Genomic DNA, 144,179 nt, shown 5'->3' with positions numbered 1-144,179 from the left:
AAAAATAGGGGCATCTGGCTGTTTCAGTTGGTAGAGCATGTGATTCTCTTTTTGTTTTTTGGGGTTTGGGGTGGTTTTTGGCTTTGTTTGTGTGTTTGGAGAGAGAAGGCAGGGGGAGGAGCAGAGAGAGATGGAGAGGGGGAATCGCAAGCAGGCTCCATACCCCTCGCGTAGCCCAACAGGGGCGGCGCTCTATCTCAGGACCTTGAGATCCTGACTTGAGCTGAAGTCAAGAGTTGGACACTTCACTGACTGAGCCACCCAGATGCCCCCTAGAGCATGTGATTCTTGGTCTCGGGGTCATGAGTTCAAGGCCCCTGTTAGGCATAGAGCTTACTTAAAAAACAAAAGAAAACAAAAAAAAACCCACAACTTTAAAAAGTGGAGAAGAGCATGAGAAGAGGAGGAGGAGGTGGAAAGGAAGGCGAAACACCAAAGGAGAAGCTGCATCTCCTTCTGGAAGCTGGTACATGTTTGGGGGGGTGGAGGAGGGTGTTCTTATACACCTTTCTTAACATATCTAGGCTTAATTCCAGAGGGTCCCTAGAAGCTTGGAAAATGTTCCTCATATCAATAGTGTCCACATTAAAGATATTAAAGACTGCATCAGTAGTGTCTGGATTACGTTCATTCGTATCAGGCTAAGAATTCTTCTAAAGTCATATTTGATTTTAGCCCTCAAGTTACCAACTCAGTAAGTAGAGAGCAGAGACAGAACCTAAGTGGCTCCAGAGAAAAACCAGCCACCCAGGACAGAATCCAGCCCTTAGGAAATGCTGCCTCCTTCCTGCAGAGGACACACAGGGGAATGCTTGGCCCAGAACCACGTGACCCCCTCCACCCCGCCCCCAGGCACTGGCCTTCCAGGCTGACAGGCGCACAGATGTGGCCACGCTCAGTGACTCTCTTCTGGGGCTGCTTTCTATCTCAGAGAACAGCACCAGCTGCCTTCAGAGTGGAAGGTGCCGGAGTGGAAGGCTGCCCACCTCCGGATGTCCATTTCCATCAGATGCTTCCCCTCTGCTGTCTCAGATTCCCTCACCAGCCCCCCACTCTGTAAACTGCCTCCGTGCTAATTACACTGCTTCCACACTCTGCCTGAAGATGGAGGGAAAACCTGCAGCTCAGAGGAGCCCCTGGCTGGCTCAGTCAGGGGAACCTGCAACCCTTGATCTCAAGGTTGTGGGTTTGAGCCCCGCACTGGGTGTCAAGATTATTTAAAAATAAAATCTTAAATAAGAAAAAAAAGGCAGCTGAGGTGAATTTGTCTCCAGAAGCCCCATGGTGGTCACAACAGCAAGGGACAGGGCATGGAGGAGAAAGGGGAGCCCTGGTGTAATGAGATAACCCGACACAGTGTGTGAGGTAGTCACATGGGTGAGAGCCACAGAGAGGGAGAGCAGACAATTACAGAGTGCCTACCGCAGGCCAGGCAGAATGTCCAGCACTGGGAATCGAATAGGGAGCCCGGCAGACCCAATCCCCCTCATAAGAGCCAGCAGCTGGGCTAGGGGGCCCTGGGAAAACGCAGGTGAGCAGGGACAGGGTGGGGCTGGGTGATTCCTGTACCTGGGGGGGGGGGGCCACAAAGGGGTCTAAGTCTTCCCGAGCAAGACTTCCCGAGAGCACCCACGTAGGGGAACAAGGGTGGGTTCGCTCCGCCTCTCCATTCCCAGAATTCACAGACTGCCTGCCTCTTGCCAGGTCACAGGAGAGCATCTTGTTGGTCACCACAGAACTTCTGGATGGTGAGCCAGCAGAGAGCACAGGATGGGCCAGGAAGAACCCCGAAGAAGCTGGCAGGTGGAAAGTCTCAGGGTGTGGGGTAGATGGGAACCGCTCACCAGTGAAGGATGGCTGACTGTCCAACGTGGCCTAGCCACACATTTCAATATTGTACAGTGGTTTAAGAAAAGCTACTCAGAGATTTTACAACAGGAAAAATGTTATAATAGAGTATTAAATCTTAGGTCAAGAAATAAAATTGTATTATATTCACACACATTTACACATGAACACCTGGTTATCATAAGGCTACTTAGCACTGTAAATTATATTTTTCCCTTGACATTGAAGTCATTCATTCATTCATTTTTTCATTCGTTATTGAGTATCTATTAGGTACTAGGTTCTAGGAATACGAGAAAACCGCCTCAGCCCTCAAGGACCTCCCAGCCTTCTGGAAGAGCTGGGAAAGGTAACAGGTGATTATAATAGTACAGCTGGGACACCACTGACAGGTGTAAGAGAAGGACGTGTTCTTCGATTTCAAATTGCTTGTGTTTATTAAAACACAAGCACTTCCTTTTGCCAAACTCCATTCTCTACTTCACACTTGTGGGTGCTCCTCCCAGGGCTGACATCTGACTATGGTCACCCCAGGCTGGGTAGGCCAAAGGTTTGGGCATCTGGAAGCTAAGAGGAAAGCCCAAGTTGGTTCTGCAAACAGCACATGTGGCCGTGAGTCAACATTCTTCTTCCCAAAGTGGCAGTGCTCACCCAACATGCAGTCTGACAGCCAGAGACCCAGTTGGTGAGGTGCTTGCAGGTGCAGAACAATGGGCAGGGGCTCTAAAAGCGAGTCCTGGTAATACTCATTCTCACTCTTCCGTTGCTCTGAACCAAGCTCTCTTGCCCTCGGCCCCCACCAGCCCTTGTCCGGAGAGGTGATGGGCCTGCATATCCACAGATGTGTTTTATGTGATACTCTTCCCTGCAGAGACAGCCTCTGTGCCCTGCCCGAGTTCCATGTGTCAACAGTAGTAACTGCACAAATGTTGCTTTCAAAGGGCTTATTATTCCCAGTAATCATAATAATAGTGACAGTCATTGTGTTTGGAGCCCATCCTATGATGAGGGTTAGAGATAAAGGTTTTATGTTCATTGTCACATTTAATGCTTACCACAACCCTATGAGCCAAGTAGACTATTATCCCAAATTCAACAGACGAGCAAACATAGAAAAATTAATTCACTTGTCCAAAGACATGTAGTTAGTAGGTGGTAGAGCTGGGTTTTGAATCAAGTCTGATTCCATAACTAGTGGGTTTAACCCACCTCCTAGGTCAATGCTAGACTAAGTCCTTCAGGAGCTAAATAGTCACCAAGGACCTTTCTGCTCCTGGCTGTTCCCTTTGCCTACGGTGTCCCCTCCCCATATCTACACAACTCCTTCCAGCATCCTGTCTGGAATGGCGCCTCTTTCTCTGTATTTCCCTATCCTTTCCCCTGCTTTATATATTTCTTTCTTTATTTGGATATTTCTTTCATCAAGCTATAACTGACATATAATATTGTGTCCATTTCAGGTGTAACACACAATGATTTGATACCTGTATATATTGCAAAATGATCAGCACAGTAAATCCAGTTAACATCTATCATCATAGGTAGTTTATAAATTACTTTTCTTGTGATGAGAAATTTTAAGATCTACTCTCTTAGCAGCTTTCAAATATACAATTTTTTTTTTTAATTTATTTATTTGACAGAGAGAGATCACAAATAAGCAGAGAGGCAGGCAGAGAGAGAAAGGAGGAAGCAGGCTCTCTGCAGAGAGCCCGATGTGGGGCTCGATCCCAGGACCCTGGGATCATGACCTGAGCCGAAGGCAGAGGCTTTAACCCACTGAGCCACCCAGGCGCCCCACCAAATATATAATGTTTTATTAACTGTAGTCACCAGGCTGAACATTACATCCCCAGGACTTTTGTTATTTTGTAACTAAAGGTTTGTACCTTTTGACCACCTTCACACATTTCTGCTTTATTTTTGTTCATAAACTTACCCTTACCTGACATCGGAGGTAAGAGTATCTATCACGTATCTATTATTTGTTTATTATCAATCTCCCCATTAGACTAAGAAGTCCTTGGTGGGGGAGGGGGGACATTTGTTTTGCTTACTGCTAAATCTCTAACACCTAGAAGAGAGTCTGGTCCACAGAAGATACCGCAAAAAAGATTGTTGAATGATTGGACAGATTTCATGCTAATTAAGATTATGCAAAATTGGAGCTCCTGGATGGCTCAGTCATTTGTGTGTCTGCTTTTGGCTCAGGTCATGATCTCAGGGTCCTAGGATGGAGCCCCGCATTGGGCTCCCTGCTCAGCAGGGACCCTGATTCTCCCTCTCCCTCTGCAGCTCCCCCCTGCTTGTGCTGGCTCTCTCTCTCAAATAAATAAATAAAATCTTTTTTTTTTTTTAAGATTATGCAAAGCTGAAATGGTACCAGGTAAAATATTAATAAAGACTCACTTTATTTGCAAAATTTGAAATGTTTCCAAAATGTAAGAATTCATTAAGAGTCACCGGATTTTGAAGCTGGTAGAACAGGAAATGGTAAGCCGTGTTCCTGCTGTTAATCTTGGTTAAAAGAAAAACCTCTCTTTCTGTACTTCTAAAACTCTGACACTGAAAGTGGTTTTTTTCCTACACCAAGTAATCTTCCAGTTCCTAGCAGACACTGAATGCGTGTCCTACAATCTAATTTAATTCTGGCACGAACTGCCCAGTTAGCCCAGGCCCCAAGGCCGAGGGCTCAGTCCCACAAGACTTCCTCCCAGCCTCGGCCACCAATCACAAGTGGAGGGTCCCCAGATTGCCACAACTTCTGTCCAACTTGGCTACAGAATCAAAGATTCCAACAGGTCCCCCCTCGGGCCCTCTCAGGTTCAGTAATTTGCTAGACCATCTCACAGAACCCAGGTAAACAGTTTACTTGCTATTACTAATTATTATAAAGGATTCAGCTCAGGAGCAGCCAAAGGAAGAGATGCATAGGGCAATATGGCATGAAGAATGGCATGGGAATGGCGTGAAGTTTCCACACCCTCTCCAGGTGCGTCACTCTCCAGGTAGCTCCCCAAGTTCACCTTCCTTGATGCTCTCCAGCACCTTCAGTCAGTCTTTGTGAAGACTTCCTTACACAGATCACGTTGTTGGCCACCAGTGATTGAACTCATTCTCCAGCCTCTCTCCCCTTCCCAGAGGTCCAGGGGTGGGACTAAAAGTTCCAGCCCTTTTTAAAAATTTTTTATTTATTTATTTATTTATTTGACAGAGCAATCGTAAGTAGGCAGGCAGAAAGAGGAGGAAGCAGGCTCCCCACTGAGCAGAGAGCCCAATGCGGGGCTCGATCTAAGGACCCTGAGATTAATGACCCGAGCTGAAGGTAGAGGCTTAACCCACTGAGCGACCCAGGCACCCCATGTTCCAGCCCTTTAATCACTGGGTTTGTGATACTCTAGGATACTCTAAGATACTCAAGGATTGGGTAGGTTCCTTCGGCAACCGGCCCCCATACTCCTAGACTCACCGCAGTAACAGAAACTCAGGAGTGGGGGCCTGGTTATGAATGACAACTATCATTTGGGAAATTCCGAGGGCCCTAGAAACTCTGTGCCAAGAACCTGGGAGGAAAACCAAATACTAATTTGTTATATAACATTAGGAACTCTGTGCCAGGAACAGGGTCAAATATCCAATATGTATATTTTTTATGACATTTGAGCTGGAGACTGGGTTTGGGTTTGGGATCCCCTGAGCCAGGCTGTTCTTGAACCCTGCAAATCCCGTGAGTGATTTTGAGGACTGGTGTGCTTTTATTTTATCATTCGCTAACATTGTAATTGGAAGTATTTTTGGTGCCTATTAAAATGTCATTCAAGTATTCACTAGGTGCAGGTGCTGAAAAATCTGCCTGAAATTCATTAACTTTGGAGCAGAAGTTAAATGTGACAAAACATGTCATGGAGAAGCCCACTGTGCTCCGCCAATCCCCCGCCCTGGCAACTGTGGAGAGAGAACATGGCAAAATATTACAAAGCCAATGATGGAGAAGATTTAAAGCAACTCTCAGCCAAATAAATAAATAAAATCTTTAGGGGCACCTGGGTGGCTCAGTCAATTAAATGTCTGACTTAATTTTGTCTCAGGTCATGGTTTTAGGGTCCTGAGATGGAGCCCCCGTGACAGGCTCTGTGCTCAAGTTGGAAGCCTGCTTGAGATTCACTCTCTCTCTGTCCCCCTAAAAAAATTTTTTTTAATCTTTAAAAAAATAAATAAAAAATTTTAAAAAGGGGTGTCTGGGTGGCTCAGTGGGTTAAAGCTCTGCCTTCGGCTCAAGTTATAATCCCAGGGTCCTGAGATCAAGCTCTGCATTGGGCTCTCTGCTCAGCAGGGAGCCTGCTTCCCTTCCTTTCTCCCTGCCTGTCTCTCTGCCTACTTGTGATCTCTGTCTGTCAAATAAATAAATAAAATCTTTAAAAATAAATAAATTTTTTTTTAAAAAAAAGAAGGCCCTGTCTTCCTGCTTCGTATTTATTTCTGCAGCAACAACCTTAAATTATGCGAGTTGAAAGTCACTTCCTGCCTAACCCAAGGCCACCCTTTACTACAAGGTCTCAGTACAAAGTCTTCCCTTGTTTACAGCTCCCGTCCCTAGGGGTGCCTGGAGCCTCACCTCTCCACCAAGGGGGGTTATTGCCCCTAATAGAGGTTAGAGCAGAGTGGGTCTGTCCAGCCACAAGGGTGGTTTTCTGGCAGGGAGGCTGCTCAGTCCTGTGTGGGCGGACCCCAAAGGGCCACGACAGTCTTTCAGCTTGCAGTTCTCCTCTCCTTGATGGCAGGAGCTTGCCATCAGCTCCGCGGACTAGAGGGGCTTCTCAAGCACAGACCTTAGCATTGGTAAATAAATGACTAACCTATGCAACCAAAACAGACGTCAGGCCCTGACCCAAGAGTAGACCATCTCTTCTTCCTTTTCTCTGAAAGTGCCTTTCAGCAGTGAACACCAACTTTAGCTACCTCTCTCAAACATGGCACTGTCAGCGAATAAGGAACAGAAACTTCCAGGGCTAACTCGGCCCCCCACACACCGCCACCCCACCCCAGGGCCTTGGCACAGCTCTGCCTTGAAGAGACTGGAGTTCTGTTTGCAGCCTGGAGGCAGATCGCCCCACCCACCGGGCCCCCTAGATATCCTGAGGCTGCCCATCCATCCCTCCCGTGTTCAAGGAAGGCCTTGGCCCCTGAGCCCATAACTCCTCCCTTGTAAGTCCCACCCCAGGGCTGTCACATCCAGCAGGCTGGTCCCAGAGCTCTGGCCCTCCCCCATTATCCCTCTCCCCACCGCCCCCCATCTCAGCCACTTCTCTCAATATACCCGCGATCCTGTACCCTCACCATCCCAAACTTTGGACTCTGCTTAGTTGGCAATTTTCCAAAACTTTAAACACTCATTCCAGCAGCAGGCACCACACTTGCTCTTTGACAGCACTCACTAGCCATCTTTCTGTGCTCTTCCTGGTGATCCTTCCTTCCTGGGAGTTCCTGGGCAGCCCAGACTTGAACCAGTGCCACCAACGGCCCCACTCCCTGTCCTCCTTGCAAACCTACCCAGCCAAAGACACGGTGGGCTCTCTGTGCCATGTTCCCTTTCTCTCTCTCTCTCACACACACACAGGCTTAAACTATCAGAGAATGTTCCCCAGGCATGAGTTTGGTGTCACTACAAATCTGTGGCCTGTAGCCCCCAGCGACCTCGGTGCTGCTGGCAGTTCTTCTCCGGGTCTCAAGTTGCTTTTCTAATTCTCTCAGAAGTGATTTCACACTCTCTTTAATCTCCCTGTGGTCGCTTTCCTACCAGTACCCACCCCTACTCCTCACCCATGACTCCTTTCCCACACTTCCCCGGATCCCAGTGCCCCCCACTCCTCCTCCGAGTGATAGGCTCCCTGCTGCCGCCCACCTCATGCTCCCACTTGCACCTGGGATCCCTCCTGGCCCATTCTCTGAGTAACAGCCCCCAAAGATGGCAAGTCCGGATCCCTAGAAATTGTAAATCTGACCTAGCTGGAAGGTCTTTTCAGAAATGATTCCAAGAAGAATTCTGAGATGAGGAGACTTTTTCGGGTACCTGGTGGGGCCTAAATGTCAGCATGTGTCCTTGTAAGATAAAGGCCGGGGGAGAGTTCACAGAGAGACAAGAGGAGGCCATGGGACCCAGGCAGCAGGGTTTGGAGATATGTGACCCCAAGGCAAAGAACACCTGGAGTTTCCAGGAACCACAGAAACAAAAACCAGATTGCCCTCTAGAACCTGCAGAGGGAGCATGGCCTCACCAGCAACACCTTGATTTCAGACTTCTAGCCTAGTGTCCTAGTCAGGACACTGGGACATAGGAGGAAAGGCCGGCGGGACATGTGGCACTGAGGAAGGAGAAAGTTCTGTCCGTACCCAGCATGCACCACGTTCTGCTGGGGCTCAGCCCTGGAACGCAAAGAGGAACAAGAGCCAGGCGCTGCTGACTAGCACCCCACAGCCAGGGGCACAGTGCCTGTGCAGGGCAGCGGACAGGAAGGGATCAGACTTGCCTAAAGGAGATCTCTGAGTAGAAAGGCCTTTGACAGGTGTTTGGGCTTTTCAAGACTGCCAGGAATGTGTCACTTTAGGCAAGCAAGGGGCTCTTCTCCATAGCTTCTCTGGAAGGCAGGAAAAAGAACAACAGAATGAAAAAGACCCAAGGAGTCATAGGAAATAGGCTGAGTGGAAATAATGGGGAGATCACAATGGGTGAGAGGCACTGGGTTCTAACCCTCAGTTCTGCTCCTCATGAGTGAGAGGGAGAATTCTCCAGGCTCAGACTGTCTCAGCCATGAGAAGATCTGTCTTGATTAGGAATAAGCCTAAGGAGCAAAGGGCCTGATGCTGAAGAGGCCGTCACTGGAGGTGGCTTCAGTGTCACCAGAGAGTCACGAAGGTCCTCAGGCTCTACTTCTGTACTGTTTGGTATGGGCACTGGGCGCTCCAATAATTCAACTTCAGACTTGCAAGTGACCGACTTCAATGCTGCCTCAGAGTCATCCCCAACATGTAGTGGACCCGCTCAGCCACACAGATCACAACTCAGGAGAAATCCGGCCCAACAAAGGTGGAGTCCATTGGTACCACAGGACGGCGGGCATTTTTGCTGTTCTCCCTAGGGCTCCTTTCAGAATTAAGGAAGGATTTCAGCTTTCTACCAGCTCCACGGATTTACGTCGGTCTGATTAACACTGATATTCACCAATGAACATTCAATATGAATATTTAGCTAGAGGCAGCAACCTTAATGGTGGATCATAAACACATTGGGGGAAAGGAGCAGATCTCCATATACTGTATACGTCAGAAGCCAGTGGATGTTGGAGGCAGGTGCTTCCTACCTCTCTTCAAAGATGGAGTTGCTGCAGCCTCGTCCAAGATTATACCACAGGCTGCCCATCCTGGAAGCAAGCACTCAACCCTCCTCTCTATCACTTCACACCCCACCTTGGGTCCCAAGTGGGGTACATGACCTACAGGGGAGAAACTAGTTCTATATCGCTGGGAAAAACACAGAAGGAACATCATGGAATGTTCTACTTAATGGGCCTGTGAACCTTCACAACCTGTTTTTCTGCGCTTTTCTGTTTTATAGGCTTCTGTCAAAACTCTCTCCTGCTGTCACCACCTGCAGTCTTCAGGCCTGGACATGCCTTCTAACATTTCCCCTGCCCTGTTCGTACAGGTCCCTTGCACACTGGTCCCAGCCCATCCCCCAAAAAGTCAAAACAGGTTCTTGTGGTTTTATGTCAGCCTGAGGAGTGTAGGTACTTCCCCTATAAATTCAAGACAGAGAATAAGGCCTAAGGCTGACTGTTAACCTGCCAAATAATTTCTAGCTATAGACAAGAGGCATGCAGTCTTAGTCTCTTCTCCAAGAACTCCGTCTTGCAAATATGACGGAGTGATAGCAAGGGGACAGGTGGAGAGAGAAAGTGACAGAGTGCACAGTGAAAGGGAATCTGGCGCCTTGGGTGGAGGTGAGATTTTGAAATCGTGTCTGTAGGTTCAGAAAGAAAATATATGTTTATTCTTTTCCTTCCCAAAGATTGTTTATTGAGCCGACAAGCATGCCTGGCCGTTGAGACCAAAGCACAGGAGGCCTGACTGAAGTAATGCATTTGAGGGACTTTAAGCTCTAGATTGGATTTAAGGTACATGAATCTTACTTAGCCTAGATGGCGGTCCGCACTGCCAACGTGAAGATCATGTGGACATTAAAAGAGCCTCACCTGTGGTTATACGCATCGTACTTAGTCCTATCTGCGTCCAAGTTTGTGGTTTGTTCATTCATTCAACAAACACCTCCGAGCACTTATTATGGATTGGGTAGATGAATAAAACACAATCTCTGTCCTTAAGGAGCTCATTAGGCTACGATAATGTGAAACACATTCTCTTATGACAGACATAATGTGATGGGGTAAGGATTGAAGAGTGCTCAGGGGCTCCAGCCTGTTGGTCAGAGGGCTCCAGGGAGACGGAACCAGTGGGACATCATATATATTATAGGAGTACTGGGTAGAGAGAGATAGGTTGGTTATAAGGCATTGCCTCATGTGATTCTAGAAGCTGAGAAGGACCAAGATCTACAGTGGGCAAGCTGGAGACCAGGAGAGCTAACAGTGTAATTTCTAGTCTGAGTCTAAGTCCAAGGGCAGAAGAAGACTAATGACCCAACTCAAAGGCATTCAGAGAGACCAAATTCCCTTTTTCAGCCTGTTTGTCTAGTTAAGGCTTTTGTGGAGGGCCATTTGCTTTATTCAATCCAGTGATTCACATGTTAATCTGATCCTGACACTTTTCTAGAAGGCCAACTCCCTCACAGTAATGCCCAGAATGATGCTTAATCTAATGTCCGGGCATCCCGTGGGCCCGTCAAGTTGACAAATAAAATTAACCATCACAGGTAGGCAGAAAGGATAGAGCCTATAAAGCCAACAAAGGGGAAGCTAGAGGAATAGGAGGAAATTAAAAGGAGGTGGTAGGAGGGAAGTCACAGGGAGGGAGCCCTTCAATAAGGAAAGAGTGGCCAACAGGGATGGAATCTTCAAGAAGGCAAGTGCAGTAGAGACAGAGATGGACGCTGGGTAGGGTGTAAGGTCATTGGTGGAGAGGGGATGGGGATGGGGCAGAAGAGAGGTTAGAGCAGGTTGTGGAGTAAAAGGAAATGAAGTGGACACAGAGAACCCAAACAAATTTTTCTAGAAGTTTAGTGGTAGGGGGTAGAAAGAAGAGGAGGTGGAAGGGAATGGGCTCCAAGAAGAGGGTTTAGTTTTTGGTACTTTTTCCTGAGAGACTTGCATATATTTCTTTGTGATGGGAAGAACCTGTAAGGGAGGGAAAGGCTGAAGTCAGGGCCAGGCCAGGAGGATAGTCCCTCAGACTGGTAAGCTGTGCCTCTTCCTTTCTCACCAGTCAGAAGCAAGGATGGCAAGAAGCAGAGGGAAAGCCATGGGATTCGGTGGTGGGAGCCCAAGGACACTCCCATCTGACCCACGGCCATTATGTCCTGCCAAGAAGGCTGGGTCTACCCAGGTCCACTTAAAGCAGTTGGAGATCAGGTTAGTGATGTGGCCTCTCTCTGCCTGTTTCCCCATCTAAAATATGGGACAATGATACCAACCTCAGAGGGTTATCATGAGAATTCATTAAAACCCTGCATTTAAGCATGTTCAGTAAATGTTGGCTACTGTGCCTAGTAATTATTACCATGAACGCTATTATTAGTATAGCTATCTTTAGTTGTAAGAATTAATTATCAAGTCTATTCTCTTGGTCTCTCCGGGTTTTCCTTTTCCGTTTTTAGAGACAAAAAAAAAGGTCGACCAATTGTTCCCTGGTGCCATGCCCTCAGCCTAGAGGATCAGCCCACGCCCACCCCTGTCCAGAGCAACCAGCTCTTCTCCAGGGCTACCCTCTTCTGCCAAGAGCAGCGTGACACATCTCACGACTTCAGTACTTAAAGAAGAGAGGACACTTATTGGTTGGGTGGACAGCTGAGCAGATCTGGAAGGTTTTCACCTGAGAAGGGCGCATACACATACTATCTGCTGGACACTCGTGCTAAGATGGGAGCTGAGACACATCAGGTTGGCTCCATTCCAGCCCTGTGGGTAAGTCTGGATTCTAGTATATCCCTGCCTCCGGTCTACTGGGGAGCCTGCCTCTTGGTTAAAATGTTTAGGCTCCGCTCACTTCATAGTAACAGGCTGGGACCTTCCGAGTCCCACTCATGTCCTGAATGCCATCCCATCTCAAGGCATCCAGAACAGAGGCACGGCCAATGAGGGCTGAGTCACTCCTCTGTCATGAATACCTTCCCATTTTCAAATATCTTCTTCTAAAAATACAGTCCATAAATGCATCACCACATGGAAACAAGAAATGGGAGCCTGGAAAGTTCAATCTCAGAGCCTGAAACCTCCCCTAAACCAACTACAAAGCCCAAACACATTTTTGACCTTCTAGAAAAGTATCAGTGTGGAACAGAGGCCTGTGTTCTGACCTCACTGACTACAAGAATTTCCTCCTCCTGGCCAGCATATCTTCAAAGAGCCCCTAAGTTTCCAGCATTGATGGGGTTTCCTCACAGGAGCCCTGTGTGCATCTTTTCCGTGTCCCTCTCTGCCTTCGAGGTCCCTCAGGGTGGCTCTCTAAAGTGGCCCACCCTAGCCTCATTTGGGGAGGCTCTCCTGCCATGTGTTCTGGAAAAAGGGAGTGGGCCTGTCTAGGAAAGATTCCTCTCAGTTAGCATGAGTTCTGAGTCACATCCTGAGAGGGCTGACAGGGAACCAAATTTCTCCATTGCAGATTGTTTCTGAGGAACTCCATTCTAGAGTGAGTGACCACACATCTCAGCTGGCCCAGGACGGTCTGGGTTTCTGGTGGTTGTTCAGTGCGCATATTAACAGCACTCCTTGCCATTCTCAAGTGTTCTAGTTTGGCAACAACTTTACATGGTTATCCTTGGTCTAGCTGATGGCTATGACACTTTTGAGCTTCTAGAGCCCCGTGGCATTGGCAGTTCATTTATTCTTGAGTTTTCCCCTGGGCTGAAACCTAATGAAGATCTTGTCACTTTGAGGAGAAAGAATAAGGGACATTTGGAGGCATAAACCTCTTTTCATACCACCCTCACACTGGAGAGATCTCAGCCGCTTTCGGATGGCATCTCCCAGTCACAAGTCTTTCTAGTTCATAGGACCAGAGGACTGTTCCAGAGCAAGAAATGTCCATATCAGAGGCTTCTAGCTTTTGAGGAGAGAGAGGGGTCTGAGGGATTAAGAAGCCTTAGTATCTTGCTCTCCCCTGCTAACTGGCTGAGGCCTTCCTGGTCAACTCAGGCCCCCAGAGAGCAGCTTGGGCCTTTCAAGGATGGGAGATTTTGTCCAGTGTCCCTTGAACAGGGACCAGGAACCTCAAAGAGAAGAGTCGGAATGGGCCCCAGGGTCTGAACACATTAGGCACTTTATACGTATCTGTTGACTAGAGTGAGAAGGTGGTTCTTGTCCATGTTTGTGTGTGTGTGTGTGTGTGTGCATGTGTGCACGCACAATTGAGTGAGTGAGTGTGGGGGGGGACTGGGCTTGTTGTCAGGGAGGTGCCCCCCCCATCCTTGGGAGGGAACCCTAGGAAATGACCCATAAGACGACATGACCTTGAGACGGAGAGTGACAAAGAGCAACCGAGGTTTCAATCTACGACCGACAAACCGGCTCGTCATAATTTCCCGGAATGAAAACATAGGGAGCACATTAAGAAAGCTTTCCCAGTTTGTGGTACTCAGTAGCTGTCACTCCAAGGACAGAAGGCATCCCAGGCCCAAGTCCTAGAGAAAGCCACAGAGGACATCCAGGAAATGTGAAGGAAAAACCACACACACCAGCAAGACACTGATGACTTCAAGCAGCAGGATGTTCCTCTGGAGCAAGAAGTCCATGCACTGGAGACGGTGAGGTGCAGTGCTCAACTTAGCCAACCACCCCTCCTCAGACAACAGCTTCTACCCCAACTCCAAGGGAAGTGCCATCTCTGTCTTTGCCCGAGGCTCTGACTCTGGTTTGGGGGCAGGCACGGAGCCCCAGAGCAGGGAGGAGCTGCAGATGGAGACAGCTAAGCTCCAGCTAAAGACCATCTCCTCCATGGTCCCAGCCACCTTTCAGCTCCTCCCTAGAATCTTCCCATCATTTAGGAGACTTTTTTCTCCTCTTTTTTCTCAAACTTGATCTTCACATGGAAGCTCTTGGACAACAGCTCTCATTCTCCTTCCCCATCTCAACAATTTTTTTTTTCTGATGTTTCCCTGCAAGGATTCCCTGTCCTCACCAGGAATTTTTAAACCAAGTACACCCCAACTTGGCAGCTTTTGTTTTGGAGGACAGAAGGCCGGCCCTCCGACCGGCCACCAGCTCCTCCACTGCCGCCCCCCTCCTGGCCCATGCCCCAAGGACTCCTGCCCCTAACAGGCCTTTCCTCCAGGGGCCTCCTCACCTCCGTTTGATAGACTTGGTGAATCTGTGGACTGCACTACTTTACGAAGATGACTGGTTTGGAGTCATCAGAATTAATCCCCCTATTTTTTGAGAATCTATTTTTCTTCTAAAAAGCTATTTACCTTCCTATTGAAAGGCTAGATCCTTGAAGAAGTCTGTGGTATAAAAACAAGTGGGGACAGAGTTGCAGCACTGTCTTCGGCCTGTTTCACTCCTGCTTCTCTCAGCCAACCTCGGGGCAGTGCATGACACTCGTGTGGTATGTGTAGGGGACAGCAGGCAGCAGTGTGGTATGTGTGGGGGACAGCAGGCAGCAGTGAAATGGTAGCCACCAAGGGAGGGTAAGGGGTGGGACAAGGAGGGAGGATCAGGCCAGGGAGAGGTTTTGGATTGGGGGCCAGTGACAATGTTTTGATATACTTTCCTGCTACTGAAACCTGTATCTGAGTGAATTGTCTCTATTTCTGATGATGTCGGTATTGCAAAGTGGCAAATTCATAAAGCAATGATCAGATTTTCCTTTCTTTACTTCTGCATTTCTAAGAAACAGAGCCAACCGATTTTGTATGTAAATACTAAGAGCAATTGACCAGATACTAAACCCGTCCCCCAGAGCAGACCCTCCCCTCACCCCACTCCCCTTCCACCTGTCCTGGAACCCGCTCCCAGTGTGTGACCAGTCCTGAGGCTGGCTTCCGTCAGCAGATCCTGGTGAAGGAGTTTGTGTGTTTAGGCCATATTTCTTTGTCTTTTTCCTACTCCATTCTTGGCATTTGCTGATTTCCAGCATGTACTGTGTAGTCTCAGTCCATGTTTGATTCCCTCACGTGGAAGTAAAAGGTACGTTGTACATACTGCCCAAGAATTGTCTTGCAAGTTAAGTCTTTCCCCTTTACTATAAGACTATAAATAAAAACTTATTTTATCCTTTAAAAAAAATGTTGTTGATTGGATAAGTACGTCCACGAAGAAGAGAATGACAAATTCAGAAATATCTGGAGTTCTATTGTGGGCTGGCAGGAAGTACATCCTCGCACACACCTGAGAGCACTCAGGCTCTCCCACTGGCCACAAACCCCCCGGAGCTGCAGGGAGAACAGATGAAGAGGCCATGTATGCACACAGCTGAGTTCCCATGTTCCGATCCCCGGTCTAGCAGGTGTTCTGATGGGAAGGCTGTCCTCAAGGCTGTACTCCTCCTCTGTTGCCTCATTCCAGTCCCCCCAAGGCAGTGAACTGAGGATCCCTCAACTTCCTTGAGCACAGAAGGGCTGGGTGGTTCACTGGGGAGTAAGCCTTATTTTTCCCTCTCCAGCCCTCTTTGGTCTACTTGTATCAACTTCACTTTGCCTTGGGCTCCCTTTCTCCCAAGATCCTGGAGGCAACAAGGTTAGAAGTCCAAAATAGACTTTAACGCAAAAAGCATCAGGAGAGACAACTAAGGTCATTTCCTAGTGAAAAAATAACATTTGGACCATTTCCCATCTGGGGCTGTGGTTCAGTGTCATTGGCAAAGCATAATGCTCTTAGAAACATTCTTGAACCTCCAAACTGTTTTGAATATGATCAATTCACTAAGAAGGTAGAACAATTTTATGAATATAATAACATAGCTTCAAATCTAAAAGCAAAAGAACCCCAACAAAACACACATGGTAAACAGACAAATCCACAAACATAGTGGGAGGTTTGACATATTTCTCTCAGGAATTAACAGAGAAGAAACAGCAAGGACAGAGACTTGGACAACCCAGGTCATCTTTCTGGAAAATAGTTCGGCACTATCTCTAAGATTATGGATATGTGAACCCAGAACTTCTAATTCTACATGCACACTGCAGAGAAACCTGGGGACATGTGCACCATGACTCCCACATGAGTCCTCCCCCTACCCCAGGTGGCCTAGGGCACAGTAGCAGACTACAGGTCAGGTTGGGAAGGCTTCAGGCTCTGGCTTCTCCCCAGTGTGCAGGCCTTTCCTGGGATGCATACTTGAAAGATTCTGGTGTGGGCTAGGAGGGAATGTCCACGTAGCCCGTTTTGACTCTGGGCCTTAGGCCTGCCTCCAGCCCAGGAAGGAGGCACACTCCACAGGGGCCAACACTAGGTTACAAGGGTCTACATTGGGCTTTGTCATCATCAAAAGCACATGTTTGCCTTTACCTCTCTTTGTTGGGCACCTCAAAAGGAGGAAGGGCTGTGTTGAGGCAGAATTCAAGCCTGAAGATCAACCCCTTCTTTCATCTGTTCCCAAAGGCCAGTCAGTACCTAGGGGTAGAGATAAAAATGGTGAAAAATTAAGGCCAGACCAGACCTTTAGGGTAAAATTTCAGAACCAGGCTCCTTCCATTACCCAGCCAGAAAGATCCGATCCTCAAAAGTGGCCCCATACCTGGACATTTCCAGTCCATCCTGGGGGCCCAGCAAGGTCCTGAGGCTGCCAGATACCTCTTTCTCTCCATTCTGATTCTGATACCTATATATAAAATAGATTCCCTCAAATTCTCTCCATTCCGATTCTGATACCTATATATAAAATAGATTCCCATAAACAGACATTTTTCAAAAGCTTGAAAACCACGGAGAGTCTACCTAAAGCCTGAGAAATGTAAGCCTTGAGCTTATTTTCCCTCTGACATGGGAACCCTGCCCAGTAGCATTCCCTAACAGTGACTGCCAAAAATGGGCAAGATTAGCCCCCTTGGGCAGCAGGCCATCTCTCTGATATTCTGCAGGCCCCACCACAGGCACCCAGACCCCTCCCTCTCCCCTCCAGTCAAGTCTGTTGCAAAGACAAACAAAAGCAGGCTTCTGCGGGCTTCCTGAGTCAGTCCTCCCCACTGGAGGGAGAAGAAAACCGGAAGAGCAGAAGACAATAAGGAAATACCTCCTAAGTCAGGCCAACTGCTTCTAATGGTGAAGGAAGCCAAGTTCTGCCTGGTTGTCTCCCAGCCGTAAACAAAGCCATCTCTGCTAATCCTCTGGAAGCTCTGCCTCCCTGCAGAGGACTCTGGGAGGCCTGTGGGGTCACTTCCGGGTTCCTTCCCGACAGCCTCTTACCTGCTCCTCTCCGGGGCCCTTCTCTCTCCAGCCCTGTCTCTCCTGCCCTTTCCCTTCAAGCCACTCAAAAGGGCTCAGACTCCCTGGCGCTCCTTGCAGTGGCTTCTGGCCCCTGGTTCCTCCGAGGCTTCTCCCCTGGCCTCACTGGGCCCCCAGAGCACCTTCCAGTCCCACTGAGCCTGGGACGCTGCCCCAGCGTGGCTTTCTGGGAGCCGGTCTCCACGGGCCCCGCTCACATCACGGACTCTTCCTGTCTGCCTCATTTGCAGCTTTTAGCATCCACTCTTGCCCCTCATTGCCAGTTCTCTTCACAGAGCAGCAGGTGTACCTTTTAAACAGAACAATCACACCTGGCCCGTCCCTTTCTCAGAAGCCCCCAGTGGCTGCTTCTCAGCTTCAGAGTCACATCCAAAGTCTTCCCCAGGGTCCCCACGCCCTGGATGGGCCTAGGGCTCCTCTCACCCCTGGGCTCTCACCTTCCCTCCTGCTCCTCCAGGCACACTGGCCTTCTTGCTGTTCCTTAAATACAAGCTCAGGCCCAGCTCGGGGTCTCAGCCTCATTGGCCCCTCTGTCCCTGGAGTCTTCCCTAGATGTCCACATGGCTCCCCTCTGCCCACGGAGTTGCATCTCCACTCTGGTTCCTCATTGGCAAGGCTTGTTCTGTGACTGCCTGTCTACCCCATTGTGAATCAGTTTACACTGAGTTCACAAATGTGCATCGCGGCATACATTGCCTATAGCCTAAAAGTCACCGTTGGCCACCATCTCCTTCACCAGAAGGTTCATTTGTGGGCGGGAACTTTGTTGGCCTTATTCATTTCTGCAGTTCCAGAACCTGGAATTCTGATACACAGTAGGCACTCAATATATATGTTAAATGATGAATCAAGGATGAAAATATATACTTAAAACATACATTTCTGCAGTGCCTGGATGGCTCAGTGGATTAAAGCCTCTGCCTTCAGCATGGGTTATGATCTCAGGGTCCTGGGATCGAGCCCCGCATCGGGCTCTCTGCTCAGCAGGGAGCCTGCTTCCCCCTCCCTCTCTCTGCCTACCTCTCTGTCTGTTTGTGATCTTTCTGTCAAATAAATAAATAAAATCTTAAAAAAAAAAATCAAACATATATTTCTTTAAAGTAAACTTTGCGTCCACGTAGGGCTTGAACTCAATGCCAAGATCAAGAATCGCATGTTCTACCAACTATGCCAGCCAGGCACCCCTATTTGCCAACATTTTGACATAGGACCAAAGCCTTTTCTTTGAGCCTGGTGCCCTCACTTGGGATCCTTGCTGTCTCTTTTTTTGCATAAATCACACCTATAAAGTGTTATCCACTGTTTTAAATTTCAACTTCTTAAGAGGTGGCATGAAATTTTAGAGTCCTGAAAAAGACTTCCAGGACAGAATTCTTCCATATTCTTCTGATTTTCCCCCCACCTCCCCACACTTAAAGGAAATCTTTAAATCAATTTTCCTTTATTGAGTCTTTCCAAATAATTTCACTTAGTTCTCAAAGAAATAGCCCTTTCTTTTCATACTCATTGTATCAGTTTACATAATATTAAGTTGGTTGACATAGTAGGTAACTAAATCACTTAATTACCTTAACATGTACTATGGGCATAAACTACTTTAGGAACAGACACCACACAACTCAAAGGGGTGTGAGCGAGCTGGAGGGCTGCCACGTTCACTGGGCCTGGCACGTCAACTCAGAGGAGGGTGGAAAATAAAACCTGTTCTGCTGTATAAAAATCCTGGCACAAGCACATGGCCACTCTGATAAAAAGTAGTGTGGACCCCACCCAAGAGAATGGGCAAAGCAAAATTAGGTCAGCTCAGTGCAACAGGGATCCAAACAGAACCAGACAAGAAATTTCCTTCTGCTTCTCCTGGCCAAGGAAATACCCAACGTGCAAAGGAACTGGAGTTTGCTTATAGCCATGATGAAAGTTGGGTTTTGATAGGTGTAATTATCTCGTATCATCAGTTAATAAACAGAACATAGTTCTCACTCTCTGGGAAGAAGGACAGAACAGTGATTCTCAATCCTGAATAAATTATTCCCTCCAGGTATGAAGACTTCTGAACCCAGAATGACCCTAACATTAGACTCTTGCTTTCTTCACCTGGTAACATTTTATACCAAACCCAGATGTCTCAACTACCCTATTGTTGTGCCCATCCATCTCCCCTGTGCTGATGCAGATGTTGGCCTTGGCTATGGACCTCCTCCCCAAGCACACTCACCATCCCATCATTCACTGAGATCCTCTCCCTACTGGCGAGAAACTGTGGGATCAGTAATGGGCTCTAAAAGCAACATCCCATGTTTATGATCCCGCAGGCGTTTCAGCTACAGCTTTCAAATCCTCCTGTGGAATGGGAAGGATGAAGGTCAAAGCCAAAATCCTTTCCTCTGGGGCACTCCCACGCATGTGTATGACCCTTGCTTTCATCAGACCATAGCTGAGGTTCACACCCTGCCCTCTCTGGTGCATTGGCAAGTCAGTTTGTTAGATGCAGATGTGAGCCAGTTCGGCTGCTCTGACTGACATTACAGGGCCCACGTCGGGATGACCTGAGAATGGTGGCAGGCAGGGGAACCTCTGAAGCCCACGGAAAAGGTTGTTCCAGTAGCAAAACCTGGACCTATCCCGTAAGCCCCATTCACAGGTGAGAAGGGGCTGCTACATGGGAAGATAGAGCCTCCAGCCTGCCTGGAGGGCACAAGCCCTTACTGGGACCTCAACACCAGATGCCAGGCAACATCTAATCTGTGTAACCACTTCCTGGGCTCCGAGTCATTTCTCCATCATTTGGCTTCCTTTGGAGTTTGCTTAAAGGGAGAACATGCTCTTCAGTCCAATGCATGTACTTGGTCTGTTTGGTAGGTATATTTTCAATGATAGGGTTTCTGAACTTGTGAGGCTGAAGGCCAGACCCCCGATAAACATCTCTGTGAGGCTTCCCCATGTGTGGTCCACCAAACCCAGCGATGAAGATGTGGGCAAGGTTCTCCGACTGGCACTGTGAGGCATCCCAACACCCAGCCTCAGCTCAAATCAATTAGAAGCAGAATCTTTGGGGGCAGGACCAGGACAGTAGCCTTTCTTAGAAGACCCCCAGGAGATTCTGAGCTGCTGGAGCTGAGAACCACTGGCTATGTGTATCTCTCTTTCCAAGATTAAGAAAGAGCCCTCAGGTTCTGGAACCAATTCTGTCTTTTGATCTGTATTCTACTAAGCACTTGTAGACTTACTAGTTACCATAGACTGAGGCCTTAATGTATGCCAGATACTCTGTCATGTACGTCCATATACAGTATCAGAAACCTATAAATAATCCTGTAAGGTAGATAATTGTTATTCTCATTTTTAAGTGTTTTATTTTATTTTTTTAGCTAAGAAGACAGATTCTGAAAGGTGAAGTTGAACAAAATTCACACAGATGGGTCAGTAAAGAAGCCAGTATCTCCATCTAGGTTTAATCTGATTCCGAAGTTCAAGCTTTCCCCATTAGGCCATGCTGTCTCTCAGCCTTCAATGACTATAAGAACTATGGGTCAAATGTTTGGATTTGAAGTGCTTTTTTCCCCAAATTCCATCCATAGAGAATCTGGGCCTGGGAAGACTATTCTTCTGGAGGCTATTGACATGAGAATAACTGTCTGTTCAAGAGGCTCAACACATTTGCTTGTGTAATCTAATTTTGGAGAACAACAAGCTAGAGGATGATTTTGAGATAAATTCCATTTGTGTTTTCAATCAAGAGGTCAATGTTATTGATTATGTAATAACCCATCCTCTTTGCTTATTTTAATCCTTGAGGAAATAGTAACCTTACCCATTAAACTCCCTCTGGCCCTGATTTTGGAGACTTATTGCAAGGCCTGGATCTGACCACCTCAGGCACGGGACAATGGAATTAGGTCATAAACTATCGAAACAGAGAGCCCTTCTAATTGCAGAAGTAGCTCCCCAGGGATAAAGAATCCATAGAATTACCCTAGAAGAACTTGTGGGAAGAGGCCTCCCTTCACTCTCCACACCCCCGGACTGACAGCCCTGTTTGGGGTCACCCCAGGGTTGGCCACACCGGCTCTGGGTTCTATAACAATTGTGACAAGACCAAAGAGCCGAGTTGAGTTACGCAGTCACCAGCTCATGTAGAACTTTGAAAAAAATCACACGTAGCTTATGAAGGTAACATCCCCTTGTAAACTGGACAAGGAAGTTCCACAGGCAGCGTCAAGGAGGAGCACGATGTTGGCGATATTAGCCCACTCTTGGGGTACTCCCAGCCTGAACCCTGAAATACTATTCTATAGAAACAACTGATAAGTATAATGGTTAGCACAGTGCCTGGAGCTTCATGGGAGGTTCACAAGTATTTGCTGAGTAAATGAGGGAGTTGGGGACAGAGACGACATCTCCCCAGGATTTTTTGTATTAATGGAATTATTGTGTTGTATAAATCTCACAAGGATTCCCAAGTGAGGAAACTGAGCTGCAGGGAGCACAGAGCTAATACATGGGAAGCAATTTCCAAATCAGTTCTGCCTACCTTTGGGCCTCATACTCTTCTCTGTATCACCTACAAGAGTATCATGAGAGACGACATGCCGTCTGTCTGGCATGATGGGCTCCAGCTTTCGCCCAGCCATCCTCCCTATACAAGGTCTCTGGTTTGGCCTCGAAAGAGAAACCCAGGCAGAGGCAGTGGCATGCTCAAAGGCCCCAAGGAGGAAAAGCTCAGGACCTGGCGGGGGAGGGGAATGGTCCACCGTGCCATGGACCGACTCCAAACCTGCTGCTTCTGGGTCCAGATCTCGGCTTTGCCACTTCGTTCGTGGTGTGACTCTGCCAGCGAGAGCATTAACTGTCCACACCTTCATTTCCTCACATGTACAATGAGAAGCCATCTGCCTCCCTTCAGGCTTGGCACACGATCTCCCCTGTCACTTATGAACAAGCTGGAGCTTTCCAGAGAAGAAAACCATCCCGTGGCAGGAAGGTAGGATGAGACGTTGCAAGTGGAGGGTGAGGCCCGATGCTCCACAAATACTGGCTCTTATTTTTAGCATTGGGGGGCCCATCAAGCAGTCCAATTTGACTGCAGGTAGGATACGGGCAGAAGCATCTCTCTGTTCAGAGCACTTGGCACTGCTTGGTATCTATTAGACATCCATTAGAACACAGCCCCATAACCTCATGGACCCTTCCAGGTAAAACAGAGGACGTCATAGGTAAGGATTACAGGAGATGAAACAGCCGAAAGCGTGCTGTACAAGGCTTGACATGTGTAAATGTTGTACGAATCTGGCTTCCTCCAGAGGCAACTCCAGGCCTGCTGGTCCTTTCCGAAGCAAGGCAGTACAAGCTTAGTATTTTTCAAACTGAGGTCCAGGGAACACAGGCATTCCGTGGGATGCTAATAGTGATCTAGGACAACCTACCAGAAACTCAAACCCTAAGCACTGCTGTGTAGTTGTCTATGCTGGTTTTCAGGAAGGCGCCGCTGAGACAGGAGCACAGAGATTCAATCAGTACAGCCCCGGGATCAGGAGCAGAGAGGCAGATGGATGAAACCAAAGAGAGGATCCCAAGGAGCCACAGGTTCATTGTGAATTTCCGTACACAATAGAGATGGCGTTTTATCAACTTGATGGGGAAAAGACTTTTTACTAAGCGAACGGCACTGAAAAAACTAGCTAGCTGTTTCATTTCCGCCTTTCATTCCACACATCAAAGATTCTACAATGTACACGGAAAACAGATGTAATGATTTTTAAGTCATTTTCGAAATCCCCATCTAAGGACCATTCAAACTTCCACGCTCAGCAGAAACAAAACAAAACAAAACAAAACAAAAAACCTCACTGTTTAAACACAGCAGTAAAGCAATGCGTGTTTAGGGTTCCCGAAGAATCAGCCACACGACCTCCTTCTGCCCGGCAAACTTGTTCCGTTTCGGAGCTTGTGTGTTTGCCCGCTGCCCCAGTGGCCGGAATGCTCTCCATCCAGCCCCGGCATGGCTGACTCTTTCTCATCCTTCAAGTTCAGCTCCAATGTGGCCTCCTCAGAGAGGCCTTGCCTGTCACCACCTCATCTGTGGCGGGCCTCACCCAATTCAGTCACTGTAAAACACGGCCCTGTTCATGCCCTCCCCACACATCACAGTGTCTAATGCTCTGTCTTGTTTGCCCCCGTTAGAGCGCACACTCCTTGAAGGCAGCCAGTCTCATTCACTTCTTTATTGCTCGAAATAGTGCCAAGGACAAACTACCTGCTTAACTGGATTTTTTGAATGAAGCAATGAATGAATGACCCCTTCCTCGGTTTAAGTATCTGTCCAGTGTCTGAGCGACAGTCTCTTTCAAGAAAGCTGACATGTTTTTCTCTTAACCGTAACAGAATCCTTATCAATACATGTTTTCAATCTTCTGTTTTATTTTTAAATGCCTGCCCACCTGTGCTTGGTTTCTCTCTCGTATCTCTTGAGTTGAAGAAATTCTACTTATTGTAAAACTAGGTCTTTGAAAAGGCACGGGTTCATAACTTTCACAACTAATGTGTTAGCTGATTTTATTTAATACTTTGACAGATACTGCCTCCAAACCCTTCTTTGTTCACTTTCTGATGCATGCTTAGCCTGCTGGCCCCACATTCAGGGGTTCATGGTGGACTGTCATAGGGGAAAGGGGCTCCATTGGTCAGCGTTCTGTCTACACAGACTGCAGAAAGGACATGCCTGAGTGTGCTGCTCTCTATGTGCCAGACAACACGTCCTCTCCCTGCTTCTATGTCGTGTGCTCACAGCAGCATCAGACCCAGACACGTACCTGTGAGAAGACTAAACTCCTGTGGCTGTGAACCCCCCTTACATGATGTGACCTGCTCCCAACACCTTTCCCTATTGGCATCTCTAGGCCTAGAATTCCTTTCTTCTCTTTTCACTCTTCCCTCTGGACCTTGAACATCTGCCTGACTAAAATGCTTTTCCTGAGTAAATATGCACTCTAGACGATAGTTCTCCTCAGCAAAGTCACACAGAGAAGAAACAGGAGAGTGACTGTGGCTGATCGGATTTCCCAAAGATGGCCACAGTATCTCCCATCTCACCTGCTCTCCCTGGGGTGTGATGCTGACATTCCCCCTGCCACATGATGTGATTTATATCCACTTCCCTTCCATCTGGGTGATGTTGTAAGGCTGAAGAGATGCTGGGTGACTTCTGAGAAGAGATCACTAAAACACCATATACTTTTGCCTTGCTCTTTGGGGATGCTTCCTCACGGATCCCAGCTGCCATGTTCTGAGTTGAGTTTGAGGTGTCTGTGGACATCACTGGAAGCATGTGGGTTCCAGGTACCCCGGCTAGAGGTGAGACTCTGGTAGCCACTGGTGTCAGGTGCTGACGAACGCTGTCCAGAATTGTGAAGAGAAGGGAGCGAATGACCTAGAAGAGAAACCTGGAGAACACCCCCTCACCCCCAGGCCCCAAGCGGAACCCTTCCCCCATGCTGACTTCCACAGCTAATTCTTCAATCAGATCCTTTAGATTCTAGCCCCCCACCCCCCACCTCCATTTCTGACGCCACCTTGTCTAGGCTCTGGTGACTTCTTGATTGGATTACTACAAGTTTCTCATTGGTCTTCCCCTTCTAATCAGGACGGACTAGCGTCCACACTGCAGCTAAACGTCATTCTGAGAAATTAGTCATCGACTTGAAATCTTTCAGAAGTCCTCTATGTCATTTTCATAAAATCCGAACTTAATAGCTTAATAAATCAGGGCTTTGGGATTTAGAACTTGACCTTTCTTGCTCCATGTCACCCAACATAGTCTGCTGCAGCCACACAAAACCCACAGTGCTCCAGTATGCAGGGTTCTTCTGCAGGTGCCCTCCCCCATCTCCTTTCCTTAAACCTGATGCCTCCTCCTCTCTCCTTTCCTGGATCCGAATAACCTTACTTCTTGAATGCTCCGTTCAAGTAGCATTTCCTCTGGGAGGCCTTCCCTGCACAGCAATCTGATTTAGATGCTCTTCTTGTGTTCCCACATTATCTTATTTATGTACCCATTATGGCTCTCAACACTCTGCATCATTGCAATTCATTATTGATGGGTCTGTTTCCTTCGCTGACCTGAATACACAAAGTCTCATTCAACTTTGTGTTCTCGGCAGCTGGCGCAGTAGACATGTAACTACGCACCAAATTAGGACATCATTCCTAACATTTATTGAGTGCCTTCAAAGTCATCCTTGCTCCCTGAATCCTCGTCTCACTATGTGTGAAGTGGACACCCACAGAATTTCTCTATTCTGACAGGAGTCTCCTCAAGCGGGGCTGTGAAGGGGGCTCTGCCTGTAGAACCCATGCTCTTGACCACACCACATGACCTCTGGCCTCCTTCTGGATATTTTACTTACATTTCGTCTTGTTTTTTTTTTTTTTTTTTTTCCCAAGGAACTTTACATTCTGCATTGGAAGCTCCCTGAGCACAGGAGTCATGCCTTCTTCATCTGTATGTCCCTTGGAACAATGGATACGATGCTTTTCCCATAATGCCTCCTTCCCCTCAGTCATGACCTACCTACGAAATCAGTGTGGGGTTTCATACCAAGTTTCTAAAACAACACTATTAGAGCAACTGTGACCCTGAAGTGTACCAAATGTATCTCAAGTCCGTTTCACAAGCTTCCTACGTGAACTCTTACGTCTGCCATTTTGTGAATGAGCAATGTGGGCTCAGGAGGCTAGGAGGTGGGAAGTAGTATGGTCACCAAGGGGCCAACAGGGGCTGGGAAAGAGACCAAGACCTCGGCCAGAGACACTTAAGGGGATTCTCCTGGAGACACACACCACGTGGGACCGAGGGTTGGAAACACTCCCAACCGCAGATGAGACAGTACCCCCTGCAGCCCACAGCCAGCCATGGTGGTGGTGGTGGGGGGGTCTTCAGATCTCTCTAATCCAGGATTTCATCTCTATGCCTGCATTACATTCACTTCACAAAACTTCTTTCCACAAGTTTTCAGGAGGACCAGCATTTTTTTTGCCTTAGTCTCAGGTGTCTCCAGGATCCTTAAATGGATCAACTTTCCATAAAGGAAAGGAAGCTTTTTGAATGCCAGAACAAATGATACATTTTTTTCCAGTAAAAGCTTTCAAAAGGCCCAGCGTTCTTCAGCATGAGGTGTACATTATCTCTGTCTGTCCTAAGTTATTAAATGCCTCAAAATCACTGCAGACTCTGAGAGACATTCAGTGAGTTCACCCAGAGTAATTACCCCAGAAGTACAATGGTCGTTTCAGCTTTCTACCAAATCTTCACGTCTGAAGTCACAGCTTTGGACGTGGGGCACGTGGGGTACAGTCTGAGCACAGGAATTTCGCTTCCTCGGCTGGGCCTGTCCACACTGCCTGGCAGTGTTGGCCTATTAAGAGCAAATGCTTGTAAAGTTGTGGTACCTCCATACCACGGAGCACTGTGATCTGACCCCCCAAGCCTGGTCCTCTTCATAGGCTCCCAGCAAAAGGCTCCTCTCATCCCGGTTGTGTGAGCTAAGTCCTGACACTCCCCTTCCTGTGTCCCCAGCCAGCTGACTTGGTGCCAAGTCCTGACCCCCTGAGGCCTCATCACACTCACTCTGGCTCCTTCCACACCACAGCCAGGAGCACTTTCTGGGAGTACAAATCTCCCCACCCCTCCCTGCTTTGGCAGAAGTTCATAAACCTGATCTGTTTGTAACTAACTTTGCATTCCGTCAATTAATGTAATTTCACATCAGTTCTAATAAGTAGCTGCATATGGAGTATACAGAGCATTTATGATGTATAGAAATCAGAGAGTACACGGCCCCTACTGTGTTCACGACAGGAATTTAAAAATACTTCTGTTGAACACAGTGCAGCAACCGATAAGATTTTTAGGATGATAAATCTATGGAACACTGGGAAAATGGGGAGCTTCCATTGTTACATCTGATCATCTAATCCACTGACATGTAATTTTGCAAGTTTACCTTCCTCATCATTCTATCATCTACGGTTTTTTCCTTAAAATCCATGCAAAAACTCTGGCAGGTTAAACAAAACTAGCCACAGAACTCCAACGAAGAAAATGTTCATTTCTGCAGCTGAAAATCAACACAGTTAGGAAAATGGTTTCTACCTGAAGGAAAAAGGCTCCCGGCAAATGGAAGTTTCAGTGAAAAACAACACAATCATTGCGTTTGTTCCAAAATGTGCACAGGCAGCATGATTTCACTGTTTTCTTTCTGGGCCCTGCAGGGAATGGAGAAACACTTTGTAATGACACAGCTGAGTATAGTAAAATCAAGATTGTACCTTATTCTTCTGCAGTTTTCCTTATTAATGACCTAACATGCGATTTCCCAAATTTGTTGGGTGAGCAGGGTGTCCCTCATAGAATGGGAGCAGGTCACACCTCAGTCCAGTTTGAACGTGTCTTGTTATCAGCCACAATTCAGAGTTCCCTAAATCCGAAGGACCTGAAGGTTCCTCAAAAGAAGTATTTGGGGAGACAGTGGGAAGTGCTGGATTTATGACGTTCGATTCGCCCAGGGCGTCTCTCTGCTCCAACGGAAGGAAAAATGAATTCTACAACTGCCACATTTGAAAACTCGAGACTGCTATGTTTTATTCAACCCACCTCCCTCCTTTTGAGCCAGTGACTGGGGAACAGGCTGCTTTCCATCCTAACCACGAGAGCAACCTAAATCCTGCCCCCAGTAAATGATGGCCCTCTACGTCCAATTATGTGTGGATACAGAGAGCTAAGTATGAGCCCTGGAATACAAAATCCAGCCTACCGCTCGTCCTCTGGCTCCCTGCCTCATCTGCAAAGAAGCATAGGGTTCTCTGGTACAGCCTCCTAGCCAGCGAAGAGCCCTACCTACAGTCAATGGCATTAGAAGCTTCGCTCTTCATTTCTTAGCTCACTGGCTGCTCTCATTGCTGAAAAACCAGAAGGCTTTTCCTTGTACTTAATATGGTCTCTGCCCTCTCCGCCTCTCTGTCCCCGTCGAACCACAATGGCAAAACATCATCCGGATGGCAACCTTTCAAATGCTGTAAAGACAAGTGCCCATCCTCTCCCCTTCAATTTCCCGTGATGGTTCCTGAAGTAATTTGTTTTATTGAGAATTCTTCAGGTCAACTCCAGTTTGGCAGTGACCTTACAGAAAAATGATACTGAACTTGGGAGGAGTTCTACCCCAGGGAGACTCGAACCCGGGTGATTAGAATCACCTGTGAACCTTCCAGAGCATCAAAATTGGGGATGCCCGGCATCTGAACATCTGTGCAACTCCCCATTGACTCTGCTCATCACCCAGGTTTGGGTATGACTCATCAAATCAGGGTAGTGGGACCGTTTTTCCTGATCTTCAAACAGAATTTTGCTTATTTGAAAACAATTAGGAGGCAACATAGGAACATTTAATTAAGTCTTCATGTCAAGGGCAAATCATTGACAACAGGTGAGGAAATTCAAGAAAGGAACCAATTTTTTAGGTGAATTATAATAAGCAACATGCTACAGGATGGCATAAGCTGGTTTCTTTGGGAATCAGGTGCGTAGTAGCTGCCTGGTGAGTTCCTGAGAGTTCAGAAACTCTCCTTGGAGAACCCGGGGCTGGGAGGGAGGGGAGTAAGTATTTGAATCAAGCTTAGAAATTCTATTACTGGAGAGTATTAGGAGTTAGTATTCTTGATTTCTTGCTACACTTAGTATCTCCAATCCCTTTGACTGTTTTTGATTTCCTGATCTCTCTGTGGGGCTCTCTCTGTAGGCCTAGTAGTCTGACTGCATCTCGGTGGATGTCAATATCTTTCTACTTCACCTTTCTCCACCTGTTCTGTAAAGCTGTGTGTATACTGAAGCGTGCAGCTGACTTTCCAAACAAGCCGTTTGACTCCTTCCTAGGTGGTAGATTCCTCAAGGTCAAAGACTATGCCTTTGACTTTCTTATGACCCATGGTGAGCATGTAAGTGTTGGTTATTTGTAAAAATCTTTGATCTTCTCCAAGTCTCCCAAAACGTTGAAAAGGAGGGAATACTTTCTAACTCGTTCTATAAGGCCAGCATTACTCTGACACCCGAGCCAAAGATCATTCAAAAAACTACAGACCAGTATCCCTTAAAATATTCATGCAAAAGTCATGTACAAAGTACTGACAAAGCAAATTCAGCAGCATATTTCAAGGACTGTATACTAAGACCACATGGGACTTACTCCCAAAATGCAAGGATTGTTCAACTTATGAAAATCACTATAATACATTAACAAAGCAAAGCAAAGCAAAAGAAAAAAAAAGTCTTTTCATAAAAGTCAATACCTTTCCTTGATACAAACACTCAAACTACAGATAAGAAATTTCCTCAACATGAAAGCCATACATGAAAAATGCCCAGCTAACATCACACTCAGAGGTGCAAGATTGAAAGCTTTTTCTCTAAGACCAGGAACAAGGCAAGGATGCCTGATTTCACCACTTTGATTCAATGCAGTACTGAAAGTTCTAGCCAGAGCAATAAGGCTGTTGCCTTATTATATAAGAAATAAAAGACATACAAATTTGAAAAAGATGAAGTAAAATTTTCTATTTGTGAATAATGTGATCTTAGATGCAGAAAACCCCAAAGATTGCCCCACAAACTCTCAGAATAAACAAACTCAGCAACGTTGCATGACATAAAATCAACACACAAAAATCGGTTTCTTCTCTATACACTAACGATGAACAATCTGAAAAAGAAAATTAACAATCCATTTAGAATACCATCAAAACAATAAAATACTTAAGAATAAACTTAACCAAGGAGGTGAAAGATTGTTACATTGAAAACTATAAATAAATATTGCCGAAAGAAATGAAAGCAACACAAATAAACAGACATCTTCCAGGAAGACAGATTCAATGCAATCCTGCTCAAAATCTCAACAGAAACTTTTGTTGTCCTAAAATTAAGTCCTAAAATTCATATGAAATTCCACGGGACCCTGAACAGCTAAAATAATCTTGAAAATGAACAACAAAGATGGGGGCCTCATACTTCCTGATTTTAAAACTTACTACAGGAATAAAAAGTGTCACAGCGGCATAAGAACAGACATATTGACCAGTGGAACAAAATAAACCCTCACATATACGGCCAATCGACTTCTGATACAAATGCCAAGATCATCCAATGGGAAAAGAACAGTTTTTTCAACAAGTAGTGCTGGGTAAACTGGATAACCACATGTAAGACAATGAAGTGGGACCCTTACCTAATGCCATGTTTAAAAATTAACTCAAAATAGATAAAAGACTTAAATATAAGAGCTAAAACTCTAATAAAACTTTTACTAGAAAACAGAGGAGAAGTTTTGTGACTGGATTTGGTAGTGATTTCTAGGATGCGACACCAAAGGCAAAAGAAAAAACAAAAACAGATCCACTGGACTACATCAAAAAGGATACCATCTGTAAGACAGTGGAAAGGGAGAAAATATCTCCCTAAAAGGGATGAATATTCAGCACTTAAAAAGAACCCCTACAAAGAATTCAATTTTTAAAAATACACAACCCAATTTTAAAAACAAAAAGCTTGAATAGACATTTCTCTGAAGAAGTTATACAAATGGCGAGGGAGCCCATGAAAATCTGCTCAACATCACTCGTCATCAGGGAAAGGCAAATCAAAACCACAGTGAGATCCCCTCACACAGTTGCATCGGCCACTACCAAAAACATTCCAGGGAAGTGGAAACAATTGTTGGCGGGGTTATACAGAAACTGCCGTGCTGGGGCATCACCGGTGGGGAACGTACAGGCGTATAGAAAAACAGCATGGAAAACAGTTCCTTAAAAAGCTGGAACAGGGGCGCTGGGTGGCTCAGTCGGTTAAGCGTCTACCTTTGGCTCAGGTCAGGATCGCAGGGTCCTGCAACTGAGTCCCGCTTCAGGCTCCCTGCTCAGCGAGGCATCTGCTTCGCCCTCTCCCCCTCCACCCATTCATTCTCTCAATCTTTCTCTCCCTTACCCTGTCTCTCAAATAAATAACATCTTGTGGGGGAGAAAAGGTAAAATAGAATTAACTGGTCCAGCAATCTCTTGTATAGACTTGAAAGAGCTGAAGTCAAGGACTCAGATATTTGTCCATCTGTGTTCATAGCGGCTTTACCACCCAAATGTCCAAGAGATGAATGGATAAAAATGTCGCATGCTATGAAGTGTTACCAAGTACTAACAAAGGAGATGCTGACACGTGCCTCACCGTGAAGCTTAAACACGTTACGTAAGTGCAACGAGCACAATAAGTGCAATAAGCGAGACACGAAAGTACAAATATAGGATTTGAATGAGTGACCTACAGCAGGCAAAGTCATAAAGACAGAAAGCAGAAAAGGAGTTACTGGGGCCAGGGGTGGGGAGGTATTATTTAATGCATACAAAGTTTCTGCTTGGGAAGATGAAAAATCCTAGAAATCAATGGTGTTGACAGTTGCATAACATTGTGAATGTGCTTAATGTCACTCCACTGCACTTAAAAATGGTTAAAATGGGGGTACCTGGGTGGCTCAGTTGGTTTGGCGTCTGCCTTCGGCTCAGGTCATGATCTAAGGGCCCTGGGATCGAGACCCGCATCAATCTCCCTGCTTAGCAGAGCCTGCTTCTCCCTCTCCTGTGCCCGCTGCCTTCCCTCCTTCTGCTGTCAAATAAAATCTTAAAAAAAAAAAAAAATGGATAAATGCCAAACTGTATGTCTTGTGCTTTTTCCACAATAAAACACTCTGATAATGACAGCCACAGCGAAGGGATGGGCCACAAAGTTCTACCTACTTGAAATCTGGATCTACTACGTTCCAGCTGAGTGACTGTGGGAAAATGCCTCCGCCTTGGAGAGTTTTCGTTTCTTCTTGTAAAATGAGGGTTCCACATATCCATGGAGGTCATTGTCAAGATCGAAAGTAAAATGCTGAGTGTACCAACAGCCTCTCATGCCATCAACCAACAAATGATGGGTTGTTATTGCAGCAGCTCTGGAAATAAAAAAAAGTACTATGTTATCACAGAAAACATCGAGGGGCTCCTGAGTGGATCAGCTTGTTAAGTGACAGCCTTTGGTTCAGGTCATGATCCCAGGATCCGGGGATCGAGTCCCACATTAAGCTCCTCGCTCAGTAAGGAATCTGCTTCTACCTAAGGTCTCCTCCCCTCTCACGTCTTTCAGTCTCTCCCTCTTTCTCAAATAAAAATAAATAAAATCTTTTTAAAAAATTTTAAAAAAAAAGAAAACACAAATGCACAAAGTTGAAAAAAAAAAAAGCTTCAAAAGAAGAGAAACAGGTACTGGGTAACAAAGGAACTTGAATAAAGGGAGGGGAAGTCTTGGCTTTGCAACGGTTCAGGAGCAGCTCTCGAGAGTGCAGACACGTTCATGGATTAAAGTTTCCACACAAGGTGTGTGATACAGATGTTTATAAGAGAGAATGCCATCTAAGGTCCCCAGTGGTGATATAGGTCACCCATTACTGCGCTCCTTCAGAGAGATGAATACCCAAGAGTGTTTCCGGGATGGTCACCCAAGAGCGAGGGAGGTGGATTACACAGAAAGGCAGGATTAGCGCCTACTTACTGAGTCAGTGAGCAGGGGAGCAGGGCTTCGAGTACTCCAGCACAGGGGGAATACCCCCAACATACCGATTTTGCTACACTGGGAGGGGCAAGGAGTGCTAAAAATGCTGCCCTTTAACCTATTTGCCCCTCTCAGAGTCTGTGATCCTAAATTTACATTTTTAATCTTGGGATTTGGGGAAAGACAGTGCTACTATGGAAAGATGGATGTGAGGTACATGAGGATCACACGTGACTGCACGTGCTGTTTTACATGTGCTGAAGGCTGTTCTGGGACAATCTCTTTGGGTAACAGAGGGAGTAAGTTCGCAGCAAAAGCAGTAAGGCCGTTCTCCTAGTGTATCCAGTTGAACTGGAACCACCCAGGGGTAAGGGGCACCGTGTCTAGGCAGTCGAAGAAACCCTGCCTAACTTTTGACTCTCCAAAAACTATTATGAGTCTACTGTTGTCCTGTTACCGATAACATCCGCAGGCCATTAACACACCGTTTGTATATGTTTTATATACTTTGTTCTGACAACAGAGCTAGAGAAGAGAAAATGTTAAGAAAAATCCTAAGAGAAACCATGTTCATAGTACTATGTTTATCGAAAAAAATCCACTTAAAAGCAGACCCACACAGCCCAAACTTCCGTGTTGTTCATGGGTCAACTCTTCTTCTAATTCGCAAAGATATTTTAGGCAGAGAGAAAAAAACACACTCAAAAGCCCACAAGCACAAATAAACCAACTTTAATAGATATCATTTTGTATTTATATAGCGCCTTCTTCAAGAACCTTAGATGCTTTACAGACATTATATCTAATTAATCCCCACAACAACCCTGTGAGGTAGGTATTACTCCCATTTTACAAGATAGGGAGACTGAAGCACAGAGAGGTTAAGTGACTTGCCCAAGGTCACACAGTTAAATTCACTGAAGAGCCAGGACCTGAGCGCCTTAGCCTCCCGGCTCCCAGTTAAATACCTCATGGGAGAATCTTTAATGAAAAGTGTCCTTAAAGAAAGTATCAAGAGTAGTATGTTATGAAAGTGAGGTCTTTCTACTGCCATCACCAAAAAGAAAAAAACCCGATACTGATGGTTAGAGGCAACAAGACCCATATATTACACATGTCCTTTTTTTCCCTTTTCCTGGTCTCATGGTTCCTGTCTTAAGCAATCTTCTAAAGGTGAAGTTTCCAAGACAGAAGCCATAGGACTTAGCAGTGAGACTTAATTTAGAATATTTACTTTCAGTTACGATAATTTATAGAAATTTTTATTCCAATATACAAAAAATATGGGACAGCCATCCCAACAAACATGTACATGGTTAGAGAGCAGTCAGCCACCCTTTACTACCCCCGCCCCTCATTTCAATCACAGTCAACCAAGATATAACCTCACAATGCTTTCTAGATGGGTCATTTTTCTTACTAAATACCTGCATTTTCCCCCATAACCCTAACCCTTTGTTTTCAAAGTATACTGAGTTTCTGATAAGCTTCAAAACATTTTATGTAGATGCAGCTGTACTAAGAGTAAAAAGGAAACTGAGAACCATCACCCCACAGTCCGTCCCCGGACAAATCATACTATTAAACATGGTGTAGATGTGAACAGTGTGTGACTACCAAAGAACTCAATAAAAATGCTAGAACTTGCTTTAATAGGAGATTTAACCTTGCTTTTACTGTATTTTTTAAAAATGCAAAATGTAGAAACAAACACAGCGTAGTATTCCAATGCTGTACCTCTATGCAAATGACTTCATCTATCTCTCTTATCCATGCTGTGGCCTGACTCAAGTGAAGACTGCCTCAGCCTCACTTTACGTCTCTCTGCGCTCAACGCTGCAGAAACACAGCCTCGAGTTCCAAGACAATTTGGTTTAAGCCCTCAAAATAAAAAAATGTATCCACTTCCACGTCTGTGACCTTCCCCACATTCTCAGTCATGATTCTCTGTGCAATGTAGTCATTGGGCAGGCTACATAATTTGTACAAACCCACTCCAGCCAGCGTCAGGTTTTAGCAACTATAATCTTAAAAAGCAAGTTGTCAAAATACATCATATTCTCCAGCACATCTGTTGAAACAGCCCGATTAGCCAAGTGACCCTGTTAAAGATCAGTTCATGGAATGAGTAGGTGAAGTCATTTCCTGAGCTAACAGAGACAGATAATAAATGTTAATAAATAGCAGCAGACAAAAAAAGTTTTTTTTTTCATATTCAACAGTATTAGTCAAAGAAGTTTAGAAAATTACAGCAATTAAAAAAAAAATTACTTCCTAAAGGGACTTAAAGAACATCCAAGGCCTGATCGCTGTGAGTTGGACTCTGTATTCAATCATCTCCTGCATGTTACGTTGGGCCACCGTCCGACAACTTAATGATGCGTGGAAAAGTGCCGACCGCCATGGTTCAGGCGCACTTGACATGACATATATTACTTCTTCAAACTCCCAACAGAAGAAAGTCTTAACAAAGGCAAAGTGTAATCTCTGAACACTCTTCCAGGAAGGTTTGTGAAGATGGCGGGAGGGGGTGGGAGGAAGAGAAAAGGACTTGCTCCGCGTGTGCCCGGCCTGCGCCACAAATGCTTCATCTTCGTCGGTGTGTGCAGCGAGCCTCGGGGGCTGCTGGGGTTCTGACAGATTACTTCTTTCCCGGGTAAAGAATGACGTTTGAAAAGAACATAACTGCTACGACACCAATTTTCCAAGCACGGCCTCATCCTGAAACGTCCCAGAACTTGAGAGTGCTCAGGACTGGTGCGCCCCCACGGGGCCACACGTTCCTTCATCCTTCCAACTGTGACAGGGAGATTCTGACAGTTTTTTATGCTGCTGAGATTAAAGCTGAACAACTGATTTATAAACTCTAACAAAGGACAAATATTAGCCAGAGATATCAGTTCCTCCTGAAAAAGAGTATTTACCTCCTCTCATAGCAAATTTTTCTTAAGGTATCCTAGGACTTTAAAATAGAGTTTAAAATTCACCTTCAAAATAGAAACAAAAGGACTAGTAAAACTGACAAAAACTAATAAAAATATGCTCAAATTTACTGACAGAATCATGGGCACTTCACAAAATACTTAAGACTCTACCAGTTTTAAGTAAAATAAATAAGAAAAAAAAATGATAATTACAAAGCCAGTCTTTCCCCTTGGGGAAACAAAAAGCCACTTTTGACCAATTGTTCCCTACATATACATATACTGTATATTATTATAAGCTTCTTCAGAGAAGCAAAACATATTTGCCTTCCTGACACTGGATTCTAGTGAGCTGAGTTCTGACATCAGGAAGGCAACCGCAAGTGTTGGGCCCAAATGCAGTTCTGGTTTACACTTGAAAAGACACCAAATATTCCTTCTGTGTGGCTTCAACACGGGCAAATTTACGCAGTGTGTTCGGTGTGATCTCCTTAAATGATCAATACAACCTAGCACAGATTCCTAGTCTTTCTACTGCACCCCCAAGGAGTTCAACTCATTACTGGTGCAATTAATAAAGAGAAATGCATATCAGTTACTGGAAGGCTGTTTTACAAGAGGAGCTGCTATCTCTGATTTCACTTCCTTGTTGTGTGGAACTGCACAGACAGCATGATACCTGAGCAAATAAATCAACTACCATGATAGGAAGAGCGTGTTAATCCATAGTCTTTGCTTTATTGTGTGCAAAGTGTGCTACTGCCCCCTGAGCTTCCTGCATTTCTCTTGTCTTGAAAAATCAGTGCTTGATCCTTTCCAAAATAACCAGAGAAGAAATGAGGCAGAAAGTATCTCTTCATCACGGTCCCGCTCAGTCCCGAGACTGATAGAAAAGGATGTAACCAGACTCTGAGTTCTTTGAGATATCTGATGTCAACCCGTAGAATTCTTCAATAGCTTGTGCATCTATTTTCTGTGAGGCAAAACGGAAATATTAGTACAGAAATGAGCTCTACAGTCCAGTAAAGTCTTGCACATTTCTTAGAATCGTGCCTCTCATTTTCCTGCTTATGTTTATAAAACAGCTCTGCACAAGAATGGCTTAAATTAAAAAGACTGATCATGCCCAGTATTGGTGAGAAAGTGCAGTAAACAGGGCTCCCACACGTAGCTGGCAGGAAGGCAGAATGGAACGGAGACCTTGAGGAAATGTTTAGCATTATCTTGTAAGGCTGAACACACAACTAGCCTTCGATCCAGCAAGTCTATTCCTAGGGAACAGAATTACCTGACCCACTTGAAACCAACAATTCCCAACCATTTGTGACCTACGAAAACGGCAATTTCTTATGGTCCTACCTAACAATTACCCAAGAAAAATGAGTGCGTATATCCAGCATTAGATAGGGGTGATTGAGGCAGTTTTATTGAGAATAGTCAGGAAGGAATAAAAAGGCAAATCTCTAACTTGTTATATTCTTACAATGAGAAATTACGGAGCAATAAAAAAGAACCACTACCATAGGCAGCGAGAGTGAACTGCTAGATACAAAAGAAGTCACACCGGAGGAGTCCGTTTATAGTCAAACAGAGGCACAACTAATCACAATGATCAGTCATCAATAGTGGGTCCAGAGGACAGTGGGGAGTGGGAGGGAAATCCGTGAAGACTGACCGGGAAAAGGATAAGGGGGCTTATCGGAGGGTGTTACCAGTGTCCTCTCCCTTGGTCTGGAGAGTGGCTACAGAGTGTGCATTGCACATACATACGTGTGTATGCAAACCCACACATAAAAAATTCAAGTGCTGGGGCAACTGGCCGGCTCAGTGGGTTAAAGCCTCTCCTTCGGCTCAGGTCATGATCCTGGGGTCCTGGGATTGAGCCCCACATCGGGATCTCTGCTCAGTGGGGAGCCTGCTTCCTCCAATGTCTCCCTCTGCCTACCTCTCTGCCTACTTGTGAGCTCTGTCAAATAAATAAATAAAATCTAAAAAAAATAAAAAAATAAATTCAAGTGCTGTTTTAGGTCCATATACTTTCTGTACGTGTATTATAGCTCAATCTTTTTTTTTAGACAATGAAAGACTTTTTAAAACTAGTTCTCTTGTGGAAAGCTTTTCTTTGTTTTACTCTATGCATTTTGAAGGTCACCTGACCATTCAAGCATTGGGGTTGGCTATTGGGGAGTAAGAAGCAGGAATCAGACTACAATCTGAAAACTTCAACAATTATCCAATATTCATCACCTGTCATATGAATAAGAGGCTGGGAGTAAAAAATTGAAGAGTAAAATACACACACAACTTTGAATAAAAATAAGAAATTCATGAACTACTTACTTCTACAATGTCGTCATCAAACAATAACCAAAAATCATGACTCTTAACTATTGCAATATAATGTCCTCGATTGGGACCACTAAAACAAAGAGAAAGAGAAGTTAATTATATACAATGTTTATTAATACCATTCTTCTATGCCCTTGACATCATGTTCTATAAAGGAGAATAACTGAAACTGATGAAAATACTCCTTATCTATTCCTCCCCAAAATATCAAGCTACACTGATGTGAACTGGCCTTCAGTTTTATAATCAAATAATCAGTACTCTACTTTGAGAGCTATAACGAGCATTCTATTTACATAAATCTATGCTATTAAATTTTTTGTGGTCTTTGTAATAATTTTTTAATTATAATGTTTAAAATAATTTTCAAATTTGCGTCTCTGAAAAATTTAAATATATTTTTTAGCATTTGGGAGAGATAGAGGATCAAGGGTCAGAGCGCCCTGAATTAAACTACAGAACATACGTAGAATTTTTTCTGTTTTATTCCCTTGGCGATCATTTTTCTCTTGAGGAAAAATACCATGTGATGCCTAAAAAAACACATATCACATCTATAGTTCTAAAATCAAGCTTGACCCTCAGAAACTTCTTTAAAAACAAATGACATTTTGCTAGTATTATTAGTGTTATTTTTAAGTACCTGGATCTTAGTCATTATAATTCTTGGAATTGCCTCTGCGGCTCATTTTAAACAAATCTGGAATAAAGAAATCTAGAAATGCATTAAAATGCAGGTGGGTTTTTTTGTTTTTGTTTTTTGTTTTGTTTTTCAAAAAAATCTTTTGCTTTATAAAGGACATGGCAAGGATTTTAACCTCTCGCAGATTAAGTATGACTCATTATAAAAGCTTCTATTAATTCTTTAAGTTATAATTCTATTACAATTATTATATTATAGAATTTGAGATAATTTTCAACACAAAGTGCTGTTTATGGTGATTAGTGACATCAGATAATCAGCTAATAGAATAAGAACCCTCCCATGTGTCCCTGCCTAGGCTCCTCTGATTATTAGGTGAGACGAGTACCTCAGGTGACAAAATGACAAAACAACAGTACTGCTCTTTCTCCACAGAAGAAAATACCTCAAGAACCTTTTTTTTTTTTGTTTTTAAGGCTTTTAATACTGGAAAAAACTTTTAAAAAACCCCACCAAAAAACAAGAACAAAACTTCCTCATTCCTACAGGAGTCATCTAGAGTCTTCTGTTTCATAGTGAGATGATAAGAATTTTTTTTTTAATTTTTAAAGTGGTGAACATAAAGAAAAAGTCTCAGAAAGGCAGAGGAACAGAGCCAGACAGGAAAGGAGGCGGGTGGGCTGAGGACCCTTGGGTGTGAGACTGAAAAGGGTAGCAGCCTTTTCCTCTGGCAGAGAGGCAGTCTGAAGGACAAAAGACAAATGTTCACTACAGAAACTAGTAAGAGAAGAAAGGCTGGAAAACTTCACCCTACAAGAGCCGTGGCTTAGGGACGTGCATCCTGAACACAAGACATGCTCAGTGCACTACGGTATGAATACATCCCATGTGCTAATAACTGCTGGTTGCTGTGGGGCTCAGAAAGGCATCCACAGCCTCCTGGCCTGAGGACACCGTGAGTACAGGAGAGACCCCTCCAAGAACACCATACGGGGCCCCATACGATATAAAAGCGGAGTTGCAGGGGTAGTGCAACCTGCAGGCCTCACCCAGGAGGGGGCAGCTGGGGGGAGGAGGGCTGAGGAAGTTGGTTACAGTGGAGCTGGGCCCTGAGACGGAATGAAAGGATCACACGCACGAAGTCCAGAAGCACCTGTCGGAAATCCGCGAGATGCCAGACACGCAGGAGCAGGAACACGGGAGCTGGGCAGGCACAGGCCTGCTGGCAATAGGCATCATCGCGGCAAGGATGCGGCAACGTAAACCCTTTACAGTCTCGTATGAAACGTAACTACGAGTAAATCTTGTCAGTAGAAAATAAGGTTTGAAAATGTTTTCAATCTTTCGTTAATGGGAGGATCACTTCCTGTTTTAAGAAGTGCCTGTTCTGCTACCAGAGACGGCCCCCCAAACTGATAAACACACACCGTACCGAGCAGTGAGTTACTGCGGGCAGGACACATCCAGCAGCTGGGTGAACACAGAGGCGTGGCCCCAAATGGAGCAGGGCTGGATGAGAAGGGCACCCAGCACGGCTTTCAGAGAGGTCTGAGGAGGCCAGGAGGGGCAGGCGGCAGGGGGATTGCAGTGAGAGAAGAGGAATAAGGAGTCGGGGAGGGAGCCCAGCTGTGACCAGGAATCTCAGAGCTCACGGTCTTGTGAGCAGAGCAATTCCAGGAACCCCAGCATCATCCAAGCAGAGGGAAACCTAAGAACTGTCCCTGAATCTGAAGAGGCTACGGCACAGTTAAGTTAGGATGTGAAAAGGTACTATAAGGGTGTCGTTATTGTTAAGAACACAGTACCAGCAACTAAGTGATTTGCATTCCCCCTTTAACAGTAACACCGTGGCAGGTTGTTAATAGGACTGCATTTTGCGTAGGATAGCGTGGACATTCAGGGGGTACTGTACGAAGCCACGCCAGCCACAAATGGCAGGCACAGAACATCCTGCACACCTGCCCCATGGACACAGATCCTGGCCCGCACGGCCCACGGCTGCGCTTACCTTCCACAGTGAACCACCACGGCGACAAGGTCGTACATTCTGTCAGGATTGGTCGCATCACCAGAGGTGTTAAACAGACGAAGTTCTAAAGGAAACACTACCCGGTAAGACAGTTTTGTGTATCGATGAAGCTGATCCATGTATTTAAACCTCTTCAGGTGCAGAGCCAGAATCATGGGCAGTTTTTTAACTTTCATCCTATTCAAATAAACACGGAAACAAAATTTCAGGAAAGGCATTCAGAACACATCTTTAAAAGAACTCTCAAACTTTCTGATTCCATTAACAAACAGGTCACGGAAAGTGTGAGTAGCCCAGCACTGACCACTTTTGCGTATTCCTACCCGCTATTTTTACATCGGCGAAGCAACATCCCGAATGTCTTGCGAAGATCCCACCCCAACCACCAGCACCAAACAATGTAACAGGACTTTGTACTCCATACAGCTTCAAAACAGTCCTTTGTTCAGAAATCTGAACAAAGTTACTTCAGAAATCTGTATTCTGAAATACAGGCCCCTAGGATCGGGCGGACTGCACAGGAGGCCGACACGATGGGTGGAGGAAAAGCGGTTCCTCACAGCTGCTGACTCCTCTGGGTGTGCGTGGAGACCGAGAGCTGCGTGTTCCATCGGTCAGTAGAACTCACTAACAGGTGGAGGACAGGCGCAGGGAGAAAAGCATTACTAAAGACCATTCTGTGAAAGGGGTTTGCCAGAGGTAAATAGCTCCAGATGAAGAATGAGGACCACATGTATTCTAGGATGGGAGTTAAATGACCTGCAAATCTAGGAGAAAAGTTTTTAACTGTAAAACAACTGGCCATCTTCCACATTCTGGACAATCTTTAGTATGCCCTTCAGTGCCATTTCTCCCTGACACGACCTCTGCACTTCTACTTCATCTAACGGAAGTTTATTCTTCTGAAGGCTCAACTCACATTGTAACCCTGGCATCGGTACCTCCTCCCTTCAATCCCCCATCGGCACTTCGCGGAGTCACAGTGGGCGAATACGGTTTATTACACCACAAAATATTTAGATGACTGTGGGTTTTTCTCTTCTAGGATCTGAAATCTTGAGAGGTAGAAACCTTTTTTCCCCCCATTTTATTTCTCTACTGAACAACACGCCTGGCACACAACAGATAGTTGACAAATGTAGCGGAACCAAATTTTGTATGTGTTCAATGAAGCAAAACGCTTTTCATAATTAAAAAATGAAATTTACAAAGCCAGTGTCTATAATGAAATAAAAACAAGAATCATTTTGTAGCATTATAGTAAATCTGCATCCTACAAATCTTAAATGTGGTGGGCAGCTTATTATTCCAGAAACATTTACTATTCTACCCTGACCTTTGAAAAAGATTAGTAAGAATAAACATAAACAGATAATCATTCCTGGAAAGAAATCCAGCAGTGTAAGAGTCTCTATGGTCTTTGCCTCAGTAATCCCACTTCTAGAAGGGAAATAAATCATCTCAAATATAAGACTTCTCAAAAAAAAAAAGTTTCTAGAGTTATCTTATATTGTGAAAAACCAGAATAATCCAGGAGACAGGTTTATCACAGAGATACTGGAAGTTCAGTTTCAGACCACTACAGGTAAGTAAATATCGCAATACAGCCAGTGAAATGAAATTTTTGGTTTCCCAGTGCATACTAAAGTTAGATTTACACCATACCATTACTATTAAATGCGCAACAGCATTACGTCTAGAAAAACAATGCAGATACGTTCATTAAGAAATACTTCACTGCTAAAAAAGGCAAACCATCATCTAAAACTTTAACAAGTCATAATCTCTCTGTTGGGGATGAGAGTCCTGGCTCCCTGCTGATGGTGGCTGACTGATGAGGGCGGTGCCACTGCAGGCTGGTGGGGGCTGTGGCAATTTCTTAAAGGAAGACAAGAAAGTCTGCCACGTCGACTGGCTCTTCCTTTCCTAGAGGATTTCTTTGTAGCACAGGAGGCTGTTCAAGTGTTTCACCCACAGAATTTCTTTCAGAATTAGAGTCAGTCCACTTAAAGCTGCTGCTGCTTTCTCAGGTAAGTTGATGTTAGATTCTAAATCCTTTGTGGTCACTGCATCAGTCTTCACGGCATCTCTCCCAGGAGCAGATTCCAGCTCAAGAATCCACTTTCCTGGCTCATCCACGAGAAGCAGCTCCTCATCCGTCCAAGTCTGATCATGAGACGGCAGCCGTGCGGGCCCATCTTCTCGCCCCACTTCTAACTCCAGTTCTCTTGCTGTTTCCACCACCTCTGTGGTGACTGTCTCCGTGGACGGCCTGAACCCCCCCCCAAGTCCTCAGGGACGGTGGGAACTAACTTCTTCCAAACGCCAAACAAATGTGGGTATTTTTGACCTCTTCTGATTGTTCTTAATAGTATCCCATTCCAGGAAGCATTCAATTGACTTTGTCCGGATCCATCAGAGGAATCACTTTCTAGACAGCTAGAGCCTTATGAAATATATTTCTTAAAGAATAAGACTGGAAAGTCAAGATGACTCCTTGATCCGTAGGCTATGGAACGGATGCCGTGTCAACAGCCATAAAAACACTCATCTCATTGCACATCTTCATCAGACCTCTTGGGAGACCAGGCGCAGTATCAGTGAGTGAGCAGCAGTATTTCAAAGAATTTTTTTTCTGAGCAGCAGGTCTTAAACAGTGGGCTTCAAATATTCAGTAATGTTGGAAAAAGACATGCTGTCACCCAGGCTTCATTGTTCCATTTCTAGAGCACGGGCAGAGTAGGTTTAGAGTAATTCTGAAGGGCCCTAGAATTTTCGGAATGGTCAGTGAGCCCCAGCTTCAGCTGAACTCACCAGCTGCATTAGCTCCTAACGTGAGAGTCAGCCTGTCCTCTGAAGCTGTGGAGCCAGGCACTGACTTCTCCTCTCTAGCTCTGAAAGTCTTTGACGGCATCTTCTTCCAGTAGAAGGCTGTCTTGTCTACACTGTCTTGTCTAACCTGCTGTGGTGTGTAGCTGCTTTCATCGCTGTTGTAGCTGGACCTTCTGAAGAACTCGCTGCAGCTTCTACCCCAGCCCTTACTGCTTCACCTTGTACTTTCTGTTACGGAGCTGGTTCTTTCCTTCAACCTCATGGACCAGCCTCTGCAGCTTCAGACTTCTCTCTGCAGCTTACTCACCTCTCTCAGCCCTCCCAGAATCACAGAGACCTAGGGCCTTGCTCGGGGTCAGGCTTTGGCTTAAAGGAATGCTGGGGCTGGTTTGCTCTTCTCTCCAAACCACTCGAACTTTCTCCATATCAGCAACAGAACTTTTTTCACTTTCTTATCATACATATGCTCACAGGAGTAGCACTTTTAATGTCCTTCAAGATTGTTTCCTTTGCACTCCCGACTTGGCTGATGTTTGGCACAAAAAACCTAGCTTTTAGTCTACGTTGGCTTTCAACATGCCTTCCTCCCTAATCTTAACCATTTCTAGCTTTTGATTCAAAGTGAGAGACATGTGAGTTCTCCTTTCACTTGAGCACTTAGAGGCCACTGTAGGGCTACTAACTGGCCTCATTTCAATTTCATTGTGTCTCGGGGAACAGAAGGGCCAGAGGAAAGGAGAAGAGGTGGGGGAATGGCCAGTGGACAGAGCAGTCAGGACACACACATGTATCAGGTAAACTCATCATCTTATATGGCATGGTCTATGGTAACCCCGACAATTACAAGAGTGACATCAAAGATCACTGATCACAGATCACTGTAACAAATGTAATAATAATGAAAAAGTCAGAAATACCATGGGGATGACCAAAATATGACATAGAGACGTGAAGTCAGCAAATACCATCAGAAAATGGGCATTACTAGACTTGCTTGTCTCAGGGATGCCATAAAACTTCAACTTGTTAAAAAAAAAAAAAAAAATGCCGTATCTGTGAAGCACAGTAAAGTGAGATATGCCTGTGCCTACACCCACCTTACACAAGCCCCTTTATGCAAAAGGGAACCATCACCAATTCATTTTTATTTTATTTCTTTTCAGTGTTCCAGCATTCATTGCTTATGAATCACACCCAGTGCTCCATGCAGTACGTGCCCTCCATAATACCCACCACCAGGCTCACCCAACCCCCCATTCCCCTCGCCTCCAAAACCCTCAGTTTCTTTCTCAGAATCCACAGTCTCTCATGGTTTGTCTCCCCACACTCCGATTTCCCCCCAGTCACTTCTCCCCATCTCCCATCTCCTCCATGTTACTCCTTATGCTCACAGGTAAGTGCAACCATATGACACTTGACTCTCTCTGCTTGACTTATTTCACTCAGCATCATCTCTTCCAGTCCTGTCCATGTTGATAAAAAAGTTGGGTATTCATCTTTTCAGATGGAGGTGTAATACTCCATAGTGTACATGAACCACATCTTTTTTATCAATTCATCTGTTGAAGGGCATCTTGGTCCTTTCTACAGTTTGGCGACTGTTTGGTAGAGTTATGGACACTGGGGAGGGTATGTGCTATGGTGAGTGCTGTGAAATGTGTAAACCTGGCAATTCACAGATAAAAATATATTATATGCTTGTAAAAAAATTAAAAATTAATTAAAAAATTAATAAAATAAAGAACAGTTCCATCACACACACACGCAAAAGAAAGAAATTAAAAATAGAGCTTCCCTATGACCCTCCAATTGCACTACTTGGTATTTACCCCAAAGATACAGATGTCGTGAAAAAAAAGGGCCATCTGTACTCCAATGTTCATATCACCAACTCATTTTTGAGACCAGCATGAACCTGACACCAAAACCTGACAGAGGTTTAAGAAAATTACAGACTAATGATACCCCTCATGATATTTCAAAGATATGAAAATCAAGAGAACATTATCGAACTGAACCCAGCAACATATAAACCTCAGTCGGGGATGATACAATAGTTCTAAATGAAATGATGTTTTGTCCTCAGGTTCTTTCTAAAGACCAATAACTGTAAAAATGGAAAGACTTCTTTATATTCCTAAATTAGCAAAGTAATAATAATAAATACGTAAGGGGCATCTTAAGATAATAGATAGCATCCTTCTCCTCCTGAAGAAAAGAAACCTTGACCCCACTTAAATTTCACAGAAATTTTACATCTTGGCAGAAAACGTATGCTTATCAGCAATGTGATTTTTTAAAAACAAGCATGTCCTCTTCCAACCTAATCCAAATATTTTTCTAGAAAACCAGGGAAGGGCAGACTTATTTTCTTGGCAAAAATGCACTGCCGACGTTACACACCAGGTCACAAATCAAAGCACTGTAAGAAGAGGCAGCAATCACATCCTTCTTATTCAGGGTCTAATTAGCCAGAAGCAGACCCTGACCAGAGGGAGCCAAGAAGGAAAGGGAAGAAGCCAGCTAAGGATTCAGTCTCTGGAAAGGTGGCACAGAGGGAAGCTTCAGCTATGAGCTCTGAATTCTCCACTCTGCACAGACAGCAACGTAACTGTGTTTTCGCACTCTCATCTCCATCCACTGGTCAAAAGCCACTGGGGTAAAGAAACTCTAGGGAGCTTCCTTCAGCAGCAGACCAAGGGGAGTCCCTCGGAGAGGAGCCAGAGTGAGAGCATCCTACAAGAGTGGGGGCGCTGGAGAACGGGCAGGGTCTGCCACCATTCCCGGACCGGAATACCAGCTACTCCACAGAGACAACATATGGCCCCAGGAACGTAGGTGTCAGGTTCCAAAGCTGTCTGCTGTTTTGATTTTTCACCCTTCCCCACTGGTCAAGAAAAGCCAGAAGCCACTCTTTTAAAGTATATCTTCCCATCTGTATAAGCCCTGTGAGCCCAGCAAAGAGGGCTGTACGGTGAATGTGGGCCAAAGGGCACTAATAGGCAAACTCTGCCAGAGCGAAATTTAATATCCTAACACAAGCACCTAAGAACTTAATAAAATTCTATTGGCAGAGAAGTCCTTCTTTTTTTTTTTTTTTTTTTTTTTTTTTTTGAAGATTTGTATTTATTTGGCAGAGAAAGAGAGAGAGAGAACGAGGGAGGGGAGCAGCAAAGGGAGAAGAAAAAGCAGGCTCCCCACTGAGCAGGGGGTGGGGGGATCACAGGACCCTGGGATCATGACCTGAGCCACCCAAGCGCCCCAGCAGAGAACTTATGACCACACAGAAGAGTTCAGTAGTTGTACACACATGAAATCCCATTATTCTCATATACTATCCCATCCAGAAGGCCTACCTGGGGTAGGCAGGCTAAGGAGTGAGAGGGGAACAGAGGCTAGACCAAAGGTGACGAAGACACCATATGACTGAGTTGTCAGCACTGAGAGGAAAGTCAGCCCCTCAAAGTCCCAAGAAGGTCCCATGTTCAAAATCTAACGTGATGGTACTAGGAGGCAGGGCCTCGGGAGATACTTAGGTCATGAGGTTGGAGCCCTAAGGAATGGAACTGGTATCCTTGTAACAGAGACCCGAGACAGTCTGCCAGCATCCTTCCAGCTCGTGAGGACGCGGTGTGAGAAGGCACCTTCGAGGAAGCAGGAAGAGAGTCCTCACGGGCACAGGGCATGCTGGCGCGTTGATTTGGGACTGCTAGCGCCCAGAACTCTAAGGACGCCCCTGGCGCTTGTCACGCACCCAGTCTATGGTATCCTGTTACAACAGGGTACATGCCAGGAGTGACAGGGCATGTGGCCACGACAAGGCTGCCAACATGACACTAGCCGTGACTAGGACCTGCACATGGAAGAATCGGATATGGAAGGACCTCAACGACTAGACCAGAGTAGACGGGAGACAGAGGCCATGACAACTCGATGCTGCTGACCTGGGCACCGCACGGGTCTTCCCCGATGCCTCACAGGGCCGGCCCCAGGCCTGGAAGTGAAGAGTGAAGAGAGGAAGGACGCCTAGCAGAGAACCAGTCAGGCCGGCTCAGCCACCAGTGGGGCCACTCACTGAACCCTGCTCTGAGGCAGAGAAGAGTGACAGCAGAGCAGCTTCAAAAACATCCCCCACCACCCCCACCCCAGAGGACAGGAAAACACCTCACAAAGCAAAGCCATGGGAATCCTAATCCTCACATTTCAGTTCCCTGCAGGAAAGCACTTTGCTTTTCCTCAGGGGCTTTATCCTCCCACTGGGCATCAGCTTCTGGCTGTTCACCTACATGCCAAGCCCGGGTATACAGCCCTATACAGTCCAACAGGTGGGCCATGTAAAAGGAGTCCCTGCGCAGATAAATTCTGCATAAAGCTAGATAAAAAGATAAATTTCTCCTATTCTGTGAGTCTTCTCAGAGTCTGTAATATGAAGCATGAATAAATAATGAAGAGGAAATTTTATTATAGAGCAAACTCATTTGATCATGGAATACTTCTTTTATGGTAACATCTCCCAAATTCATTCTTGAGGATTCCAATACTGAAACCTTTGGTTTTGAGGAACACATTGTCTGCATATAGGAACATATATAGTCTGAATGAAGGCCAAACCACATGTTTTTTTCTTCTGTGGTTAAGAAACACGTAACATGGGGCACCTGGGTGGCTCAGTGGGTTAAGCCGCTGCCTTCGGCTCAGGTCATGATCTCAGGGTCCTGGGATTGAGTCCCGCATCGGGCTCTCTGCTTAGCGGGGAGCCTGCTTCCTCCTCTCTCTCTGCCTGCCTCTCTGCCTACTTGTGATCTCTGTCTGTCAAATAAAATAAATAAAATTTAAAAAAAAAAAAAAAAGAAAGAAACACGTAACATAAACTGCACCATCTTAACCCTCTCTAAATGTATAGTATAGCAGTGTTTCCAATTAGCACCATTGTTGTGCAACAGATCTCTAGAACTTTCTCATCTTGCACACGGAAACTCTACGCCCACTGAACATCTCTCCTTTGCCCCTCACCCAAGACCCTGGCAACCAGCATTTTACTTGTTGCTAAGAATGTGACTACTTAGAGTCTTCATATAACTGGAGTCATCCAGAAATTGTCTTTTTTGTGATTACAATGTGTCTTTTTGGCTTTTGTGATTAGCTTATTTCACTTAGCATAATACACTCAAGATCCATCCACCTGGTGCTATAACCAAATGTCCTTCTGCTTTAAGGCAGAATAATATCCACTAGATGTCCATCCCACATGTTCTTTATCCATTCATCTGTTGAGGGACATTTAAGTTGTTTCCACCTCTTTGTTAATGTGAACACTGCAGCAATAAACAAAGGAGTACATATAATCTCTTTGATACACTGTTTTCAAATTCTTTTGGGTGTGTATCTAGAAGCAAGAATGCTGGGTCATGTGGTAATTCTGTTTTTAGTATTCTGAGGAGCCTCCATACTGTTTTCCAAAGCAGCTGCACCACTTAACCTTCCTACCAACAGTATACAAGGTTTCAATTTGTTCCCATTACCAACACTTATTTTCTTTTTGGGATGTGACTTTTCTAACAAGTGTGCGGGGATACCTCACTGTGGTTCTGATTTGCAGTTCTGATGATCTGTGACGTTAAGTGTCTTCTGATATGCTTGTTGGCCATTTTTTATCTTCTTTGGAAAACATTCAAGTTCCTTGTCCATTTTTTTTTTAAGATTTTATTTATTTATTTCACAGAAATCACAAGTAGGCAGAGAGGCAGGCAGAAAGGGGTGGGGAAGCAGGCTCCCCGCTGAGCAGAAAGCCCAATGTGGGGCTCGATCCCAGGACCCCAGGATCATGACCTGAGCCGAAGGCAGAGGCTTTAACCCACTGAGCCACCCAGGTGCCCCTACTTGTTCATTTTTAAATTGGGCCCCTGGTTTATGTTGTTGAGCTATAGGAGATCTTCATGTATTCTGGATATTACCCTCTTATCACATACTGGTTTTCAAGTATTTTCTGCCATTCATGCGTTTTCACATCATTTATTGTTTCTTTTGTTATGCAGAAGTTTTTGAGTTTGTTATGGTCCAGCCTATTTTTCCCTTTATTGCTTATGCTTTCAGTGTCTTACTTAAGTAACAATTATCAAGGGGTGCCTGGGTGGCTCAGTGGATTGGGCCGCTGCCTTCGGCTCAGATCATGATCTCAGTGTCCTGGGACAGAGCCCCGTATCGGGCTCTTTGCTCAACGGGAGCATGCTTCTCTCTCTCTCTGCCTGACTCTCCACCTACTTGTGATTTTTCTCTCTGTCAAAAAATAAATAAAATCTTAAAAAAAAAAAAAAAAAAAGAAACAGTTATCAAAATCAATGGCATGAAGATTTTCCCATGTGTTTCTTTTGTAAGGAGTTTTATAGTTGTGGCCTTATGTTTAGGTCTTTAATCCATTTTGAATTGAGTTCTGTATATGGTATAAGGGTCCAACTTTATTCTTTTGCATGTGGATATCCAGTGTTCCCAAACTATGTGTTGAAGCTATATGTTATCTATCTGTAGCACTGGCACTCTTGGAGATCATCTGACTATATAAATGAGGATTTACTGCTGGGCTCTCTATTCTATACCATTGGCCTACATGTCTGTCTTTATTGCTACTACCACATTGCTTCGATTACTGTAGCTCTATAATATATTTTGTAGTTAAAAAGTATAAGGTCTCCAGCTATTTCTTTTGAGACTGTTTGGCTTTAAGAGTCCTTTAAGATTTCCTATATGAAATTTTGGATGTTTTTTTTCCTATGTCATGAGAAAACTCAATTGACACTTTGGTAGGCATTAAACTGAATCTGCAGACTGCTTTGGGTACTATGTCCATTTTAATGTTAAGTCTTGCAATTCACAAACACAGAGTATCTTTTCATTGACTTGTTAACTTCTTTAATTTCTTTCAGCAATATCTTCTATTTTTTTAGTGCATAAGTTTTTGGCCTCCTTTGCTAAGTCAATTTCTAAATATTTTATTCTTTTTTGATACTACTGTAAATGGGATTATTTTGTTAATTTTCTTTTCAGATTGTTCAGATAGTTCAACAATCTTTTCAAATTGTTCAGATTATACACTAACTGTTCAAGTCAGGGTACAGAAATGCTATGGACTTTCACGTGCCGATTTTGTATCTGCACCTATGCTGAATACTTACTAGTTCTAACAAGGCTTTTTGTTGTTGTTGTTTAATCTTTAGGGTTTTCTGCGTACAAGATCATATTATCTGTGAACAGAGATAATTTAACTTCTTTTCCCATCTGGCTGTCTTTCTTTTCTTTTCCTTTTCTTACCTAACTGCTCTAGGACTTCCAACACTATGTTGAATTAAAGAGGCAAGAGTAGACATCCTTGTCTTATTCTGGATCCAAGAGGACAAGCTCTTCAGTTTTTCACCGCTGAGTATGGTAGCTGTGGGCTTGTCACAGAGGGCCTTCATTATGTTGAGGTATGTTCTTTCTATACCTACTCTGTTGAGTGGTTTTTTATCATAGACAGGTTTTGAATTCTATCAAATACCTTTTCTTTATCCACTGAGGTGATCATGTGGTTTTTATCCTTCAGACTGAAACCTTTTGTTTATTTATTTATTTATTTACTTGAAAGTGAGAATGTTTGCAAGCAGGAAGGGGGATAGGAGGAGAGGGAGAGAGGAATCCCAAGCAGACTCCACGGGGGGGGGGGGGGGGGGGGGGGGGCTCGGTCTCATAACCCTGATATCAAGACCTGAGCTGAAATAAAGAGTCAGGTGCCTAGCCAACTTAGCCACCCAGCACCCCCAGACTGAAACATTTTAATGTCAAATGATTTTTGTTTAATTAGAATGATGATCTGTATATCCACTATTTTATTCTTTTATTCTGAGACTAGAAACTATAGACTTCTACAGCTGGTTAGGGATCTTAGATAGCAACTAATCAAGTGAGACCCAAAAGGTTAAATGACTTGCCCAATATCACAATGCAAGTTATCAGAAGGGCTGACACTAGATCCTAGTAGAAAATGATTTCTGTACTGCTATCTTTCCATAAACCCTCACACAATTTATCCTATAGAAACAGCCTAAAACCTGTGTGAAAAAGTGTGTATGGGTAGAGGTATACATACAAAATATGTTTATCAAAGCCTTATAGCAGTGAAAAAAGGGAACAATCTAAACTATTAGATTGAGAAACTCAGTAGATTATGGCATGCCCATATAAAAAGTACTATGCAGCATCTCTGAAGAATGATGTAAAAGTATACTTTCACTGACACGTCTGTAATTTATACAGGGAAAAAATTATAAAACTGTACATAGAATTCAATTCCACGTCAAGAATTACATGTACACACATACACTCTTTAAAAATCTAGGATACGCACAAAAATGTTAACAATGCTTTTATAAATAACGATTCTTAACTGATTTATACTTAATCTGTGTTTTCGAATTTCTTGACAGAGTATATATATTTCCCATGCATATTAACAAAAGATCTACCATTAAATACTATATTAAAATCACATGGATGTCTTCGAAACAAGCAGCTGGAGTTGCTAGACAACTTCTAATTACTCATGTCTGGCTATTTGATTCTGGACGAAGATCAGCTCATGCTCACAGATGCACTTACTTCCATGGAGCCAAAGAAGTTTGTCACTGCACTCCTCTGAGCTACACTTAGTCCTCAACTCTATTTTCCTTAACCGATAGTCTTAGGCACCTTCTACAACATTTTCAGGGTTAATCTATCAACCCCCATGACATAACCAAACTTAGGGGAGGTACTCTAATTGTCTTCACTAATAGAAGGGGACAATGAGTACTCTGTTTTGATTATTTGGGCCCATCACCTAAAACCTCTCCCTTCCAAACAGATACATGTGTCCAAAATACAAATAAAAATATAGTCATTTAAAAATCTAAGTTCTTCTTCCTTTCATGAACGTTTCAGTGTAACCATTTAGGTAGGTAGGGCCCTCCAGGGTAGACATCTGGGCAGGCAGCAGAGAGGAGAAGACTGAGCAGAGCAGAAAGCATGTCTGTGCAATATGGAGTTGTGTGCATGCATAGCGGTTGAGGGGTAAGATCAATTATGGACAGGGTCACTAACCAAGTAAGTAAATACAGAAGGATACTGGGAACCAATTTGTACTGTCAGAAGGAAATTATGAATATTATAAAGGACAAAACTAGAATGAACCCTATGGTGTCGGCTGAAACTGTGGATATAATAGTGACTTCATGGTTTCTCAATATAGACAGATCCATGATAATATAGACAGGTAGACGTAAGCATGTGTGGAGTACATACATACATACACACACACCGTCCAGCTCTTTTCACTAGGGGGCTCAGGAACACAGACATCCTGGTATCAGTGAGCATACCTATATACCAAAGTCCTGCTTCCTAAACATCATCGTCCTCCTGTAAGAAAGCAGGCCTCCTGGGATAAATGGCTGATACCAGAGTCAGGGCAAGGAGAGTACAAGACGAGCACGGAACATCTTGTTACGCTACAAAGTGAAGGGTCACTCAAGAATATGGGACATGCCAAAAAGACACGGGTGATAGCTTGAAGGGGCCCCCACTGGTCGAATGGTAATGGAGCATTACCCACTGAATTTAAAAAAAAAAAAAAAAAAAATCCTTGATTCCATGCTGAGATTTAGAAAATGAAAAAAATTAGAAGTGTGATGAGGAATGGGCATATTTACAATCTCAAAATACTTATGAATTATATAAATGGAAAAAACCATTGCTTAATAGTGAAGACCTCTGGGAGACATCACCACGGTCAAGTGCTCTAACAGAACAGCACCGGATAACTGGATAACTGGATAGGCAGGAAAGTGTTAATCTCGCAGGCCTCAGACTATTTCTGGAAAGGCCTGCTGGCAAGGACGGTCCTTGGTTAACATACGAGAATTTGGATTTGAGGAGTATTCCCACCATTCCCTAAATGATGGGAGTGTCTCAACAGGCCTAAATTGTCTGGACAAACAATATGGTTTACACTCAACACCTCCTTTCCTTCAGAGGGTCTAGAATTCTGGAAGACAGAAGGGTACCTACATGTCTGACCCTCAGTTTACAACCTTGAACACTAGGTCTATAATGAGCCTCCGGGGGGGACGACACCTCCCCTATGTCCTACTCAGTACTGAAGGAGGTTAGGTGTCTTGCGGGACTCCATGGCACTGAACTCTTGGAAGCTCCTCTGGCTTTCTGCTCTGCGGAGATGCTTTGCCATCTTTCCCTGTAACAAGTCTTGGCTTTGGGCCTGACCATACATGCAGAGTCTCGCCAGTCCTTCCAGTGTGTCTCAGGAGTGGTCTGAGGGACCCCACACGTGAGACAAATTGGAATCATGGATAAGAGGATACAATGAGAATAGAGCATCACCTCTGTGAGATGCCCACCAGAATACATAACCTGAACCTCATCATAAGAACACAAAGAGGGGCAATCTTTGAGATGAACCCAAAGAGGGGCAATCTATAAAATAAATCTATAATTTTCAAAAGCGTCGAGATTTTTAAAGCCAAGAAAAGACTGTTTCAAATGTAAAAAGACAAAAGAGACATGAGTACTAAAGATAACGTGTTTTCTGAACTGGATCGTTTTGTTCCAGAAAGGACAGTACTGGGACATCCGTGCTAACGAAATACCTTCTACTAGAACAGTTAACATGACAGCGTGACTTGCCCCAGGGGGGTGACTATGGCAATAGGGAAACTTCCCTGTTGGCAGGAAAAGCCACTCACGTGTTCACGATCACAGGACATCATACCTTACGTTTGAGTGGTTTTGGGTAAATAAGCATTCTTGGTACTGTTCATACAACTTTTCGTTGAGCTTGAAATTGTTCCAAAATAAAAAGTAAAATAATAAGAATGGTGATGACGCGATTCCATTCCTCGACACCAAATACCAAATGAGAGAGAGCACAAGATCCTAGGTGGGGCTAGCAGAAGCGACAGTAGAGGCGAGGAAAAGGATCTTCCCCACTCTTTCTCCTCACCAAGACCAAGTTTACATAAAGCATGCAAGCTCCAAAGTCAAGTATTTTAACTGTACTGGTTGATGATTCTTTTATTGTTTTTAAGATTTTTTTCTTTATTTATCTGACAGAGATCACAAGTAGGCAGAGAGGCAGGCAGAGAGAAGGAGGAAGCAGACTCCCTGCTGAGCAGAGAGCCCGATGCGGGACTCGATCCCAGGGCCCTGAGATCATGACCTGAGCCGAAGGCAGAGGCTTAACCCACTGAGCCACCCAGGTGCCCCTGGTTGATGATTCTTAAAAAATTTCATTAAGTGGAGAAAATCACTGGAGGTTGCAGAGCTGACTGTTGCTTACCCAGGAATAATTTAGTGAGTCTTAATTACTTAATGATAAAACTAGGCATTTTTACTCTATAGATTTTCAGGCATAACTTTCAGCGCGGAAAGCCCATCTACATGACCCACTGCCAGAGAACTACTACCAAATTTTAAAAACATTACATTACCGTTTGTGTGCTTCCTGTTTGCTGCGACATTCTTCACAGTAATATTTGTACTCACTGCACAGAGTTTCTGTGTTGCTGAAACCCCTGTGTAAAATTCAAGATAAATTTATTTAGTCTATACCAGAAAACTGTGTATTCATTTAAAAGTACTCTAAACCAAAGATATTCATTAAACTTCCAAAATAAGTAACTCTCCATTTACCTTAAGCAGTGAGTGATCGATGTGTTTTGTTCCACGTCAACAGAAAGGTCTAAAAAATCTTCATCTTTGCTGCTTATCTGTAAAAATAGGGAATTACCTTTGATTTCTTTAACTGTCAGTAAATCATTGTTCTGAAGTGACAGAATTAAATGCATTCATTCTATTAGTAGTAGTAAGTACATGAAGAATTCATCTTCCATGAGTTCAAAAGAAATCTACTGGATCCGGATTATCCAAAAGGACACTGAGTAAAGGACTCTCAACACACGTACAGGCGAAACAGCAAAGTCCACCTGTGACTGATTCCCTTTCCGGCAAAGATGAGGATGGGAAATCACATCATTTTCCAAAACCTTGGTATTATGGTGACACAAGAAACAAACTGCCCATATATACTAATTCTTAAAAAAAAAACACGGGCTAAGACGAAATGGGGACACTTGGCAAAGGGCATCACACCTGTGCTGTTTTATTATTCAAGGAAATAATTTTACCTAAAATGCCAAATTACAATCTTCACTGACGACCAAATTATAGTCTTCATTGATGACCTCCTTTAATCCTTCTTCTTCTTCAAAAATAAAATCTAACATAAAGTTCTGTTTGAATTATGGGTAACTCATCTGATTTTAAAAAATTCAAGTTATTACTTATTCATTTGAATTGGATTAGGACAGAACTACAGACATCAATTTTCCTAGCTCTTCCCTTCAAAGACTCTATGCTTAAGGTTAGCACACAACAGGAGATCTCTTGACTGTACCTCTCACACACAAGGGCTATAAGCCCAGTGCAGTAAATGCCTTTTTGCTTCACTGGCGCATCAATATTCTAAGATCAGCATCATTAACTTGTGACAGATTACGTGGCTGTACATGCTATGTACTTACGCAAACAGGAGTAGCTATGGGTACCATGTATGCACATTCTAGGGACACCACGAGGGAAATGATCTGGATCTCAAAAGTTTCAGTGAAAAAGAGAAAAAGAAAGACTCTCACAGAGAGAGGAAAGGGAACGTGAGGTGCTAAGGAAAAAGAATCAGCCCATTTTGGGAGGAAGAAGGGTAGGATGTCAAGGGATACTATGGGACAGACAGGCGAAAGCCAGACTGAGCAGGGCCTTATGTGTAGGCTAAAGAGAAATAAAGATTAGAGAGTCTGGTGTTTCTCAAAATGAGGTTTGTGGTTCTCAGGCACGGCTTCAGGGGTCTTCATTTTAGATTTTGATCTTTATTATACCATACAAACTTTGACATAACGATTGTTCTGGATCACCTGGATATATCTGAGTTACTACGTTTGGATTTACAGTTCTGTTGGTACTGGGAAACTACCAAGTGGGGCAGTATTTAACTCTTTAAAGTGTTGGTAAACACGTCTGGTTGTTGCTGGACTCCCCCATTCTAAGGTCAGGTCACACCCAGGATGTGGAAGACTCAGTAAAGCCCTATAGGCTAGAGATGTGGGTGGGGAGTCATTAGCACAGGCGATAACAAAATGGAACATGACCCTCCCAAGGCAGAGCGACAAGCAGCCCAAAACAAAAGCCTGGAGGAAGCCCACATTTGAAGGATTAATAGCAGAAAAAGAATGGGACCAGAAGAAAGCATCAAAGAACAGAAGAACACAAGAAGAGGGTGCCATTACAGAAACCCAATCTTCTACCAACTGCGACATTAGCCACTGTGTTACTAACATCTGCCATATGAACACTGTCTCCAGGAAGCCCACTCTGAACCTGCACAACTCTGTCCCACTCACACCTCGATAGGTCAGCTCCACTGTTGTCTGACTCCCACAGACTCATGCTTACTTGAACTACAACATACTGTACTGGAATTACCTATCTGTTGGAAGCCTGCATGCTCACCTGGGAGCATCTTGAGATCAAAATTAAGGTCTTACTCATCTTCCGCCAACCTCTACCCATCTTCTACCTGGCATAGTTGGTACTCAAATAGTTGTACGAAACTAAATGAAGAAATGCTATATATTCATTCTGAGAAATTCTCAATTTCATTCCTCTAGCTGAACTTGATAAAGGCATGGTACTAATGATCATTTACTGAGTCTGCAAGAGGACGATTGAGATTTTGAGGAAATATTCTCAATTCATACCCTTAATTCTTGGGAGACTATCTGCAAATACATATTGCAGACCACAGGAGGACCTAGCGAGCGAGGAATGGGTGGAAGGATCACTATCCATCCATTACAAATAAAATTAATAAATATTTGAGCAAAAAAGAATGGGTGATATCACTTTCTCCATCTAATCCTCACTCCCATCATCCTCAGTCTGTAACATAAACTTCAAAGACCTTATATCACAGTATCCCCAAACCCTCCCAAATCTACTTTGCCAGCTTCACCTATTACTGCATTTCTCAACATGCTAAACAAATTTAATTATTTTCTGTTTTATCGAAGAGGATGAATTATACATATCTTCTAACACAGACCAAACTCCATCATAAGCATCAAAAGCAACTGTCAAGTTCTCTGATTGTACCTATGATTCCAGGCAAAACACTGCTCTAATAATTGGACAATATATTTACTTAGAACTCAGCTCCAATAAAATTCTTCTTTATAAGATCTACAAAACTTGTGTTAAAAAACAAATGGAGTTGGTTAGATCGAATAAATATGAGTACTGAGACCAATTCCTGCCATCAAACATTGCCCAAACTCTTACTACAATCAACTAATGGTTGCAGCAGTGAGCAATAATCCTTACTCTAACCCAAAAACATCTTCACAACACGTTAATATATTTAAACACTCAATTATACCTCTTTCACTTGATGTGAGAGAGGGTCACCAATAAAAATGTATTTTCACAAAAGAATTTTATTTATTACTACTGTGTCCTTCATTAACTAAAGTTATACTACTGACAACTATCATTTTCCAAATGCCTGATTATCGTTAAACAGATCAATGCATAATCAACAGTCAATAGATCATTAATTGGTATAGGTCATAGTTCTATTTAAAGACTCTATCTTTTAATTCATGGTGGAACCAAAACAGTCACCATTTGCTTTGAGAGAGAGAGAGAGAGAGAGAGAAAGAAACTACAATATTACTTACATTAGAGCCAAAAACAAACAAACAAAAAAACCCCACTCATCTATACAAACATAACAAAATAAAATATGTACAAGATCAACATGAAAACTACAAGATGATTTCTTTCTAAATCAAAGAAGATGTAGATAAATGTACAGTCCATGTAAATGGACACTTGGACTCAAGACTGTGAAGACAAAGTTTTTCCCAACTTCATCTACAGAGTCAAGGCAATCCCCTTTGAAATCACAGCACACTATCTTGTGGACAATGATAGTTTTTAAATATTGTGTGATTCTACAGTTTATATGGAGAAGCACAAGGCCCAGAGCAGACAAAGCAATAGTCATCATAACTTGGAAGGCAGGTGAATGGATAAGTGAATAAGTGAATGGATAAACTGCAGGATATCCACATCATGAAATATAATTAAGTGAAAAAAAGAAATGAGCTACAAAGCTACTTCTCTATGATTCCAAATATACGACATTCTGGAAAAGTCAAAACTATGGAGGCAGTAAAATGATCAGGGGTTGGCCAGGGATTTGGAGAGGAAGGAGGGATGAATTTGTGAAACAAAGGGTGAAACTACTCTGTATGATACTTTAATGACAGACACGTGTCATTATACATTTCTCAAAACAGATGGAACCCCAGAACAGGCAATACCAAGACTGAACTCAAAAATATGAACTACAGATTTTAGTTAATGTGTCATGGCGCGCCTGGGTGGCTCAGTTAAGCGGTTAAGCATCTGCCTTCGGCTCAGGTCACGATCCCAGAATGGATCGAGCCCCACATCTGGCCCCTTGCTCAGCAGAAAGCCTGCTTCTCCCTCTCCCTCTGCCCGCTGCTTCCCCTACTTGTGCTCTCTGTCCAATAAATAAATAAAATCTTAAAATAATAATAATAATAATGTATCATTATCAGTCCATCAACTGCAACAAATGTACCTCATTAAAACCAGACATGAATCATAGGGGAAAGTGGAATAAAGGAGAGAGAGAATTGGGAACTTTCTGTACTTTCTACTCAATTTTTCTGAAGTCCATTAATTAAAAAATACAATTTCCTATTGGCCTCACTCAGCATACTAGGTATGTTTATCTGATTTAGACAAACAAGTAACCATGCTATTCTTCCAAACATCCATAAAACATCTGTCTTATTTTTCTTGCTTGTGAATTCTCTTTTCCAATGGTTGATGCTACTCTTCTGTGCTATTAAAGACTAGTTGTAGAAACATCATAGTAGGACTGGACCTGAGTGGATGCTAAATGTTGCGGGAGATTCTGGTGAACAATATATTTGTGCCTCCCCACAGACTGCCTTTACCAAGGCATAAGAACAAGACATTATCAACCAGAGAAAGTGAACAACACCTTGAATGAGAGATCAAAATTTTACCAACGAGAGGCAGACAGATATTGTGTGCCCACACGTGAGACCCTGAGAAAGACACGTTAACTGAATCACTCCAGCCAAGAATGCATACTTGCATCTCAGTTAGAAGGAAACATCAGATAAATTCATTAGGAGAAATGTTAGATTTTTTTTTAAAAAGGACAAATTCTTTAAAAATGTAAATGTCTTAAGAAGGTAATGATACTACGAAAGGACTGGGCTATCTGACCCCACATAAAATCCATTTTTAGGCTTCTTCCCTACTGCTCCGATTTAAGAAGTATCCAGCAGTGGGTACTTCCCCCTGCTTGAGTGTACAAAGTATGCTTTAGTTTTTATTCCAACAATCAACAATAAACATAACTGCAGGAAAAGGGAAAACAAATTAATGTACCTCCCTGACCTGTAAGTTTCTTATGGACTTAAGTAAGACACAGACGAACAATTTCCAGAACATGACTCTATGGCCTCTTACACAGAAATGAAAACAAATACAGTTGACCGCTGAGCAATGCAGGGGGAGTGACAGGTACCGAAACCTCCTACCCACGCTGCCACTGTTGAAAATCATCTGAGTCTCCAAAAAGCTAACTATATGAGCTTTCGGTTGACCAGAACTCTTATTGATAATATAAAACTTGATTAACACACACTTTGTGTATGTATCATAGTATGTATTTATAATAAAGTTAGCTACAGAAAGTGTCGTTAAGAAAATTATTTTTAAAACCCTCACATTTACAGTACTATACGTATACAAAAAAAAAAAAATCTACAAATAAGTGGACCCATGCAGTTCAAGCCCCTGTTGTTCAAGGGTGAACTACGGTCCAAACCACAGTAAGTATTTTTCAGTCAGCTCAGGTATTCACTGTTTATAAGCAGCATTACTACAGAGCATACCGAGTACGAGAGCAAGTACAGCTTCGATAATTCATTTATGCTACACCTAAGAAATTACAACCTTCATGTTCATCTCTCACACTCCATCTCTAAGAAGTTTTAATAAAAATGAATTCAATCTGCTCTATACAAAATTTGATGACATACTTACAGTTTCACAAGTAAGACATCTGGTTTCATTTGTCAGTGTTCCCTGAAAAATCTCGTGAACCCACGTTGGGTCTGGTGTGCTGTTGTTGTTCTCATTGTCAATATTACCGTTAGGTAAACGGCCATTTTGTTTCTCCTGCTTTTTTTCTTCTTGTAAAATATCAGCAATTGTATTTAGCAGGTAATTTAAGAATTCATGGGCATCTTGCTGCATGTAGTTGTCAAAAAGTTCTAAAAATAAAAATATATTAGAGAATTACTTCAAAATTAATAACCTGATTAAAACTAGATGTAAAACAAATATCCAATATTCTATCAGAACTAAATACAAACGTCTGGTATTGTCAGTCATGTACAAGAAACAGATTATCTTTCACAAAAATATGACTAAACTTGGAGAAAATACAGTTAAGACAAATGAGGATCTTCTTTTTAAAGCAACAATATTAAGTGATCCACGAGAATTGTGGGCCTTGCATCCTAGGGATTCAGTCAGAGGTGAGGCCTGGAACCTGGAACTTTCCAAAGTTCCTCCAGGGGACTCTGATCTGCAGTCAGGTATAGGAAACATCAGTATCACAAATGATCTATTCAATCCAGATAGTCTCTAAAAGAGAGATTTTGTAACTCTGTGAAATGTTCCCTGTAACTATACAAATGAAAAAATATCACCGAAAACCAGTCACTAACATGAACTGCTTTATACCCAGCACTGGACATCACACCATTGAAAGTGAAAGGTAAGGACTTCACAGGCAGTGTTGCAGGTGCTCTTTGTAACAACTCTGTGACGCTGTTATTGTCATCTTCCAAATGAGGGAATGGGATCAGAGAGGGAAAGTCATGCCACCAGGAAGTGGCAGGCCCAGGACACAAAGCAGGCAGTCCCCAAGCAGCCCAGCTGCATACAAAGCAGCCTGCCCAGGGAGGCCCTGCCCCACAACTGGCACCTGCTGCTCAGCGATCACACACACTGAGAAGACCTGGCCAGCAATATTTTACCTTTAGATACTCAAGGCACATTTAATAAATTCCAAAGATATCACAGCTGACATTTTTCAAATAAAAGACAACAAATTAGGAACAAAACTTAGGCAAAGTCTAAGATAAAAAGAACAAAAAATTACATTTTAGAAGAGCTACAGTTATGACTGCATAAAATTAAGTTTCTGTGCATTAGAAATCACTGAAAAGGTATAAAAAAAAACCCATAAAAACTATTAACAGCTTCAACACATAAAGAGCTTATATAAAAGGAAATACCAAGTGTGGAAATCAACAATTTATAAAAACAGAAGTCAAAAAGTTAAAAAATGTGAGAAAATGTTCAATCTATGCTAATCAAAAAGGCCTTGATTTTCTGGTCTGGAAAACGGAATACCATCTTCTCTTGCAAAGTTACTGTACAAACAGAATGGGAACTAGTGAAAATGTGGATTTGCGAGGTACAGTCAAAACAAAGACTCATTTCACTCTTGGTGTCAAAAAGACCTGTAAGGAGCCTCAGATGTAAGGTGCAGCTGCTCGAGCAAGACTGTCTGGATTCCTAGGATGGTTCGACCTTTCATTACATGTATGCACAGGCAATTTATTAAACCTCCTTCTTGGAGTTCAAGTCAAACTCAATGATACTAACGCAGTAAGAGCCACTCCCCACTTCTCTTCTGTAAACTGGTCCTGAGGGATTTGATTAGCCTCCAACAAGCCCTTTATGTTTAAGAACAATGAAAGCCTTGAGTCCTGAGAGATACTGCATTAGCCTATGTGGCGTTAACATTTAACTGATGATAATTTGGTATTGTGTGTCCAGTGGTTTTTGCCCATGAGGGACAGATCCAAGAGACCGTGACACCATTCCCCATCCCCTGTTGCCACCAGAAGTCTGTGTGTCACTCCCGACACTGACACAGCTCACTGCAAAACCTCCCAGCTGTCTACTCTATCTTCCTGAGACAAACCAAGTCATGGTCAGAACCCTTAGATGGTTCCACCGCTGGACGGGTCTAGGCAAGGCTGGGGTAACTGAAGTCAATCACCTTTCACTTTGCCTCTCAGTGCAATGATGCCTCATCCCTGAAAATACTAGTCTACCTCCCAACCCCACTCTCCCATCCTCTATTACTCTGAGTCGTTTATTGTTCCTTATTTCCTTCCTCATCCTTGGGATTTTCTTCTTTCTCAACCCTTTCTGCTGTTCCCTCCAGAACAACATCCTGTTCTAAACTCCCCATCTTTTCAGCCTCTGGCATTTTTAAGCTCCCTGCAGCCACTTCTAAATCATTACACTTTGCTTTGCATATGAAAAACTCACCCTCAGTCAAAAAAGCTGTTAAGGTCTGGCCATACTACCCTGAACCTCCTTCTTTCTGTGGTCATCTGTCAACTTCCCCTCACCTCCTAAAGGCCTGATTCCTGGCCTCTTTGTCCATCCCGGCTCCTTCACCAACCCTGACACTTTGAGTGTCTGGGCAGCTTCTAGAAGTGTACAGGACACCCTTAAAAGTCCCCTTTTTATCTCTCACTTACTCATCTATCACCAGGTCACAAAAGAACCACCCATGTCTGCTAAGAAGGAAATAGGCTAGAGTTGATTAGTCTTCAAGAAAAATACGCACAAATTGGAAAAATCAGCGAGGAATCTAAAAGGAAGGATAATGGGAGAGCACCATAAAAATATTTCATAAAAACTCTAAGGGCCTAGTTAAAGTGAGATATGAACAATTTACTCTATATGCTGGCTCTCTATATGCTGGCTCAATGCCACAGTCTAAAGTAGTCTCTTTCCCACGAAATCAAGTTTTTTCTAACCAAAGTTTTGTTTTTGTTTTTATTTTAATATTTTATTTATTTATTTGACAGAGATCACAACTAGGCAGAGAGGCAGGCAGACAGAGAGGAGGAAGCAGGCTCCCTGAGGAGCAGAGAGCCCAATGTGGGGCTTGATCCCAGGACCCTAGGATCATGACGTGAGCCGAAGGCAGAGGCTTTAACCCACTGAACCACCCAGTCACCCCCTAACCAAAATTATAATGAATGTATTTTGCCATGAATATTTAAAATAAACTATAAAATTAGAAAATAACTAAAAAGATATAAATTTTAAAACTTCTGGTTAAGAAAAAACAATAAACAATAAGAAGTCTCATTTTTTTTTCCTGTTAGAATTTATTTTCGCATCTATGCATGTCGCTCAAAATAATTTATAAAGCAAAAATGTGCAAATACTTTTGCTTTTTCAAAACTTCAAACAACTTTTTTTAAATGTTCTTTTAACACAGAACAAAGGACTTCACATGCACAGACATACCTCAACTGACTTGAACACTCTGGAAATGAGATATAAAGTAAACCAGAAAATACTCTTAAAGCATTTTGTTGAAATATTTAAAATAATTTGCAGTCCATCTTTTTATAAACACATTATGGTAAATGTTCGAGACTCTCCATATGCCTTAGTCGTCAATACAGATTTAAAAACTTCAACCAGAACCACATAAACAGCAAAACAACATCAACTAAATGGCCACAGACAAGACCCGTAAAATGTAGTACACTTAATTTCTAAAATTTTGGTTTCCTTATGGTTTGCTTTCTTTTCTGCTAAGTAGCATGATGGGAAAGGTGGGCTTCAAAGTTGCTTTGGCAAATTAAACAAATTCACTCATTCACTCACTCATTCATCAAATATTTAGTAAGCACCTACTACGTGCCAGGAACTAGATTACATGCTGGGAATACAATGATGAGCAAAAACAAATGGCTTCCCCTCATCATGGAACTGACAGTCTAATGGGACAATTCATTATTAAATAAATGAATATGAAAGGTATAAATTATTAAAGTCCCAGATAGCTGCAACATTAATGCAAAAAAAAAGGGGGGGGACTAAATCAACGTGTAAAAATGTTATGTGTTCTTCTTAATTCAGAAATTGTTAGCTTTCATTAATACAAAAATCTTTTACGCTCTTTTGGAGAAACAGGATTAAAATGAACATGGGAATTATTCACTCACATCTATTTAACGGGTGTTATTCTTACATATTTATATCAGTATCTCTCTGCATCACCTGAAGCATCGCTAAGCACATAGAGGTTTCTTGATAATAAGGATCTTTTCTGTCTCATTCACTGCTGTATCTCCAGCACCCAGGACAATGCCTGCCACATATTTAGATGTGCTTGGCGTTGTATAAATGAACGAACTACCAAATGAACAGGGGCGGAAACAGCTATGACAACATGGGAAGAAATCTGGGCCCAAACAATAGCGTGAACTACCTGTGCTGTTAAGACCCAGTGAGTCAGGGGCGCCTGGGTGGCTCAGTGGGTTAAGCCGCTGCCTTCGGCTCAGGTCATGATCTCAGGGTTCTGGGATAGAGTCCCGCATTGGCCTCTCTGCTCAGCAGGGGGCCTGCTTCCCTTCCTCTCTCTCTGCCTGCCTCTCTGCCTATTTGTGATTTCTCTCTGTCAAAATAATCAAATAAAATATTAAAAAAAAAAAAAAAAAAGACCCAGTGAGTCAGAGCACACAGCTACATGTTCCAGCTGATGGGACTTTCAAGCCCCCCAGAAGTGATCCCAAGCCAAGTCACTGCTAGCTAGCACACAAGTAGCTCATCAGTCTGTGTTTTGAGTCTTCTAGAATGGTAGAGTGGCTATGGGAAGTTAGCAGTGTAGAACGGAGGGCTTTACTTCTTACCTAGGTTAGTGCAAGAGCCTCCTGGCTGGCTTCCTGGGCTGTACTCATGCGACCCATGCCCGCTCATGCTACCACACCACCCAGCAGCCAGATCTAAACACATCACCCACCTGCTCAGCAACCCTAACCGCTCACCATGGCTTTCAAATTAAAGCCCAAGTTCTAGGCCCTTGCCCTTTTGCTTTTACTCCACTCCAGCCACATGAATATTCTTGTCATCCTTCAAGCACTCAGGTCAACTGCAATTTTGATTCTATCCACTTGGAACGAGTTTGCCTCAGATTTTCCAATGGCTTCTCACTTCAACTCTCTGAACTAACATAACTGATCAACTCCCTTTCCATGTTTTATTATTTTTTTTCATGGAGATAACACATTAAATTACATGACTATTGGTCCTCTCCACTAGTTTCTGGCCGTCAACAGAAGCTAAATATATAATAGTTAATCAATTCAAACTTTCAGCTAGTTTCCCATCATTAGGGAGAACACATTTATGGAGCAAGTCTTATCACACTATAAAAGTTCTATGCTATGATTAGGGAACATGAATTAAAATTTTGAAACCAAAAATCCATTACTGAAATTAAAAGTTTCTTCCAAAGTAATATCGAAATGATTAGCTATATAAAGTATCAGTGGTTAACACAATATGAAGCTAATATCGACTGCAAGTACAAAACATGACGTGTTTATTTACAGCATACCATGGAAGAAAACTGGTTTAAGAACAACAATCCAACAGTGAAAGTTAGTGGAAATTCTGAAATGGACAATATCCATTTTTGCCAGAGATTTAAACAAAAACAAACAAGCAAACAAAAACCCCAACAAACATAAGGTCAGAAGGAGAGTTAAGCATGGATAGTCCATTAAATGCTCTTTAACTTGTATACTCTCCTCTACAAAATTATCAGGAAAAAAATCAAAAGGCAAAACTGTACTTCATACAAATGCCAGCAACATCAAATAATAAACATGCTTTTTTATTAAATACTGTTTCTGAGGTAAAGAAAAATGAAACAAAACTATGAGAGGATAAGTTTGGAATATTCACTCTGGAATCAATTTCATCAAACAAAAGAAGTCTACTGTAAAATGTACTCTGCCTAAACATTTAAAATATTTTCAGAAAATACTGAATTATTGAAAAAATAATAAACACTGCAAAAACATTCCAGCTTTGACAAGCAAACGTATAAAGCCACAGAAACACAATTTTCAAAACACAGTAACTTGAGCTCTGTGTGCAGCGTGACTTACTGTAAATTTAAAAAGCCACTGCTCACTTCAGGACCATAGGCATGTACGTCCACCCAAAGTCCCCTGTTGGAACCCTAACCCCCAATGTGCCGCTCTTTGGAAGTGGGGCCTGGGTAGGACTTTTAGGTTTTTAAGACTGGGATTAGTGTCCTTTTAGGAAGAGACATGAGCGAGTTTGCTTCTCTCTCTTCACCATGCAGGGCACGGCAAGAAGGCAGCCATGTGTAACCAGGAAGACAGCAGACGCTGAAGCTGCCGGCATGTTACTCCGGAATGTCTCAGCCTCCAGAACTGCAAGAAACCCCAGGCTATGGTACTTTTGTTACAGCAGCCCAAACTAAGAGCACATACAATAGATTAAAGAATAGGGTCGAGGGACCTAGGTGGCTCAGTGGGTTAAAGCCTCTGCCTTCGGGATCAGGTTATGATGCCAGGGTCCTGGGATCAAGCCCTGAACCAGGCTCTCTGCTCAATGGGGAGCCTGCTTCCTCCTCTCTCTCTGCCTGTGTCTCTGCCTACTTGTGATCTCTGTCAAATAAATAAATAAAATCTTAAAAAAAAAAAAAAAAAAAAAGAATAGGTTCAAGGGGCGCCTGGGTGCCTCAGCTGGTTAAGCATCCAACCCTTGATTTTGGCTAAGGTCGTGATCTCAGGGTCGAGAGACCAGGCTCTGCTTCTGAGCCCAGCGCCCACCAGGAATTCTACTTGAAATTCTCTCTTTCTCTGCCCCTTCCTGGCCTCAAATAAAACAATCTTAAAAAAATAATAATAATAAGGTCAAGAAAAATGCACTATTCACTGAAAAAGAAAATACTGTGTATTCGGTGTTTCATGTTTCTGATGCTGACCATTTCTAAAACACTAACAAAATCACCGAGAAAGATAACATGTTCAAGTACCATGTACATCAATTTTCTACCAAGACAAAATCCCTGAAGTTTCATACCAATACAGACAAAATGACTTAAGGGACTTGAATCACTCAGCCAAATTCGAACAGAGCTGTATTTGGTGTTCTTAAAAACAGAAGATACTACACAGATTTCTAACTTAAGGAAATGTTTGGCTTTCATAGGGAAAACACAAAAAGATTTGTTTTTGTGAATGAATGATCAACTGCTTTGTATCTGTTTACAGAGGAAATGAACAAAATCTTTTAACAGGTGAATCAGATTCAAGAATAATAGCCTACTGCCATGTTATCTCAGTGTCTTCTTACACAGGAAACTGGATATGACCCTGGCTTATCTCAATTCATGGGATAATGAACAGTGTCCACGCAGTTAAGGACAGCATTATTCAATTGTGTGTTTGGTAACCAATCTTAAAGACGTCTCAAATCTTATTTCTGTGGGCATCGTTTGATAATAAATCAAACTAAAGATACCACTCAATTTTATTTCCAGAATGATTAAACTAGCTACATCAAACAAAACCCAGAATTCTACAGGTGATTTAAATCCTGCTTGAGGGGAGCCTGGGTGGCTCAGTGGGTTAAAGCCTCTACCTTCGGCTCAGATCGTGATCCCAGGGTTCTGGGATCGAGCCCCGCATTAGGCTCTCTGCTTGGCAGAGAGGCTGTGTCCTCCTCTCTCTGACTGCCTCTCCTGCCTACTTGTGATCTCTGTCAAATAAATACATAAAATCTTAAAAAACAAAAACAAAAACATAAAAACTGATGCAAATTTTTAAAAAAATAAATAAATAAATCCTACTTTAATTTTCTGACGTAACATAACACAGCAGACAGAGTATGAGACTTAGATGTCAGAAACGTGTGGGACAAATCTAAAAGAAAAACACTGAAGAGAGAAAAGAGAAGACAGGCTTAATCAGTAACTATTTTAAAAAGGGGTTGAGTGGAGTTAAAACCACCTACACCTACCCTAAGCCAAAAAGTTTCTGGAAAGCTTTTTAGCCTCTATTCTTTGCAGGGCTAAAGTGGGAGAGATCGCATGCTCTCTAAATCAGGGTAGTGTAAAGATCCAATGGGTTAACAGACGTGAAACAGACATGAAGCAGACATGAAACAGACATGAAACTACAAAAACAATAGATAATGGGAGGAAGACCCAACTTTATTCTCCATAGAAGAGCCAAGCAGGCAAAAATAAATAAAAATAAAATAAAATAAAAATTTATCATTTCTCATTTCATGGCATACAGAATGTAATCTTTGTAGAACATACTTCCAACATTAATCATACCTCATATTAATTACTGTGTGATTACCTCCCTCACTGAACTAGCACTTCCTTCAAGACAGGAACGTCAGCTTTGGTTTTTCCATGGCTAACATACTTTCAGTCTTAGAAGATGCTCAGTCATTGCCTGCTGAACTGTGGTGTGCTATTATTTACCCTTTCTGGTACGTAAGAATACATTCAGAAGTAGAAGAATTACCATTTTCCTTCCGTAATCTTGTTATGAACTTCTTAGGAGGAATCACCCCAACCTTCTTCTTCTGAGTGGCTATGCTATGGAAGAGGTCTGCTAGGCAGGTAAGAAGGTTCTCCTTCTTCCTAGGTTGGCTCTTGTATGCTAGAACTTTTTCCCGAAATGGACGACAAAAATAAAGTGCTTGAAGAACTGAATTACAGTAGCAGGTATTCCCAAACTAGAATAGGAAAAAAAAAAAATCTTGTTAAATATGGGGCAACACATTTTCAAGAGAACGAATTTCCATGTATAGTTACAAAAACAGAGAGAAGATAGGGAATTTATGGTCCTCATAAATTAAAAGGTATCTGAGAGTAGAAATAAGTATTCTGACTGCTAATCTGCCATTTAAACATTAAACGGATGCCCCAGGCATTGGTTTCAGGTTAAAACAGAAGGAAAATATATGCAATAAATTTGGCCTTCATGAAAACTAATTTAAAAAACTATACAGTTTAAACAGTAAGAGTACTTAAAAGGCTTAGACTTCTTTATAATTCTTTTGTCAATACCCATTGTTACATTGTAGATATTAAGCATTTCATATATTATACATTTTAAAATATAACTCTCAAAAATTCTTTTGAAAAAACACAAAAGTGAGGTTTTCTATCAGATTCTTTTTTTTTTTTTTAAAGAGAGAGGGAGGGAAACAAATCATGATTCTTTTTTTTTTCTTTTTAAGATTTTTATTTATTTATTTGATAGAGAGAGATCACAAGTAGGCAGAGAGGCAGGCAGAGGGGGGGGGGGGAAGCAGGCTCCCCGCTGAGCAGAGAGCCCGATGTGGGGCTCCATCCCAGGACCCTGAGATCATGACCTGAGCTGAAGGCAGAGGCTTAAACCACTGAGCAACCCAGATACAACTCTATCAGATCCTTAAGTGCCATCAAAAAATAAAAACAAAGGGTCCCTGGGTGGCTCAGTTGGTTAAGCATCTGCCTCCAGCTCAGTTCATGATCCCAGGGTTCTAGCACTGAGCCCTGCATCAGGCTTCCCTGCTCAGTGGGGAGTGTGCTCCTTCCTCTCCTCCTGACCCTCCCCGAAACTCCCCCCTGCCACCTAACACTCATGTTTGCTTTCTCTCCAATGAAGAAATTTAAAAATCTAAAAAATATTAATAATAAAAAGCAAAATAAAATGAGATCCTCTGAAATGTTAGATTAAAAATTTTCAAGGGCACCTGGGTGGCTCAGTCGGTTAAGTGTCTGCCTTCTGCTCAGGACATGATCCTGGGGTCCTGGGATCAAGCCCCACATTAGGCTCCCTGCCAAGCGGGGAGTTGTTTCTCCCTCTGCTCCTACCATCCATCCCCCCACACTGTGTTTTCTCTCAAGTAAATGAATAAATAAAAATCTTAGAAACAACACCAACAACTTTTCAGTATGCTAGCACAACCACCACTGAAAAGCTGAGATACCTGCACATCACGCTTGATATATTACAAACAGACTTCAGGTGCATTGAAGCCTCCACATGAACCGACTTCTTACCAGCCGGGTGTAACTACAGCCTACTGAACTTTAACGTCCTCCTCTTTAATAATGGGGGGAAATAATCCTACCTTAGGAGACAATGACACACAATTTGATCAACATTCATTGTCTTCCTTTTTCCTTCCCACTAAGAGACACTGGTTCCCAAAGCGAGCTGACAAAACACCCGAAAGCTGATTGATGAGGACATGGGGAGACTTTGAAAGTGTAAGAAGAGGGCAGAGGACACTTCTCAAAGCACTACCAGGCAGGGAGGTCACATCCTCACTAACCTAAAAAGCCTAGGCAGAGCAGACTGTTTTAAGGGGCAGTGTCAAGGTGCCTGGGTGGCTCTCACGGTTAAGCACCAGACTCTTGGTTTCTGCTCAGGAGCTGATCTCATCATGGTATCAGGCTGTGGGATCGAGCCCCAATTCAGGTTCTGTGCCCAGCGGAGAATCTGCTGGAGATTCTCTCTCCCACTGCCTTACCCAACCCAAATTAGCACACACACTTTCTCTCTAAAAATAAGTGTTTTTTTCTAAGGGTAATGTCAAACACATTTGTTTGACATATACATTTGCATGTACATTTGCTTATATTTAAAAACCAGGAAGGATAAATTAAAAACTAATAAAAATGGTTAGAGAGAAAGAGGAAGAGTAGAGAGGAATCAAACTACCTTTTTAAAAATATTTACTTTGCACTGATCTTTTTTTAAACTAAATTAAATCGAAAATATCTCAGAGGAAAAAAAGAAATTCCTAAAGCTGAAAGGAAACAGAGATCAGTGACACCTAAATGTTTATCCAGTCCGTGGGAGAACTACACAAAAAATTAGTTCGAGCAACTTTACATGGAGTTTTTACTATCCATGCGTATTCAAATAGTCTAAGAATAAAAAGAAGAAATCTTTTTTTTAATAATTTCTTTTTTTAAGATTTTATTTTATTTATTTGGCAGAGATCGCAAATAGAGAGGCAGTCAGAAGGGGAGGGGAAAGGCTCCCCACTGAGCAGAGAGCCCAATGCAGGGCTTGATCCCAGGACCCTGAGATCATGACCTGAGCCAAAGGCAGAGGCTTAAACCCACTAAGCCACCCAGATGCCCCTTAAATTGGAATTTAAAGTATTAGTATAAACTCGTGTTTGTGTGTGTGTGTGTGTTTTCAACTTCTATCCACTGAAAGGCCTAGCAGCAACAAGTTTCCCTGGCACACAGATTGTAGTCTTTAAGAACCTTTTTCCCACAAAAAGGAACTAGGATGTCTTACAGATATGGCTACACTAGGTCTGGGACAGGAAATATACAAATGTAGATCAGCCTGGAATATATTTTGTACCGATTCAAGAGCCAAATTTCATTCAAAAGAAATACTGCAATTGATAAAAGGCATATTAAACATATAAATATTTATGAATTAATAATGATATTTTATAAAACCTTTCATTAGACTCCATGGATGCTGTAAACTCATATATAAAAAGAGAACCTCAAAGTTTTATCTTGTTCCCTCCCTCCCCCCAGCCCCGAGAGCTAGCACATGAGCACGGGGGTAGAGAGTAGGGGCAGAGGGAGAGAGAGAATCCCAAGCAGGCTCCACACCCAGCATGGAGACAGGCAAGGGACTTGATCACAGGATCCTGAGATCATGACCTGAGCCAAAATCTAGAGTTGAATGCTTAATTGACTGAGCCACCCAGGTGCCCCTTATCTTGTGTTTTTTATTTGAGAAAGAGAGCATGAGAAGGGGGAGGGTCAGAGGGAGAAGCAGACTCCCCACTGAGCAGGGAGCCTGATGGGGGACTAGATCCTGGGACTCCAGAATCACGACCTGGGCCGAAGGCAGTCGCTTAACCAACTGAGCCACCCAGCTGCCCCTTATCTTGTCTTTCTTGTAAGAACTATAGTTCACAGGGAACTAAAGAGTTGATGAAGAAGTTCCAGCTTATAGAATAAATCCAGCTAATAAATTCAGAAGAAATGACTACAAATAATGGAGTAGGAAATAATTATCAATGGATACCAAAAGCGGTAGTGGCTGATGGGAACTTGAAAAACTATCTGAAGCCCCAGTGCACTACAAATTAAAAATGAACAGCCAGGATGCCTGGGTGGCTCAGTGGGTTAAGCCACTGCCTTCGGCTCGGGTCATGATCTCGGGGTCCTGGGATCGAGTCCCATATCGGGCTCTCTGCTCAGCAGGGAGCCTGCTTCCTCCTCTCTCTCTCTCTCTCTCTCTCTTTCTCTGCCTGCCTCTCTGCCTACTTGTGGTCTCTGTCTGTCAAATAAAATAAAATCTTTAAAAAAAAAAATAAATAAAAATAAAAATGAACAGCCAAACCTTTGTCTCTTATAGAAATATGTAGCAACTCTTAGGAAGAATTCCTGTCTTAAAAAACAAAAGTACTACATTTTTTTAAACTACTAAATTTCAATCACATGTCTAGACCTATCTACCAATTTACAAGATATTTAAGGAACAGAGAAATGAGTTAAACAATACTACAAAAAAAAAAAGAAGAATAGAACATGAGGCCCAATGGGAATATATGATTTTTACATTCCTATTGGTGGTCAGAGCCAAGAAGTGGTTTCCATAAAAACAAGTGCTTTAAAGGCTTTCTAGGTAAATGCTAAAAGAAGTAGATGAAAAGGAGATGATGCATTGGTACTACCGATAAATGTAACTCTGGATATACTTTAATAAAGCTTATCCGGGGGCTAAGTACACCTGCAGTAGATTCTACAATATTACTGAGATTAATTTACCGATTAGTCAATATTAATTAGTCTGAAAAATACTAGTATTTGTATCACAGTCTAATGAAGCTAATGACCAACAAACTATGCCTCTGCCATCAGAGAGAAGAGTCACTCTCCATCACTGGACACTTCTGTTAAAGAATACGCAACAGGGATTTGAATGACTTCCACAGAACAGGTAAAAGCAAAAGACAGCGTTTCGCAGTATACTAGAAAAATTTATAATAAAGGTTGACCAAATTATAAAAAAAGAAGCAAATGGAATGATAAGCTAAGGAACCAGAGAGAGTCTATTCTTTTGTACAGAATGCTGGGAGGTAGACTCCTGCTCATCTTCTGAACATAAGGCAATGAGTAACATTATAATCAGTTCTCTGGGGTCTTCTCTTATGGTCTTGCACTGATCTTCATCAATCCCATTAAAGAAAAATCAAAGCATAGGACGCCAGGGTGGCTCAGTGTGTTAAGCCGCTGCCTTTGGCTCAGGTCATGATCTCAGGGTCCTGGGATGGAGTCCCGCATCGGGCTCTCTGCTCAGCAGGGAGCCTGCTTCCTCCTCTCTCTCTCTCTGCCTGCCTCTCTACCTACTTCTGATCTCTCTCAGTCAAATAAATAAATAAAATCTTTAAAAAAAAAAAAAAAGAAAAGAAAAATCAAAGCTTGAAACTACTACAATTTCTCCAGAACAAGCAGTAACTTTCGATCTTATAACTGTGAAAATTTGTCTTCAGCTTCCCTGACAGTAACTTTCCTCCAAGTTCCTAAAACCTAAAAATGTATCTCTCTAGTGTGTAGCTTTCATGCAAAAGATTGTCTGCGATGATTTCCCCCACACTCCTGTTTCTGAATGCTCGATTTCCAAAAAAGACATTGTTTTAAGGGTTGAAACCTACCCTATGTCTTCTCAGCTTGTTTTGAAGATCAAAGGTATAACCAGGTTCAAAATAAAGGGAAGCAAATTTTTAAAAGCCACCACTCTCCTCAAGGTCTGAGCATTGACTTTTTCAGTTGCTTACTGGACACAATGACATCCTCTACTGCCTTTTGCTCCTAGTTTTAAGATAAATGCCCCCTCCACAAATCTTTATGATAGCCCCATCACTAAGATTATCTTGAACACACATCCCTAATAAATACAAATAAAAATTATATGGTTCATCATATACATGAAAATACACTTTTATAAAATGTAAATTTATATACATGAAAATATACATTACATACAGTCAGCCTTTCAACAGTACAGGAGTTAAGGGTGCTAACCCCTCACATAGCCAAAAATCTGTGTGTAACTTTCAACTTCCCAAAAACTTCACTAATAACAGACTACTGCTTACCAGAAGCCTCACCTATAACAATTAATTAACACACATTTTGTATGTTATGTGTATTATATATAATAAAGTAGGCTAGAGAAAAGAAAATGCTATCAAGAAAATCATAAAAGAAAATACAATACTATACTGTGTACCAAAAAAAAAAGCAAACTGCACATAGATGGACCTAGACAGCTCAAACCTGTGTTGTTCAACAGTCAACTGTGTAACAAATGTGACTGAGACAAAGTAAATATGTAAAATTTTTCTTATTTACATTAATTTTGTTTTCACTAAAAATTATTAATATTTAAGTGACAGCAATGAAACAAAGTACACCTTGTGATAAACTGTGGGCTATAGATTTTAATATTCAATTGCAGGTCTGAGTTTATGTTCAGTTATTTCTGTATGTGGCTTTAATTGCAATCAAAGATAGATACACAGATGCATAGAAAGGTCCAAGGGGGAAAGTTTCCTTTACAGCCTTACTGTGTTTTTGAAATTAAATTCTCCATCCTATCTACCAAATTTGCTTGAATTCACTGGAGTGATCATCGGCCCTTGAAAGCAGCACCACTCAGCATCGAAGTGAACAGGTTCTGAAAGCAAACTGTCTAGGTCCAAGTATGCTTCTGCTCTCTGACCTCTGGAAACTGCCACGCCACTCCGCTTATTCGCGTCCTCGGCTATAAACAGGGTTTGTAACACAGGGCCCACCTCCTAAAATCTTGAAAAGAACTAAACCAATAATCCACCTGCAGCACTAACAACAGTTCCCTGGCCTTCATCACGGCACTGTTATTTTTGAAACTATCTTTTTAAGTCATCTGACCATTTTGAAAAATTAAGATTAACAGAAATTAAACCGTATCATCTCTAAATCTAGCTTGAAATTATACTAGTTTATAAACATATAAATGAATAAGAGACAGTTACACTGTCAACTCTTTGGTGCTATGGAACCTGAAGTGACATAGGACCACTTCACACATGGATAGAGTGTGGATACTAGTATCAAACATTTAATAAGAATTAATAAGGCTGGGGCCCCTGGGTGGCTCAGTCAATTGAGCATCTGACTATTGATTTCAGTTCGAGTCATGATCTCAAGAGTCCCGGGATGGAGTTCCACATCCGACGCCACCCTCCGGACTCCACCCTCCACGGGCTCCACACTCAGCAGGAAGTCCCTCTGCCTCTGCGACCCCCCCACCCACCTCTCTCCAGCCCTGGTTGAGTGCACACACTCTCTCTCCATAAAATGAATAAAAGAATCTTTAAAAACAAGAATTAGTAAGGCTTCACTCTCATTTTTAGATAAAAATAAACATTAGTGATTCTGTATTTCTTTCCACAGCCATTGCATTCGTTCATCTTACCTATATCATTTGGAGACTACTGGTGTTTACCACCATTATGTTAACAGTATCGCCTAAAAAAAAGCTTTAAAATGTTTAAATGCTCTACTGTCCGCCGTGCTGTAGGCTGGTGACGATGATGCCTATCCTCTTCTAAGGATATGAACATCCCCTTCTAAGGAAAGTCCCTCTTCCCCTACTACAGTTTGTTTAGATGGCCCTGTTTGTGAACACTATACCAACATGCCCCTACTCACCAGTCTCACCACAGCCAAGTGGACCAGATCTAAAAGTGTCCTTCCATGTGCTAGTGGAAATGCATTCCTCACCACATACCCCTGAACTCCGCTGCCCCACCATTTCTTACAGAAAATAACTTCTCTACATACATTCTGCAAGGTTGTCAATCACAAACCCTTTCACAGACCCTGCCACAGGGCTGGACACTTGATCCAATCTCAGCAAAGGACTTGGGACACAGCTGTTCTCTCAGATCTAATGTAAACATTCTCTGGGATCTCTGATAATCTAACCCTCAAGTAGCCTATGGCCATCGGGTGGAGAGAAACAAAATGATAATCAATCAATTCAAACAAAAACAGAACCAAGACATTTGCGTAATCAACTTTATTCTTGAGGATGTCCTTTTATAACCCGCAAATGGAAAGAAAGTTTCATTTTTATTTGTCACTGTTCTTCACAATGCTCCTGTCCCCTGGACCAAGAATTCGAACCAATGACCACTAGCGATTCAGGTCTAAAAAGCCTTTTGTAAGATGGTCTAGGAATCCAACTGTTATTTCGTAACAAAGATCTTAGGGAAAAGCACCTTCCACTGTAACCTCACAAATAGATTTGCTGACGTGACATGTCTGTTGGCTCCTACTGTATTAGAAAATTAATACAGAACCATATCATAAGACAATGAGAAAAGACTATTTAAAAAGGTAGACTGTACAAAAGTAGAAAAGAAATACTAACTGAAATCACCCCTTTTCTATCTACATACAAAAAGAAGTACTCACTAGCTAAAAGATATAAGGGGGAAAAGGCAATCTGGTTCATTGGATCAAAACAATTCATTTTCAAAGAAGTTAGCTGACCTTATAAAGGTGACATTTAAGCAGAATATTCTACTGCAACATAAGCCTTTCAAAAGGCTACCCTGCCTACTCAAGATAGTTTCTGAACCCCCACTCCACAGTAGAATTCCTCCTGCTTTCTATTAACATCAGATATATTAAAGCATTCACAAGAATTAAACCAATAGGAAATCCCCACTCAATGTATTTTGCAAAGTACAGTGACATACATCAGAATATTAAGAATGAACTGCCATCAAAGCGATCCTCTGTGAAAATATTCTTCCAAAAAAAGATAACTGCAACTGAAAGTAATGGAAAATAGGTTATAGTAACAATATGGAAAGTAACCCCCATGTTGAATTTTCTGCCATTTAATTAAGCTGCGGTTATTTTTCTTCTGTCCTTTAAAAAAAAAAGTCTGATTTTCTAAGTGCCCAAATACATCTACTATTTCCCAAAGGCAAGTGGTAGTGAATGACTGTGCCACTCACCAGTCACAAAAAGGCTCCAAACAGGCAGTTCTGATAGAAACCCTTCTCGGTGTAAGCTTTTTGTTAGAAGCAATTAAAATGAACCTTGAAAATGCATACTTAGCTAAGAGCATACTGATAAAAGAAAGAAAATACAATTGTGCCTCATTTTAACAAAATTCAATTGTTGGAAAAGATAAACCAGAGATCTTAAAGCAGTTACATTCCAGTGCTGTTTCAACACTAACTACCTTGTAGACAGGTACAGAGAGGGAAAAAAAAGTCACAATGTTACCTCTGAATTAAATAAGCTACCCTCTCCTACCCTCCACCCACAAAGCTCCACCCTTCATTTTTAAGGGACTCCTATAGTGTGATTAACTCCAAAAATTTCTTAAAAAGGAAGAAGGCGCGGGGGGGGGGGGGGGGACAGAGAAAGAGTGATGATATTTTAAGAGCTGCAAAACAGGACCTATACAATAAAGTTAACAGTATAGAAGACAGTCTCAAGATAGCCTGAAAGTTTAAATCACAGAGTTAAACACTATACTAGTTCTGCTGCATCTACTCTGACCACCAATTAATTTCTCAATATAATTCAGGTGTTCATCATCTTTTATAGTTGGAGCGCTGGCTACCTCAGAGATCCCAATTTTTCATAATAACTAGGCACAGAGATCAGAAACTACATTTCTACCCATTAGATGAGTCTCTGGAAGGGATAAAAGACAAAGCTTCATCTAAAGATCTCTTACTAACTTCACTCCCTCCTGCTTCTCTTAGGTGTTACTCAGTATCAGTTAGTCAGTTTCAGGGAGAAGCACAAATACCACCTTTTTAATTTGGAATGATTGATCCATGGAGAATAATAATAAAAATAAAACCTTCTTAGAAATCCTTTTGTTTTTTTTTTTTTTCACAGCTGACACAAAGCAATATACCAGAGAAAAAACAGCATAACAAAAAAATAGACTAATTTCAGAACTCATTTTATAATAAATTTTCTCAAGGATGTTATTTTAGTTTTTCTGAGTCTATCTACAGAAAAAGTTACAGTCAGACACAAAACGGAGAGACTGAAATATTTAAACTGGAGAGGATTAAAGGTAAAACAGCCTTCAATATATAAAACATTCCTCTGCTGAAGAAAATAGTTTCTTCTGAGACACAATTCAAGACATACATTAACATAAGAACGTGAACCAAATCCCGGTGGGAGCCATAGGGAAGGAGTTCATGGGAGTGGAGCAGCTAGGGTGCTGCCCTTGCCAGAACTGCCAGAATGTACACCAGGCTTCCAATCACCAGACACCTCTGCTCGTAAGCATGGATGCTTAAGACGTGAGAAGAGGCCCAGATCGTGTTAAACCAGGGAAATTAAATAGTCAACTCCCCACCTTCCCCACAAAACCCCAATAATATGACAGTAAAAGAAGATACTAAGCAAAAACCCAAAAGGCCAAGAGAAAGGGGGAGGGGTCGAGCTTCCCCTAAAAACAGGGTCTGGTCAGAAGTCTTTTAAAAGGACCATTTAGACCCCTAGATGACACTTAACCTTTCTTTCAACTGCAGATTTAGTCTCTGCAGAAGCTGCACAGAAGAATTGGGTTCAAAAGCCCTTAAGGACAGCAGAGGACAGCAGTGAGGCACCAAACGGAAAACAGACGGCTCAACAAAACCCTGAACTAAGCTACCTCTGACAGAAACTGAAAGTCCCTCAGGACCAAGTAAGAGTCCCAGAGGAAAGGCTCCAGCCATTGGAATGGGAGGTGGGGGGATGCAGCCATTTCTAACACCTGCCTGCCAAGGGTCACCCTAGAGGAAACCACAGCAGACAAGCTCCATCCATAGTACACCAAGACCCAATCAGCTTTTCAGAGTCTCACTTGTATGTATGAATGAAATTTAAAGAAAGTTTCCATTAGAAAAGAGTTTAAAACAGTAGGGGAGAGAGAGACGACCTCAAAACAATCCAGTAAGCATAAGAAAACCTCACCAACAAAAATTATAAATAATATCTTGGGAAAAATAACAGAATATTGCCTCCATAAAACAACATAAAAAAATTTAAGGTAACACTCTACGAAATAAAAAGTGCAATGAACTGTACCAAAAAGGGCAATAGTCCAAAATGTAGAATATCAGATGATCAAAAAATGGAAGAAAAAGGAGGGAAAACAGAGAATCAATCTGCATTTCAATATGCAACTAAGACTATATGAAAAAAGAACAAAGAGATTACACTGATTGGAAGCAATTATCCAAATACTGGTATCAGAAACATTCTAGAACTGAGGAAAATGAAATATGTCTAAATGGGTTGATAAACAGCCAATAACAGCAGGAGACACGAAGACGCATCATGGGGCCTAGGGGTCTAAATGGTCCACAACAACAGCGGGAGACACGAAGACGCATCGTGAAATTTCAGAACACTGGCTATCCATTCACATTCTGAAAGGAAAGGCTCCCAAAACATCTTTCTAAGGGGCAAAAGCCACACACAGAAGAGATGAAGAATCTAAAGGGCATCAGTCCTGCCGATGTCAACGGAAGCCAGAAGTCCACAGAGTAACCCCCTTACAATTCTAAAGGAAGGTTGTAACTTAGGATCTCCATCTATTTTGACAATAGCCAAAACATTCTTTTTATTTATTTATTTACTTGAGAGAGAGACAGTGAGAGAGAGCATGAGCGAGGAGAAGGTCAGAGGGAGAAGCAGACTCTCCATGGAGCTAGGAGCCTGATGCAGGACTCGAACCCAGGATTCCAGGATCATGACCTGAGCCGAAGGCAGGCGTCCAACCAACTGAGCCACCAGGCGTCCCAGTAACCAAAACATTCTTAAATACAGAAGATCTCAAAGTCACTTCCTGTGCACACTCCCTAAAGAAGCTACTACAGGGGGCACCTGGGTGGCTCAGTGTGTTGGGGCCTCTGCCTTTGGCTCGGGTCATGATCCCAGGGTCCTGGGATCGAGCCCCACGTCGGGCTTTCCGCTCAGCAGGGAGCCTGATTCTCTTCCTCTCTCTCTGCCTGCTTCTTTGCCTACTTGTGATCTTCGTCTGTCAAATGAATAAATAAAATCTTAAAAAAAAAAAAAAGAAGCTACTACAGAACACGTTCCACAAAGCAGGGAAAAACCCAAGCAGAAGAGGGGATCCAGGGAAGGAGAGAAGCGAAGGAATGTCCAGGGTAACGAAAAGGAAGCAGAGGCCACACGGCAGGATGACAGGGCTCCAGAGGGATGTTAACATTCTGGGGCTGATGCAGTGCAAACTGGTACTGAGGAAGTCTTTTTGCATTTGTTAGTGCTGCTGAAGACTTGGAATAAATGAAAATTAAGGATGAAATTTAATGAAAATGAATAAATGAAAATTAAGGATGTGGAAAAATAAAGCAGTGGTGAATTCCATGCCAGAGAATGGGCGGAGATGGTGCTAGAAGAGGGCTAAGTTTCTTACCTACCGTACAGGAAGTCAATGAACTGGTTTGTTTTGTTTTTAAGATTTATTTATTTGACAGAGAGAGAGTGAGAAAGGGAACATAAGCAGGGGGAGTGGGAGAAGGAGAAACAGGCTTCCTGCCAAGCAGGGTGCATGATTCGGGGCTCGGTCCCAGGACACTGAGATCACAACCTGAGCCAAAGGCAGATGCTTCATGACCCAGGCGCCCCAATGGACTGTTTCTAATAGCAGCATAAGCACTTGATCTAGAACACAGGGGTAGATTCCAGGGAAAATGGCCAGCCTCCTCTGGGGAGAGGGCACTGTGGAGTGGGGACTGCTAATTCGGTCACAGGCTTCACACCCACGAGAGGACTCCCAACGAAAAACGAAACACCCACACCACTTAAACTGCTTGCTTCAAATCACACAAGAAATCCACCTCACACATCACAATTACATACTAGTGTTTAGTAACACACAGGTGTGTTCAATGGAACTTTCCTTGTCACCCGTATTACTCTCTCTCTCTATAGCGTAGAACACTCACCCTGGACCCACCTAATAGTACCCTACAACACAGATTTGTGGTGTGTGCTGATGATTCAGAAAAGAGTTAAAAGTTCTAAAAGAAAGTTCTTCCAAAGTTTTAATAATGCATAATTACTAGAATTACCTCCACAAGCCTGGGGAATGTACCCTTTACTTGTATTTTGCCCTTGTAGATCTATACTAGTTAAACACGGCCAGAAGTTGACAAATACTTTACAGACACAGGGAGGCATTTACGAAAGGTTATTATACCTGTACATTTGGACCACTTATATCTAGGCATTTAAAGGATTCTCAAAGAATCAAGAGATCATTTGGTGTAAGCCATACAAAATTTAAGTTATGAAAAATTCTGACACAAAATAGGAAAAATTTAAAAACCATTTTAAAACTCTTATGACCTTGGGCAACTTTGTTTCCCTTTCATTAAAAAGGGAATTTCAAATCAAGTCTCTTGGCCTTAAGCCTAGTGAGGCAAATAAACAATTTCCCTTTAATAAATGATGAGATGCATGCATTATTTTAAAAACTATTTCCAAAGGTACTGGTGAAGACTAACTATCAACGGGTACTTACATTGACTAATCCAAAATAGTGCTCATTGACTGGAAACTGTTCTGGACCAATCTCTTTCTCTAATGCCGAGGCATTGGCGCCCTTTAAAAAAACAAAAACAAAAGCAGAGATCTTAGTATCTGTAGTATTAAGTTTTCACAGTTATAGAGGCATTACAGAGAAATCCTTTAAAAACGATGTTCCCTTTGACTCCCTAACATTACTGGAAAATAAAGGATGATAGTACAGAGTAAAGAATTTTAATAATATGACTAAAAACTAGTTCGCAAGAACTTCCTCAGGAAAACCAAAGCATGGATCAAGAAATTCTATTTGTAATGTGTTACTATTTTCTGGGTAATGCATTAAAGACCTTGCTGTACCATGTGCTCTAACAGGAGAGCTGAAAACCAAATATACAGATATGGAATAACCTAACGATTCTTTGAAGCGATATACCTGAAAATCCCCCCACGGATCCCAAACGACAAGAACGTTGTGGGAAATGGCACTGATGACTGTGCAACTGCCTACCATCCTACTACGCAGCAGAGTCAGAATCATGGAACTAGATTTACATACAAAAGCACGACCATTTCTCAAAAAGATGACGTTAAAGAAAAAAATGAGATTAACACGTGTATAAAAAATAGGCGATGGCAAATGGGCTGAAAACAGACATGAAACATACTTGAGTGGGTGCTGAAAGAGGACTGGGACATGGCATTGAGGGTGAGGGATTAAAAAGGGAAAAAATAAAATGAAATGCAACCAAAAAAGGGCCCTGCGCCCAGACAACAATTGAGTGTCACAGTCTCAGGAATATGACTGACTCAACTCTGTGCACTGGGGTCCCTGAAAAAAAGCGGGGGGAGGCCGGGAGCACAGTGTCCCTGTGTGGTGGCACATGCCACTGAGCGGACTCCAAACATAGCCGGAAGGGAATCGACAGCAATACTGAAAACCCAACTCTAGATACGGTTACTTGAAAACTCCCAAGAAAACATATCACCACCTACATAAAACTGATACGGTATGACTCACAAAATACCTGAACACCACTTGGCAAAGTCACACACAAGACAACATACGCGCTATGCCTCCTCCGAGGCGCTGACTCGAGGCTAACGCTACCTCTGTGCCCAGAAGCCCATCCCTGTTGTGTCCTGACTGAGCTCCGCTCCTGGACTTGGGAAGCCCAACCTCTGTTAGACGACACATCCTCAACATCCTGATTGCAAGTACTGATTACACAGACCTGGTGGACTGGGGGTCAAATTCTACCAAAACAAGACATCTTCCTGCCCTCCAGCCCTTGTATATAAACAAGACAGTGCTTTTATTTTTTTTTTAATTTAGGACTTATTTTAGGCTTTCTGCAAAACCTTCATATAATCGCTAGTTTACAGATACCATTTATTTCTAATCTGGCCATCCACAGTTCCAGAACAACATCAAATTCAAATATTTCAGCAGCTACAAGATCTACTGAACAAATCTGTCTTGGTGCGAATGTTGGAAGCGCCTCTCCCCAACCCCACCAGCACAAGTTATCAGGTCATAAAATTTCCTCAAATATGTTGAAAAATATCCGTAAGCCCGGATGTTTACCACCTACTCTAAGAACTAATACTAGTTTATTCAAATAAGTATAACCCCTTCCCCACAAAACAGAAGGGCAGGGGAGAAGGCAGGGGAAGGAAAAAAAAGAAGAAAGGTTCTATTACCCAAAACACAACCTTATTACATCTTTTTATGTGGAACAGTAAAATGCTAGTACATGTAACTCAGAAAAACATTTCTGGCCCTTAGGATGAACACAGTAACACATGAACATTGTCTCTCCAATGTAATGCCAATCACACACCGCAGACCGTGTATTCTAACCATGCCAGAGGATCCACTTATTCCCACCCCTCCATCACAGATTTTCATACCTGCTTAGAAAATCCTCCAGCTGTCCTGCATCCTCAAAGTAAGTCTCACTATGGATCAAGTTATTAGCTTCTCTGCACCTCGGTTTCCTTAACTACAAAAGGAAAATGTCACCAACTACTTCAGAGGATAGCTACAAGGAAAGGAATTTAAACCTCTATAAAAGCATCCAGCAACGTCCCATAAATATTGGTTCCTCTTTGCCTTCCCTTCAAATTCATGGTGGGGGAAGAAAGCTACTCTCATTAGCCAGTAATTTTAATAAATATCTGCTCCATGCAACAGAGAAGAAAACAAGTCAGAGGAAAAATGAGATAGCTTTAAAAATAATAATAATAATAATAAGGTATTATTAAAAACATAGATTTCCTCACTCAGGCCAATTCCACCAAGCGGCTCAGAGGTACAGTCACTGTAGTCTCCAGAGGCTGACAATAAAGCAAAACCACAATCCAATCAGAGATCTGGGAAGACGATGCTAAGTGTGATAAAATGGAAACAGCCATACACCATAGCCATTGAACTTTCTGGATTTATGAAGCTTCATTTGCAAAATAAAAGGGTCCATCTCCTCACTGATTTTCAAAAACCCCAGCCCCCAGTTTATCTGTTGGGTGCTCAAGTAATCCTTTACCCAAATTAAAGTTTTCACAGCTAAGCCTGTTTAGAAAATTAAGACTAGGTAATTTCCAACTCAACATTCTACCATTACCAATCACTTTTACCAACATTTCTGAGAACATTTACTATACCAGCACAAAACTCCACGGAGGGACAAGCCAACCAATAATACATGCCAAAGCAAAGTTCAGAGGAGAAAGATCAGAGCGACAGATGGAATAGGGGGAGCAGATCCAAATGGAAAGTTCAAAGAGAGAATGGAATTTACTTTACGACAGTTCTAAATTAAAGGACAGCATAGTAACATACACCTTACCATGATAATGATGCTGTATAATGCAGATTCTGTGTCTGTGCAGGATAGTCTTTCGGCATGAACTCAAGATCTTCTCTGCAGAAACAATCAGAGCACATATTTCTACCTCTAGCTGAATGCTAACTACAGATGCAAAGAGGAGACGAAGTAATTCGGTTTCTGATGACTGGTTTTCAACACTAGAGTTTGGTATAGCTGGGGAGAAAGGGCCACCAAACCAAATGTTTGCTGTAGAATTTTTAGTATCTTCAAAAGAGTTCTCAATGTCATCCCTTGAGGATGTTGTTGAAGGTTGACAAACCCTATCGTGTCAAATAATGGTCAACCAGCAACCTCAAGGTTTAAACTGAACCTAGAACAAGTCAATATTCAATAATAATGGCTCTGAACAATTCTCCATCCTTACAACACTTGAGAAATATGATCCCACTACAATTAACAGTTGTTTATTGCGTCAGTGTTGCTTTCCCAGAATAAAGGAAAGAAATGTTGGCATGCTCAGATTAGAATTTCTGCTCTAAAGCTTTCATAGGTATCAGGATTCTTCTTATTGTATGAGTACATGACACACAGAGAAGGAAGAAGACATTCTTTTCTGATTGTTGTCTCCATTTTTGTAACTTACACAAAAGATTACTTTAGAGTCAGTACCTATTACTACAGAATTCATCATAAAGAAGGAATGATGTATCCATGACTCTCCTGATGAGAACAAGGAGGTGGATGAATTTTAGTATTAAAAAATTAGTAATTTAGGGGTGCCTGGGTGGCTCAGTGGGTTAAAGCCTCTGCCTTCGGATCAGGTCGATATCCCAGGATCCTGGGATCGAGCCCCACATCGGGCTCTCTGCTCGGCAGACAGCCTGCTTCCTCCACTCTCTCTCTCTGCCTGCTTCTCTGCCTGCTCGTGATCTCTGTCTTTCAAATAAATAAATAAAATTTTTTAAAAAATTAAAAAAAAAATTAGTGATTTCCTGAGCTGGTGAGAAAATGAGGAATCCACAGAGAACAAAAAACAAAATGATGGGAGAACCCTGGGAGACAGGCCAAATGCCAAAGAGAGATTTTACAGAGAGGGCATGTGTCAACACTAGTGACCTTTTTACTCTTTTCTGACAGCTGAATTAAAGAGAGTGCAGGAAAACCTAAAACTTGGGATGACAGGAAGGCCAACAAAAGACCTGAGCGTGACACTAAGATTCTAAAAGGGCTGATCTTCATGTCAGGGGGAGCAAGAAATAATCCTGTACCACAAAAGGCAGCAAGGGAACATGCGTGACACGTGCTTGGCACTAGGGGTGAAAGACAGCTTCAAAAATTCATAACCCCAAGTTGACCCTCATAAAAGACTGTAACCCAAATCCACACAAGCTGTATGATCTTAAACCAAACTACTCAAGCAGATAATATAATTCAAAGAGACCCTGAGTTGATGGTGCCCTCTTCACCTGGCAACCAACAGAATTACAAATTCACTCTGGGAGCTGAAGTTAATCCACCCCACAAAAAATTCCCACAAATAAAACTCCCAAGAGATTTGAGTTCACAATCAAAACTCATACACACATCCACAAAACAAGAAAATAAAGTGCTATGAATAAAAGCCAGCAGAAAAACAGACAGCAAAATTAGACTCTCAAAATACTAAGTACCAGAATATTTCAGAAAGGATACAAAACAAATGCTTAATATGTGCCAAGAAATAACAATTGCTTGATTATAAGAACAGAGATGAGACTCAAGGCTGATGCAGGTTTTTTTTAAAAGAACTGAATCAAACTTCTAAATATAGGGGCACCTGGGTGGCTCAGTGGGTTAAGGCCTCTGCCTTCGGCTCAGGTCATGATCTCAGGGTCCTGGGATGGAGCCCAGCATCAGGCTCTCTGCTCAGCAGGGAGCCTGCTTCCCTTCCTCTCTCTGCCTGCCTCTCTGCCAACTTGTGATCTCTGTCTTTCAAATAAATAAATAAAATCCTTAAAAAAAAAAAATAAAAACTTCTAAATATAAAGGCTACAATAATTGAAACTAAAAACTCAATGGTAACTATAGAAGGCAGTAAAAAAACTGGAATTTGCGGAGAAGGACAGATGAACAGGCAGAGCACAGAGGATTTTTAGGGCACTGTCAATATTCTGTAAATATTGTAATGAATATTGTAATGATGACTAGGTCATTATACGTTTCTTTCGGCTGTATACAAAAAGTAAACAGTATCATAAACTTGGACTTGAGGTGATCACCATGTTTCAGTGCAGTTCATCAGTTATGTCAAAAAGTACCAGTCTGGCGGGGGACGCTGATAATGACGGAGGCTATGCACACATGGAGCAGAGCTTTACAGAAAATCCCTGTACTACCCCCCAAGAAGAGAAAGTCTTAATAAGATAATTAGTCGGAAAAGAGAAAAAACTCAACGGCTAGGCCTAAGAATCCAGGTTAATAGTAATTAATATTTTTTCTTTTTCTTAAATGAAGCCCGAAGTGGGGCTTGAACTCATGACCCTGAGATCAAGACCTGAACTGAGACTTAAGAGTTGGACACCTAACTGACAAAGCCACCCAGGCTCCCTGGGTAGTATTTTTTAGTCAATATTCCTGCCAATATAATGCTAGAAATTCAAACTAACATTTTTATTAAAAACAAGAAATGTTGTTTTACAGAAAATATTTCATGGAAGAATGGGTTGGATCAGTTGGGGAGCTGCTGCAGCAAGACCATGGTACACTATTATGGCACTGACCTAGGAAAGGTACAGACTTGGGTCTCTCTGGTCCCGGCCTTCTGAATAACTAGCTGAAACAACTTGAGGCAAAATGCTTCTCTCTCTGGACCTTGGTTATCTCATAAGTAAGACCTCAAAATCTACAGTACCTCCCATCCCCATGTGTCTAGCAATGTGTGAATCTATTGGTTCTTCTGATCTCATTAAGACATTAAGGAAAAAAGTTTGGAGAGTCTATTAAAGACCAAACATCAAGTTCTGAAGAAAAGATAGGATATATTATTACATCCCCAGAAACAGTCATCCAATCCAAGAATTTGCAGGTCGTGGAGTAAGTGTCTCCTTCGACCTGCCTACGATGAATCCTTAGAAAGCTAAGCAATGTTTCTTTTTCATGCCAAAAAATAACCATCCAAGTACAAGAAGAATAAGTTCTATAAGGCTGCCTTTGATCTATCATTCTGAAGATACCACCTGCAAAAAGGAAAAAACAAAAGAACCCGGGGGGAGGCTGTTTCTGGTTAAATAATTTTTACATGGTCAATCACACCCTCTCTGACCACCCTCCACTCTGCCATTATGAGAAAGACACAAGACAACACATTATTACATTTGAGCAAGAAATAAAAAAACAGTAAATTGTAAAACGATGAATATCTACTACCTAGAAAATATACTTATCAAGATTACTTCCTTTTTTTATACTAAACAGTTGCAGTGAACATTACTTCCCAGACAACTTTCTGTTTAAAACAAATATGATAAAATCCATTTTTCCCACTCTTCTGTTTCAAATCATATCTTTGAATCCAGTGTTTATCATTCCGAGTGTAACACTGGAGGGTCACACCAGGTCAGTACCCGAAGGAGAACTGCCAAAACAGGCAGGAAAGGCTTCCCAAAGAGGAGACAATCAAGTGACCTTGGTAAAACTAGGAAAAATTCTAAAGGCACAGGAAGAGCCCATATGAGGATATGAACACAAAGAGACAAAGCGAATTTGAGCAGTGAAAGGATGAATCCAAAATAGAGATGATACAAGAAGCAAATATTTTAACCCAGAGAATGGAAAAGAACGGAAGGCTAAAAGCCCACACCTGTTCTCCTGGAAGATACTGTGTCCCTGAAACTGTATCAGCGACAACAAAAATCTGTATTAAAAAAAATTTTTTTCCACAGTCATCATAAAAATCATCTCAAAACAGTCTTTCAAAAAAGGTGAAATTCACCAAGTATCTGAGTATCTACTTTCTCCCCAGTCCTGTGCAAAAAGTGGTAGAACATGACTGTCAAATTGTAATACCCATTTAGTGGACAGTGAAATAGTGTCTCTACCATTTGGATCTACCATTTGCTTTTTCAGTAAAACAGAAGAGGTCATGATATATCTCTTTATGAGTGAACAATGGTGTGTGAAACTTTTATTCCAATAATTAAGTACGTGTATATTAGATCTAACTGTAAAACCTATTTCCACTGTGAGTTAATTTTTTAAATCTTTTTGAAGATTTTATTTATTTATTTGAGAAAGAGAGCAGAAAAGAAGAGAGAGGGAGAAGCAGACACCCTGCTCAGCAGGGAGCCTGATGTGTGGCTCAATCCCAGGACCCTGGGATCATGACCCAAACAGAAGGCAGATGCTTAACTGACTGAGCCACCCAGGCACCCCTCCATTGTGAGTTTAAATAAAAGAAGTTTTGGGGCGCCTGGGTGGCTCAGTGGGTTAAGCCACTGCCTTCGGCTCAGGTCATGATCTCGGGGTCCTGGGATCGAGTCCCACATCAGGCTCTCTGCTCAGCAGGGAGCCTGCTTCCTCCTCTCTCTCTCTGCCTGCCTCTCTGTCTACTTGTGATCTCTCTGTGTCAAATAAATAAATAAAATCTTAAAAAAAAATAAAAAAAATAAAAGAAGTTTTGATATATACAGTGCTACCAAAGATTTAAAAGGGTAAGAAAGAATCGTGAAGTCATGATCCAGCTGAGGAGTATACAATGAATAAAAACTGGTTTTTCATGAAACCAGATAGAAAATGATTGCAAATAAATTTAAAGTTACAGAGGGGAAAACAAATGTCAAATGATGTTAGTATGCAGTATGTACTATAGGCTATCAGGACAGGAATGACTCTGGGAGCTGCAGAATTGGGAAAGGCTTCATAAACAGATGTAACTAAAAGAGCCAAGCCTTGAATTTTCCTTCAGAGGGACTTCGATTCTAGCTTTACAGGCTGGTGAAACAAGAGCCCAGAGAATATGAGTAGAGCCTTAACCATTCCAAATGCTGGCTGTGCCATGGACTCAGTAATGGCCTGTAAGCAGGAGGCCTGCTTTCCTGGCCTAGTAGGAGCTAAGCACAGCATCACCATCCAGAATCACTCTGCCTTGCTTTTCTCATCAGCAAGGTAAGAGAGACCGGATTTATGGCATCTACTGTGAATCTAACATGTTATAATTCTAAGACAGCAGCAAAATGGATTCACAATCATGGTGTGAACTTAAGGCAAAACAGTTCACACCCTTGTGCTCCAATTTCCAAATGTGGAAAACAGGGCACACGAAAAAACCCATACTTATTATGGCCTGTTTCTAAAAAATGTATAGAATATTCAGAACAATGCCTGGCACAGTAGGCATTAAACCAATAGTTTCTTTACTCCTTCTTAGTCCCAACTTCAGATCAACCCCCCAAGAGACTGACATTGCCAAAATAGCTGAGAAAGTATCTGGACACTCCACACTGGTGCACCATCATTCTAAGAATCTTGGTCTAGGACCTCTACAGTGGCCTCCTCTGGTTTTAACTCGGCCATCAAAGAGAAAACATGCTCCACAGAAAGCACATGGGCTTCTTAAGATTGGGCCAGGCCCAAGAGTGGCAAGGCCCCCTCGAAGCAGGTCACAGAGGGTGGCAAGTACTGTCTGAGAATCCGAGATCAGCACAAAGCAAAGCCAACCCTGGCAAGACATCACATGGTATAAATGGTGCACACAGAGAGGGTGGGATGGTCTCCAACACAAATGGAGAACTCAAAACACCTTCGTATCTCCGAACTACTATACAACCAATTATCAACCTCTGGAAATCAATCACACTCCCGAAGGGCTCTGGCCTCTGTTACCATCACAGGTCTTCTGAAAGCCCTCTTTGTAAGTCCCAGTTCCATGGAGAAGGAGAAGCCATATAAACTTTTTACCCAATGGTGCATATGTACATGTTCATGTGTACCTCCAACTTCCCTCTACCTTCCACAGCAACCCAAAAATCTTTAACCCATCAGGGAAGACTTCTGGCAAGTTTTCAAGAATATAGTTCTTTTCAGGGGCGCCTGGGTGGCTCAGTGGTTTAAGCCGCTGCCTTCGTCTTAGGTCATGATCTCAGGGTGCTGGGATCGAGTCCCGCATCGGGCTCTCTGCTTAGCGGGGAGCCTGCTTCCCTCTGTCTCTCTCTGTCTGCCTCTCCATCTACTTGTGATTTCTCTCTGTCAAATAAATAAATAAATAAAATCTTTTAAAAAAAAAAAAAAAAAGAATATAGTTCTTTTCAGAAGAAATTAAAGCAGCTTACTCCCTTGGTCAGCAGCCGCCACAGGGGCATATACACGGCATGTAAGTTACAGAGGTAACATTCTCCATCTAAGCAACTACAGAAAATTCAATCCTATGTTTAATCACTGACCAAATGACTGCAAATTTCAATTTACTCAGACCTGCACTTATATAATCCTTTCCACCTAACAGTAATATATATACAAACACACCATGTAAGAGACAGAAGCTAGGCAAGTTACATATGTGCATCATTGTAATTCAATGATAAATGACCAAACCAAAAACATCAGACAGGTAATTTTCACCTCCAGAAGTTCACATATCCATTAGGACCTCAATATTCCTATTAGATGTTAAAAGCTATGATCTCTGTACTACTTGATCTAACATCTTCAGTGAAATGATTAGCTATATATTTCACAAATAAATGTGTTATTTGTAGAGAATATTGATATGTAGAGAATAAAATAAGATTCAGATTCACTTTTAAATCTTTTTAATCAGTCAAAGAATGAGAAAGTAATAACACTGACTTGGTGCCAAAAACAACAACAACAAAAATCCACCTCTTTAATCTCTTAAGTGTTCACGAGACAATGAGTTACTGAAAACGCTCTCCTTAATTCACCTCTGTCAGAAAGTTATGATGGTTACACTGGGCTTAGCACAAATTATTCTGCCAAGCCTCCAGTCAGCTTAACAAGAACATCAAAAAGAAAGTTCGCAAAAAAAAAAAAAAAAAAAAAAAAAAAAAAAAAGAAAGTTCGCCAATATGACCAAGCTTCATATAATGGCATGCTTAATTTGAGTGAGTACACTGAATTTTACAAGTCCTATTTATATCAATACCAAAAAAACTTTCCTGAGAAAATTATACAACACTCTCACGTACAGATACACATTTAAAACATAACCATACCTGAACTCCCTTAATGCTACCTTACTTATGACAAGAAAGGTTAAGATTTGGTTTTTACAGCCTCTCTGTGGAGATTCACCTACTCTGGTCAAACAAATAACAAGAAATGTGACATTACTTTAAGCTCTACCATATTCTTTTTATCATTTTCCTATTCTATTTTACCAAATAATAGAACAGAATATTTTGCTCTATAAAAAATAAGGAGCCCTGGACCGGTACTAGGCCAACTTTGGACACGTGACTAGGATAACTGATTGTATGATAACGCTCAATCAGAAAATACATGTTCAGTTCTTATCCACTTACAAAAACGTGAACACTTCCATTTTTACAAATAATGACCTATTTGTAAAGCCTGTCACATTCCCGTGACAAAAATCACTATATAGAGACAAGGTATTATTAAATTGAAGGGAAATAAAAATTATTTCCTGAGTTACTGTTACTACAACAGAGTTCATACTCCAGATTCTAGAGGCTAAATGTACTCCTGCTCACCCTAATAAAAAGTAAAAATATCATCAAACTTAAATAGTTTTCTCAAACACAGACAGGACCTGACTGCAGCTGCCACCACAGCATGTCCAAAATACAACCACGGGTGAAGTGACGTCACAGAAAATTGAAGCTCCAGGGATCAATACCTCCACAAAATCATGGAAACCCATGAGAATCAACTATTTCAGAGCATTTGCACCAACCAGGGGTGTGGCTGCTGAAAACAGAGGATACTCAACCCAGGTCAGAGAGTAGAGTGCATGAACCAGCAAACAGCCCCTGTCCCTCTGACTCACAGCCCAGGCAGGCATAGGGCCCATGTGCCTCGAGTGCTGGCTGATGCCAGGGTGGGCAATGGGGACCTTGCCCTGCTAACATTAGGGTTATGTATCTTATCATACTGGAGGCAGCCTAGGGAAACAACAGAGACACCTGCATTTGTTTCCACCCTCCAGGGCTGCATGAACTTCCCTTTCTGGATTTTTTGGGTGGTGGGAGGGAAGACCTAGACATTTCAGTAAATCTCTGCCAGGTCACAAGCTGACCAAATATAACGTAAAAGAAACTGCAGTAATCACACAAAGCAAAGAACACAGGTTTTGCAAAGTCATTTTGGAAAAGTCACCACACAAAGAGACGACAGCAACCCTCAACAGCAATCACTGAGAAAGGGGAGAATCTGATTCCCAAGTCTCCACAACGTAATATTCAAATGGTCCAGTTCTCAACAAAAAGGTATAAAACGGGATGCCTGGGTGGCTCAGTCATTAAGCATCCGCCTTCGGCCCTGGGATCCAGTCCCACATCAGGCTCTCTGCTCTGAGGGAAGCCTGCTTTCCCCTCTCCCACTCCCTTCTGTGTTCCCTCTCTCACTGTGTCTCTCTCAGCCAAATAAATAAATAAAAATCTGTTTTAAAAAGTTACAAAGCATACAAAGAAACAGGAAACCATAGCACTTTGAGAGGAGAAAAATAATTTGATAAAAACTATCCCTGAGGAGTGCTAGATGTTAAGAATTACTAAGGTATTAAATCAATGGTCTTAAATATGCCCAAAGAACTAATAAAGGATATCAAGAGAATGCTGTATGAATAAGGAAATTAAAATTAACCAGGCTGAAGAATCAATGAAAAAAGAATACAGAAAAATCAACAGAGGGCCCCATGTGACACCATCAAACATATCAACGTGTACATCAGGAGAATCCTCAAAGACAACGGGATGGGGGAAAAGAAGCAAGCAGTTAAAAAAAACAAATCTGAAGGTAAAAATGGCTGCAAACCTCCCAAATTTGGTGAAAGCCCTGAATCCACATATCCACGGAATTCAACAAATTCCAAGCAGGAAAACCTCAAAGAAATCCACCCATAACAATCAAACTGCCAAAGGACAAAGACAGAAAAACCTTAAAATCAGCAAGACAGAAACAACTCATCACATACTAGGGATCCACAGTAAGATTAGGAGCTGCTTTTTCAACAGAGGGATGACAGGTTTTAAAGTGCTGAAAAAGAAAAAGTGTATCTTTCAGGAATGAAGAATTAGGACATTCCAAGACAGGCCTCAAGGCGATTCATTACTAGTGGACCTGACCTCCAAGAAAATACTAGGAATCCTTTGGGCGAAGATGGGAAAAAAAAAAAGAAAAAAAAAAGGCTAGGGAAATCACTCAAAGCCATATAATGAAATAAAGAACACTCGTAAATACAATAGCCAGTATTACTTACTTTTTGCTTTTAACTCCCCTTTTCTTTATATAGGATTTAAAAAACACATTAAACAATAAATATAGATTTGTGTTAAGATGTGCACAATGTACAGATGTAGTCTGTGACAACTCTATAAAGGTGGAGGGACAGGGATGTACAGGCACAGAATGTTTGTGTACTCCTGAAACTGAACTGAACTGCTATTCAAACTAAGTTGTTGTAAGTTTAAGACACTAATTCTGACACTGAAGAAAACTAAGAAAAAACTAAGGAATGTACAGAAAAGAAGGGAATCAAAATGGTACATTAAAAGAAATGCAGTAAATACCAAAAAGGCACTACCAGAGAGATTAAAGAACAATAAAAGAATGAAAGAAACCACACAGAAAACAAATACCTAAATGCAGAATTCCTTCCTTATCAGCAATTACTTTTCAATGCAAATGGCTTCAGCTCTCTAACTGGTAGATGGCAGAACAGATAAAAACATGATCTGGGGTGCCTGAGTGATTCACTTGGTTAAGAGACTGCCTTCGGTGCAGGTCATGATCCTGGAGTCCTGGGATGGAGTCCCACATCAGACTCCCTGCTCTGCAAGGAGTCTGCTTCTCCCTCTGACCCTTCCCCTTTTTGTTAAAGTCTTAACCAAAAAAAAAAAAAAAAAAAAAAAATCTAACTATAGGATGTCTGCAAATGGTAATTAAAAAAGGGCCAGAGGGAAGAAAGCTATTATCAGACAAAATAGATTTTTAAGTCAAAAAAAGTTATATGTACACCTGAAACCAACGTTACATTGTGTGTGAAATACACCCAAAAAAACTTAAGACAATTCTGTATTATATACTTGAAAGATCTAAGAAAGTAGATCTTAAATGTTATCAACACACACACACACACACACACACACACGGCAATTATGTGCAGAGTGGGAGGTGGTAACGAATCTTCAGGTGGCAATCATTTTGCAATACACACAGGTATCATATTACCACCTTAAACTTCTATATGTCATATGTTGATATCTCAGTAAAGCTAGGGGGGAGGGGAAGATAAGAGACAAAGAACATTACATACTAATAAAAAAGTTTAATCCATCAAGACAACATAACAAGCACCAACCAACAATTGACAAAACTGAGACAGTTGAAGTTGGTCTAGTGGGAGAATCCTGAACTCACTTCCTTCCATAGACAAAACCAATCTACAGCTAATATGCAACAACTGGGGGGAGGGGGGATGAAAATTAGCTGAACAAATCCGCCACAACAGAGGATAAAAAAGGCCACATCAAGAAGGGAAATAGAGGCAGAGACACTATCTTTCCAAAAACCCCACCCCTGGTATCATGATCCACAATCAGAAGGAGCTGAGAGAGATCTCACAAATATGGAGCTTTCCTTCAAGTACCTGAGCCCTTGGCTCAGCACTGAGCTTTCCTTCAAGCACCTGGCCCTCTGTACCAGAGATACAAACCCTTAAAACATCTGATTTGGAAAACCAGTGCGGCTTACATTCAGAAGAAAAACAGGGCTGTAGGAAACAAAGACTCTGCTCTAAGAGGGGTTGTGTGCAGACTCATTCATTCCCAGACCCAGGGCAAAAGCAGCAGATTGAAAAACACCTAAACCATGTGAAGGAGATTTATTTGCAGGCCAGAGGGAGTGGAATGATACATCCAAAGTGAAATATGAAAGGAAAAAAACTTTCAACCAAGAACTCTATCCAACAAGGTTATCATCTAGAACTCAAGGAGAGGCAAGAGTCTTCCAAACAAGCAATAGCTAAAGGAATTTATTACTAAATGAACCTTACAAGAACTGTTAAAAGGACTTCTTCAAGATGGAGGGTAGGGGAGTGGAAAGGCACTAATTAGTAACAAGAAAACATAGTAAAGTAAAAAATCTTACTGGTATAAGTAAATAAACAATAAAAGTAGTGAAAATGATCACTTATAAAGCTAGTATAAGATTAAAAGAAGTAATAAAAACTAAATAAAACTTCACTAATTAAACAATACACAAAATAAAAAGATGTAAAATGTGACATCAAAAATATAAAACATAGGGGAGAAGAAGTAAAAATTGCAGCTTTAGAATGCATTCAAAACTAACTTCCCATTACCTTTAAAACAGACTGTTCTATATATGGGCTCTTACAAGTGAGTCTCAGGTAAAAGTGAAGTAAAAACCTACAGTAGGTACACAAAAGATAATGGGAAAGTATTCTAAGCATAACACTTCAGAAAGTCATCAAAACAGGGAAGAGAACAAAAAAACATAGAAAGAAGTGAGGAGGTACAAAACATCCAAAAAACAATTTACAAAATGGCAATAAGTACATACCTACCACTAGTTACTTTAAATATAAATGGCCAAAATTCTCCAACCAAAAGACAGAGTGACTGAAAGAATTAAACACACATACACACAACCTATGTATATGCTGCCTAAAGAAATTCACTTCTGACATAAGACCATACAATGAAAGTGAAGGGATGAAAATATATATACCATACAAATGAAAACTAAAAGGTAGGTGGGGTATCAAGCAAAATAGCCTTTAAACACAGGGACCAGATATTACATAAAAATAAAGAAATCAATCCAACAAGAAAATACAACATTCGGAAATATTTATGGACCCAACACAGGAGTACCTAAATATATAAGGCTAATATTAACAAACCTAAAGGGAGAAACTGACAGCAATACGATAGTGAAGGTAACTTTAATAGTCCATTTACATCAATGGTTATATAACCCAGACCAAAAAAAAAAAGAAAGAAAAAAGAAAAAAAAACAGTAAGGAAATAACAGCCTTAATCAACACAAACGATTAGATGAACTTAATAAACACATATAGAACATTCCATCCAAAAGAAGAATAGACAATTTTCTCAAGTATTCATGAAACAGTCTCAAAAACAGATTTTAACCATGCAAGTCTTAATAATTAAAGTAAGAAAACTGAAATCATATCAAGTATTTTTTTCTAACCATAACAGTGTGACTAAAGAGCAATTATAAGAAGAAAACAAAACCAAAATATCACAAATACATGGAGAAAAAAACAACAAGTTCCTGAACAACCAATGGGTCAATGAAGAAATCAAAAGAAAAAAATTTTAAAAACATACCTTGAAACGAATTAAATTGGAAATATAACACACCAAAATCTATGGGATGGAACAAAAGCAGTTCTAAGAGGTAAAATGACAGCAATACAGGTCTAACTCAAGAAACAAGAAAAATCTCCAATATGCAACCTAACTTTATACCTAATGTAACTAGAAAAGGAAAAACTAAGGCCAGGCATAGTAGGGAAAAAAAATAATATAAATCATAGCAGAAATAAAATAGAGGGCGCCCGGGTGGCTCAATGGGTTAAGCCGCTGCCTTCGGCTCAGGTCATGATCTCAGGGTCCTGGGATTGGATCCCGCATCGGGCTCTCTGCTCGGCAGGGAGCCTGCTTCCCTCTCTCTCTCTGCCTGCCTCTCCATCTACTTGTGATTTCTCTCTGTCAAATAAATAAATAAAATCTTTTAAAAAAAAAAAGAAAAAAAGAAAGAAAATAGAGACAAAAAATTAGAAAATATCAATGAAATGAAGAGTCTCTTTTCCTTGAAAAGATAAAAATAAAAACTGACAATGCTTTAGACTCACTAAGAACAACAGAGACAGAGCTCATACAAATAAAATTTGAAATGAAAAAGAAGTTACAAATGATACCAAAGAAATACAAAGGATCTAAAAGACTATTATCAATAATTATATGCCAACAAATTAGACAACCTAGAAGACATGAATTAATTCCTAGAAACATACAATCTTCCAAGACAGTATCCTGAACAAACAGAAAGTCTAAGAAGACTGACTACTTGTAAGGATACTGAATCAATAATCAAAATCCTCCCAACAAGCAAAAGTCTAGGATCAGATGTACTTCACTGGGAAATTCTACCAAACGTTCAAAGAATATTCAATACCTAGCCTTCTCAAACTCTTCCGAAACTGCCACACCCATCTTTCAAGGCCAGCATTGCTGATATAAGAACCAAATAACAACACACACACACACACACACACACACACACATAAAAAAGAATGAAATCTTGTCATTTGTAACACAAAGATGGACCTTGAGATTATTACCCTAAGTGAAATAAGTCAAACACATTAAGGCAAATACCACATGCTTTCACTTTTATGTGGAGCTGAGAAAAAAATAAAGCAAAACAAAACAAAACTCACAGACAGATAACAGACTGGAGACTGCCAGTGGGGGGGAGGGGAGTAAAACCGGTGAAGAGGATCAATAAAATAAGTAAGTTATGGAAATGTAATGTTCCTCATGATGACTAAGTCAATAATATTAAACTGCATATCTGAAAGTTGCTGAGAACAGATCTTGAAAGTTCTTAACATAAAAAGAAAATCTTTTGTAATCCTTTATGAAGACAAATAGAAACTACACTTACTGGGATGACTACTTCACAATGAACATCAAATATGATGTTGTATACCTGTACATTACAGGCCAATCCTACCTCAATTAAAAAAATAAATTTTAAAAACTGACAAAATTGAAGGGAAAGGGGCAGTTGTACAATAGATGGGTAACTCAATATTCTCATTCAATAATAGATAAAAACCACCAGACAGAAGCTCAAGGAGGTAACAGGACTTCAACAACAGTGTTAACCAAATAAACCTAACAGACATAAATTGAACACTCCACCCAACCACAGAATATACATTCTTCTCAAGTCCAGTCAGAAGATTCTCCAGAATATATTACATTAGACCATAAAGAAGCCTTAATTAATTTTAAAAGGCTGAAATCATACAAAGTATCTTCTCTGACCACGCTGTAATAAGACTACAAACTGAAAAAACAAGGAAAACTTAAAAACTCACTAGTATGTGGAAATTAAACAACATATTCTTAAACAACCAAGAGGTAAAGAAGAAACCAAAGGGAATTAGAAAATACCTTAAGATGAAAGAAAACAAAAACACAATACATGTGTTAACAAATGGGATACAGCAAAAGCAACGCTCAGAGAGTAAAAAAATTAGATCCAGATAAGCCAACATTAACAATGAAGAAAGAGTTTACTAAAGAAGAGCAATCTGACCCACAAAGCTAGCAGAAGGAAGGAAATAATAAAAGATTCACATGTAGATAAATGAAACAGAACTTAAAAGAATAGAGAAAATCAACAAAACCAAACGATTCTTTGGAAAGATCAACACATTTGACAAACCTTTACCCAGACTAATGAAGATAAAAGAGCAAAGATTCAAATTAATAAAATCAGAAAAGACAGAATATTACTACCAACATGACAGAAACGAAAAGATTTTAAGAAAATATCATGACCAACTACTGTATGCCAACCAATTGCAAAATCCAGACGAAATGGACAAATTCCTAAAAGTACAAGCTGCCAATTGAGTCAAGAAAAAAAATAAAAAATTGGAAGACTTAAAACAAGTTAGGAGACTGAGTCAGTAACTGAAAACCTCTCGACAAAGAAAGTCCAGCACCAGATGTCTCCACTGATGAATTCTATCAAACATTTAAACAAGAATTAACACCTTTCTTAAACTCTTTCAAAAAAACTAAAGAAGAAGGAACACTTCCTAATTCATTTTATGAGGCCAGCATTACCCTGACACTGAAGCCAGACTAAGACACTCTAAGGAAAGTGCACACCAATCAATATTCCTTATGAATGGAGATGAAAAAATACTCAGCAAAATATTAGCAAACCAAATTCAGCAACACATTCAAAGCCTTCTTACTCATGACCAAGTGGGATTAAAATCCAGAATGTATAAAGAACTTCCACAATTCAAGACAACTAGAGGCGGTGCCTGGGTAGCTCAGGCAGTCAGAGGTCCAACTCTTGATTTTGGCTCAGGTCATGGTCTCAGGGTCATGAGATTGAGCACCCATCAGGCTCACAATGGGCATGGAATCTGCTTAGATCCTCTCTCTCTCTCTTCTCTCCCTCTACCCCTGCCCACTGCTTTCTCTAAATTAATAAATAAATAAATCTTTATAAAACAAACAAACAAAAAAATTCTCTCTTCTTTTGTCCCACCTCCTCTCCTCTCTTAAAAAAAAAAAACAAAAACAAAAAGACAACCCAGATGGCAGATAAGTACGTGAAAAGATGCTTAATATCCTTACTCCTCAGGCAAATGCAAATCAAAATCACAAGGTACTACACTTCAGCACCCATCAGGATGGCTAGAATCAAGACAATAAAAATAAAAATAAAAAATAAAATGACAAGTCATGATGAGGATATAGGGAGGGACACTCAGTGGTTCCTCAAAAAGTCAAGTATGGCTTTTTGGCTCAATAATTTCAGTCCTAGGTATATATCCAGAAGTTTTGAAACAAGGAAGTCAAAGAGATACACATATGTCAGTGTTCACAGCAGCATTATTTGTGATAGCCAGGAGGTAGAAACAACTCCGAATGCCTATCAAGGGATGAATGGATAAACAAGATATGGAATGATACAATGCAATATTAAGGAATATTATTCAGCCATTTAAAAACATGCAGTATGGATTCATGCAACAAATGAATGAACCTTGAAAAAAGTATGCTAAGGGGGCATCTGGGTGGCTCAGTGGGTTGAAGCCTCTGCCTTCGGCTCAGGTCGTGATTCCAGGGTCCTGGGATGGAGCCCTGCATCGGGCTCTCTGATCAACAGGGAGCCTGCTTCCCTTCCTCTCTCTGCCTGCCTCTCTGCCTACTTCTGATTTCTGTCTGTCAAATAAATAAATACAATTTAAAAAAAAAAAAGTATGCTAAGTGAAAGGAGCCAGACACAAATATTGTATGCTTCCACTTACATGCCTACCTAAAGTAGGCAAATTTATAGAAGACAGAAAGTAGAGTATAGGATAGTAAGGTTTGGAGAGAGGGAGGAAAGGGGAGTTACCATCAAATGGCTTGAAGTTTCTGTATGGAGTAATGAAAACGTTTTGGAATGAGATGGTGGTGATGGTTACACAACATGATGAACGTAACTCATGTCACCAAAATGTACCCTTAAGGTCAGTTAAAATGACAAATTTTACATTCTATATATTTTACCATATTTTTTTAAAAACCCATAATCAAGGGACAGGAGTATTACACTGGGCTCCCAAGACAAGAGCTAAATACACTTTACTTCCTCACTGTTGTTTTCCTGGAGAGCAAATCACTAGTTGAAATAAAAATTTCTTAGGTGAAAAACACAACTGTAGGGTTCAGGTAAGGCCAAGTGTTGCTTATTCAATATCGCAAGCCCAAGACAATAAGTTAGTTCTTGAAGTAAACAACATTTAAATTCCACTGCTCTGATTCGGCAAACCACAACAGCACCAAACAAGGATATGAGAAAAATTTGGAAGGCATCTATTTCTCTAAGAAAAGATCGGCTCAGCAGGGTAAGGAACAAGGGTTGCCCAGCTGCCGAAATAAAGTTTGAATGATACCCAACATTTATGTGTGGCACATCTCAAAAACTGAATTACAATTAACACAGATTTATATATTTTAAGCACAGCTAGAATACAAATTTCAGAATGCAGGAAGGAAACAAGGCCATTAATGTCACAACTGGAGTCTGGGGCATGTTACAAAGAGGAAAGATAAGCGCTGGTAGGAGAGACCCTTCAGACACCCAGGACACAAGGAGCCGCGCAGGAGCAGAACTGTCACAGGGGTATGGGACGAGCAGCGAATCGGGAGAGCATGAGAGCAGGTTCCGTTGCCACTTTACAAGCCCTACGCCCTTAGCAAGTCAATCTGTCAGTCTCCATTTCCTTGCCTTCTCATACAGAGAAACATCTACTCTCCCTGCCTCATGGGGTTGTCATGGAAATCACATAATCAAATAATGAGTGTGAAACTTCTCTATAGCATTAAAGCACCATGTAAAGGACTGATGAAAGCATTAGTCACTGAGGTTTTCCTAAGTGGTCGTTCTACCAAACTGGGCAACAGGATGGAAAATTCCAATAGAGGACAGTACTTTAAGTGCACTTTGTTTTGATAGCTACTGTGTAGGTAGAAGGCAAGTATGCCAATCCTCAATCTACTCAAAAATCTAGAGTTAGTGCCCTACAGACATTTGTTAAAAATATCAGAATAAGTATCAAATCCCTTCTGTGAACCCTGTACAAAACTTTAATAAATATTGGATGCTCGCAATCTGAAAGCAATGCAAACCGTAAAGGGGGCACAGAAAATAAAAACACAGGAGTTACTGTTTACCACTCCTTCCCTTTACATTCCTTTCCCCAGGAACAACCACTGTTAAAAGCTGGGTTTTAGTTTTCATGGTGATTACTATCACTTTAATATACGCCTCAGCAAAAAGCTTTTAAATCTGCTACTCAAGATGGGAAAACTGGCGCGATGACACGCACATGCGTGCACATAGACAACCTCCAAACTCCACTTCCCCATCACCTTTTAATTTTTATTGTGTATTACTGGATACAACATTGCTCTAAGGCTTCTAGTAATTCTACATCTAAATTGTAGCTAGGTTTGCCAATTTCATGTAGTACTCAAGAAATTCCTGACATGAAGCAAAAGAGAATTAGCACGTGTACCTTTCCTGCTACCTCTCATTTCTTCTACCTCCCAATTAATTCTTTATGTACTCAGGGACTGCAACACTTAAATATTCATTTCTATAATTACAACTAAATCTGTCACGATTTATTCAAAAAACAATAACTAGAAAGAGAGATTACTCAAAGAATAGCTAATGCATGCAAAGGAGCTTGCCTTGTAGAGGGGGGACATGTTGAATAACTTAAGACATAAAATTTTAGTCACGCATGCTAAAAAGTTTATAGGTAACTAGCAAAAAATAAAGAAAATGCCATCACTCCACCAAAAAGCAGTTCAGGAGAGCAGAATTTAAAAAAAAAAGAAGAGGAGGAGGGAGGAGGGAGGAGGGAGGAGAAAAACAAGGAAGGAAGGAGAAAACAGGAAAGGAACAGAAATGTGACCCTACTCGTTCCACTACTGCCACTCGAAGGGAAATCGGTCAAGTTTCTTGTTTTCTTTCAAGCTCTCAGTGTTCATCAAGTGGCTGCAAATCCTTGGTTAGTTGTTCAGGTTTGTGAATGAAAGACGATGAGCAAAAGTACCTGGCACAGCCTTCCCGTGCACCTGTCCAGGGAGCAGTGGCTTCAAGTTCTAGAGAGGCAGCGGAGTGTGAGCAGCAGGCCGGCCCTGCTCCCTGCCCCCCACTCCTGGGGAAACCCAAACTACCATAGGCCCTCTCTGTGCTCTCCAATGTCGAGGCCCAGGACTCTCTCAGCTCTCTTCAGAGAAAAGGTGACCCACTTCCCCCAAGGACCACATCTCTGGCTTCCTCCTAACGGTAAAAACCTGGCATGCCAGCTACTCTGAACAGAAGACAGGAGGCTCTGCTGAACCTGCTCCTGTGAACCAACTTCTTGAACTGATTACCATGGTGACCGCATCACAGGCACACTCTGACAGCAGCTACGGGTTCCAAATGCAACCTTCCATGAGGCTCTCCTGAGAACACACAGCCCACAGTTCTTTATCAGCTCTGCTCTTTCCTGCCCTGACTCCTCCCACTCACTGCTGTCTCGTGAACCCTTTCTACTACTCTTCACTCCTCCATGAATTCCTCAAAAATATCTGGTCCATTGTTATCCTCCAGATCTGTTACAGTTTCATAAACTGAACACAATACACACACCACACTCACATCTCTCCGTCAGTTCCACAGAAATTGGATGTGCTGGAGCTTAGACTGGCCTCTGGCTCCTTCTAACATATTTCTTAGAAAATAAGAGTTTTTAGTTTAACAAGTATATTACTTCAAAGTGGTCAAGCCTCCCCAGAATATACATATTGTATAATTCATTACACAATGATTATGAAAACCTTTGCTAATAAACATTATAAAAGGAATATCTCTGATGCTAAATCAACCTCATCAGAAACTCTCCCTCCATATTAAAGCTGTTTCATTCAGACCACTATTCCAAGCAAAAATCCCCAAATAAAAAATAATAATACTCTCAGTTACTTCCTTTTGAACAACAAAGGGTTATCCAAGGAAGTCTAGTGGACCTGAAACAAATGAGAGTTCTAGATGCCTTTAGAGAAGAACTTAAACACATTTATTAATTATGCCTAGAGATATGATTTCATCATTCTACAAGCTGGATGTTGTAATAAATAAGACTTGCAAAAATCACTTTTATAAGGGAGAGAAAAGGTCAACAATCAGTGATATATTATGTGGGCACATCAGCAAACAGACAGACAAATCAGCTGTCAATATTATAAAAATAGAAATGTTATTATCCCAAGCCACAGTACCCACTGACGCCATCAAAAATGAATTTTAAAGTGCTATACATAGGGAAACACCTACATGAAAATAAAGATGACATGCTCTGACAAACTATGCTCTAGGTCACAAAATAACTAGAGATGAACCCAACACTAATGTTAAAGTTACCTGGGGGGGGGGGGGGGGGATACCTATGAGCAATTTGAATATGAATAAAAACACATCATAAAATGAAAACATTTACAATTTACACTTTATCTCAAATCTCTATATGTAACAAAATTTATTAAATGTAAGTAACCCTTTCCTATACCATCTGAATCTCTAAACATTTACATTCTACTCGAACGCTTAGTGTTAAGTGTTATCTCATGAGATCTGCTATTTTATGTATAGGCATATACACAGACACAGAAGCATTTACTGCCAGAGCAGGCTTGTGAAGGAGGAGAGCACCAAGGAAAGCTTGCTTTTCTTCACTACCACACTGGATAAGAACAGCCCACCCTGAACCACAGAAACTGTTTTCATAGGGCTCGTTCTGTCTAGACTTTGGGAACCAACAGTTCCGCCTTCACCACATCCTACCCACTGGAGGCCTCCGCTGTCCCTGAGTTATGACTGTTTCCCCAGCACAGGCCAGCTGGGAGAAAGCAGTGTCAGGAAAGGGGTCCTTTCCCAGGCCCCACTGCTCGCAGGACTCTGAGATGATTCCTGCTGAGACAAAAAGATTACTTTAAGCAAAACCTGAGTTTCCATCACACTGCTGAGGATGGCAGAGTTGGGGTGACCTAAGTCCAAGTTTTACAAATAACTAGAACAAAACAGATCTTAATAAAAACCCTTTAGGTAATTTAATAAAGTGAAATTCTCCAATGGAGAGAATAAGATAGAAAAATAACTTATTCTAGGTTGGTTTGTAAACCGAACTCAAACGAGAGAATACAGAATTTTCTGACTTCTAAGTTTATATAAGGCACTACTAGAACAAAACAATGTATGGAATACATATGGTCCAGAACCTCAGGGAACACACGATATCCAAGAGGAGAGCCTAAATCAAACACATTAAAAAGTTAAACCATGCCTGGGGCGCCTGGGTGGCTCAGTGGGTTGGGCCGCTGCCTTCGGCTCTGGTCATAATCTCAGGGTCCTGGGATCAAGTCCCGCATGGGGCTCTCTGCTCAGCGGGGAGCCTGCTTCCCTCTCTCTCTCTGCCTCTCCATCTACTTGTGATTTCTCTCTGTCAAATAAATAAATAAAATCTTTAAAAAAAAAAAAAAGTTAAACCATGCCTGAGTGCCGCAGTCAGTTAATGCATCTAACTCTCGGGTTCGGCTCAGATCATGTGCTCAGGATCGGGGAACTGAGCCCCATGTCAGTCTCCGTGCTCAGCATGGCATCGCCTGAGGGTCTCTTCCTCTACCTCTGCCCCTCCGCCTGCTCACATGCCCATTCGCTCTCTAGAATAAATAAAAAAAATCTTTAAAAAAAAAAAAGAAAGTTAAGGGTGCCTGGGTGGCTTAGCATGACCTGAAGATCATGATCCCAGGGTCCTAGGAGGAAGTCCTGCGTCAGGCTCCCTGCTCACAGGGGAGTCTGCTTCTCCCTCTGTCCCTCCCCCTCACTCCCACTCTCCCACATGCATGCTCTCTCCTAAATAAACAAAATCTTAAAAAAAAAAAAAAAAAAACTTAAATCATACAATATTTAAATAATGAAATGATACCCAGGATTTGCCTCAAAATAATCTGGAAAGGTTTAAGGAAGGTAGAAACAAGGAAGACCCAAGGTTGGCCAAGAGATGCTTTCTGCTGTAGCTAGTTGATAGGAGTAGGACAGCATACAATACTATTTTGTTTCCCTTAATATCTGTTTAAGTTTTTGTATAATAAAGATTAGGTTGGCTAAAACAAAATGCAACACATGATTAACTGCCCAACAAGTGAGAGAGATGACGACTCCATTCGTTCAGAAAAAGACAGCCACTCACCTCACATAAAACAATCACAAGGAAGACATTAACCACACAAGGTAAGAATTAAACCTGTCAGACTGAAACTCCTTGAGGACAAGCCACTGGGAATGCCTCACTGCGCTGGACGGAAATTGCTCCCTTGAACGTAGGCAGGACCTGTGACTTGCCTCAAACGGAATACAAAGTTGAGGGAACATCGCTCCTGTGACTGGATTACGCTACAGAAGACTCCACATTGCTCCAGGCCAGCTCTTTGATTCACTGACTGGCGTGGAAGCACCAAGCTGCGGAGCTGTGAGAGGGCCTGTGGAGAGGGCTATCTGGTGGGCAGGGCTACATGGTACAGAGGCCCAGAGGGCTACCAACTGCAGGCAGTCTCTCAGCACTGAGGGCGGCCCGCAAAAGCCAGGGCCCTCGGTTGGCCTTACAACAAACTCCACAACAGCCTAAGTCCTAAGTGAGCCTGGAAAACGAACCCACTGCCAGGTGAGACTCCAGATGAGAACTAAGCTCTGGCCAAACCACTCAATGCAGCCTTCCAGAGGGCACAGCTAACCCACAGAAGCTCTTATTTTGTGTGTTGGCTTCCGTTGCTAAATTTATGGTAATCTGTTACATAGTATAGCAAAATACAATCATCCAATTACCTATAAACTTTTCCCTCATATTTTCAGTTTGAAGACCTCACATTTGCCATGTTTCATGTAACATTTGCCTCTTTAGCTGTGCTACTATCACTTCTTTTGTGTTTAAAGAAATAGTAATTCTAGAACTCTAGGACATGACTGAGAAATCCACGTTAACCCTCTAAGAGGATGACCACATGTCCCGGTTTGCCTGAGACACTGTGTGTCAGCTGTCACGGCATAATTAAGAGCACACCTTTTCACTCCCTAAGTGCTCCAGTTTAGACAATAAATGGTCACCTAGTCTTATAATCACATTCCGCATATTACCCATTATCATTCCAGGCAGGTTTACCTTAATCTTTTCTTTTCACTTTGCTCTTACTGCACATACTTCACATTTCTAAATCATTACAGTAACATGTTGCTGGACTTTTCCCTGATTGATGATTTCTTCAGCGAAGTTTAGCATACAGATCAAAATATAATACTTAAGATGCAGACACACTTAACAGCGCCTTACTTTACATTTGAATGGAGTATGATTAGTTTCTCTAATGCTGATATACCCTATATTCCTAAAAACTATGGTAGTTTCCCATAGTTTATGCTACATACTTGAATAAAATGTCTTCGAAAAGTCACTCCTATATAAATTAGTAATACCTAAAATCTCTTTAGAAAGACAGAGCTGTCCCACAGCAAGTTCACACATACAAGTCCCAACTTAAATGATCTTATATAGGCAGAATATAAATAAATGCAGGTGAAGTCATACATAAGGCACTGCCTATACTGATTCATATATTTACCTTAAAAATATTTTCTTATATGACTTACGAGCACTAGGTACTTACTATGTATAGGAGATATGAAGTCGCTTTATCCCTACAGAAAAGCAAACTGAGGTTCCACTTTTTTTCTTCACAGACAAAAATAATCAATAAGTGATACTGAAAAAACATTCTAACTTCCTTGAACCTCAAAGAGGTTCCTTTTATTATCCTTTATTATCCTTTAATAAATTAAATAAAGTAAAATACAAATTAAAGTTTAATTCCTACATGTAAAATATGTCACTAGTGTATTAACATTAAAAATTATAATGTGGATCTCCCTGATATGAGGAAGTGGAGATGCAATGTGAGGGTTGGGGGTTAGGAAAAGAAAAAATGAAAGAAGGTGGGATTGGGAGGGAGACAAACCATAAAAGACTCAATCTCAAAAAACAGACTCAGAGTTGCTGGGGGGAGGGGGGATGGGAGAGGGTGGTGGGGATATGGACATTGGAGAGGGTATGTGCTATGATGAATGCTGTGAAATGTGTAAGCCTGGCGATTCACCGACCTGTACCCCTGGGGATAAAAATACACTATATGTTTATTAAAAATTAATTGATTGATTAATAAAAAATTATAATATGAAACTTAGGCAAAAAGCTACTCACAAAGCCCATTTAAAGTCTCTCATCTAGGTCAACTAATCTTTGACAAAGCAGGAAAGATTATCCAGTAGAAAAAAAACAGTTTCTGGGGCACCTGGGTGGCTCAGTGGGTTAAGCCGCTGCCTTCGGCTCAGGTCATGATCTCAGGGTCCTGGGATGGAGCCCCGCATCAGGCTCTCTGCTCAGCAGGGAGCCTGCTTCCTCCTCTCTCTCTCTCTGCCTGCCTCTATGCCTACTTGTGATCTCTCTCTGTCAAATAAATAAATAAAATCTTTAAAAAAAAACAAAAAACAAAAAACAGTTTCTTCAGCAAGTGGTGCTGGGAAAACTGGACAGCCACATGCAGAAGAATGCAACTGGACCACTTCCTTGCACCATACACAAAAATAAATTCAAAATGGATGAAAGACCTTAATGTGAGACAGGAAACCATCAAAATCCTAGAGGAGAACCCAGGCAGCAATTCTCTGAGCTCGGCCATAGGACCTTCTTAACTAGAAACATCATCACAGAAAAGAGAAACTAAAGCAAAAATGAACTATTGGGACTTCAAGAGAAAAAGCTTCTGCACAGTGAAAAAATTAATCAACAAAACTAAAAGGCAGCCTACAGAACGGAAGAAGATATTTGCAAGTGACATATATAATACACGCTTCGTATCCAAAACTTATAAAGAACTCATCAATGGGCAGAAGACATGAATAGACACTTTTCCAAAGTGCCTTTTCCAAAGACATCCACATGGCTAACAGACACATGAGAAGATGTTCAACATCACTCGTCATCAGAGAAACACAAATCAAAACCATGATGAGATACCACCTTGTACCTGCAGAATGGCTAAAATTAACAACACAAGAAAGAATAGGGGTTAGTGAGAATACAGAGCATGGGGAACCCTCCTGCACTGTCAGTGGAAATGCAAACTGGAGCAGCCACTCTGGAAAACAGTATGGAGGTTCCTCAAAAAGTTAAAAATAGAGCTACCTCATGACGTAACAATTGCACTACCAGGTATTTACCCAAAGAATACAAAAATGTAGATTCGAAGGGGGCACATGCACCCCAATGTTTATAGCAGTATTAGCAACGATAGTCAAACTACAGAAAGAGCACAAATGTCCAACAACTGATGAATGGATAAAGAGGAAGTGATACATATACACAATAGAATATTACTCAGCCATGGAAAAGAATGAAGTCTTGCCATTTGCAATGACATGGATATAGCTAGAGTATCTAATGCTAAGCGAAGTCAGTCAGAGAAGACAAACACTATGATTTTACTCATACACAAAAAAAGATGTGAACATATGGGGGTGAAACCAACCCCATTAAAAGATACTTTTTAATGACAGAGTTTCAAACTGAGGGTTGCTGGACAGATCTGGGTGGGGGAATGGGTTAGATGGGGGGATGGGTATTAAAGAGAACACTTGTTATGATGAGCATTGGGTATTCTATGTAAGTGATGAACCACTGAATTCTACTCCTGAAACCAATATTGCACTGTATATTAACCAGAATTTAAATAAAAATTTGAAAGAGGGGCGCCTTCGTGTCTCAGTTGGCTAAGCGTCTGCCTTTGGCTCAGGTCATGTGACCCTGAGGTCCTGGGATGGAGCCCCACATTAGGCTCCCTGCTTCTCCCTCTCTTCCGCCCCTCACCCTCACATCCCCCCAATCATGCTCTCTTTCTCCCTCTCTCTCAGGCACACATGCTCTCTCTCTCAAATAAATAAAATCTTTTTAAAAAATTAATTTTGAAAAGAAAACATAAATAAAGTTTCTCATTGAATACAATTCTAATCTCAAAAATAGTTGATTTAATATACCCATTATGTTTGGGGTATGGCACAGGAGGGAAGAAGTAGAAAAAAGCATGGAGAAAAAGCAGAAAAAGTCCCTGGAGAAAGAGAATGGTAGGTAGTCACTGGAAGAGAACAGGAAGGAGGGTGACTTCAAAAGTGATGAAAATGTTCCTTAATACTGGTGCTGATTATGTGGGTAAATCTAGTCTGAAACTTCATTGAGGTTTAGGCTTATACATTAAACAAATCCATATAATTATGAAAACACAGAAAGTCAATAGTTTTAGAATGCAAAATCTTAAGATCCACATCAACAAGGAATGTTGTTAATCAAATGAGTAGTATTCAGAGTAATTTGTAGTGCCCACTATGCCCCTATAAGCAATATTCGAGATGAAAACATTAGCGTAATAATAATAGATACCATTTATTAAGTATCTGTGAAAGGCCAAAGCCTATGCTGGGTACCTTTATATATATTACCTGTTTTATCTTCATAACAACTCTTCTTATCAAATTTTATAGATAAGAAAACTGAAGTTAGCACTTTGAATCCTTAAAATACTGGAACTTTGATTAATGCTACTTTTTCTTCATGTGTAAATAAAACAATATCTAGATATAATAGGTTTCATCTTAAAAATTTGTAACATGAAATTTCAAATTTTTTTAATTGTGAAACATTTATCTGTTCTAACGAGATCAGCAGGTTTCACAACTATTTCCATCCACTGACAGTGACTATACAGCCAAAACAACACACTAAAACTAGATTACTAATGAACTTCAGAAACACCATACAAGAATATTTCTAAAACCTTCTGTAGCTCTTCCAATTAAAATTGCAGAAATGAAAATTCAAAGAAAAAAGGCACTCTAATGTTAAATTTGATTTGAAAATATCAATGTGAACCAACTGGAAAAAATTTTCCTTGCTATAGGTCCACTAAAACAAAAGAACCTCAAAACCATGACACGCCATACCAATAAGCACGCCTAGAATCCATACCTTCACTTCTAAATACCAATCTCCATTAAAAGGAATCAAGGCACTTAGAAAAGTCTGTCTGCAGGGCTAGAGAAAGTAAAGTACGAGATGAACCTAAACTATTTTATGCCAGGATATTAGTAAGTGTTCAAAGAATGATGAAAACATGACAAAAGGAAAGAAAGGCCGGTTTAATGTCCACTGGCCATGTTGGGGGCAATTCATGCATCAAAATTAACAACAGATCACAACATATTGAACAAAATAAAAGTCCAGAGTGCTATAAATAAACACAGAAAAGGAAGGAAGTCTCTTTGTGGCAGAATACCAAATAATACCTAAAGAAAAAATGACCATCCTAAAACTAGCCAGTGAAATGTGATGAGGTGAGAAGCAGTATGCATACTTAGTATCAAAAGTATCTCCCCCCCAAATTAATTATAAAGTAAACAGAGTAACTTGATGATGAAGGGGAAACCACAACCAAATGATCAAAGCTACCATCACCAATGTTCAAACAAATCATGATCATAGGCCCCCTGAACAGGACATACCATGTCTGTGGTATTCTTGTTAAAAATGCAGAAACCGAATCTAATCACAAAGAATCATCAGCCACACCCAGAGTAAGGAACAGTATACAAACTATTTGGATGATACTGCTCCAAAGTGTCAAGGTCAACCAAAAAACGCTGAGGAACAGTTATTAAAGGACACTTAAAAAGAAAAAAAAGAAGAAGAAGAAGCTAAGTAAATACACTATGATAATCTTTAATTTAATATTAAACATTATTGGGTCAACTGTCTAAATTTAAAAATGCATTACAGATAAAAGTATTAATTTTCTAAATTATACCGTGTTTATGAATGAGAACATCCCTGTTCTTTGGAAATGCATGCTGAAGAACCAAAGAGTAAAGTGACACAATTCTCCAGTTTATCCTTAAATGCTTCAGATAAAATCGTGTGTATATATGCCAAGCAAATTCAGCAAAAGGTAAACAATCAGTGACCCTGAGTAAAGGCTATTTGAGAATTCCTTGTACTACTCCTGCAACTCTTCCGTATATCAACAAGTCATGGCAGCAGCCAGTGAGGGGCTCTCACTGGCCAAATCCAGGATAATTTAAGCACGAAAAAGAATAACTATAAATATTAAACCAACTGTAACTGATTATAAAACATGCAAAAATCTATCATGATACTCCAAAGAGAGTAAAAGAATGAGAAATGAGAAAACTCATTTGTAGCATTGGTGGGGAGTGACAAACTAATTCCTTATCCTAAATACTGATCACCGAAGACATAAACACTTATTCTGCCTTTATAGGAAGAGGTATACTTCAACTCCAGGTAACGAAAGAAAATTCTTTATAGAGAAATGCCTGCGAATAAGCATGGAAGGAGTGAAAGAAAAACACCATTTTGCAAAACCCAAAGAAATATTTCAACTTGCCCTCATCATCAGTGGATGCACAGGATATCACCAAAGTGCCAAATACCCCAGATTACTTGGTAGCTGCAAAGTGAAATATTCCACTTACAATGAAGAGATCTGACAGTTTCTACTTTAATCACAGTATCAAATTCAGCATCACTTACAGATACTGTTCCACATTACATGCCGCAACGTGAGGTACATAACATTACTCATGAAGCAACCTTGTCAAAGAATGTTTAACCTCAGTCTACTCAAGCCTTGTGACCTAATTTGAACTTTATAGAAATACAAGAGAATAAATTACAAGAAAAATAAAATACAAGAAGAATAAATTAAGAGATATCACAAAGGAATGTTCAGACAAATTCAGACAGAGTATTAAATGAGACAATCTGTCCTGTCGGTTGGAAAATTCAGTGTTACTGAGGGGGAAAAAAAAAGAAAGAACTTAAGGGACTGTTCTAGGTTTAAAAAGACTGTGGAGACAAAGGCAGTGCATAAACCTTGACTGGACTGTTGCTCAAAAAACTCACAAAAGACCACAGAAGACATTTTTTAAACAACTGGGATGACTAGAATATGGTCTAAATATTAGGCAATATTGGAAAATTGCCATTACTTTTCTTGGGTGACAAAATGGGAGTTGTCAGGTAGAAATATGTCATTATTTTTAGACGATCCTTCAAGGTCTGCCTACTGAATCATTCCTTAGAATTCAATCCCTTCATCAAAAAGGCCTATAATTTTTTTAAAAAGATTTTATTTATTTACTTGAGAGACAGCATGAGAGGGGAGAGAGTCAGAGGGAGAAGCAGGCTCCCTGCTGAGCAGGAAACCCAATATGGGACTCAGTCCCGGGACTCCAGCATCATGACCTAAGCTGAAAGCAGTCGCTTAACCAACTGAGCCATCCAGGTGCCCCAAGGTCTGTAATTTTTAATCTAAAGGTTAAATTTTTTCATTAGAGTCTATCTAAGTACTACAGTAAGTTTAATTCAAGACTACAAAGAAAAGGCTCTCAGTCTGCAGGGAGGGGAAGTTACTATGCTGTGTCAAGGGTTCCCAGTCACTGATTAGCCCTGACATCAAGTCACACTGCCACTGTGCTGACTGGGCTTTCCCCAGTGCTTTCCCTCCCCTTTCCACCCACTCTGAAATGGCCCTTAACTGTGAGTGGGGATCTTCACCTGCAGTAAGACGGTAACGTGTAGACAAGTCAAGAGAGGTACCACATTATTAAAACTTGCTTTTGCTAATACAGGGAACTCATAATTTGTGATTATAAGCCGAGACCGCCACAAAAATGCAGGGTGCCTAGCACACACCTAAAGAGCTGAAGGGAACTAACACTTACTGAACTGGCCACCTAACATACATGATCTTATTTACTCCTCCCAATAACCCGAAAGCAGTGTTTGGAGACAAGCAGCTCAGTATGATCCTTACAAAGACAGCAACAGTGCCAACGTCAGAGCTGCTGTGGGGATTAAATGAGTTAATATGTGTACAGGTCTTAGAATAATGTCAAGCTTCAAGTGAGGTAACTAATGGTTATATATATTATTTGGGGCCCATTTTCTAGATGAACTCAAGAGTTTAAGGTCATGGGCCCATGGCTGTAACCAAAATGGAAGAGAGGAAACCTGAACACAAGTCTATGTCAAACACAGAGATCCCACTCATTATACCTACTTCCTTTTCCTTCCAATTGTCAGGTTCTCCTCAGATAACTGTAACAGCGATAGGTATCTTCCCATGAGTTTCCTTCCTGAAGAATGAAAGGCAGCAAAAGACATGAAATTCTCAGGCATACTTTTCTCCATGCAGCAACAGCAGCCCCTGTGAATGAACTCTATGCCATAATGTTGTGAACTATGGTAATAACTGGCACTAAAACACACCCTGTGCGTTTGGCTGAGGAACTGAACTGACACACTGTTTCTGAGAAAATGAATAAGGAACTCCAATCAAATGACTTCAAAAAAGAATCTTTGGAAACCAATCTGTTAGCTGAAGACTTCCTGCATAACCATCCCAACCCCCCTCCCCCCGGCCCCACCCATATTTGTTATTCCAGTTTGGTAGCTTTTCAGAAGGAAGGGCAAATTAATAATAATGTAAACTAGCTCTCACATAGCTTCAATCTAAATTACTATGTTGAAGGAGTTCATTTAGAATCTGCTCATCACTGTGAATATCTCGATCCCAGATTTAGTTCCCCTGCAGTACCTGTAGCCATAAAGGGGTAGTTGTCCTAAGGTCCCTTTGAACTCCAAAACTCTAATAAAAACCAAAATCTGTTGTCAGTAGAGAAGACAAGAAACAAAAATACGTCTATCTTGGGCTCCAAGAGGTAACAGAAGAGAAGAAGGCAGGAGCAATGAATTTTAAAATGTCTAATTTGAGAGCACTAGCAATAATAATTAATCCAATTATCCACAACCCAGTTAAAAGGCTATGCAATCATAAAAATTTGTTTGAAAAATCGTATTTGCTATGTATGGAAAAGGCCAGGAGAACACACAAACATGTTATCAATTCCTAGTAATTAATTAATGGGTTATAGGTACTTTTAGTTTCTTTACACGTTCCTGTTCACACAAACATATCTTTCATAATCAGTAAAACAATAAAATTTCTTATTAAATATCCACGTAATTAGTGAAAATATTGCATAGCTGTGGAAGACTGAGGGGGTGAGAAGTAGGGGACTGAGCAGTTGCAAAGAGAGGGGGGGAAATCAAGCAGTTGGTTAATCACTTCCAGAAGATGTCGCCAATTATGAGATTAATGCAAAATTGGAGCTGTAGAGCTCCAATGCTCGCTTGTAAGTAAACTTAGAGGTACTTAAACTAGTTATTTTGAAGGATACCTAAACAGGGCAATTGCTATTCCCCTTTAAAAAGTACAATTCTTTAAGTCCGTACCTTATTCCTGAAAGGACTTCAGATGGCACCACCCCTTGAACCCATCTGTTATGGGTGGAACTGTGTTCCCCAAAAAGTCATTGAAGTCTGACCTCCCAAGAGCCCAGGCTGTGACCTAATTTAGAAATAGAGTCTTTGCAGAAGTCATCAAGTTAAAATGAAGTTATTAAGGTAAGCCTTAATCCAATATGACTGGTGTTCTTTCAAAAAGGAGAACTGTACACACGGACACATGCAGAGGGAAACCAATTGGAAGGGACACAGAGAAGAGAGCCATCTATAAACTAAGGAACACGTGACGCTGTCAGAAGCTAGGAGAGAGTCTTCTTCTAGACTCTGTAGCAGAGTCTTCTCTAGCACGTTCAGAGAAGGTATAACCCTGCTGACACCCTGATCCAATTTCTGGCCCTCAGAACTGTAAGACAATACATTTTCCTTGTTCCAAGCACTGTCTCTGGTACTTGTTACAAAGACTTATGCAACAAATACCGCATCTTATAAACTCCACACAGCTAGACACTCTCACGTCCACAGCCTTTTTAAGGAGCTAACATGGAACAAATTTATTTGCAGAATACAGTGAAACTAACCTACAGGCACAATATACAACTCGTGAAAAGAATTCACATTATCATTTCATTTTAGTTTGCATTGAATTTTCTCCTAAATGCCTTCTGTGAGAATGTTTGTAATATTTAACTATACTAATATATTCTCAGCTGAGACAAAGCAATCCTGAATTAATCTAATCATTCTGAGTTACAAAGTTGACACGGTATAACTGAAATGTCAAAATAAAAAAAAGCAATACTTTCCACTGAAAGGCAGAGGCACTCAACATAAGCCAGAACTGAAGAATATATAGGTCATAAACACAAAGAGACCCACAAACAAACACTGAAAGTCAAAGAAACGGAGAAAATCTTGAAAGCAGCAAGAGAAACAGGAGCGGTCACACTGGCCCACCAATAGGGTTAACAGCTGACTTCTCCGCAGAAACAATGGCAAGGACAAGGCAGTGGGGTAACATACACAAAGTGCTCTAAAAGACTATCAACCAAGAATACTAAATCTAACGAATCTTTCAAACTGTGAAATAAAGACCTTCTTAGACCAAAAGAAAAAAAAAGAAGAAAGAGAGGAAAGAGGAAAACCTGACAATTTTTTCGAGCAGCCACACGTATAAGAAAAACTAAAGGAGGTTGTTTAGGCTAAAATTAAGTGACCTCAGACAGGAATTCAAGCCCACATGAACAAAAAAGAAAAAAAAAGAGGACCTGTAATGAGAACTGTTTCACTACAAAGGTCACTGTAAACACATTGTTTTCCTCCTTTTCTCTCTTAACGGACTTAAGAAGCAATTACAAAAGATTATGTATATATAAAATACTGCTGGAACTATAATATATATTAATGTAATACACATGTAACATATGTATCAATAATGGGCAATGGGCTTAAGAAACGGAAATGGTGAAGTACTAATTATAACTATGTACTGATGTGTTTATAACATTAACAGATGAAATATGTACAAGAATGATGCCACAAAAGGGGGAGAAAGAAAACAGGCGCACAATTCCTTTATTTCACTGGAATTAAGTCAAAATAAACGTGACATTGATTCTGATCATTTAAAATGTATATGGTAGGGTGACTCAATGGGTTAAAGCCTCTGCCTTTGGCTCACGTCATGATCCCAGGGTCCAGGGATCAAGCCCTGAATGGGAGGGGGGGGAATCTGCTCAGCAGGTAGCCTGCTTCCTCTCTCTCTCTCTCTCTGTCTCTGCTTCTCTGCCTACTTATAATCTCTGTCCGGCAAATAAATAAATAAATAAATCTTTTAAAAATAAATAAATAAAATGTATATGGTGAAATCTAAAGCAACCACTAAATATATAAACACATACAGAATAAAACATCGATAATGAAAATAAAAATGCTACCTTAGAAAACATTCACTCTATGCAAAAGAAAGCAGTAAGAGGGGAATACAGGAGGAAAAAAAAGACATGAGTCAGGGAAAAAATTTATAAAACGTTGGTAACTGGACTCAAGTGGATTAACAAGAGATATTTTAAGGTCGGTGCCTTAGTCTGCTTGGGCTGCTCTAACAAATCACCACAGACTGGGTGGCTTAAACTTCTCCTTGTTTCTCACAGTTGCGAGGCTGAAGTCCCACCCAGATCACAGCAGCACAGCTAAGTCCTGGTGAGGGTCCTGTTCCAAATGGCACACTGCTAACTTCCTGCTGAAGCCTCCCAGAGCAGAGCAGACCCTGGGGTCTCTTTTCAAAGGACAGTAAGCCCATTTGTGAGGGCTCCACCCTCAGGAATTCATCAGTCACCATGCACAGGCCACACCTTTGACCACATCACCTCCACCATTTTTTCCCAAATTTTTATTTAAATCCTGGCTGGTTAACATAGAGTGTAATACTGGCTTCAAGAGCAGAACTCAGTGATTGGTCACTTACATACAACACCCAGCACTCATCATAACAAGAGCCCTCCTAAACAGCCACCATTTTCAACAGATAAATTCTGGGGAGACGCGACATTCACTCTGCAGTAGAGGCAATGGAAATGTTGCAAACTGATGCTGGTCAGAGTTGTACAACTGACAAACACAAAACCCACTGAATGGAGCACTTTAAACGCCCTGTTGGATCTTTCCATTTCTTCTGCTGAGATGGGTGATGTGCCAACAGTTTCTACTCCTATAGTTGCAACAGCTAATGACTTCTTAACACCCACTTAGCACAAAAGGCCTATGTTTACTAATCCACTCAAACTCCTTTCTAATACTTCACCATAGCCCAAACTTCATTACAAACATTGCCGGGAACAAATTTTTGACATTAAATATAATGCAGGCTTTATTTTTTAAAGTTAAATATGTATATACACTATGCTCACAAAAAAATAACAGCACCACCTCCCTCCCAACCCACAGATGTCCACATCATTAATCCTCAGAACGTGAGACTATGTTAGGTTACATGATGGGAGGGAATTAAGGCTGTTACTCAACTAACCTTAAGACAGGAGGTTATCGTGCATTCCGCAAGTGGGACCCATGCAATCACTAGGGTTCCCGATAGTGCAAGAGGCTGGCAAAAGAGTCAAGGTCAGGACGACATGATGTGAGAAAGACTGACCAACCCTCTCTGGCTTCCCAGGCCAGGAAAGAGAGCAGCCTCCAGAAGCAGGGAAAGGCAAGGAAAGAGTCTCACCCCTAGAGCCTCCAGAAGGGACCAAAGCTCTACTGACACCTCGATTTTAGCCCAATGAGATCCATTTCAAACTTCTGGCCTCCAGAATGACAGGATAAGAAATTTATGTTGTTTTCAGCCACTAAATTGGTGGTAATTTATTACATACACACAAATTTCTGGTCCATTTCAAACCTTACAAACAGAAATCAAAGCACTCTGATAGTGTAAAAGTGACTGTACCTGGTTAGTTCATCTAGCAGCCTCAATCATATGCTTAAAAATTTGAAGTTGCTTTAAAAACAAGAGTCATTCTAACAGGTGCATATTAAAAAGGGGGAATAAGAAAAACTACTTTGTCTAGCATAGTGTACAATCACAGCCAAGTCTTACTATAGTTCAGATGCAAGAATTTTATTAGGATCCCAGGTACTTACCCACCTGTAGTCAAAAATTATGTTTAGGTATGAAAAAAGTTAAATTTTATTTTAAAACTCAGCCTATTACTTTGGGAGTGCAATTATGAAAATATTCTGCATATGTTAAGAGATTTACATCTACATATATGAAAAATAGATCTACAGTCTCTCTAAATGTTTTCTATAGTATTTCCTACAAATACAAAAACTGGTAAAAAGCATTTAAAACACTATTCTTAAGCTCTAATGAAATGCTGACCTAGGTCATTTTTACCCAACAGTTGCTAAAATCATTAGGTGAAAAGCTGCTGGGGAGCACATAATAGGAATCATGCTGACAACACCTGAACCCTCCATCAACTTCACGATCACAGAAAGAGAAAACACGTGTACCTCCTGATGTGCTGGAACTACAAGTACACATCAATTACCATACACTCTTCTCACTACCACGCACCCACTCACTCATTCCATCCTTGCTTGGGGCCGGCGGGGGGGGGGCGGGGGGGGGGTTTGCAACAAAAAACAAACAAAAAACCCAAAACTACAACGGAAAATACGGATTCTGGATCAAGCCTGCAGAACTACCAGTTTAGAGAAATACAGAGGATGGAGGGATATTCTACACACCACTAAAAAGATATAATCAGCAAAATGCAGAGAATGGGAAAACTGAATTTCAATAGATAAGCTATTATTTATAAAAGAGTGAGAGATCCATACTTAAGAGAGAGAATATCCAAATGCCATGTGCAGACCCAGCTATGTAAAACCATTTGAGATAATCAGGCAATTTCAACAGTAATTGGACTGAGGACATTAAGAAATTGGGAAATGGGGGTGTGGGCAGTAAATGATACTGTGATTGTACTGGGGAGGGGAGGAACTCCACACTTACATTACTAGCAGTACGGTCCCGTGGCAAAAGCACTAGATGGAATTTGGAGAGATCCCAGGCATATTCCTAATCCCAAATCATGCATCATGTAACTGTAGTATGTAGTAAGCTATTCATCCATTTTCTCATTTGTGAAACAAAACACTACCACTTACTGGCCCATTTCACAGATTTGCAGTTGCTCTTCAAAAAAAAATAAAGTAATAAAGTGATCTAAAATGAAAATGATATTGGTGAGGCTTCTTCACAGCATGTATCTGCCATGAAAATATATTCTGCATTGTTATTTTTACTAATGACTGACCCACAGTAACAAGGTTTTGTTGACATTTTAAGATAAACTTTCTATGAAACCACTTCCTCTGATCTCTTTTTTAAGTTTTACATATAATAAGAAAAAAAAAACCCACAGGAATAATGCCATGGCTGAAAAGGATCAAAGGTTTTTAGATTTCTTTCTCTGTCACGACTTTGGGGAGAAACGGAGTGAGTACCCTATTTATGATGTCTCCCACTTTCCTTTACCCACTTCATCAAAAGTACTTCTTCTCATTAACTCACTGGAGCAAAAATGAGTCCTGTAGGCTGCACATGTGATTATTAATCACATAAACATGCTTTTTTTTTAACTGCCAGACAACTTTCAGAGGAGGTTTTTGCCTAAACCAATATAATGGAATCCATTTAACAAATCTGAGGACAAAATTACTGAAACATTAAACTACTTATGTCATTTTAATCACTAAACGCTTATTTGTTAGCTCTTCTCATTCATGCATACATTCTTGCCTCCTCTCCGAAGCCCTTTCCCCACCCTCATTGTCCTTCCTATCACCTTGGGAATCCCAGCAAGCTCCCCTCTCCACCACTCCCAGAAAGCCTCCAGATGGTCCAGACTCTGTTCACTCCCAACTCGGCCTGTCTTCTCTTTGAGCAACAAGTCTGAGGTCTGGGTCACTGTTTACCCTGCCATGTGTGAGTATGGTCTTCCCAACTAGACTGCAAGCCCCCTGAGAACAAAGACTGGTAAACAGGTAAACAGCCATGCATCCAATGTCCAGGACACAGCCTGACCATTCAGATTCAGACTCCAGAAATGGGCCTGATTGCCCCACCGCCGTTATGGAATGAATGGCACCCCACAATAAAAGCATCTGAAGTCCTAACCCCCAGGACCTCAGAATATGACCTTATTTGGATAGAGGGTCTTTACAGTGGTCATCAAGTTACGGGTCATTAGAGTGGGCCCTAATCCAACACCTGGTGTCATTATGAAAAGGGAAAAAATGGACAGAGACAGACGTGCAGAGGAAAAGCAATGGGAGAGACAAGAGGGAAAACACCAAGTAAAGATGAAAGTGGGGGAGGGGAAGTCACCTGGGTGGCTCAGTAGGTTAAACATCTGCCCTCAACACAGGTCATGACCTCAGGGTCCTGGGATCAAGCCCCTTATCCAGCGCCCTGCTCAGCAGGGAGCCTGCTTCTCCCTCTCCCTCGGCTTGTGCTCTTTCAAATAAATCAGTAAAATCTTAGGGGGAAAAAAAAAAGATGAAGGCAGGATGGGTCTACACACCAAAGACTGCCAGCAAACACCAGAAGCTTCAAGAAAGGCAGAGCGGACTCTCTTGACAGCCCTCCAAAGGAACCAACTCTGCTGACTCCTTGATTTTGGACTTCTGACCTCCAGAACTGGGAGACAATACAGTTGTGATTTTTAAGCCACATTGATTTTGGTGTTTTGTTCAGGCAGCTCTGAGAAACTGTTACAGTTGGGGTTTAAGAAAATGAAAATGTGCAATAGTACTATATAAGGTCTAACATGGGAGACATTGAAAATAACGGAGAATAAAATGAGCACAGTTTTGACCTAGAAGGAAGAAACCAAATGACAAAGAAAAATAGCCATTATACATGGAAGTAAAAACTGCAAGCTGCAAATCTGCAGATTTTGTTGGGGGTAGGGAAGTGACACAAACACACATCATGTTTGTACGTGAACAGGTAACGTCCAACCATACAGACTCTCACAAGCAGTTAACTGTTGGGAAAGACTGCATCTCCTTCTCTTTGCAGAAGATGACTTTTTTTTAAATTCACACAGTTAGTACTTTGTAAAATAGTAAGTGGCTCTTTAACTTTTTAGAAACATAGAATTCAGACTATTGTTTCCAAGGTAATCACATGTCATATTCTTTAACAATATACACCGTTCAACCGGAATGATTTATTCACTTTTAAATTCCTCATTTCGACAGTTCAAAAGAATTCATTAGTTACTAATCTACAAAAGCATATTTAGCATCCCATTTCTAAAATTGACCTCATCATCATATTTCAGAGTCAGTATTAAATATACTTTGTTTGTAAAAATGACAGAAGGAAAATAAGGCAACATTTACCAACCACTCCACAGGCATACATATCTGGAGGTTTTACAAATGTTCCATCATTACATTTCATTTCTAAACTGTGCCACAACTATTCAGTCCAGCCTTCTCCCTGTTAGAGTAGCATTTTAAGAGAGCCTTGTTAGCTTTGATTTCAACCAAAAATATACCCAAATATCCTTTCTTGAATAATTCATTCCAGATTTATCATCCATAAATTTACCTAAATCCAAACTCTTTTTCACCTTTATTTATAAGATCTCAATTTGTGAGGTTACTTAGCAATATCACCAGAAAGTAGCCACTCAATAAACGTTAGAAATCGACATCTAGTATACAGCAATAAAGCCTTTCTCAAGAAACAAGAGAATCTCAAATATACAACCTAACCTTACACCTAAAAGGAGAAAGAGAAAGAACGGCAAAAAAGCCTAAATCCAGCAAGAGAAGAGAAATAATGATTAGGGCAGAAATCAATGAAACAGAAATCAAAAGAATAGTAAGCCAGACCAACCAAACTAGGAGCTGGCTCTTTGAAAGAATTAGTAAGATCAATAAACCCTCAGCTAGACTTATGAAAAGGAAAAGAAAAGGATCCAAATACATAAAATGGTAACTGAAAGAGGAGAGATCACAACCAACACCAAAGAAATACAAAAAATCCTAAGAATATATTATGAACAACTATATGTCAACAAATTAGGCAATCTGGAAAAAATGGATGTATTCCTAGAAACAAATAAACTACCAAAACTGAAATAGGAAGAGACAGAAAACTGGAACAGACACATAATCAGAAATTGAAGCAGTTACCAAAAAAATCTCCCAACAAAGGAGTCTAGGACCAGAGGGCTTCCCAGGAGAATTCTACCAAACATTTAAAAAGAATTAATACCTATTCTTCTGAAGCGATTTCAAAAAACAAAAACAGAAGGAAAATTTCCAAACTCACTCTATGAGGCCAGTATTACCTTGATCCCAAAACCAGACAAAGACCCCACTGAAAAGGAGAATTACAGACCAATATCCCTGATGAACATGGATGCAAAAAATTCTCACCAAGAAATCTAGATCTAAATTCTTTGTGAAAGCTGAAGTCGCATTCAACTTTCCAAAGTCTGCTAAGATGATCGAAGTAATCACTAATAGAAAACGGCAGGAACATCCCAACAAAGCTAGACTGTCAGGGCTGAAATGGTCCAGCTCCCAAAGTGACAGGAGAGAATTAAAGCAAGTAGCCTGGCACAGCAGGACCGTGGAGTACTGGGAAAGCCAGTGACCTCAGCACAAGCAGCCATGTAGTCTTTAAGGAACAAAAACAATAAAATTACAGACAGAACAAAACAGGTGACAGATATTACTTGTTAGTTTAAATGGGCAATCTAGCATGTCTTCAAACAAGATGACAATGTTGCCAATACACAAGTGGGGTTACTAGGCTAAGGCTTGATTTTCACAGGGGGAAAAAAAATCAATCAGAAGGTAAGATTGCTTCCTTCAACTTTCTCTTTGTAAAGCTGAGAGTCAAAGTCCAGGCAGCTGCTTTACCAGGCATGGGAACATGTCAGGTCTTTACTGAACTGGGTTCCCTGTGAGGGATATGTAAACCTCTTCGAATTCAAAAAATGTGGTAAAAACAAATGAAACTAACTAGTAAACTAAAGAAACTAGTAAGAAAAAAAGAGTGAAAGGCCTTTTAAAGAAATATATACAAATAACAAGAATAATAAATTTGCATAGCAGAATCAAAGCACAGTATTTCTGGTTTTGTTTTTCATCAATTATATCTAGTTTTGAGCCTCTCACATTTCAAAATTGTTCAACTTTTGTTCACCTATAAAGAAAGAACCCTGACTACCATTGGTCTGAGGCAATCAGAGCGTTATACTCTTAAGTCCATCAAATAATGAAAGATTAAACACTCCATTTCTATTCCTCACCTGTTCCTAGATGAACCAAAGCTTCATCATTCAAGGCTGTAAGCTGGAAACCTAAATATTATATCCTGTTTGGCAGAAACAAGAATACCCTTCTCCTACTCTTTGAAAAACACATTTTCCTCGTGCAAAGTTCAAAGAACCAATTGCTACCCCCAAGGTACCACTGTAATCATCCTGCAGGAGTATCTTCATAAAGCAAATTAAACACCAGGGAATCTATCTGACATCAGCAAAAAACTGTGGAACAACATTCTAGGAAAAAAGATAGTAACTTCTTCAGTTATAATGCCTGAGATAATCACAGACAAATCAGAATAAATGTTTTTGCCTACAGAATCTCATATTACAAACATATTTATCATTCCAAAGAACAGATGGCTTTTATTTTAGTCTCTCCTTGCCCCTTCACTGCTTGCTTTATTTGTGCTGAGATGGGTTCTTTGTAAGATTCTACTTTAAAAGAATTACAAAAATTCTCTTGTCAAGGATCCCTGAAAAATCCAGGTGGACCAATACTGTAGAAATTAACAACATTTACTCTCCATAATTTTAGAACTTTAAAAAACTGCTACTAGAAGTGAATTACAGAAAGTTTGCTGATATCAGAAGTTAACTACACCCTCACAGCACAAATAATTCAGTGAATTGTATGCTAATAGAAGAGCCAAACCCACAGATAGCTTATCAGGAAAAAACAAAACAAAAACAAAAATCAAACAAATAAAACCTCTATTAACCATAAATTTATGAATCATTAAAATGATCTTTAGAAGAAGAACAACAACAACCACCACTTAGAAATTTGCTTCATCAGTCACCTGAGCATCCTAAGACCAGGAACTTCAAAACACTCATTTTCAAACTCTGACATGACTACACTTTGTGAAAGCAAACTTGTGAGGCCTGTTGTAACTCTTGGACTATGGCACCTTAATGTGCCTTCCATCCTCTCCTTAGGAGGACAAGGAGTCCTATCAATAATGGTCATATACTGATTTTAGGTTCTTTTTTTTTTTTTTTAAAGATTTTATTTATTTATTTGACAGAGAGAGATCACAAGTAGACAGAGAGGCAGGCAGAGAGAGAGAGGGAAGCAGGCTCCCTGCTGAACAGAGAGCCCAATGTGGGACTGAAAGACCGGCGGATTCCCTTACCCAAGAATCCAACACTGCCACTGGATGCAATCAGCAAGAGGTTCTTTATTGCTACGCAGGCGCCTGCTGGTGGTCAGTGTGCGCCTGCGGGTGGTCAGCAGCTCCTGCTAGCTGAGCACACCCGGCTGGGGTGGTGCCGGGTTTTTATAGACAGGTACAAACAAGTTTTGGGTGGGGCGCAACTGATTGGTTGACAGTTAGAACTTTTGAAAAAGGCATAGGTGGAGTTTGCTGATTGGCTTTGGGGACCCATGCGCGAAGAGAGAGGCGGGAAGGGGGAACAAGCTGATTGGTTCTGAGGGCCCGCGCGGGAGGAGAGAGGCAGGGAGGGAGAACAAGAAGGCGGAAGGTAGGAATGCCATCATGGCGTCTTCTATTATTTCTATTAGCCAAGCAGTTACAGAAGGGCAAAAGAGCAATTAATAAGCAATTAATAACCTAATTTACGCCTAAAAGCCAGCGGTTCACAGAAAAGCAAACAAGCGGTTAGTTATCCTATCTATCTTCTAGGGGAGGGGTCTTTCATTCCCCCCTTTTTCTTTATCATGGATAGAATCTTCTATCCATTCGTCTTGTTCTTGCATGTCCTGCCCTTGCATTGAGCTAGTCCGGGGCTCTGTTTGTTTGAGGAGTTGGTATCGCTGTGTCAGTACCATAGTCTGAACAACAGACAGGCGATCTTTAATGAACTGTACTAACCTGTTTAAGACACAAGGACCAAAAGTTAGAATTAATAACAGAATGATGAGAGGGCCCGTTATAGATGACAACAAAGTAGTAAGCCAAGGCAATCTGTTGAACCAGTTTTCGTGGTGGAGAAGGGTGAAGAGGGGGTGCAAGGCATCAGCCCCTTCTCCATCCTCAGCCAGCCTCCTGCTCCTTCATCATTTCCCCCTGAACAATTTTGACTCTTAAATCTTTAAGGTGGTTGAAGGTGGAAGGTCTCATCTTCTGTAACTTCTTCCTGCTGAATAGGGGCGTAGAGCTGTCCCTACCTACTGGGGTCAATATTGATCAGTGGAGGAATGTATAGGGGAGTTACAAAAGGCGGAGGCAGCCGAATCCAGCGCTGACAGTGAAGAGGCGTCCTCTCACGCGACAAGGATCATGTGTCATGGTGAAGTCATTGCAGCAATGGAGTCTCGGCACCAAGTAGAGAAACATTGAACAAAGCAACATATTAAGGTTAATGAGGTGATAAAAATGAGAAGCCCGAGAAGGAGATTTGGCCATAGTCCTCCTTCAAACCAGGAACTTAACCAATCACTAAAAGAGAGAGAGAGAGACTTATCCCTAAGACAAATCTGGACCTGATGTGACATCATTACAGTCAGGGAACTGTAGTGAACTTTGAGGCTCTTTTATGAGGGAGGCTGTTCTAGGTTTTGCTAAAGCATCTATTTGCAATTGCACCTCAACAGAGGTGGCCTCTAGGATAAATATGACAAAGGGGTGAAAACAATAAGAAGACCTTTGAGTGGTCCAGCCTTAACAATATCCTGATTACAGAGGATCACTGGCAAGTGAGAGAAAACTTGTCAAGAGATAAGGGGAGTCCCCCATGCATCATCCAATCCACTCATAAAGAAAGTGGGGTCATCCATTATCTCCACAAGTCCATAGTTAATCCTATGGAGTGTGGTATGGTGGCTTTTAGGCAATTTCATTATCCCAGCCACACATAAGGTGTTAGTTAAGTTATACAATTGTAGGGGAATCAATCCCATTTTCCAGTTGTTTAATCATGTGCTGTGGGGTCTGCTAATATCCCCACAAAATAATAAGATCGACTTCTCTGAAGTTTACCTCAAATTGTTTAGCTTAGGTAAACATTTAAATACAATCAAATCTAGATTTTAACATCCATAAAGGTGTGTTACTAAAACAATTTTTCTCTCTAAAATAACCCTCATTTACAAAGATAGCCAAATCAGGACTAATTCACTTGTGAAACAAATCCAGTTTTTACAAACTTGGCCCATTATTTACATAAGCTCAGCAAGAACAGTTGAGTGTGATCATATAGATCTTTTAGAATCTGCTTTGCTGGAACTTCTTATAAGGAATCTCTAGGTTGAACTTTTAGTAGCCTCTCCGGGCCAGAAGCCAAGCCCTGTACTTGCCATCAGGCATGCCTGCAATACCTGTCGATTTGGGCGAGTTCCTTTTCTGAGTCTCCGCACCTACCAAGGAGTGACATTCTTTACTCACCTGGTGAGGCTGCTGGGAACTCTGTAAGCAAGGTATCAGGCTAACAGTCCCAAGGGGCTTTATGGCTCCAGGTTTCATAAAGTCAACCTTAGTTCCTTAAAGCTGTCTGGTCATATCTGAGTCTTTTCAAATATGACATCCCAGTCAAAGCCTTGGTAAAATAATCCGTGTTTCCAATTCTTTCCTGTTACAAGGAGAACAGATTCTTATTGAACTTATGCAAATGACTGATTGCCATGGAAGAAAGAATACTTACTAAGACCTTTTGGTTTCAGAGGGTTCAGATAGAGAGAAAAGGTGAATGCTTTGAGCACTTTTACAAATGAGCACTTTTACATCTCTATAAGTTACAGATGAGTAGGAGGGAGTATCCCTAGTCTGTAAGAGCAAACAGTAGAGAGAACCAGCAATGTTTAAAGTAAGACAAAACATTAAGAGACACAACACTATAATCTTTTAGTCCCATTTAGTCCCATGTTACTAATTCTGGTGAATGCGGCTTTAGTCAGTTTTGGAAATTCTTACCCATTTCAGTTTTAGGATTTTCAAGCATATCAAATATCTGTATTTGTCCTGAAAGTCCTTTATAGGAATCTACTTGAAGATAATTTTGCAAGAGAATTAAAACAATTATAAATGACAAAAATTCAGAATGGATATAGTTAGAGTTGATGAGGAGAGTTTACAATTTAGCTGCAAGGAAATCAGGTTACAATTTCCGTGACACATAACATTCCCATAATTACAATATCAAGCGGTGATCTCTCAAAACGTTAAAACTTTAGGAAGTGCGTAGAATCTCTAGAATAGTTATAGCATTTTCCCAAATGTAACCCAAGCTTTATCATTGGTTCAGTAGTACTTCATGAGCAACTTCACATACCAAGGAAAAGCTGGAGTTAAAGAGATTTACAATTTAAATCCTGTCAACATTTGCTAAAATTTTAGAAAGTTTTAAAGCACATGCCTAAATATAATTAGGGATGTTAAACACCTGATAAAACAAAACATAGAAACTGGTTTTTCTGGGCAGGCAAAGAGAAAACCATTTACATTTTCTTAACAGCAGATCAATTGATCTAAGAAAACATTGTCCTTTTGAACAGAGACAATTTCAGTCTTGTACCAATGTACCTTTAAAAGCGGTTAGTTATCCTATCTATCTTCTAGGGGAGGGGTCTTTCAGGACTCCATCCCAGGACCCTGAGATCATGACCTGAGCCAAAGGCGGCGGCTTAACCCACTGAGCCACCCAGGTGCCCCGTTAGGTTCTATTTTATAGCACAAAGGATGTCTACATGAATTGTCTCATTTCATATGCATCCCCTCATGTGATCTAATGAGAATGACTATTCCATTTCAAAGCTGAAATCCAAGTACCAATAATTAATGAAGTGGGACTCAAAGGTACTCCCCCACACAGAGAAAACATGGAAGTCAAGAGACAAAAACTCCAAATTCTTCTCTAAGAAGGAAAGAAAAACAATTTTGTTCCAACCATGAAAGCTTCAACATAGTGGTTTATAGATATCATTATGGATTTGGGGGTCAAGAAATTCAGACCTCATCCCTAGTGAATGTGAGAACAACCTAAAACCTGTTTCTCCAATCTGTGAAAACGGGGTTATCATTTGAGCTTTCCTAGCCCTAAATGGGTCTTCAAGGCAACAGTTATGAGAAAAGATAAAGAGGACGAAATAACTTTGAAATGATTTTGAAATATCTCAAAATCAATCTATACAGTTGGTTTTCTTAGGTATAATAACATGAATATATGGTTATATATGTTGTCTTTTTGTTTTAGGCAGGTTTCTTTTAGCAACATTTTGGTTTTTATGTAATTTGATAGTCCTTTCACTATAATACAGATAAATTTAATCCATTTAGGTTCACTGTAATTAATAAACTAGCTCTGGATTTTCTGTTGATCTTTTTTTTTTTTAATTTTGCTTCTTGATTTTTCTGTTTTTCTGCTCTCAGAGTCTGAGTGATAGAGTTTAATTTCCTGTTGGTTTGGACGCAAGAAAATTCATCTCTAGGGTGGGTGTGTATTTATTTATCCTTCATTTTTAACATGCCTATGTAACTTTAAAATTTCTAATGCTGGGGTTTTTCGGAGGAGCAAACCTTTACCAGGTTTTAACCACCCACTGAATAGTGGTGATTATACCCAATCTTGTTACCGTCATCTTTAAAAAAATAATACAAGTAACTTTTAACAATCCATGCAATGTACTGACATTTTTATCAATTCCATTGTTTCATTATCCCAACAACTTTCCTCTGAACTTTATTTTCTCAGGCTAAATACATATTTTAATGATATTTTAATAAGAGTCAATGATTGGTAAACTCTCTTGGTACTTCTGCATCTGCCCCTTCCTCCTCTCCAGCCTAAAATTCTCCCAGGACTCTTTCCATGCCAAACTGAACTACAGACTCTAAAAATAGCACATTATTCCATGACTCTATACCTTTGCTCACATCTGGAATCCTACCCCTCCTTGTCTACACAATAAATGACTTCATTTCACAAAGTTCAAATCTCTTCTGTGAAGCCTTTTCCCTGAAAGTCCTCTTCTCTCTTGAGAGTAGTAACTGTAGAGCCCCCAAAAATAAACAGATAAGAGTATTCTCAACTGGATGATACTAGTCAATGGATCTGGTCAATCCAAATGCCTCTCGGCTGCCTAGAGGCCAGGAGGATTACTTTCTCAGCACAACCAGAACCCATTCAGGACACACTAAATGGGAAGCTTTGTAAAGACCAGGGCTTACCATTGTCACCTTTGTAGTCTCAGTACCGCGTCCCCCAAAACTAACGTAATGTAATTCTCCAATAATACTTCCTTAAAGTACTTACTGAAGAAAAAACACTCTCTACCAAAAAAAAAAAAACAAAAAAAATAAACAAAAAAACAAAGTATGTCACTATTGGCTAATAAATTCTCCCCATCCCCCGATGAAAAACACTATCAGGCAGAAGACTTATTAGGTCACTAAAACACCAAAATAAAATCAAAGGCAACAGTCAATAACTTAGCTAAAAGATTCTGTGATTTAAACCAGTATTCACAAGTAGGAAATGCATGGATGATTCCTGTACCTATGAAGCATTTCAATAAGAACATCTGTCAGCTATCACTGAAATAAACATCCACTTCTTGTTTTAAGTTGGAAATAAATTTTTACTGGCATGCAGCCTTAGACAAGTGGATTACTACAGATGGGGAGTCTAGGCAAGCTTATACACTCTGTAGACACTCCACAATTTCTAGAAAAAGTTAATGATCTTTCTTAAAAAGAAGCAACAGAAAAGCATAAGGCAGTGAACACAGCGGATATGCAAAGTCTCAGCACCTCACACAATTATGTTTCCTATTAAATATCTTGGACTTGACACTATCACAAAATTCTTCTCAACTGGGAACTTTGTGAAAGTGAAGACTAATAGTTTTCTTCCAAAACAAATTATGTCTATAAACTGTGTCCTTCATCTCCTTCTAATACAAATTCTAACCATAAGATTTTAAATGATCAAACTCTAATTCCAGGTATTCACACTAACACTGTCTCTCTGGTTGCGAGTTTTCAATGCAGCAACTCATACATAACTGTTCATAACAACTAACATTTACCCTTTTCTTACAACACTTTAAAGCACTTTACAGATATTTAACCCTTTTCCAGCCCATGAGACAAGGAGAGAATAATAGGTTTTCAACAAGATATGAAAGCAGACTGGGTAACTACACGGCAGGCCAACGAGAGATGTTATTGCAGGAAAGGACAGAGGCAGGAACAATAGGAAAATACAAAAGGAAATAAGGCCTGAAGCTGACTTGGATACACACAAGTCGTTCTAACAGTGACAAAAAGTTGGGGTGCCTTTTTTTTTAGTATAAAAAATAAGGCAAGATTTTTCTTCTAAAAGTAGTATTCCCAACTTACCTAAACTTCTCAAAAATGTTCGAGAATGTCACAAATTAGACCATATCTATTCCCAGACAAAAAGAATAAAATCTTTCTACAAACTATTTAAAACAGAGAAAGATCATTTCCATTCTTAGTTTACAATATCATAATCTAATCCACTTCGAAATAAATCTGTGTTTTCAGAGGCATATATTATTAATGAGCTGTTTCCTGTGCTGAAAATAAACTGCAGTAATTGCATTTCATGAAACAAATTTTTCAATTTTGCTTACTAATATTTGTTGAGCTAACATGAATCAGTAGTAGCGTCAAAGAGTCCTTTCCGCACTGAGGGCACAAATCACTTTATAGGGGTAATAAAGAACCACCACCATTACAAAGTGATTGCTATGAACCCAAGTATCATTTACTCCCATTTTACAGATAAGAAAACCACAGCACAGAAAATTAAGTTGTCCAAGATTGCACTCACACCTAAGGAAACAAATGTAGACTCTCAAAAAGGGCACCAATTCAAAATTGGTTTTAATGGTACTGGAAGAGAAAAAATGTTCAAGCATGAGTAAATAGTTACATAGTAATAGCCTGTTAATGAATAAAATGGCAGTATCCCTAACCTCCACAAAATGCTTTTAAAGGAAGAAATATATATTAACTTTGGACTGTAATTTTCCATGCACAAAACTGGGGAACTAGACATAATTCACATTTAACTGTATCTAATTCCATGCTCCTTATATAATCTAAAACATGACTGAATACAACCTACTAAATGGGAGAAATATTTGCAAATCATGTATCTGGTTAAGGGACTAATATCCAAGATACATAAAGAACTCACTCAAACAGCTCAATAGCAAAAAAAAAAAAAAAAAAATCTGACTTTTTTAAATGGGCAAAAGATCTGAACAGACATTTTTCCAGCTAGCCAACAGGTATATGAAAAGATACACATCATCAATCCTCAAAGAAATGCAAATCAAAACCACAATGAGGTCCAACCTCATATCAGTTAGACTGTATGACCAAAAAAAAAAAAAAAAAGTATTAGTGAGGATATGAAAAAAATGGAATCTTTATTGGTGGGAATGCACTTCTGGTGGGAATGTAAGCTGGCATAACCACTTTGGTAAACAGTATGGACGTTCCTCAAAAAAATTAAAAATAGAACTACCATAACACTGCAATTATCTGAAGAGAATGAAAACACTAACTTGAAGAGGTATCTGCACCCTTGTGTTCACTGCAGCATTATTTACAATAGCCAAGACACAGAAGAAACCAAGTGTCTATCAATGGATGCATTGATAAAATAAATTATTGTACATACACAGAGTGGAATAATAGCCAGAAAAAAGAATGAAATCTTGCTATATGCAACACCATGGATGGACCTAGAGAGCATTATGCTACGTGATGTAAATCAGACAGAGAAAGGCAAATACCTATGAGCACTCATATGTGGGAATCTTAAACAAACAAACAAACAAACAAAAAACCCACCAAACTCACAGATACAGAGAACAGTTTGATGGCTGCAGAGGTACAAGGGGTGAAGGTAGTCAAAAAGTAAGAAGAAAAAAATTAACAGATAAAACATGACTAGAGGTTCCAAAATACTGATGATATCGGTAATAATTTATAAACTCTGAAGGAATCAAAGTATTCGGTTTTAGATCTGGAAGGAAACAAACGTACAAATGTATCTAAAATTTATCTTCTGGGTTAACTGCTCTTTTTACTATGCCATGCTGTAGGATACATAATAAAATATTAAACATTAAGTTTCTGGGATTAAGCTACTAAAAGAAAATCTAAACTAGATTTTAGGTTAGACTATCTGATTTAAAAAGACCATCTAAATCTGGAAAAATGAAGGTTTCTGTTAAGGATTAATGCTACTAAGTGAACTAGTGCTTAAATAATCTTTCCTGAGACAGCAGAAGTTTCAGGAGAACTAGAATAAAAATTATTTCAAAGGCAGGAAGGAAGAAACTTCCAAGTAACAAAATGGAGGTTTTCCATCTCTGGGGGACCTGGTCAAAAGCTGGGAATCAAATAAAACTAGATGTGTTGTGATCAAGCCTGGCTAAAACTAGCCACGTGGATCATGATAGGGTAAATAATTAAACTGCTCTGAGATTATAAAGATTAGCTAGAAGCAGAAGGTAAGCAAAACTACATGATATAATATAAATCCAGTCCTCAGACACATTCCACACACTTGAATATGGTGTTTAAAACTATACTTTTTAAACATATTAAAAGTTTCAAATCCCAATGGTCTTATCTTTGTGATAACTATTAAGTACCTAAGATTAGAATAAACCCATCATCATTTACAAAATTCCATTTCTACTAATTATATACAACGTCGTAGCCTATCACCATACCTTTCTGCATTAACAAACTTGCCATATTATCATTTTAAACATTAAACTCTCCATGCTTATCCTGCAATTGTACAAAATTTAAAAGCCAGCAAGACAATCATTCATGGGGAAAACTGAAATGGAAAATTTTATCTATAAGGCTGATTAAGTTTTTTGTTTGTTTTTTTAAAGATTTTATTTATTTATTTGAGAAAGAGACGGTGAGAGAGAGCATGAGAGGCGAGAAGGTTAGAGGGAGGCAGACACTCGGTGGAGCTGGGAGCCTGATGCAAGACTCGATCCTGGGACTCCAGGATCATGACCTGAGCCAAAGGCAGTCGCCCAACTGACTAAGTCACCCAGTAGCCCAAGCTTTTTTTTTTTTTTTTTTAAGACAAAATATGCTCTGGGAGGTAAAGCAGTTATTTTCTTTTTGAGTAAGAGTTTTCAAATGCTTTTTATAAAATATTTGCCAAATTTTCTCTAATGAGAACACATCATTTTAATAACCAAAAGGTACTGTAGCCAAAATCAGATTAGCAAGCTTAAATAAACCTTTTATAACACTTATTCTAAATGATGTCTCCACTAAGCCTCCTCAAACACATGCTCAAACATTCCTTATCAGTACTTAACCATTTACATGAGGGAAAAAAAAATCCTTCTTTTTGAAATTTTCCTGTCTAAAATTAATGTTTATAGTAAAAACAGCAAAAATGAGTAAAATAATGGCAACTCACTTTGAATGTTCCTACTATAGAAGTACTATTCTACTAATAAAATATAAATAAAAATTATTTTACTAATAAAAGAATTACATCTATCCTATTTCCTGAGAAGGAACAAAGCATTTTATTATTTAATACAATATTCGGACTACATGAAGAGGAGAGCAGCCACACACACACTCACACCCCCAACCCCCGACCCCCTGGGAGGGGGTTTGACAATCAACAGGGCAGAGGCTTAACTCTTAACTCTTACTGAGTGACCCCAGTGAGACTCAAAACAATGAGAAAAGACAAATAGCCACCTTCACCTGTGACTTTGCTTCAATAAGGAGTTTAAAGGTCACCGCGTGTAGGATGCTGTTTTAGGGACAAGCTTTTAAGAAGTAAACCTGTCGGACCCGCACAAACTTGGGGCCTTGGCCTCCCACGTTCTGATGGCTCTACTTCCCCGTGCTGTGACTGGGAGTGGGCAAGCAGCCAGGCCAGTGCCATCCCAGGATCTACCACCGTCGACCCTTAACAACTTCTCCTTTACCCAATCCCCCTCCTCAACAATCTCTTTCCAAACATGACTTCTCCAACCCACGCAGGAAGGGACGTAATGATCCCAGCTGGTGGAGCTGATGCCTTCGAGGAACAGCGCAAGACCCATGTATTTATTACCACCTTCCAGTCCCAGGCCACCCAAAACTGCACTGCAGCTTTGGTTTCCAAACCTAGGCCTCTCTTACATGTATCTGGCTACTTTTCCCATCATTTCATACTTATTAAGGAGACTATTTAATATCAGGTAACTACTGTGTGAAATCGAAGCGACTTCAGAGGCAAAACAAACACCACCATGTGACACTGAAAATATATTATTTCGTGGACAAAAAACAAAAAACATTTCTAGTCGTAGCTTTCCAAGTTTATTCACTCCCATCAACAAAGAATCGCTCATTTGGGTCAGGCTACAACACTAACTTCAGAAAAACTGATTTTTCCCATATTAGCAGAACAACAGTGACCTAGAATAAGACATATCTGAAGAGATTTGTTCTTAACAGTTACTCGATCCAGTCAAGGTATTGCCAATCTGCCCAGATACCTTAAGCTGACAAGTGAAAAAAAAAAAAAATCAGGTAAACTTCACTATTTTTTTTAAGATTTTTATTTATTTATTTTACAGAGAGAGAGAGATCACAAGTAGGCAGAGAGGCGGGCAGAGGAGGAGGGGAAAGCAGGCTCCTTGCTGAGCAGAGAGCCCCACGCAGAGCTCCAGCCCAGAACCCTGAGATCATGACAAAAGCCAAAGGCAGAGGCTTTAACCCACTGAGCCACCCAGGCGCCCCTACACTTTACTATTTCTAAAATAAAATTCCAATCCATCATATTTTCACAGATGTTGACCCTCTGAGTAGAAGCATCATTCTTCTTAGGTCCAACACCGCCTCCTCTTTACCACCAACACACACACACCCACCACCACCCCCAACCTCATCCTGCTAAACAAACTCACTTCCCCCAAACTCAGGTAGGAGAAATGGAGGCCTCTGGGAAACTGTTCTCTAGCTTGCAGAAGTTAGTGACCCACCAAACTGCAGAAATAAACAATAGTCCTTCTCCTTAAGGTCTTCAGTCTAATAAGGAGACAAGAGAAAAATTCACAACACAGCAAGTGTAATAAATGCTACTGAGGTTACCAAAACTCCAAGAAATTATGAGGGTGATAGAGGTGGGGACAGACAGGAGTAGGATTATCTAAGTAAAGCTATCAGCTTGAGAGATGGGGAAGAACTCACCAGACTAGAAGCAAAGACGGAGTGTTCAAAGCCTACACAAAGAGCATCTACAAAGGCACAAAGGTAAATAAATACCTTTACTTTTCTTGACCGTCAATTTTCTAAGATGGGTTGCAGTCTTCTTTAAAGAGTAAGATTACAGATTACTTTGAGACATTCAGCATTATTTTGAGAGTACATCAGAATTCATTCAAATATGAACTACAGACACACCCAATTCTTTTTTTTTTTAAGATTTTTTTATTTATTTATTTGACAGGCAGAGATCACAAGTAGGCAGAGAGGCAGGCAGAGAAAGAGAGAGGTGGAAGCAGGCTCCCCACTGAGCAGAGAGCCCGATCCCATCGGGGCTCCACTGATCCCAGCACCCTGGGATCATGACCTGAGCTGAAGGCAGAGCCTTAACCCACTGAGCCACCCAGGCACCCCGTGACACACCCAATTCTAACACTAGTTTTGGAACTATCTTATTTGACCATGCACTGACATTTCCATATTCACCAACAATACACACACACCTCATGCAACCAATCAACACACTTGAGTGAAAGCCCTAGAAAGAGCTTGAGTCTGACATTCTTCAATCTGAATCGTTTACTCGGCGATTGAGTTGGCAAATCTCTCCCCATCTTCCTAATCTAATCAGAGCATATATATTTAATATATCTACCTGAATACTGTTTGTGTCCCTCAACTAGATCATATACACCATGAGCACGGACTGCCCTGATCACTACTGTTTCCTCACTGGCTGAGGCCAGTCTCTCTTCTTTAGCAAGTGATAAACGAGTGAATGGTGAGTAGAGAGTAACAAAACATCACTCACTCCCTAAGCAATAGACTTTGACAATGAACTATGACCAGATAATCCGTGTAGCTCAGCAATCTGGCAAGATTATCACTTTCAAAGAATTAATTATCACATTCCTTCTGAAACAGAATACGATCATAATTGGCATATCTAAAAATAATTAATCCACATGATCCTGGGGAATCGTTGTTAATATAGTCCCTTTAATATCAATGATTTCCTAAAATGTAAATTGTGAAAAAGAACAAACATTCATTTGGGGAAATGGATTCTTCAGTGATTCACTCTTCAACATGATTTAATACTGTAGATTTTAATTCCACCTGACTTCAGCCATTTTTTTGTACTGTTCCTCAGCGTGCAGTATGGAATCTGCCTCTAAAGCACCTTTCCAATCTGATTCATCACTCCTTAAAGAAAGCCATATAAAATGTACTACCCTTAAATCGAAGATTGCTGGGGATCTCCTTGTGCAATCCGACGCACAAAAAGGGCCAGTAAGATAGAGCAGAAGGAAAGATTTCAGATGTCTTTAATAACATAATCGGTAGGCCCACACTGCAAAGAATAACTTTTTTTCTGTGAGGGTTCACAATTAAGATCCCTCGTTGTAAGCTCCGAAGTACCTAATGAAACGAATTTGCCCCATCGTGTGGAAAAACTGGGGCCCTTCTGGCCAATCACGAAAACACCAAGATTTAAACGCACCCACGTTTTGCTGTAATTAATTCGGGACTTTGCAACAGGCAGAAGCACTTTTCCGTCAGTCTATTTAAATGCCCCAACGAAACGCGAACCACCCTCACGATCCGTCCCCGTACAGAGAAGTACTTCCAGCCACACACAGATGCGTCTGATGTATTCAAGTAAACAATCGACCGGGAAGCTTAAGCGGTTTTCAAGATTAACGCGGATTCGCAAAGCCGAGACTGCTGCATGGACACATGGCTGGAAAACGGAGAGCTCGTTGCTCAGGAAGAGCCGAAAATGGGAAATTTTTTCAACAGCACTTATTTAAAGTTTCCACCTTCACACACACCCCCTTCCCCTAAGCACCGGGTGGGGGCCTCGGCGTCGCCAAAGGCGCGCGGAGGATATCTGCGTCTGACTTCCGTCCTCTCCCGGCAGGAATGAGACCCTGCCTTCCTGCCGGCGGACCCCCCACCCCCGCCCAGGGCCGCCTCCCCGCTCGGCGCACCGCCGGACGGAAATGGAGAGGCGCTGCCCCCGCGTCCTTCCACCTCCGACTCCAGCCGGGGGCCGTGCGCCCACAGCTCGGGGTGCGCCTCGCCGCTCCGCCCCGGCGCCGCGGGAAGACTCGGACAGTCGAGCCCGCGGGCGCTGCCGATCGGTGCCCGCGCCCCGCCGCGTCTGCCACGGTCGCCCCCGCGCCGCCCGGGCTCGCCGGGTACCTCACTGCGCTCCCCGCCCGCCGCCGTCCAGCCGCCCCCGCCTGGGCCGCGGGGGCCCCCACGCTAGGCCCCGCGCGCCGCCCGTGTAAGGGGCGCGGATAAGGGCCGAGCAGCCGCCGCCCGCCCGCCCGCCCGCCCGCCCGCGGGGATCCCGGGGCCGACCCCGCCGCCCTCCCGCCGCACCTACCATGGTACAGATGGAGGCGAATTTGGAGACTGTCATTAGGATTTCCATCCGCCCAACGCCATCTTCCACCCAATCACAGCGGCGGCGGCGGGCGGGGGAGGAGAGGAGCCGGGCCGCCCGCTCGCACCGCAGCCCGCGGGCGGACCCCGAGCCGCCACGGACCCACGCACCGAGCCTGCTCTGCCGCCGCTGCCCTCGTCGCCGCCGGCGCTCCGGCACTCCCCGCCTCGGGCCCCAGTCCCCGCCTGCAGCCCGCCCGCCCGCCCCCGGCTCCTCCCCGGCGCAGGGCGCAGCCGCTGCCTCGGGGCCCGCGCCTGCCCGCGAAGCCGCCCGCCCGTACACCCCGCCCTGCGCGCTGGGGAGCGGGCTCCGCCGAGGCCCTAATGCCCGGCCTGCCCGGCAGCTGCTTGGCCCAGCGGCGCGCCCCGCCCACCCGCCGCGCGCCCAGACCTCCCCGCGCGGCCCCGCCCACTCCTCCGCGCGCGGCTCTACGGCCCCGGAGCGCGCGAGCGGGGGAACTCAGGCGCGGCCCCACCCCGCGCTCGGCCGGACCCCGCCTCCCGCCCGCGTCCCTCGCGGTCCTAGAGCCCGAGCGCCACCAGAGCCTTGGCTGCGGGGAGAGCGGAGGGGGGGGGTGAGGGGGGACAGGGAACGCTGGAGAAGGGGGGGGCGGGGCTCGTCCTTTCACTGCATGGGCTGCGGCAACTTGGGTAAGTCCGGGAGAGGACTGACCCGCAGCCTCCGCTAAGGGTGAGGGGACAGCTGGTCCCCACTCCCCAGAAAGAAAACGGAGGTGATCTGGGTAATTCTGGGCAGAGTGGGAGGAAACCTTCGTAGAGTTGAAATAACCGGGTAATCCAACATCCCAAGCACTTAACAAAAATGTCAGGTGGTCTATCTCTTTGACATACAGTGGATGAATCACCTGGGTCAAAACACCATAACTTAACAAAAGATAATTAAAAATGATATATATTTAGCTCCTTGAATTAGGAAGAAAGACAAGTAATGGGGAAAGGGGGCCAAGCTGCCTTCCCGCCTCCCTGCTGGCCATAAATTTAGAATATGTTTATAAATATAGTATCTAAATATATTTGTTCTGAAAGTTGAGTTGCAAAAGGGAAAATCTCAGCCCAACACTGATGATGATGTTACCATAGACAAAAAGTCTCCTGAGTGAAAAAAAAAATGTCCTGTGAGAAATACTTAAGCTGGGCCAGCTAGGGTACGGTTCCTCTCTTCTACTTTTATAAAATACATCAATGCATCCTGTTCTTTATGTCAGGAAACTCAGCTTTATTTCTTCCTATCTGAGAAAGAAGTTCAAGTTAGTAGAACAACTTTATTATGTTGGAAAGCCTGTAACATTTCCCATTTGGTGAGCTGCAGTGATGGGGTGCTTTTTGGGTTCTCCTATTTCAGTGTGGCTGAGGATGTGAATTCAGATAAACCTCCAAAAATCAGATATGCCTTGCCTAATAGGTTCAAAGCATTTGAAACACAAAACAAAGCAAACAAAATTTAGGTGCAAAACAGAGTTCTGGTACATGAATGCTGTTTCCATAGTGATTTCCATTATAAGCTTGCTAGGGGGAAAAAATTGCAAATAGAATATAGCCAAGTCCCATAGTTGCTGGCTTGATTCTCCAGGGACCTACCTCCATGGAAGCTGGGGCGCTCCCTCTTTGCCCTGATACCCAAGCCAGCAGCTAGGACCCTGCTTTTCACCACCACACAGTCAGGTACTTGGAGTGCTTGGTGCCTCCCTCTCCCTGCCAAAGATTAGGAAATATCACCCACCTGAATTCTTTCTGTGTTCTATTCTGCTTAGACCCCAGGGCCTACAAGTGTCACCATGGTACCAGACCCTGTCTTGCCTATTTGGGTAAACTCCTATTGTAATCCTGCCCTCCCCATCTACTATTCTGTTCCAGGAAATAGATCTATTGTGCCAGAATTTGAGCCCTGCCTCCATCCACACTGCCCACCAACATGCCTCTTCATCCATGAATCCTAAAATGTCACAGGAACAGAGGCTGCCAGCTTTACACTTAATTTTACATAAAAACGGGCCTTTTTAAAAATGGATTCCTGGTAGAATTATCAAAAGGTATGTATAGGCAATGTCATAACCATCTAAATTCACAAGGGGGTCATAGATCCTAATTGCAGAACCTCACAATGTCTTGTCTCCCCCGCCTCAAGTTCACTGGAGAGGCACAGATATAAAGAGATTCTTCTAAGTGCTGTAATGGGATATTTCGTAACAATGTGTCATACAGTTAAACTCTGATTGAGGGGCATCTGGGGCGGCTCAGTTGGTTAAGCGTCTGCCTTCAGGTCAGGTCATGATCCCGGAGTCCTGGGATCAAGCGGGACATCGGTGGGGAGTCTGCTTCTCCCTCTCCTTCTCCCTCTGTGTTCTTTCTCTCTCTCTCACACACACACACACATATATACATACATACATACATCTTTAAAAAAAAAAAAAAAAAGATTTGACAGAAACACAACCCCTTTGTACCCAGAACGTAGAAGGGGTTATCTAGGTTTAGAACCCTGTTTTTACTTGTAGCTGTATCAGCTTTACCATGACCTTCACTGTACCTAGAGAAAGATGGGTATGTGTACAACTGACTTCTTTGGGGCCTGCCTGAGTGTGTGAGCTACAAAATATACCCACATAACTTCAAGGACCAAGCATAATCTACTTGGTCACACAGTATTTTAATTTTTGTCATTTGAATACTTGTACACAATCCTATCATGTTTAGTTCCTTGCAAGCCCTTCATATTTTCTGTTGCCTGTCTTGTCTCCAGTTAACCACGTGTCACCTCACACAGGCATACCATGGAGATGTCGTGGGTTTGGTTCTGGACCACCACAATAAAGCAAATATTGCCATAAAGCAAGTCAAATCAATGTTGGGGTTTCCCAGCACAAACAAAAGTTATATTTTTACTATACTATAGTCTTTTAAGTGTGCAAATAGCATTACATCTAAAAAAACAATGTCTATAGCTCAACTTAAAGAATACTTTCTTGGGATGCCTGGGTGGCTCAGTTGGTTGAGTGGCTGCCTTCGGCTCAGGTCATGATCCCAGCGTCCTGGGATCCAGTCCCACATCGGACTCCTTGCTCATTGGGGAGCATGCTTCTCTCTCTGCCTCTGCCTGCCACTCTGTCTGCCTGTGCTCCTTCTCTCTGACAAATAAATGAATAAGATCTTTAAGAAAGAAAAAAAAGAATACTTCCTTACTACAAAATGTGAACTTTCATCCAAGCCTTCAGCAAGTCATAATCTTTTTGCTGGTGGAGGGTCTTGCCTCGATATTGATGATGTTGAGCTGCTGACTCATCAGGGCGGTGGCCATTAAAGACCGAGGTGGCTGTGGCAATTTCTTAAAAGAATACAATACAGTTTACCACATGGATTGGATCATGTGATGGCAGCCGTGCGGTCCCATCTTCTCACCCCACTTCTAACTCCAGTTCTCTGGCTGTTTCCACCACCTCTGTGGTGACTGCCTCTGCAGATGCCCTGAACCCCTCCAAGTCCTCCTGGGGGCGGGGTGGGAACCAATCTATCCCAAACTCTGGTGAATGTGGATATTTTGACCTCTTCCTATGAATATTTTAAAAGCATCTGGAATGGTGAATCCGTGCCAGAAGGGTTTTATTTGCTTAGCCCAGACCTATCAAGGGAATTGCTATCTATGACAGCTATAACCTTACAAAATGCATTTATTGAAATATAAGACCTTCCGAGTTTCATATGTAGCAGAACAGCTCCCTCACTACAATCTATTACAGGTCAGCCCTCAATACAAGAAAAAAATATTAAAAATAGTATTAACAATAATAAAAGAAAAAAATAAGACTTGAAAGTCAAAATGACTCCGTGATCCAGGGGCTGCAGGATGGCTGTTGTGTCAGCGAGCACGACAACAAGGTTCATCTTTGACGTCTCCGTCAGAGCTCTTGGATGACCGGCTGCGTTGTCAGTGAGCAGTCGCGTTCTGACAGGAATCGTTTTTCTCAGCAGTAGGTCTCAACGGTGCACTTCAACGTTCAGTAAACCATGTTGTAAACAGACAGACTGTCATCCATACCTTGTGTCATTTCTAGAGCACAGGCAGAGTAGATGGAGCACAATTTTTAAAAACCCTAGAATTTTCAGAATGGTCAGTGACCTTTGGCTTCAACTTCAAGTCACCAGCTGCTTTAGTCTCTAATGAGAGTCAGCCTGTCCTCTGAAGCTGTGGAGCCAGGCACTGACTTCTCCTCTCTAGCTCTGAAAGTCCTTGATGGCATCTTCTTCCAGTAGAAGGCTGTCTT

At 41.7% G+C, this 144,179-nt stretch overlaps 1 protein-coding gene and 1 long non-coding RNA gene across 4 annotated transcripts; both read right to left on the bottom strand.

The window, feature by feature from the left end:
* Positions 1 to 27,571: 27,571 nt before the first annotated feature.
* On the bottom strand, positions 27,572 to 32,479 carry LOC131814114 (uncharacterized). Its single transcript, XR_009347126.1, has 3 exons — positions 32,286 to 32,479; positions 32,015 to 32,168; positions 27,572 to 27,719 (listed from the first exon to the last, which is right to left on the bottom strand). It is a non-coding gene; the product is annotated as an uncharacterized LOC131814114 (long non-coding RNA).
* Positions 32,480 to 33,797: 1,318 nt separating this feature from the next.
* Positions 33,798 to 140,255, bottom strand: USP12 (ubiquitin specific peptidase 12). Of its 3 annotated transcripts, XM_059144801.1 has the most exons (10): positions 103,983 to 104,291; positions 85,406 to 85,480; positions 82,555 to 82,635; positions 69,472 to 69,685; positions 61,106 to 61,335; positions 55,571 to 55,647; positions 55,369 to 55,452; positions 41,006 to 41,203; positions 38,346 to 38,424; positions 33,798 to 36,978 (listed from the first exon to the last, which is right to left on the bottom strand). In XM_059144801.1, exons 2-10 carry the CDS (start codon positions 85,406 to 85,408, stop codon positions 36,877 to 36,879), a joined length of 1,068 nt encoding a protein of 355 aa, XP_059000784.1. In that variant the 5' UTR covers positions 85,409 to 85,480; positions 103,983 to 104,291; the 3' UTR covers positions 33,798 to 36,876. The 3 variants fall into 3 exon arrangements, with proteins under 3 accessions (XP_059000784.1, XP_059000783.1, XP_059000785.1); XM_059144800.1 differs by lacking the exons at positions 85,406 to 85,480; positions 103,983 to 104,291 and adding an exon at positions 139,841 to 140,255; XM_059144802.1 differs by lacking the exons at positions 69,472 to 69,685; positions 85,406 to 85,480 and having other exon boundaries at positions 103,983 to 104,292.
* Positions 140,256 to 144,179: the final 3,924 nt, after the last annotated feature.

The sequence above is a fragment of the Mustela lutreola genome, chromosome 13 (assembly GCF_030435805.1).
Source record: "Mustela lutreola isolate mMusLut2 chromosome 13, mMusLut2.pri, whole genome shotgun sequence".
Taxonomy (NCBI): Eukaryota; Metazoa; Chordata; class Mammalia; order Carnivora; family Mustelidae; genus Mustela; species Mustela lutreola.
This window is presented reverse-complemented; position numbering and strand designations above follow the sequence as displayed.

Bases quoted from the DNA above. Each gene is read 5' to 3' on its own strand.
- USP12 (XM_059144800.1), bottom strand. From the start codon at position 139,888: ATGGAAATCCTAATGACAGTCTCCAAATTCGCCTCCATCTGTACCATG. The intron at 69,686-82,554 runs GTAAGTACCCGT...TTCCTATTCTAG, and splicing joins ACTATTTTGGATTAGTCAAT to TTTGGGAATACCTGCTACTG. The intron at 36,979-38,345 runs GTAAGTAGTTCA...TTTGCCTCACAG, and splicing joins TTGATGACGACATTGTAGAA to AAAATAGATGCACAAGCTAT.